General features: G+C 40.4%; 8 protein-coding genes and 1 long non-coding RNA gene across 15 annotated transcripts in view; 2 read left to right on the top strand and 7 right to left on the bottom strand.

The window, feature by feature from the left end:
• Positions 1 to 57,871, top strand: part of LOC141014664 (uncharacterized) — a 69,744-nt gene extending 11,873 nt beyond the window's left edge. The window contains exons 3-8 of the mRNA XM_073488549.1: positions 38,624 to 38,742; positions 43,669 to 43,758; positions 52,437 to 52,581; positions 52,787 to 52,920; positions 54,429 to 54,637; positions 56,728 to 57,871. Coding sequence (XP_073344650.1) covers positions 38,624 to 38,742; positions 43,669 to 43,758; positions 52,437 to 52,581; positions 52,787 to 52,920; positions 54,429 to 54,637; positions 56,728 to 57,871 — 1,841 coding nt within the window. The remainder of the gene's footprint in view (positions 1 to 38,623; positions 38,743 to 43,668; positions 43,759 to 52,436; positions 52,582 to 52,786; positions 52,921 to 54,428; positions 54,638 to 56,727) is intronic.
• Positions 57,872 to 68,726: 10,855 nt separating this feature from the next.
• Positions 68,727 to 72,283, bottom strand: pigm (phosphatidylinositol glycan anchor biosynthesis, class M). Its single transcript, XM_073488538.1, has 8 exons — positions 71,910 to 72,283; positions 71,283 to 71,456; positions 71,043 to 71,163; positions 70,706 to 70,949; positions 70,067 to 70,170; positions 69,716 to 69,870; positions 69,185 to 69,286; positions 68,727 to 68,958 (listed from the first exon to the last, which is right to left on the bottom strand). The coding sequence occupies exons 1-8, from the start codon at positions 72,078 to 72,080 to the stop codon at positions 68,791 to 68,793; spliced, it is 1,239 nt and encodes a 412-aa protein (XP_073344639.1). The 5' UTR covers positions 72,081 to 72,283; the 3' UTR covers positions 68,727 to 68,790.
• Positions 72,284 to 73,842: 1,559 nt separating this feature from the next.
• Positions 73,843 to 74,928, bottom strand: LOC141014872 (serpin B6-like). The gene is made up of 3 exons (XM_073488808.1): positions 74,875 to 74,928; positions 74,523 to 74,703; positions 73,843 to 74,364 (listed from the first exon to the last, which is right to left on the bottom strand). The coding sequence occupies exons 1-3, from the start codon at positions 74,926 to 74,928 to the stop codon at positions 74,135 to 74,137; spliced, it is 465 nt and encodes a 154-aa protein (XP_073344909.1). The 3' UTR covers positions 73,843 to 74,134.
• A 2,954-nt stretch (positions 74,929 to 77,882) lies between these two features.
• LOC141014457 (leukocyte elastase inhibitor-like) lies at positions 77,883 to 86,683 on the bottom strand. Of its 3 annotated transcripts, XM_073488263.1 has the most exons (10): positions 86,582 to 86,661; positions 85,538 to 85,719; positions 82,765 to 82,869; positions 81,275 to 81,415; positions 80,883 to 81,000; positions 80,455 to 80,597; positions 79,817 to 79,894; positions 79,454 to 79,543; positions 79,102 to 79,282; positions 77,883 to 78,943 (listed from the first exon to the last, which is right to left on the bottom strand). In XM_073488263.1, exons 2-10 carry the CDS (start codon positions 85,712 to 85,714, stop codon positions 78,717 to 78,719), a joined length of 1,260 nt encoding a protein of 419 aa, XP_073344364.1. In that variant the 5' UTR covers positions 85,715 to 85,719; positions 86,582 to 86,661; the 3' UTR covers positions 77,883 to 78,716. The 3 variants fall into 3 exon arrangements, with proteins under 3 accessions (XP_073344364.1, XP_073344362.1, XP_073344363.1); XM_073488261.1 differs by lacking the exon at positions 82,765 to 82,869 and having other exon boundaries at positions 86,582 to 86,683; XM_073488262.1 differs by lacking the exon at positions 82,765 to 82,869 and having other exon boundaries at positions 86,596 to 86,664.
• Positions 86,684 to 89,490: 2,807 nt separating this feature from the next.
• Positions 89,491 to 101,902, bottom strand: LOC141014308 (leukocyte elastase inhibitor-like). Its single transcript, XM_073488046.1, has 9 exons — positions 101,836 to 101,902; positions 98,488 to 98,669; positions 97,101 to 97,241; positions 96,569 to 96,686; positions 95,962 to 96,104; positions 95,249 to 95,326; positions 91,196 to 91,285; positions 90,930 to 91,110; positions 89,491 to 89,735 (listed from the first exon to the last, which is right to left on the bottom strand). The coding sequence occupies exons 1-9, from the start codon at positions 101,900 to 101,902 to the stop codon at positions 89,491 to 89,493; spliced, it is 1,245 nt and encodes a 414-aa protein (XP_073344147.1).
• A 1,533-nt stretch (positions 101,903 to 103,435) lies between these two features.
• On the bottom strand, positions 103,436 to 108,577 carry LOC141014715 (leukocyte elastase inhibitor-like). Its single transcript, XM_073488613.1, has 8 exons — positions 108,414 to 108,577; positions 107,931 to 108,071; positions 107,500 to 107,617; positions 105,829 to 105,971; positions 105,053 to 105,130; positions 104,711 to 104,800; positions 104,455 to 104,629; positions 103,436 to 104,139 (listed from the first exon to the last, which is right to left on the bottom strand). Exons 1-8 carry the CDS (start codon positions 108,573 to 108,575, stop codon positions 103,913 to 103,915), a joined length of 1,134 nt encoding a protein of 377 aa, XP_073344714.1. The 5' UTR covers positions 108,576 to 108,577; the 3' UTR covers positions 103,436 to 103,912.
• A 678-nt stretch (positions 108,578 to 109,255) lies between these two features.
• LOC141014716 (uncharacterized) lies at positions 109,256 to 111,145 on the bottom strand. The gene is made up of 2 exons (XR_012180511.1): positions 111,017 to 111,145; positions 109,256 to 109,317 (listed from the first exon to the last, which is right to left on the bottom strand). It is a non-coding gene; the product is annotated as an uncharacterized lncRNA (long non-coding RNA).
• A 1,756-nt stretch (positions 111,146 to 112,901) lies between these two features.
• Positions 112,902 to 122,797, bottom strand: LOC141014714 (leukocyte elastase inhibitor-like). Of its 2 annotated transcripts, XM_073488612.1 has the most exons (10): positions 122,686 to 122,797; positions 118,967 to 119,148; positions 117,286 to 117,465; positions 116,497 to 116,637; positions 116,139 to 116,256; positions 115,680 to 115,822; positions 114,535 to 114,618; positions 114,184 to 114,273; positions 113,922 to 114,102; positions 112,902 to 113,639 (listed from the first exon to the last, which is right to left on the bottom strand). In XM_073488612.1, exons 2-10 carry the CDS (start codon positions 119,141 to 119,143, stop codon positions 113,413 to 113,415), a joined length of 1,341 nt encoding a protein of 446 aa, XP_073344713.1. In that variant the 5' UTR covers positions 119,144 to 119,148; positions 122,686 to 122,797; the 3' UTR covers positions 112,902 to 113,412. The 2 variants fall into 2 exon arrangements, with proteins under 2 accessions (XP_073344713.1, XP_073344712.1); XM_073488611.1 differs by lacking the exon at positions 122,686 to 122,797 and having other exon boundaries at positions 118,967 to 119,313.
• A 2,708-nt stretch (positions 122,798 to 125,505) lies between these two features.
• Positions 125,506 to 143,835, top strand: snx16 (sorting nexin 16). 4 transcript variants are annotated; one of them, XM_073488763.1, is made up of 9 exons: positions 125,506 to 125,636; positions 128,140 to 128,702; positions 129,718 to 129,804; positions 133,111 to 133,259; positions 133,527 to 133,596; positions 134,746 to 134,882; positions 135,163 to 135,285; positions 137,360 to 137,402; positions 140,330 to 140,403. In XM_073488763.1, exons 2-8 carry the CDS (start codon positions 128,292 to 128,294, stop codon positions 137,376 to 137,378), a joined length of 996 nt encoding a protein of 331 aa, XP_073344864.1. In that variant the 5' UTR covers positions 125,506 to 125,636; positions 128,140 to 128,291; the 3' UTR covers positions 137,379 to 137,402; positions 140,330 to 140,403. The 4 variants fall into 4 exon arrangements, with proteins under 4 accessions (XP_073344864.1, XP_073344866.1, XP_073344865.1 ...); XM_073488765.1 differs by having other exon boundaries at positions 137,363 to 137,397; positions 140,330 to 140,394; XM_073488764.1 differs by having other exon boundaries at positions 137,360 to 137,397; positions 140,330 to 140,394.
• The last annotated feature ends 344 nt before the right edge of the window (positions 143,836 to 144,179 follow it).

The raw sequence follows: 144,179 nt of genomic DNA, 5'->3' as shown, positions 1-144,179 counted from the left end.
AACATGTAGTTATTATCCGCCCGATGATTCCATGCTAAATTGCACATTAGTTGCACGTCGGCTCATTCTCCCACCCTCCTGCATGTGTGTTCGCCCCCTCCGCAGCAATCAGCCACACAATAGCTGTTAACTAGTGCGACAGGCCAGCCATGCTAATCCCTTGTATGTGTCGAGAACCATGAATGGAGAAGCCGCCTTATGCATTTAGGATCCTCACAACTAACTCATTAGTTGCTTGAATCAAAGGCATGACACTGGCTTTGTCCCTGCCTGGCCTCTCGTGCCACAGACACTGAACTCGCTTGAGTGGAGTTGGACTCTGTTGGCCTGGGGCGCCAACAGAGCCCCCTGGGATCACAAAAGGCCATAAGTGAATTACTCAAATCAGTGCCGAGGGGGGCCCCCCGTTAGACGCTAACTGTAACAGCTAGTGGCGGCCGTGCAGCAATAGGAGGTGTGCTTGTGTGCAAGTTTGTGTGTGTGAACCAACGGGTAGAGTGTGTGTTGGAGTTTGAGTGAGTGTGAATAGACAGCCAGGACTCATGCAGGGGGAGCAGAAGCCTTTGTTGGCCCAACACTATTGTTGGAAGCTGTCTTGTGTAATTACTGCCACAGCTACTGCCTAGCGCGCCGCTCTGCCGGCACAGAGCGCAGAGGGACAGGGAGGGAAGCAACAAGCGCAGAGAAGCCCCTGGAGTTTAGGTTGATAATTATATTATGGAAGCACTTTAAGAATGCAGCGGTGCTACGAACCCTCCAAGCTGTTGTTTTACATAGTTTGTATTATCATGGAATTAGATTAGAAATCTCAAAAGCTGCTCTGAAGTCAAGTATATTTAAACTTCATGGTAATGTAATGTTATTGGCAGACATATTTGTTACTGCAAACATTTGTTCTGCTATTGGTTTGCAGTGTAGCTGCGCTATTTTTATAAGCACGCTACTCCAGCATGCTTAACCCCAACGACTCCCCTTTTGGCTTTAGATGAACTAATTTCACATTTCCAATTTATATTCATCCCCCCACACAACAAACAAATAGACTTTGTTGATCTCCATGCAAACATGCAATATGGCTCACAGATTCAGCACTGCCCAAAGCCACATGTTGAAAGCCCATTTGATAACTCATTAAGCCTCGGAACAGCCGTTTTTGTATTTGTTGTGACATGCGGCTACTTCTGCACAGAAACAGCTCCCTGAGTTTAGGAAAAAGTTTTATTTGTTGTGGGATCACTGAATTTGAGAAAACTGAATCCATTTAGCAACAATAAAGGAATGCATATGAATAAAGGTCTGGAATGTGGCCTTGATTGCAATTTTGCAATGTACAGCAGAACCAACCAAATCAGTAGCAGAGTCCAATAGTCAGACATTCTTATCGTGAAGCTTGTCTGTGTCCCTCCGTTGTCCTGTTTGCATGCTTTAGAGACAGAACACAATGAACCGATTGAAGATTCACTCCCCTGAACAGAACGTTGGCCGTCATCCTGGTGCAAATGGTCACCAGTTTCCTCCCAGTGAGCACCCAGGGCCTATTAGCTACAGCACAACCAATTTAACATGGCCACCCGCATAAAAAGCTCACTGGTGTCAGTAACGCGATCTGTTGATGGCTAAACCGAGCGAATGGAGAGGCTATTCACAGTGGCTGATGAATGAACTCAGTGACGCTGCCGCTCTGGCACGATGTGGATCAACATACCAAACCATTAACCAGCGAGTGAAAGGAGGAAATCACAAGACAGTGAGGAAGAAATTAAACAAACTGTGTCAATAAACTTGGTCAGTTTTCTGTGTCTGTATCACACAGTGGTGGAAGAAGTACTCAGATCTTCTACTTAAGTGAAAGCAGCAATACCACAGTGTAGAAATAGCATCAAAATATACTAAAATACTCAAGTATATGATTATGCAGATTTCAAAATGATGTTTATTATTAAATGGCAAAATTATTATGTATGTGTTTGTCACTTTCATAAAATTCCAATCAATATCCATCAATAAAGTTTGATTTTAATCTATAACATTACATCATAATTTATTTGTTGATTATATTTTGAACTAAATCTGTACCTAAAGTTGTCAAATAGATATAGTGAAGGAAAAAGTGCAATATTTGCCTCTGAATTGTAGCGAAGTAGATGTATAAAGTAGCAGAAAATGGAAGTACTAGAGTAAAGAGCAAGTACCTCAAAATTGTACTCAAGTACAGTACTTGTATACATCCCAATCCTCTCCCAACTTGTCTTACATAAATTTAACTTACACAGTCTGCAAATTCATCTGAATGCATCACGATCCTGAACTCTTAACATAGTAAGCTTGGCCACAAAAAAAATGACATATTGCTTTTACCTGCACACATTCACTGTATATTTAAATACCCACACTGCATTGAGTGATGGAATGAATGCAAGGAAATTAAGCGCATTCCTTTTATATGAGATATTACTGATAAGAATCAGGATTGTTCTCTGAAGACTTGCGTGGCTTCGTGACTCGTGTACTACATGTCATCAGCTGTCTATACGCTGGCTGCTCGGCCATACTGTACGTCAGACCGCTTGTTTTGTCTGTCACCTCCATTTATCTTAATTGAAGCATGCTTCAGTGTGCTACAGTGGCCAGGCCCGGTCCCTTCTGTTGTTCCCTAATGTAAATCGATATGTTTCCATGCGGTTGGAAAGATCACTAACCAAAGGTGGCATCTGACCCGATACAGCTCAATACGCTAACTACCGTCAGCCAGATGAGGTCCCCTTTCATCAGCATTTGATATGGCAAAACAGGAGCGCGTAACTCGCCCGAGTAAAAATAGTTCCTCAGATCATGTCATATAAAGTTAGGGTTATTTGGAGAAGCTCTGAGGGGGAGTTTCTTTTTTTCAATCTCAGACCTGGCATGTTGAAAATTCACCATACACATTTAACTGATACAGACCCAAAATATGTTAAAACAAAAAAATAAAAGCATGCATTTCAGCGAGAAAGGGGCCATAGTAAAGGCTAATTAAAGAGGACTAGAGAATGTGATGCAAGAGGGTGTTTAAAAGCGTTTGTGTGTTTTTATTGGTTGGCAGGCCTTAGCTGCACTCTGAGCACCCAGAGCAGTCTGAACTCTGAGTGAACTCCTGCTCTCATCCGAATTATTATCGAATGAGTGAGCCTGACAAAATATTTTTAGGACGGAGAGAGACGCAAGCAGAGGGTTCAGCAAGAGGGGGAGTCATTGAAGGCAACGTTACCTTATCACACACACATGCACGCACGCACACGCATACACACACACACACACACACACACACACACACACACACACACACACACACACACACATTTACTTGGGCACCACAAAGAAAGACAAAGCAGAGCCAAACGTCAGTTAACACAAGCAGGATGGTCTCTGACTTGACAGCGTCCAGGCACATTGTTTAAGGGCAACAGCTCTGCAGGGGCAAATGTCTCACCCAGGCAGCCAGGTATCAAGTGAGTCAAGATGATGAGTGTGTGTGTGTGTGTGTGTGTGTGTGTGCGTGCGTGCATGGAGAAGGAAAGAGAGGCTGTTGCGTGACTTGTGCTCGGCTCATCCCTTCAGCACCCCAGGCGTTATTTGTTAGCCAGGAGAAAGGAAGGTATATCTTAAGTGTTCAACAGTAAACAGAGCTACAACAGGGCCCTAATGCTCACTGGGATGTATTTGGGAGGTGTGCATTGGTGTGTGTGTGCATGTGTACATGGCCAAAAAAAATCATGGCAAGGCAAAGGATTTTGTCTTGTATCCCTCATGTATCAACCTCACTTGAAATGTCATCAAGTCATTAAGAAAAATGCCAGTGGGAAGTGATGATTTAACATCACTACACACGTATATATACACACACACAACAAAAAAGTTTGCCAAGATGCTATCGACTCATGATGACTCATTTCAGAAGCGTTTTCTTTATTTATAAATGTGCTGAAATTGTTAATTCAGCCGAAAAACTTGAAACCGGCCAAGTTGTCCTGATAAAAATTCCCTGGAAGATAAGTGTGGTTATTAGCCAACCTTTTCATTTTTTAGTGTGTGTGTTAGTGTGTGTGTGCATGCTTGATTGCAGGTCCCCTCTGGAGATTTTCACTAACATCACTAGCACCAGGCCCTCTGGGGGAGTTCATGGTAAAAGCTCTCTGAGGCTTTCTGAGTGGCTTAAACCGTAGTTTCAACTGATGAAAAAAAGAGTAAAAGATGTAGTGAGTGAATAATAGAGGAGAAGATTGCTATTTTTAAGTGATGTTTGCAGGCCTTTCTTGGGATAAGTTGTGGTTGTTTTGTCTGTTCATGACATTATTTGGTTTGAAAGCACTTGTAGTGAACTCTTGAAAACAGGAGATGCAACTATTCAATTAGATAACATTATAATAATATACTGTCACGTCCCGTTTATATATGAGTATAACAAAAAGTATATAATATAGGAGTGACTCCAAAACTGGCAATATAAATGCATTATAGTAGTAGAGATTAGTATATATGTCAACTGCGACTGTCATGCTGTTATTACCTCAGATGTCACCTAATTCGATCAAATGAAATTAAAATCTCTCGCCTGCTGCAGCCCAATTTACACACACACACACACACACACATACACACACTTTTAGAGGTTGTCAGAGTTACACTAGTGGGGCTGTGCTGACCTTTGAACTCCTTTTCATTGCTGACACTTTTAACTCTTGCAGTTCTCAGATCTTTTGCAGATCTACTGCTTTCAGTGCTTGCACTTCAGCCAACACTTCAACTGACATCATCTTTCAATTTATACTACATTCACCTGGCACTTATCTCTTTTTAGACTTTAACTATAGCTGACACATTCAACCCAATTTATCCACCACACTTCGGGTGGCATTTCAGCTACTTTCAGCGCTTGAACTTCAGCTGAATCTTCAACCTAGTTCAGCACTTTTACTTTAACTGACGCGTCAACTTCATTTAGCACTTAAATTTAAAATTTACCTTTAATCAGTGCCTACACTTAAGAGCTGCAGCGATTAGTCGATTGAAAGAAAATGAATTGCCAAATGTTTTGATTATCAATGAATTGTTTCAGTCATTTTTCCAGCAATTGTCAAACATTTGTTGGCTCCAGCTTTTTTAAATGAAAAGATTTTCTTTGTCATTGCTGACATTAAATGAAGAGTCTTTTGGTTTTGGACTGTTGGTTCGACAAATGAAGTGATTTGAAGACATCACTTGGGGCTATTTCATTTTTTCATTTTATAGACTAAAAATTAATCAATTCATCGTGAAAACAAATTGGAAGGTTAACCAATAATGAAAGTAATCTTTGCATCCTCTCCAGCTCCAACTTTGACTGATTCAGATTTTCAAACATTTTAAGCATTTCAATTGCAGCCTTTTCTGGTTACATATTGCCAAAATGCTCCAAAAATGTCCAAGATTTTGAATCTATATCTACCATGAGCATGGCAGGGCTGGTGTCTGTCACAGAGGTTTCTTTGTGTTTGTGACCTTATTAGAAATGATGCCACGGGCACCGACCCTCTGGACCTTTCAGGGACGAAAAAAAAAACACTGATCTAATGACTTATTCATCAGGCGCAAATGCACAACCTCTTAAAGATGGTACATGACAGAGAGCAAAGGGATCAAAACAGATCATCATATCAGGTGCAGGAGCTCATCGTGGCTAACGCAGCAAGATAAGTGAGCTCTATGCACAACACAGGCTGGAGGGATAGATACTGTGGTGTTTGAGATTCAGGAGTCAACTCAGAGGCAACATAGCGGATATTTGTAACAATAGGAAAAAGAAGAAGAAAAGGAAGAAGGAGGAGGGAGAGAGAGAAAGAACAGGAGAGAAAGAGAGAAGATGACAGGAAGAGGTGGTGAAGAGACGTGTCACACTCTGTTTCTGTCCCTGAGGATCGTGTTTAAATTGGCATGTTGCAGGGAGAGCACTGTTAGACTGAATTTAAACAGCTGCCGGCTTCACCCACAGCAACACACACACACGCTCACGCACACACACACACACACACACACACACACACACACACACACACACACACACACACACACACACACACACACACACACACACTGGGGCCCTCCCCTGCTCTAAGTTTGCGTGCGGAGCAGGGAATTTCTCCATGCTAATGTGCCAGGGTTTGTTTTCATCATCAAATTGCAAATGTTTTAAATATGCATCACACACGCATACACACACACACACACACACACACACACACACACACACACACACACACACACACACACACACACACACACACACACACACACACACACACACAACCACACTCACCCACATTTATCCAGTCAGGGCAGTGACAGTTTAATCCTTGTTTTCACACTGTGTCATCTGTCAAATATAGAGCTGGAAGTGGCTTCCACCCATGTTTATTTTTCATACACCACTCCCATAATTTTTCAATCATATTCGATCTCAGACGCAGTGCTTCTTGACCTGTAACGGATCACTATGCTTTCCCTGGCCGTGTCTCCAGATTAACACATGCAATGGCTTTTCACAGTGTGGGATAACAATTAGCTCGAGAACAGGGAGATTAAAGAGGGAGCTGAGTGGAGTCTTGGCATGTTTATATATCGACTGTGCGGCCCAGAATATAAAGCTTCCACATCTTAAGCCCTTAAACTGCATGTTACCACAAAAGCCATACAAAACAAGACATATGTTTTAAGAAGTCAATTAGAATAGCATTGATTAGTATAAATCTTTATTTCCTGAAAACGTACAGAAAATCAGCGAATGGGATGAGATTATTCTTGTTTTAAAAGTTGAAATGGATTTTTAATTTTTGTAAAGAACTACTTCTGTTGTCAAGATAGTGTGACAGTGCCCATGTCAAACAATTTTTTTCTATATAACCTCAATTTGCTTTGCATTAGCTAAAATGCACAAGACAAATCAAGTGTTGAACCAAAATTCTCAGCATGATTTGATGAATTAAATGTGATCAAATCATCACTCTGAAGCCTAACCCAGTTTCTCACTGTCAACAGTTAGCCCGGCCCATGCAGCAAACATTCTGACATTGAAAAGATGTTGATATGACAGCCTGCGCTGACTTTAAAAGCCAGTGTAAATATAGCAACAAAATCAAAACTCAGTCACATCCACTCATCGTCCATGGCTGCCACCTGCGTCATTTTGTGAAACCAGGACTTCGATATCTGTCTGATTTGAGTTCAAACAAGCTGTTTTCACACCGTGCTGTACCATCCTACTGTAAAAACTTTGGGTTTGCATGGGATGATGTTGAACTTTGCTACCCCTTGCATATAATACCGCCTGTCAAATGTTTGCTTGGAGGTTGTATTTGATTTTCTGGGGCAAAAAAACAGCAAATCTTGCCTTATGGATACGGATAACCTAGTTTAGAATGAAGGAGTGTGAAATACTTGTTCGCCCAAGGTTAAGAGCAGAGTCGGTGTGAAGTTCACTTATTGCTTATTACTCTATTGGAAGAGTCATTTCAGAACTCTTGCTTGTACTTTTCCATTACACCCCTCAAAATTACCCTCCTTTACCTTTAAAAACAGGGATAATTTCTTGTTTTCCCTCCCCAGAAAACCACAGTTGTTGTATGATGTCCAACGTTTTTGTCATCCTTTTTTCCTCAAAAACATAAATGTTGTGAAAGCACTTCCGCCAACTTCGTCTTGAATGTAGATAGTCATAGCTTTGGGTTAATTCCACTTCAATCATCTCAAAGAGGGGGTGATAACAAAGAACAGCTTTTTTAGCATAAAATTGAAGCAATGTTTGGTCCAAGTCCTACCATGAGTAATATGAGGGTAAACAACAAATCGCTGGAGACTCCTTCCTTGTGACTCATGAGCAACAAGTTCTCAGAAAGGAGAGAGAGAGAGAGAGAGAGAGGCTAAGGGAGGAGGGGAGGGGACCATAATAACATCATTGTGGCTGTTTGAAGTCGCATCAGGCCTATTTCCCAGATACTGTAAGTACAGGCTTTCTGCATGTCTACTGGCTTCTCGCCACTCAAAGGCCACATTCATGGAGGCGCTGCCGCCCTCACAGAGGGCAATTGGATCCACCGGATACCCTTCCCTTCTCACGCAATGTTGTGTAAACCCGGGGAAAATGACCTCAATATGTCCTAAACGAGTTAAGGATGAAGATGCCGCACCCGCTCACATGTCTCAGGCATGATAATGTGGTGATAGTTTTATAAATACCCTCTCTCATGCACACACAGAAGCAGCAAATACTGGTTGTCCTGTGTCTGTCGATGTTTCTCGCTTGAGCTGATGTGCTGTTGGATCCCTTTATAGGCTAACAGATCATCCGCACCATCTGTTCAGATTTGAATCCTTTGTCTTTCATGTTGGCTTAAACAAAAGAGTCATTTTATGGAAAACAAGTCGGGAATTGACTACAGAAATAGCGGGGCAGTCTCGCTTGAGAAAGTGTAAACTGATAATGATGAAATGTTTTTGTGATGAATCAGTAAAGAATAATAAAATAGTTTCCAGAGCAGCAGTACAGACTTATTCCTCCTCTCTTTATAAATTGTAGCTTTGCCCTCTTCTGTGTTTGTCCTCCTGCGGCTTTATTGGAAAATTGATTTATCATCTCAGCGGGACAAACCTAGTTAAATAAAGTTGGACCCATTAAAGTTTAATTAATGTCATTCGAGTTAACCCCACATAAATCAGCTATGGTAAATATCACAGTGCAACGTAAACCGATCACAAATGTACCACCATTTTTTTCAATTTCCCTATTATTATTTGGATTTTTAATGTTTTCTTGATCTGTCACTTTCAATGTCATTCTGTTCAGATGTCAAGGAAATTGTGTATATGTTTAAAGCTTGTTTAGCCATCTCTGAGCTTGGTAACCTTCCATTTAATCCTTCTTCTCATTTGGTGCCACCACTCCTCGACCTGGAGGCCTGGACAACCTCAACCTGACTCAGCCGGGTGTGGCTTCAGCCTGCCTCCCACTCTCTATCTCTCACTCACTTTTCATTGTTTTTATCTCAGCGTCTAAAACATGCTGATGCCTTATTATATGGTGCTTTACTTCCCTTGTCTATCCACTTCATGCCATCCTGCTCCCATTCTCACTTTACCTTAAATAAGCATAGCAACTACTGAACAAGATGGCTCTTGCAATGAGGTCAACATGACACACAAAGAATGATAACACCATGAATGATTTTAACACAGTGCTGTGTTCTCGAGAGGTGGATGGGGGTTGCAAAAGGCAGAAAGGAGGCATAAAATAGGAGAGAAGCTCTGTTGCATAATTCATTGGGCCATCACAATACCAATTCTTCATTCATCCATCCTTGGACCAGCATCTTTGTTAAAATGTCAGATGGGCCAATTCATGTAGAAAACGCTCCCACTTGACCTAATTGGCAGAGCCAAATGATCGCTGATGAGGCCAATGCTGCTGTGGTGGACAATTAAGTATGATTCAGATTTTCCAGAAAAATGATCCTGGTTGTTTTGTTGAAAGATTGCATATGATTGACTCTATTTGTGTTGTTCAACATTTGCAGGATTCTTAGAAATTACTAAAAGGACAGAAGATTACAGAGATTACAGCCTGTCTGTACAGCTAATAGATTCTCTTGTAACACCTCCCATGTTTTTAGTCAGCAGCTGGATGGATAGCAGAGTCAAAACACCTGCCAAAAGCCTTCAGGCCTGAGCCTTTTCTCTTGGCAAGCCTCTCCTCCCTGCTACTTCAAGTCCTTCTCCTTCTCATGCAATCTCTCCGGGGCCAAATTCTCAGTCAATTTCCAGGCCATATTGAGGCTGTTTTGTGGCCTCCCCCTCCCCTGCTGGTGATGTCATGACAAAAAACACAAACTGAGATTTGATGAGCTGGAAAATCTCATTCCAGCTTGTAAAGAATTATTGTCCACTCTGTGTAGAGTAAGTGTCAAACTGTCAGCTTGGATTATACAGCTAGAGTGCAGGTAATGATATTTGAAATCAACAAGGTTTTGCTGTGTTCATACAAGTATACAATACATCTGTGCATTTACACTGTTTGGGCATATGTTTGTATGCAACAAATGAATATTGTTGAGGTTGCTCTTACATAAGCTACAAACGTAGGCATGCACAGCTTGTTTGCAACCTGTAATTACTTAACCCAATGTCACTTCAACTTCAACGTACTTATATATATAAGTTATTTGGAGTTACTACAGTAAACAAAAAGCCATGATCATGACTAGCATATCCATTCCGTAGTATGTAGTAATGATTTGCAATCAATACATATTTGTAATTTTTGATAAACTGAATGTCCAAATAGCCTATAAAAAGATACGTAGCTAAAGGTTTATGCGAGAATGAAATAACAGTCATTTATCATGTGTAAACTAAGGTTGGTCTTAAAGTATCCATCATCTGCATATTATAAGGCTCCTGGTTATAAAACTAGTCAACATGGAAAATTAAAAAGTCAGCTGGAGACACATTTTCAACTAACTCTACTTACGTAAATGACAGAATAGGTCGATAGCCAGTGACTCCCAAAATGATATGAATGTCGGAGAGTACCAGCGACAAGTGTTTTGAAATGGTCCCGGTTTGGTTAGGTTTAGGCCACAAAACTACTTAGGTTTAGGAAAGGTCACAGTTCAGGTCAAAATTAGTATGTTAGTTATGAAAGTTTGAGAAGCATTTGAGAACAGAAAGCAGGACAGGTTTAGCAACAGCCACTAAGGGGTGCGGGACTTAGTGGACAGTCAATAAAAGACTAATTGTCTACGACTGCCCATTTGTGTCCTGTTAATCATTTCAGCGTATGGTCCAGTGAAAAATACAAGAACCATGGGTACCAAACAGGATGTGATGGCTTTTTTTTTTTTTTTTTGCACATTGTCTCAACATCACTGTCAGTTAATATTGGTTTCAGGTCTCGGACACATACTTCATATGTAAGAAGACGTCCAACAAAACCAGACCTTTGTAGGAATTTGCAAGCATTTTAGAAGCCAGCATTGTGAATGATCCCTTTGTCTCTCTCTCTCTTCCTAAACCTGTATAAATCACTGACACTCACTTTCTCTCTGCCCGCTGTCTTTTCCTCTGGTTCCCTGTCATCCCCAGTTACTCAATATACCTCCTTGGGCTATCCTGGTTGTAGAAAGGTGATGAGAGGATAGAGAGGTGTTGGTAGAGGCAACGAGACAGAGACAAGAGGACAGGACAATGTGAAGCTCTGTCTTCTGGATGCTGGAAGAATTCAACTGCTCCTCATGGCCATCACTATGTCGCACACAGAGAAGTGAAGTTCTACACATAAAAATCCCTTCACTGATCTTTGCATGCATTGCTGTGACTCTCACCTGTATTAGCAAGTGGCATCATTAAATTAGGCTTACATGTGGTTATGAGGTAAAGGCAACAACTGCTTCATGAGTATGCACCAACCACATGAAGAAATCGTTCTTATGAATCCCCTGAAGCAGAGCGTTACCAGAACAGGCGTATCACCGCTGTAGTTAATCTGCATGCTAGAATAAATATAAAATTTTCGATTATGATTAAAGTTTCAGGTTTAACCTGAAAATCGTCTCTAGCCTGCGTTGCATTTCCACTCTGCAGCCACAGGTTGCATGTGTGTTGCCAGCAGCGGAGGAATGCTTTGAGCACAGAGAGCCAAAAATAGACATGCTGACCCTTTAAAAGCGGAGTCTGTAACATGTTGTGGCTGCTGGGAGAGAGCCGCATACTGTCTCTTTAAGACAGGCTTTGTGTAGTGTAGTATAGTATTGCTGTAGTAGTGTGTGTGTGCATATGCTGTGTGTGTGTGCATGTAAAGCTGACTGAGCAGGCGAAGGGGTTGCGTGACTACTGCAGACGAGGCTGTGACCTCAGAAAAGTGGTTATGAAAACGATCTGTTGAAGCGAGCGGAGAGAGAGAGAGTGAGTGAATGAAAGAGAGAGAGACAAGAAAGAGAGAGAGCAGCCGTGCAGAAATGAGTTAATTTGCTTCCTATGCTACACTATCAGTGAATGACACTGGAGTGTTGCCACACACGCATAGTCCTTAAGGTATTCAATGCATATGCACATACACTAATCTCACATGAATACCCTCTGGTCTACTTCATACTGTAGAGTCAGTTTCTCTGTACTGTACTTAAAGCATTTGAACAGAGCCGTGAAGGAACGACACTACAGGCCAGTTCACAGAGGGCAGCTGATAGTGGGCTTGAAGAGAAGCGATACAAAAAAGTCAGAGACACAAAAAGAGTCAGGAAGGGAATGTTTTTGTCACTAAAGCTTGAGAGGGGAAAAACTGGAGAGAGATGGAGAAAGTAGTCAGGTATCATATTCCTGCTGTGGCAGTAGCATGCTCTGAATATCCAGGAGAGATTCCTGAGGCGGACCACATGGAAACAATTGAAGACAGACTGAAGATAGGAACAACTTGGAGCATACTGTTAAATTACATATTGCAATATATTATATTCCCTCTTGGTATGAAGAAGTACTGCTTAATGCTGGAATTAAATAGATTTAGTAAAAGATCCTTTCAACAAAATAAATTGTTGTTTTGATTATGTCACAAAACTGGCATTGCTTATATATATTTATTTTTTCTACACAAGTATTATCTTGCTGTTTGAGTAACCCAGTTTCGCCAAGGGAGCCATCAATCATCCGTACTTTTATATAGATTAATGTACATTTAATTACAATTGCATACCATAATTGGGTAACACTCATAATAACCATCATTAATACATGGTAAATTTATAGTTGATTAAATGTTAGTTAATAGTTACTTCAATGCTAACAAACAATGAAATGCTTCATCAACCATTTATAACGCGCTTGTAAAGGTAAACATCTGTTGCAACTTTGTTACGGTCATCTAAATAATGTTTATAGATGAACTACAGAGTTTTTATTAACCATTTACACGGTATCAGCTACAACTTTACAAAAAGCAATTGCTTAATAAATGGTTTATAAAGCATTTCATTGTTTGTTAACAGTGAAATAACTTTTAACTAAAGTTCAATAAACTATAAATTTACCATTTATTAATTATGGTCATTAAAAAGTATTACCAGTAATTGTTATTCAGCCTGAAGTTAAACTTTTCCAAAATACAAAGTGACGTAATGGTTTTTATGTTTCCAGTACATTTGAAATAATTAGGAAAAGAACATCAGGTTAGTTTCCATAATGTAATTGTGGTGAGACCAGTGACTGTTTTTGCTCAGAGAGGCTGTAAACCTGCTCTGTGTAATCAAAGAAAGATGTAAGCTGTTAATTTTATTTGTCACTGCACATTCTGCAATGGACAGCAAATGAGCAAACACACAAGTAACAGTCGGTAACTTCAAAAGAATAATTAGAGGACCAATGTTATTTCACTTCAGTAAAAATGTGCTATTCAACCTGTCAATGTGAAAAGTTTAAATATTACTGAAGGTCTACCAGCTTCTTCCCCGGTTCTTAAAAAAAGCAGTAAGAATAACGAAGAAGGGATAAAAGATGGAAAAGAGGAAAAAATGAGAGAGCAAAGAGAGGGAGGGAGAAGCATATCGGTGTTGGGTACAGATTGCGTGTGAACAGTAATGCTAGCCTTCAAAAGGCACAGTGGAGCACATTGTATCCGTGCATGAGTCGCTCAACAGGGACAGCGGCATGACGGAGGGAGGGAGGGCACACCAGGACAAGGGCCGAGGAAAGGGAGAGAGAGAAGAAGGTTGAATGAGTCTGTGACATGACAATTGTGATCTTTGTTATGAACAGGGGTTGCCAACTCTCACGCTTTTGGCATGAGATACACACTTTTTCACACACTAAGGAAAGAGCTGGACTGTGTAAAAAACATATTTAACATTATGTAGCTTGCAGGTTGCTTTGTTATGGTTACAAAGTCCAAAACTCTGAAAGAGAAGCAGCAGCAATATCAGATGTGCACAGTAAATATCTCTAATTGTAACCTTATGTGAATGGCGTGCTATAATATGCTGTCGTTTCAGGGAAAATTAAATTGATGACAGACAAAACAGCCTCACTAAAATTTTAAATTAGGGCTTATTTTTGTTCAGTTCTGGATGATAGCAACCCCAACTAAGAGTGATGATTTAACATATATTTTGACATAAAGAAAAACACAAATATGCACAGAATGTCATTCAGCTATGAACATTGTTGATGAACTCTTCTCTGCAAACACTGTTAGTGGAGAAAGGGCTCTGTTATGAGGTGAGAGTTGGTGAAAAGTAGCTTGTTAAATTCTGGGCAGCTGTGAATATCTTGGCAAATAAAAAAAAGTAACAATAGCTCAGCGCTGTAAAAATAGTTGTCACAGCCAACATTAATTACCATACTTCTAGTCAGAATTGTATTTGAATGCCCCTTCGCATCAAAAGATAAAGTTGTGTGATTTTAAAAAACTCAGTCGACAGTACATTAAACCCAGCAGCATATAAAGGCAAAATTGCATGCCTTCCTAAACTAAAAGGTCTTGAAGACTCCGAAGTTAATAATGTTTGTAGCTAGCAGGGAAGTGCATTCCAAAGCTGAAGGCCTGATCTGCCATGAGGATTAGTCATGGGGTGCAAAGGGTCAAAAAGCCATCTGATATGAGGTTGTGGAGTTTTGAGGTGAGCTTCTGGAGAGCCTCTAATAAATCTTCATTCATTTGTCTAAGAGTTTACTTGATGTCTACAGATTCTTTATATGATGTGGAAAAAAACGCTCTATTGGTGCAAAGGGACTGAGAGCTAAAAGAGGAAAAACAAGTTACAGATCGGTTAAGGTTTCCACCGCAGATGTTTGACACACAGCTATATAACAAGTATCTACATATATATATACATATAAAACTATAAAGAGACAGATTAAAAAGAAATTTACATCAAAGCAATAAACTCAACATAAACCACAAATGTAAGAAGGTAAAATGTTTACTAGCACACAGATTAACAAGGAAAAAATCTGTTCTGAATCTAGACAGGCAACCATTGTAACAATTCTTAAACCAGCGTGATGTTTATCTCGACTCAATAAGATTCATAACTACTGCTTTTTCCAGACCAGTGAAGAGCTTGAACTGTGTGTGTGTTTGTGTGTGTATAATATCATCTCCCTGCTGGTGCAGGGAAATGATATTATACACACACACACGACACAGCGCACAGATATTGCCCTTCTCTCTCAGGGTCAATATTTACAGTTCATCCTCTTCTACAAAATCACTCTGTCACAATGCCTTACCATCTCTCCCTCCCTTCCCTTCCTCTCTCTCCCTCTCTCCCCCTCTCCCTCCCCTGCCCCTGTCACTTTTACTGTATGTTTCAATGGCTGAGCGTGATCAAGGCCAATTATGGCTTGTTTTGAGCGTGCAGGGCATCCTGTGGAAGCAATACATTACTGGCAACTCGTGCCAATCCACCTCTCCCTCCATATGTGTATCCTCCCCTTCTTCTCTCCATCCCTCGTGCTAGTACTACATGTAGTAATTCATTCTTCACACAGCTGTTGCATCCAGTTGGAATGTGGGTAAATGTGAATTTAATGGTGTGTCGTTCCTGATGTATGTAGAGGCATTTCTCTCTTGTCCTGGGGCATACTAAAGATGTTCAATACCCCATTTATGTTTTTCCAAAGAGGATTCTTGTGTTCCATGTCTTGCATGACAGTAAGTGGATCTGGTGACCAGACCTGATAGAGTTGCACCTTTTGTCGATTTTCTTCTTGGATTGTGCTGGAGAATACATGTGAAGTCACACGAGACAAATTTGCTCCTAAAATAAAATATCCACCCTTGAACATTTCAGCGCCTGGCCTTTGATCCCACATGGGTCCAAAGTTGTTATGAGGAAGCCTCAGAGACTGGGACTGGAGTATAAATCCAGATTGCAAAAGACATCAATTCTCACATAGTCAGTAACTGGATGAATATTCTCAACTTTTTTGTCTGATTAACCCTCACAGGCCTTTCAGATAAACTTAAGTGCCTCTTCATCAACACAACTCGCCATCTTCTAAATGTGATTCTTTGAACTTGTTATATACTGGATGTTATTTAACACTGTAATTTAACAGTTTAACATTTAACCTACATTAGCTTACTATTGAGTTAACTATTTCAACCATTTAAGCATTTAGCTAACTGTTTTAACCATTTATTACTTTTAGCTACCTACTTTTACCATTTATCAGTAACATTCAGATAACTATTTTAATCTTTAATTACTTTTAGCTCACTATTTCAACAATTTTCAATGAATTTTACCTTGAATCTATTTAAACTGTTTCTCCATTATACATACCTAACTATTTGAGTTGTGCGTCCTTTTAGGTTAACTAATTATTTCAACCATTTGATCTGTTATATTCAGCTAACTATTTAAATGATGTAATACTTTTAGTTAACTATATTAATTATTACTTACTTACTTACAAATTCAACCATTTATGCATTACTTTTTGACAACTTTGTTTACCATTTATTGCTTTTGTTAATGATTTTTACCATTTGTCCACCTACGTTTCGCTAATTGGCTAATAGTCTTCGTGCAAAGTGCTTCTCTATTATATTTACCTTACTCTTTGAACTGTTCATTCATTACTTTTAGCAAACTATTGCAACAATTTACCCATTACTTTGAGCTAGACTTGGTGTGCGGGTGTTACAGCGGAAAGAGAAACACCAAGAGAAACAAAAACGATGCTGCAAAATGTGTCGAGGAAATTCTTGAAACATAAAGTTTTAAAAATTGCAAAAATGCTTTCAAAGCAGAACGTTTTCACAAATGGGATTTGAGCATGAGATTACTATATTTCCAGAAACTGTTCTCAACATGACTCTTACTTCTTAAAGAGCCAGTCGTTGGATCCTGCTAAACATATGCTAAAAGGAATCAAGATAATTGGAGGAAGAAAAGAATCTAAGAATAAGTTGGCTTTGCTGATCCCCAAGTGAATAACGCTTGTATCTTGGTGATACAGTGATACAGATCTACTAGTATTACAAAGCATAGACCTTCAAAGTAAGTCTAGAGGTTTTAAAGAAAAAAACAACACTTTCTATTGTTGTATGTCCGTTTCAGTTGAAGTGTTGGGGAGGCAGGAGGTAGGAAGGAGGTGTCGACACACACCAACACAATGGTACTGTTTCCCTCTGCTTCTCCACAGGATGCTGCTTACATATACACACACGTGCAACACACACACACAAACACACAAACTAACACTGAACAACGAATCCACACATGACACTTCATTGATTTTACTACTGTTGACTTCTCTTATGAAAAAAAAAAAAAACAGTCTGTAGATTCGGATCACCTGCTGAATCAGTGCTGCAATTTCCCATGAAAAGGCACTTGCATATGCCAAAAGACAGGACAGGATATGGAAAACAAGTGATGGAATCTTGTTGTTTTTTTTACAGCGTCTTCACACTTTATCATGTGTACCATATGCTCGTATTTGCCACAACTTTTATTCTCCCTTCCTGTATCTTTAAAAGCATTTCCATATGTGATAGAGTAGAATATATAAGTGATCTTTATATTTTACTCTATAAACATTTATAGTAGGCCAAAAAGTCAGATAAACTCTCCTTCAACCCTTTGTAGTTGTAGTCTCACTCTACAATATCCCTAATTAGGACCAAACTTCACGTCTGATTTCCTCTGGTTACCATCTTCTGGGTATTTTAGTCTGATCGCTCCTGCCAAATTCAAGACGTAACACCTATAAAATCTGAATTGCATACTAATATTGGGTTCCTAAGATTAGTATAATCGAATCATAAAAACACATTTTCACTATAAACAACTCTTTGTGCCAGGTTCTCCAACACAGCCCCCTCACACAAATTGGCTTTTTAACAGTGCTTGGTGCCTCAGTGAGCTAAATCTTGGCATCTTATTGGTCAACAATGCCACAATTAGGCTACATTGGGGATTAATGCCTGACAAAGATCACTGAGAGTGAGATGTATTAGAGTGGCTTTAGAGTCAACAAGGCAACCTTCTGTCTGGCTCTCTGCCACTCCAGTGTGGTAGCGATTACATGAAAATTACACAGCATACAGTACCTCAAAGAAGCAGTCACATGTTTCTTATCAACCATTAAGTGCACGCTTTAGTTCCGTTCTCTCGGATCATCACCTCGTCATCACGATTGGTGCCGTTTAATTGACATTGTCATTTTCTGTTCCCTATTCTTTCCTCATTCATTCCAAATTGCTTGTGGATTGCTCCTATTTTCATCAATGGCTCTAAAAGTAGACAACATCGCGTGTCCCTGCTGCAGTGTTAAGTCTATTTAAGGCCTCATCTTATGTCAGGAAAAACTCAGTGGCATGTCGCTGAGCTAATAATGTCTGACCACTTTCGCTGCGAGCTGCACAAGTGCTCCTCTGGGAATGGGAGAGAGAGAGAGAGAGAGGGTTGAGAGAGGTTCAGAAAGAGGAGAGAGAGAGAGAGAGCAGCAGTAAGTCTCTCCAGTGTATAAAATGACCTCGCTGCCGTTGCGTGCCATGGTTTGTTTTCAATACTGGCCACATGTTTGAACATTGCATAACTTCTCAGATGCGGTTTGTAAATCATGAAGTATTTTGGTGTATAGAGGTGTGTGTGTGTGTGTGTGTGTGTGTGTGTGTGTGTGTGTGTGTGTGTGTGTGTATGCGTGCGCGCTTACCTAACCGCCTCAGCTTATTTATCTTCACGTAAATATTGTTTTTATTAAAAGATCCTGCGTCACAATGCATGCAATTCTCATAAGTGCTGATCACAGCATTGAGAATGAAGGATTACTGACTGGTTGATGGAGGGAAAAAGTCCATTTTTCCAGCCATTCATACAGTTAATCTCCCTCTGCTCTGCTCCTGTTTGTTCCACAGCTGTCCAGTCGTGTCTCACTGTCCTAACTGTGGGAGCTGTGGCCCAATTAAAGGCTAATTAAAGAGCCATTCCATGAAAACAGGGAAGTCTTTGTAGTGCTGTTTGCACAGGTGGTGTGCATCACATGTTGTAATGGTGTCAGGTTTACACATCAAGGCTGCACACATGGACATGGATTAACGCTTATGCACTGTACACTTGTATGAACAGACAGGTTGCGTGCTTTATGCTGTAAAAAGCTTAATAGTGTTAATTTCCAGATACAAACAGAGCAAAACAACTTTCTTTAAAAGTAATAAATCTGTCCAGAGACACCCTTTGTGGACCTCCTTATCTCTTCTACCTGTTACTGAGTAATTCAACAGATGAGGGAATATGTCCACCAAATTATATGTCAGATTATGGAGTTGTTTGTTGTGCTATTATTCATTGAGAGAATGCCAGGTCAAAAGTGTACAGCTCTCTGGTTTGTCTTACAACAGATGGCGTTTATTCTGGAGGTTTTCACATGATTAATTAGCAAGCTATTTCAATACCAACAAAAACACCTAAAGACAGATGAAGTCAGGACTGAATCAGCAACAATAAAAGTGTTACAGGTATTATTAACCAGGCATCAGGCGTAATGTTTCCCAGAGGGCTGGCATCATTTGGTCTGACTGGCCCATGATCCCAAAATAAAATGCTGCACCACAGCATTTCAGACATTATGGAAGAAATATGTTGACATTTAAAGACTTGTAGTCAGAACAGCTGCCATGTTTATCAAGATTTACAACCTGAAGCAAATACCAATGACAGCCCAGCAAGTGGTGCGTTTGTCTAATTTGGTATATGATGAGTTCTTCTACATACATAGGAGTTTAATTACATTGCGACGCGGTTGGATTCGCAAGATCGTTCGGTCATGTGATCTCGCAAATCCATCTTGGAGGGCTTATGCACTTGTGGACGAACACACAGGAGCTGAACCAATCAGTGTCCTGTGAGGATCTACTGGCAGCTATGATGCAGCATGGTTTAGGTATGACGGCCAGTGAAAGAGGTGAGGGGCCTCCATTGTTGGCTCCTCGAGGGGTTAGTGGAGATGCTGCTAGCATCAGTTATATCAGAACTGGAGAGTATATTTCATTGTAAGGCACTGAAGGCTTTTCTCAATGGAAAAGATGCTTTGACTCTCAATTGATTTACCAACTGGCTCTGCTGGTGGCTGCACTCTCCTACTACTGAACTGATTGGCTGAGGTTAGCCTGTGAAAGACAGTGATAGACAAATAGTTCATCCAATCACCTGCCAAGTATTTTTTGCCTGCCTTTTCAGATAGTTCTGTGTAACAAAAGATCTGACACATCAGGTAAGAAGTGTAAACCAGTGGTGTCAATCTTCTGTTGCATTTGCATTTGAAATAATACCTGTGCTGACACTTCACAATGAGCTTAGTGAACTTTGCAATTGCACTTTAAGTCCCAGAAAGTTGCTGATCAGTTGTTTCGTTCAGTAAACCTGGAGCTTGTGCAGCTTCATTAACCTCCTGTTGAAAGATGGTTCTTTACAGTATGTCATCCTGATGCCAAGTAATCCACCCATATATCTGCACTGGACCAATCCCACCAAGAACTGACTCACAACTGGGCGCCAGATTTTAACACTCTCCAAATTGAAAATCCAGCTTCACGGGTAAATATTTCAACAATCCAAGGAGGAAGCAGACTTTGTTTATCTGCAGTCGCACAGTAGAAAACGCTGCTCAAAATGAAAAGCATGTATTTCACTGAAAATAGTTTGGAGGTGGAGAGCCAGCCATTTCTCAGCAATGACATGTTTTGGTACAGTCAACCATAATAGGCTGCACTCTCACCCTTCCACCCACCCTGAGACACACATCCACCATACACACACATACACATACACACACAGCTCAACTGGTTTTTCTTGTCAGTGCTCTGATCTGTTGTGGACTGACCACCCACACTGCAACCAAAACCTCCTCAACATGTGAGACTCATCAAGCCCAACCTGCTCTTTAACTTCCAAACCACATTTGTCTTCAGGTGCAACCACCATGACAAAATCACAAGCATATTGTGGATTATTCCAATGGCATCCCTTGTAAAAGCAGGTTTATCGGATTTTTGCGTTCATATTCGCATGAGATAAGTATCATCCTGTGTTTCCACGAGTGCTGCCGGGAGCATACAGGGGATATGCATTTCCACTGACACACGCCGTGGAGAGAAAGCGGGGTTGAGGTTAACCAGATGAGGGCTGTAATGGAGATAAGAGGTCTCATTTGGTCACGGAAGGACCAGCTATGGATTTAATGGGGATGACAGGTGAATAAATGGTTGAAATCCATTAACCCTCCCACGACACCAGCTAAGCCTCGCACCTAGCTGTTATACTGTCCTCTGTTACGATCTGTTGTCTACTATATGTGTGTGTGAGTGTAAGTATGTGTGTGTCTGTGTGTGTGTATGTGTGTGTGTGTGTGTGTTTGTGTGTGTGGGGGGGGGGGGGCGTGGTTTAGCTCGGGAGTCCCACCCCGCTGCACGCGATGCCTGGGAATCCGTGCCGGTTGAGGATTTACTGAACACGCTTTAGGGAATCCCAGCTCTCTCCCTCCCACATAGGCACACACACACACACACACACACACACACACACACACACACACACACACACACACACACACACACACACACACACACACACACACACTCACATCTTAAGGATATAGAGCTGACATAGTAAACACTGATCAGTGTTCACTCATAAAGACAGCACTCTTACACACACAAACACATCACTTGGATACACCGAAGTGGTGCAGTCATACGTATAAATGCAACACTCATGCTGCATATGTGCACTCTCAAACACACACACACACACACTCCCAAATGCCTTCAGGATGCAGAGCTGTCGTACCTGACACTGATCAGATGAGATAACACACAGAGACAGTCATTGCGCAGAAATGCATGCACAAAACATCTGCACCTGGAACGGGTCAAATCGGAAGCAAAGTCCTGCGTTCTTCTTCCTTTCCTTCGTCAAAGTGTCTTTTATTTTGCTCCTCATAGAAACAGTGAATGTAATGACGCCGTGTGATGACATGCCAGACTGAAAATTTACACTCACTCATATGTGATTTAAGTAAGAGTAAAAAGATATATATGCTACGTGAAAGATGCCAGAAGGAAAATTGTTTATGTTCCAGTTGGCAGCATATCAACCAACTTGTTTGGCTCGGAGTCAAGAGAAAATGAACTAGAGATACAGAATGGCAACTATGGCATCCTGACTGTGTTTCTATCCAACTGTCCAGCCCTTTTGAACGTTTGACATATCACAAAAATAGCTAGGTATAAATCAAAATACATTAGTTATTTTTATTTTTTTATTTTGGGCATATACTGTACCTTGGTGTATGAAGATGTAAAACAAGAAATACACATTACATGTCTGAAAGAAATATCAAAATTAGATTTTTTAAAAATTAGATCACATTTCCTCGAAACAACAGAACAACCAAGGTTTAATCACTTGATCTTTGCTTTCTCCTCCCCCGTCGCTGTCTCGACCTCTCCCCTGCCTCAGTGATTCACCCCCGGCGATCTGAGTTGATCTTCTCTTTTGTGGCATAATGAGACTAAATGTTTGGACAGGGGGAAGCTGTGACCGCTGCGCAAGGCGAGGAGAGGTGAGGGAGAGACAGGAAAGGAGAGGTGATGTCAGGCGCTGACTTTCACATCAGGGGAAGTGTTGAAATGAGGGAGGTGTTACAATATCCTTTGCATTTGCTGGAAGTGGTTTTTTTCCTCAAATACACATCAGGCACCGAACACGACGCAGTCATACAGCTAATCGGATAGACTTAACACCTGCTTTAGAGCGTTTTTCTTATGAGGAGTCATGCCTACAGGTAGCCAAAAGCGAGTGCAATAGAAAGCTTTCACAAATAGCAGAAACTCCCATGTACCTATTACTTTAAAGTATTCGTTAATGATGAGGACTCAGAGTGCATAGTGTGGTGAAGCGTAACAGCACTCATCATCTCCTTGGTAGCTACATAATAGATCAAAATTACTAAGTCATTTGGTGGGTGGTGTGTACAATTATCTTTAAAAAGATAACTGTGCAATTAAGTCATAACTTTACTATCTATCTCTCATATGCTAACCATCTGGCTCTGCGTGAACCTGAGCCAGACTGGATTGGGTTTAACACAAACCCCGGGTCCGCTCCGCTAAGACCCACTAAGTATCACAATGAAACTTGAAGCATGTTTGAGACACATCTGGAGCTCTATCTGACTCTCCTTCACAGTACAGTGGAACCACAAAGGATTTCTCCATCCTCCTAACACATACTTTTTCATGTTTTATTGTCCGGTGGGAAAAAGACTTTGAACCTCATTCTCTGTTCAGTTTATTACAGTTCCCACCCGGGCTTCTCTTTATCTTTCCCTCTACTTTTTGTATATATATTTTTTTTACTGCTCAAAAAGGATTCCAATCTTTTTTTCCCCCTCCCACCTCTTCTTTGTTAGTCAGAGTTTTAGGTAGTAGTGTGGGAATTGATGCTTGAAAATGTAAGTGCTCTTCCATAAACAAGTTCATGATGATTATTAGCCCACAACAGTTTGTCAAATTGTTTTCCTGAGTAGCAGAAATACTCAAAGCTGAAGCAGAAAGCTGCCAGGTCCTCTTTCTTCATCATTTTGTGATCATTCAGAGTGAACTCCTTTTCCACTGATGTTATGAGCCTCCATTATCATGTGCACAACCCTGACATAGGTCTGGGCTCACAGATCTTCATGTCTGCTCTGAACGGTGGATTTCAAACTGTGCATTATAAAATTTGGTCTGCAACTAGATGTGTCTGTGCTTGAATGGACAGATTATAGCAGGCTATTTAAAGATGAGAGGCCACAGTGGAAACAAAGCCTGAATGACAAGACCACACACTGCTATGGGAAGAGATGATAGAGCTGTGTGTGTTTGAGAGACAGAGATCTCCTATGCACTTGTATGTCTGCTCCTGTGTGTGTTTGTGCAAGTGAAAGCATGCTTATGTGTGATTTGTCACTGATAATGTGGCGCAGGATGCTGAAACTTTTGTTATCTCGAGCTTTATTTCTCCGGAGACAGTGATATTATCTGCCTTATTTAAACATCCCTACTGTGAACGCTATTATGGAGCGCTCAGTGTAAAGTTACACTCCAGGTGTCCTCTCGGCCCATCCTAACCACTTTGGACAGAGACAAAGGTGTTTTGCCAGCCTTAAATGGTTTTGTGGTGCTGCTAATAATCACTGATGTCAGTGAGGAAATGGATCGGCTGACCGCAGAGCTTTTGCCGAGCACTTTCTGCTGTACTAAGATGTGGATTGGAAGGGGAGACAGAGCTTGAGGGCGTCCCATGACCCCTACAATATATTTCATTTTAACCTTGTCATTAGCCAGCTCTCTGTTATTTTCTGCTTTCATCCAACTGAGTTTCACTCTTGTTTTCTGTCCATGTCCCATAATATCCTTTTTTCTCTTCTCTTCTCTTCTCTTTTCTTCTCTTCTCTTCTCTTCTCTTCTCTTCTCTTCTCTTCTCTTCTCCTCTCTCCTCTTCTCTTCTCTTCTCTTCTCTTCTCTTCTCTTCTCTTCTCTTCTCTTCTCTCCTCTCCTCTTCTCTCCTCTTCTCTTCTCTTCTCTTCTCCACAATGGAAAAACCAGTCACAGTAATTAATAATTATAAGCTGTGGCAGGCAATAAAAAGAAGCATGGGGGGGGGGATAAAAGAAGAAACAGGTTTCTCTCTTTTCCCTTTGCCGTCCCTTTTGACATGTAAAGCGTGTAAACTTGGCAGGGCCAAATTTGTTGATTGCGGGCTACTGATGTGACCCATCTGGGGTTGAAACATTGTATTAGGTCTTCGCACGCTATTCCCCGCCACTCCCTCAGCTCAACAGCTCACCCCCCTTCTGTCACATGAGAAACAGTTGCAGTACTGTTGTTGGGTGAGGAGGATGTGGGTATTCGGTGTGTTTATTTTGTGTGTGTGTAACGGGAGACTGGCCACGAAATGGACGGTCCAGACCCTGCAGAAGCTGTTCAAGAATCCTTCAGCAAGACACACAGCCTTTTCCAGGAGCAGCGCAAAATCCTGAACTCTGTAATGTAGGCATTCCTTTTCAGACCCTCCCCACATCCACACTTATTCATTCTAGTATCTTTGTGAGCATGAAGGGCTTATATATGCAGCCCCCTTTTCCCTGCTAGTCCTACACTCTGGACACTGTCAGCTGAACTCATTGAACTCATCATGTTCCAAACGTGTTCATTAGAATTAATTAAAAACTCTTTGTTTTGTAACAGTGTTACTAATCGAAGAGTGGATATTGTTCCATTTGTTTGTTTAATGCAACAAAAGAGTTGTCGATGTTTAGTCAGCTTGCATTTGCACTCGGCCTACATGGAGTAGCACATTAAAGGTTGATCATTTCAACCATTCTTTATATTTAGCATTTTAACTCTTCATTCATTAGGCTACTATTAGCTATCTCTTTCAACCAGTTATGTAGTATTTTTAGCTACATCAACCATTTATCGATTAAGTTACTTTAGCTTTTCCACTTTTCATCCAATACATGTAACTATTTCACAAATTTTCCAACACTTTCCGCTAACAGTTTCAACGGTTTATCCATTAGGCTACTTTTAACTAACTGTTGCATCTGTTTATACTTTTAGCCAACCATTTCAACTATTTATGCAAGTTCCTTTTTGCTAACAGTTTTAACTATTTATCAATTAGGTCATATGTTTAGCTAACCATTTTAACCATTAATTTAAGCTAACCATTTTAGCCATTTATGCAATCTACTTTTAGCTTACTGTTTTTACTAATTTATCCATTAGGCCTACTTTTAGCTAACCATTTTAGTTTATCCGTTACATTTAGCTTGAACTTTTTAACATTTCATCTTTTACTTTAAGTTAACAATTTTATTAACTTATCCATTGCTTTTAGATTAGCCAACAATTTGAATCATTGATCCATTTCTTATAAATACCTAGGCTTATTTCAACCATTCTGGATCTTAGCTAACAGTTTAGACATCTCTGCACTTGCTAGCACTCTCATTCACAGCCAGGCATCCAGGTGTTACGGCTGACTTAATATGTGGATATCAATATATTTAATTTTAAATCAAATCGTAAGCTCTGTTTTGTCAAAATAGTTAAGCCACTCTCTGATTTTGCGAGTATCCTTGGCGATTGCAGAAATACTGCAGAAATCACTTGATTAAATTATATATGAAAAGAAAGGCGATGGGTGACCAAAATTCAGGAGCTGTTTGACAGGAAATATAGAAAACAGCACCAAGATCACAGATCACTCAAATGCTCAAATTTTGTCAGTTTCACTGAACCACTATATAAGCCAAATACTGTTGTTTGTCTGGTCTATTGAACTGACATTCGTGGAAAGTCATCCCATCAGATTTCACAATGGAGCTAATGAGGAGAAGAAGAGAAAACATGCCACAAGTTACAACATCCTTATGCAACAGAGTCAAGGCTGCATAGCCTCGCGTGAGTTGGCGACAATAACTCTGCAGTGTTTTGAGCTGCTAATACTTTCCAAAATCAAAGATATTTCTCTTATTCCAGAGACATCCTGAAGCTATTGCAAAGGAATTTCTGTGGTCCTGCTCGTAAATCAGACTTCAAGCATAAAATACTGGAGGACTAGCCCGCATAGTGACGTACTGTACAGAACAGTGTAGCTCTAGATAAACTGCTTTGAAAACACATGTTCTTCACTTCTACCTCAGACATGTTTGGTTTGAGGTGCGGGTTCTCTGCCTGGAAATCACATGCTGTGTTTATGAAAGCAAAATGAATATTCCCAATCTTCGAATCATTTTAAATCTGTCCTTTATTAAAAGATATCTCTCAGTTTTAATATATGATTTATGAAGATGCAAGCTGAGTTAAGTGTTCGGTTAAACCAAGCCATGATACTGGAGTTGACTTTGGAGCTCTCAAAGGACTGAGCAGCTACTTGAATTTCTGAGTCTGGGTTTGAAACCACAAGACTGCAGCAGCCTCATAAAAACTGCCATCTCACTTAGCATTGCAGTTAGTTTTGTTTAAATGAAACTTTGATGATTTTTGTAAAGAAACTGGGCATTGCATCATCGGAGAAGATATACGAAAACGAGAGAAGAAGTCGAGTTATGTAAGGAGAAAAGAGAAACAACCTTGTTTTAGTTTCAACTAGGGCATTGTAACCCTTTAAATTCAGTGACAGTAAAGAAATAGCCAGAACTTGAGTTGAGAGGCAGATGTGGGCTCTGGTGACACCAAAGAGCCAAAGATGAAGTTTATATGCTGCTCAGCCCAAATGGTGGTTTACTAACACACGGTGTAATGTAAGGTTGATTAGTGCGGAGGCGATAATTGCAAGGGTAGTTTGAGGAGCGTGTGGCATGCATTAGGTCCCGATGTTCAACCTAAAGCTTTTACTATATAGGAGTTCCTCTTACAACTGTGCCCCTTCCTCTTCAAGGGCTCTCTGAACCTTGACGTTTGAGTTCCTTTCATTGTTAAACTGAATTATTCTTGAAGCACAAATTTCCTGAAGTCACGTCAGGACTCTCTGTTGTTTCAATTCTTTGACGGATACATGCATGCCTTTCTGTTTGATTACATTTCTATCTCTAGCTCTAAAACAAATATCAGATGCACATGATCTCATCTTGCATTTCATCCCGGATTTTTGTAAGCAGCTGTCTTTATAAGTAACGTAAATCCTAACAAATCAAATTATATAATGACTGGATATTACCTACTATTTACATAAATCAAATTAGCCTGGGATATTTCCTCTGAAAAACTTTTTCCACATTTATCCCTTGCTCCAGCATTACCCTATAATCCAGGATTTTCCTATAATCGTGTAAACGCGTGTCTGTATTTGGAGAAAATGTTCGTACCCATCTCCAAGTATCATCCAACATGAACTTTAGACAGAGAATAGTACAGTAAGTTCAAGACGGTGAAACATACAGTTCAGTGTTTGTGTTTGTTTGTGTCATTCCAGGACACAGATGCTTTTGGGTCAGCAGACGGAGACACTCGATTCTGTCTGCTGACCCTCCTGTGCCCTACTGTACTCTGAATCGCCGTCCAAAACAATCCCTCTTTTTCTCTCATCCAAATACACCCGCACACTCACTGACCACTTGCTTCCGATTTTGCTTCCGTGAGAAGCAGAATCTCATTTTAGTGGGACGAGGAGATTGAACCACATGCTGATGAGGTCATCACCAGGGCAAAACACTCATAAGTGCACAAACAATTACGGTGTTACATGGATCATAAAAAAAAGACTGACCTGCAATAAATATAGACTTACAAAACCACATGCACGCATGCACAGGAATATCTTTGTTTTACTGTACTAAAGTTTTTGCCAAATCTTTCTTTGCCTAAAGTCACTCCCTTACCCCTTAACTTACCCCTAAGTTAGACCTAGCTAGCTATATCTAAGTTTAAACCTGCAGTGCCAGACTTATTTCTATATAAATGAATGTATGTTACATTCAATCCCATGCCAAACGAGTTCACACAAATCCTTCCACCGCCAGGTAAATCTCTGTATTTCGCAGTGTACAGTCTGTGACGACTTTCCCACGCTGGCGTGTTCTACGTCAACCAGCAATGATTGGAAAGGAAATAGGAGCATGGCCAAACCTATGGCGTCATAAGCACATGGACAGCATTTGTGTGATTAGTGTCATTGCCATAAGTGAGAGACAAAAGTTTTGTTTCGTAATCTAGTATGAAAATGATTCTCTATAGACTTAGCAGCTCAGAGGCCCGAAGCTGGAATAGCCTCCTGGTGGATGGCGCTACAGTTGGCAGTGTTGCATGTACAGTGAGAAAAATAGTCTTCCTATTCAAGGCGACAGGCTGTTTGGAGAGGGCAGACAAGTCGGTGTTTGTTTACACTCTGGAAATCTCTTCAGTTGGGTGGGAATTAAACATAACACACACACATACATATATACACTCGTAGCATCACGCTAACACCAGATGCCAGGAAGTAGAGTGGCGACAGAATGGCATCTACAGCAAAGCCCTACCATGCGTGACTCTCCCCTGACTTTGCCTCTTTTAGCAAGCTTGCGTGATCCCACCATCACTTCCCATCAAGCCCTCCGCCCCCCTATATCCTCCACTCACACACACACACACACACAAACACACATATCGCCTGCTGGGCGATAGCACAGGGGGTATATGTCCTCCCTCCCCGAGCCAAATGAAGTGATCGGAGCAAACACTGTTGGTATAAACAGGCCTGGATTAGAGTGTTGTGATGACATGCAAGGGGCACAGATGGGAGAATGTGAAGTGGACAGTCACGATATGTCCAGACCTGACAAAGGATATCTCACTGTACTCACCTCATTTGTTTACACCTGTCCACCCACAGATCACATCCAGAGAAAAATGCCAAAGGTTTTGGAGTAAAGATGCCTGTAGCTAATACTTTGTCTCAGTGCTCAAGACAGAGAATTTGAAGATGTTATATGTTTTCATGTCAAGATGGAAAAGCTTCATTCAAAACTAGATTAATGAAGTTGTTAATGAAATTCTTTATGGTATGGAAGCCAAATTTGATGGAAGGTTTTATCCACCACTTAAGCCGTTCTAAAAGAGCAATATATTACAGTTGGATGATATTAAAAATATAATTTTAAAATCAAATACTTGTGAGGGCATTTCTGCTGTGCATGGTTGTAAATCTGTCCTCACTTTCACTACATTTTTGACGTTTTTCTAAAACCTTTTAGCATCCATGGTCATCATGTTTTAGGTTTTGATGTTAAAGCAGCTGAGATGCCTCGGGAATGTTTCTGTGAGCATCCAGTGTTTGCCTGCTGCCCCGGCCTAATGCCCTGCAACACAGGGGCGAGGTGTTAGGAGAAAGATAATCAGATTACTGTTGGGTTAGCGTGTCGCTTAATGAATTAGCTCTGTCAGAGGCCAAATTGTTGTGTGATATTGCTGGTGAGAAATGCCGGAGACAAGTCGCTCATGCTAAAGTGAAGTTGATAGGTGATGCTGAGTAAAATCAAATCAGGCTGAAAGTGCGAGGCCTCACACTGCAAACAGGGTCTGCCGCTGTAACACTCTGGAACCTTTCTTTAAATATATGAAGTAAAACATGGCATGAAATAACTCTTTTAGTTAAGTTATTTTTTTGAAATGTGAGATAAAATTGGATGGACTTGGATATAATGAAAAAGGACACTATGAAGGGTTGAGAGAGGGAAAAAAATAGAGATTGTAAATACTGCGTCATGCTATCTCTCTAGATTACCTGCGTCACAGATTGGTCACACAGGTACACACACATTGGATACATAACACCTCTGATAGTGTCTTCTGACTGACAACTTAATGGCTTTCATGCATAACGCATGATCGGCATCATGGCTATCACTTGATCCCCCTCAACCCGGGACACATTAACCACCTCACACCCATTTAATTACACATCGGTGGGCCTTTCTGTGTGTTTGTGCATGTGTGTGCAGTGTTTTGGTATGGATCCTTCAAGGGTTATACTGTATAATAAATGTTCCTTTATGTTTTGAGAAAATTCTCCCTCTTTTTTGGCTAAATAAACTATTTAAACCCCCATTGGATTAGCTAAAATGCGCTGTCACAAAACTAAAAGTAAGTGTGTTTTCTGAGCTCATGAAAAGTTGATGTTCTGGAGTTAACATGGTTTTTACAGGACACTGATGTTTTGCCCCAGCAGAGTTAAAGCATAGACTGTAAAACTACTTCTGTACTGTACTCTTTCCACCCTTCTTTCATGGATATCATTGCATGCACTTCCACTGAACTCCCTCAGAACTACTCATTAGTACATTTAGTCGGCCACTTTTCCTCCACTAAAATGATGCCTTCTTGTGTAAAAGCTCAGCGAAATGAACACAACTTGTTGAAGTCGTAAAGTGCTCTTTCCACCCCGTCTCAGTGGTTAGCATTTGTTTAGCATTGCGTGCTACAGCAGCATTAGTGTAGTTTCCCTCCCATATGGATTCAGCCTGGGGGACCATCTGCCCATTATTATTTGCCTCAATGGGCCGAAACGGCTCCATAATCTTTTTAACAGATTACCCGCTTGTTATGTAGCGGCTGCATAGATAAAACAAAAAAAAAGCTAACAGGATCACTGATGAAATCAACTTTTCATGAAAGGTGTGGTTCCTTTTCCTGAAAACCTGTTGAATGTTCGGTTTGCATGTGACCACAAAACAGCCGATGAATGCCTTTGAGTGGCCGACAGGGAGGAGAAAACTTTGAGAGGGATAATCTGAGGCTTGTTGTGCTTCTTTCTCCCTGTTATTTTGAATAAAGTGAGTGACACTAGTTGGCACGCAACAGAAGGAGCCAGTGGAGGTGCATGTGGTACTGCAGACTATAACCTCCACTCTCCTCTCCGTCTTTGTCCTGCCCTCCTCCCCTCTCATGCAGGAATGCAGCAAGAGTAAAGTACAGGGGTAGAAAACTAATAATTATTCCCTGAGTTGTATGACTTAAGTATTTCCTAAGAATGAATAAGCAGAGTCAAAGGCACTGGTGTGTTTTTGTATTGAAAAATTAGTCACAGTGGTTGTTTATTCTATACATTGTGAGCCAGCGGTCCTGTGCTCTGCAGTTGTTCAACTCTAGATTTTGATGAAGCAAATTTACTTTTTGGACCAAGTCCTGGACCTAAATAACTCAACTTATGAGGAACGAAAAAATAATTTATCCCCGTCAGTCTTTCACTCTTCCCGGTCCCCCCTCCAATACCGATCATATTTAATTTAAAACATTAAATCCACCTCTCATGGCACATCTGTTTCCAAGCTTCTTGTTTGTTTACGAAGCACGAGAGGTTTTCATTTCAAATGTATCTCTCATTAAACTCAAAATCAGTGAGATGGGCTTTATAGCATCCAGCAAAAAGCGCACATAAACTTTACAGTTTAAGAGGACACGCTGCTCTGTACGTTAATTTCGAGCTCTTGAATCGCAGACTTCTTGTGAAAATGGAGATTGTGCGAGGACAGAAATAGAAGGCTTGTGCTTTATTGTGGCCAGGTGGGGTTCCTGAATGCAACTTTTATTAACCGCCAGCTCCTTGAGAGAGCAACAAGCCACAGTCATGCTCATCAAAACAGGAATTCATGGAAAAGCTATTTATAGAGCAATCACGCAAGCACATAGATGCATGCAGGAGCTGATTTTTATTTTATTTTCATTATCATTATTTCAGATGTGAATGTTGCACAGATATTTCCTTATATTAAAGTAAGTATTCAGTTGTTATTATTTTACATTTGGCTGACCAGTAAAAACATCACTGACTATAGGCCAACAATCTAAACCTTTTGGTAGAAGGTGTACCCTCAGCTGAGTCCATATATTTCCCACAGAGTCATGGTATATTATGTCACTATTTGAATGAGCCTATCAGAGGAAGTTTGAGACAAATATAGAAGCAAAGGAGACAAGCTGAAGAGAGTGGAGAATAGACCCTAACAATGGAGTTTCCCCTCGACACCAACAAAATATACTCCCACTCTGTGTGTTTGTTTATCTGCAACAGAGAACTGTACATGTGTATTGTCGTTGGGCCTCCAGACAGGGTTATTGCTGCGTTGTATGTGACTCACGAGGGAGTTTGTATCCTGAGTTCACCCCCACTGAGTGGACTGGGAGGCCACGGGGTTGACGTTTGGCTGGTGGAGCACGTCAGATCCCCGGCATCGGCTGGATAACTGGAGCGTCTTGTTGTCTTCAATTAGAAAATACACTGTTGCATTCATTTGGGTACAGTCAAATTAAAAAGCCTTCCTGCATAACTGGCTCATCTCACGCAACACACGCCTGAATGCAGCCTGTGTGTGTGAGCGTCGAGCACATCGCTTCACGCTGAAGCACACTCTGCTTGGGCCTCCATCCGTTTGCATCCTGTTAGTTTTTCTAATTGTCTGTATAAATATTGCACCACGTTGGCCTTATGTTGTGGTTAATTTTCCCAAGGCTTGACAAGCCAAATTTAGGAGTGTTTAGACAGGCTCTTAGCTGGCTCTGTATGTGTGACGCTCTTTCAACGGGTTCAGAAAACCAATCTTCTCAGCAGACAAACATCATGCTCACATTAAACATATGCGCCACAATCAGCCATGTTCTCTATTTATGGAAGCAGCTAAATGACTTTCATATTATGTTTGCTATAATGGTCCTCCAGTGTGTGTGGCACCAGTTTTATGATGCACCATGTAGTCAAGCCATACAGTAGCAGTGTACACGCTGTAGAGTAGTTGCCATACGAGTCAGTTTTGCCCGAGGGCTCGTGTGTCGAGATGTATTACTCCTGTACAACACGGTGACTAGAGCGCCTGCTTGCCAACCAAAACAGAGAAGTGGAAACAATCGAGTTTACATCCCGACCTCCAATCTGTGTGATCCCATTTGCTTTGTCATAATATCGCTTCCCCTTCACTTTAGTATTGCACAACCAAGGAAGGACTTTGTTTGTGTTTTATACAGGAATCAATCTTCAGAGACAGACTTCCCCTAGCACACTCCCCACAAAAAATCACTCACTCACATTTTAATCTCGTCTGAAAGATGAATAATTGTGATTCCTGCACTGCCTCTAAGACAGTACTTGTTATTTTGTTAGCTGACAAAGAGAATCACTCTAAATCCTGGCAGTCTATCCCTTCAAATGTAATCTTATATGTAACAGTGGACACAAAAACAATCTCATCCAAAGCAATATCAGAAAGATTATAAACCTCAATCCAGTGTTAATAAAACTAGTATGATTGAAGATCGAATCATTGCAGTTTAAAGCATATATATCCATCTACTGGGAGAGAGTTACACAAGTGGAAAAAGCTCCTGTTTGTCTTCAAAAAGTTATGAAAATGCCAAAACCTTCTTTCAGTGGATCTTTTTTTCTCTTTGCCACATTACAAAAACAAGTAAAAAGTTGAAATAGTACGGGCTGGATTTGGACAGGGCGAGATCCGGACATTTGATCTGTGGCATAATGAAGTATTAGCTTCCATTACAGTGCAGGCTTAACCTTTTTGCGGAGCACCATTGAGCGCTTGCCAGCAGTCATCAATATTTAACAGCTGTTGCTATTATGAAATTCTTTATGGGCTAATGTGGCTCGCCGGCTTGCACGCAAGGCCTTGGCCAGCCGCCAGCGCCCTGTCAGGAGGAAGGGGGGGGAGATTGACAGACGGCTCGCTCGCGTGACAACCAGCCCTTGATCGGCCAGCTTCTCTCTCTCTCTTTCCCTCTCTCTCTCTGAGTTGGTGTTGCTCTCTCCGCTGTGGATTTCCTGTGCCTGTGGAGAGAGAGCAAGCGAGAGAGAGAGACAGAGAAGAAGAGCACTGAGGGAAGGGGGCGGGAATAGGCAAAGGAAGTGGCTGTAAGCCAACCCAACCTCAGCACACACATATGCACACACACACAGTTTTCTCTACTCACGCAAGCCTTGTGGGAGGGGAGGGAGGGACTGCTGTGCTGCACAGCGCTCGCATGTTCAGGTCCGGAGCTCTTCTTTTACAAGCCAAACACACAGCAGAGGATCAGCTGCCAAAAGATGGCACCCATGCTGCTGAAATCAGGGTGACAGAGAGTCTGAACACACAAAGATCACATGGTGGGTGTGGGGAATGTTTTTCAATTTTGGGTCATTTGAAAAACAACAGAACAAAATAAATTTTTTGTGAAAAATGACTTTCTTACCAGTGGTGACAGTGGATTCATTCACCAGAATAATTTAGATCCCTTGCTTTTTTATGTTTTTAAGTAGCACTAAGTACTTCAGTAGAAGTAACAGTCCTGCATTAAAACTGTCAATTAAGTAATTATCAAAAGTAATGTTTATTTAACTATAAATTTACCATTTATAGTTAATCAAACATTAGTTAATAGTTACTTCACTGTTAACAAACACTGAAATGCTTTATAGAACATTTATTAAGCAATTATAAAGGTTGCTCATGTTTAATTAACTATAAATGTATAATTTATTAATGATGGTTATTATAAAGGGTTACCATCACAAGTCACTATAGCTGTCTTGAGTAACAGTACTTTCCACCACTGCTTGTGACTTATTTACATCCTCAAATAGAATCTAATTTGTTTTCATCTTACAAATAACTTAAAATTGACACTATAATGAAATGAAATGTCTAGAAACACTTCAAAAGTTGCATTTAGCACCTGTTTGACTTGATTCGGGATAGCACGCATGCAGGTAAGGACTGTACAGCAGCTGATGTTATGTCTATGAGCGGCCATGCGTGAACACTTACCTGCTCCTCACTGCATACAGGAGCATGAGCTAAAGAATGGACCTGGAGTATTACCTACAGCTCAAAATGCATGCTACTCTTGTCCTCACGATTCATATAAAACGCTTTGAGTCATGCAACACTCTTCAACATAATGTCATGCCATGCCATCTTTGAATCCAGTGCTCTTATGTACAGGTCTGTATTGAAATATTCATCTCTGGCATTTTGCGAGACATTTCTTTGCGTTTTATATCTCCATTATCCCCAGAATGAAAGCATGTCAGTGACACCACAGGCCCGCAGAGACATCTCTCTTCCTTTTCTTCTTTCTGTTCTCTGTTTTCTCGTCATATTTCTCGTTTTCAGCTGTGCTTGGTATACTGAAAGGAAGTGGCTTTTGGAGGAGAAGGTATTGAAAACAGACAAACACACCCAGGCTGTTTTACACACCCGTGTGGCACAAGGCCAAACTCACCTCACCCCCTAGAGGTTGAAGAAATTAATACTGGATTAAAACACACATACATACACTCACACACTTCTTTTTTTCTCATGTACTCATTTCTAGTCTCTGACAACAAGCAGCAGTGAAAATTTTGTGGAAGAGGGACAAATTTGTCAGCTTTTTCACCATAACAGAAGCACTAGAAGCAGTCTAATGCAATCATGATGAGATTGTTCCTCACTTCTTGTATCTATTTCGATCATATTCCCTTTCATAATATCACGTTATCATTTCATTTCAACAAATCCAACTCGTATGATGTCATTAAAGGCTCCATAGTCATTCTCTGAGCCAATTGAAGTCCTGAGTGACTACAATTGTGCAAATTGAATCATACTGGAGCTGATGATTTGGCGGGTGGTCCTGATATTTTTTGCACTAAGTGGAAGTGGAAAGACAGAGCTGTTCATCTAAAGTAGACATGTTCAGCCTCACCCTTTGGCAGCATCCATATCCCTCTACCTGTCACTTTTTACTTAACACCCCGTCCTCACACCGAGCACTTAAACGCCTCACCATTACCTACTCTGTTTTCCTTTTTAGACCAGAGAGGGAGAAAATAGAGGCAAAGAAAAGCAAACTCGAAGACACGGGCGACGATGAATAAAGCCGGCATTGTTGGCAGAGGAAGTGCCGGTGCCGATAATTAATCATCCCATATGTTTGTCTTTCCTGACGCCGCATCCTCTCCAAAAGCTGCCGTAAGAGAGAAAACAAAAATACATGAGGCGTTGAAGGAGGAAAATAAAGAGGCTTATTAGATTCATTTCCCTCAGCACTACTTTCCACTGGATGGATGATTTTTGGGGTGATTCAAGAGAATGGTTTTGTGTGTGTGTGTGTGTGTGTGTGTATGTGTGTGTGTGTGTGTGTGTGTGGCTGTCTGAGTCTATTTGTTTGTATGCATTTGCACCTAGCAGAGGTGATGACAAAATACTTAACGTTATTACTGGCGTTTATGAGTTTGCGAAGCTGCCTGTCATCAGCGTTTATCCAGAGTTTAAGCAGCACATTATGGCCTTTATTTTCACTCATAGCTTGAATAGACCTGCTGCTGCAACTGGTGGAATAAATAACTGAAAAAAGTTAATCCAGACAAAAATGTATATATGGGTGAAAAAAAAATGGGCGCATTAGCTTTGCGTGCTTCAGAGCGGATTTAAGAGACGGAAAACTCTTCCAGCATCACGAATCGGTCGTTGATCGCCTGCGATGCCGAGTTGAACAAAGAAATGGTGGAGAGATGAGGAGGAGGAGGAGGGTGGAGGAGGGGTTGATGGGGGGGAGGGATGGACAGAGGACAGGAGATGGAAGAAGGTTAAAGGGGGAGGAACGGAAGCTGAAATGGGGTTATTTGATGGGGGTGGGGACTATACGAGGCATCGCAAGATACATACATTTATACTTAGATAGTTTTTTATAATGAGGCTATGGTGTGTGTGTGTTGGTGTGTGTGTGTGTGTGTGTGTGTGTGTGTTGCGTGACTAATCTGTGCCTGCTACAATGAGTGACGGAGCATAGGGCTGATCTCTTGGAGTGAGCCACATGCCCCCTGACAGCACACCCATAAGAGAAACACGCAAACATGCCTACAACACGCAACACACACACGTCACCAATGCTCATGTGACAGTTCTGCACGCCACTCTCGTATAGGCTAATTGCATATATACACACTGTGGCCTGGTAGTAGGTAGGCCTTACTTACTAGGCAGAAAGGGGGATAGTATATGTGTTGTGGTGGATGGAGTGTGACTTATTTTTTGATATTTTTACAACTTTGGTAATTCTACTTTATTTAATATCAGATGGTACATGAGCAGGAGAGTGATGAAGAGGTAGGCTGGCATTGACATTCTTTAAATTGTCCAAGTGGTTTGAAATATAGAAAGCCCTTAAAGGACTCTTCCGAGGACCTTCTTTGAGATCCAAAGGCAAAATTTCCTTTTGTGTTTCCCCACTTGACGAAAAGGTCAGAGGTCAGGCTCAGCTAGAGAACAGCAGCGCTTGATGCTTTAGCAGGGATGACGCTCGTCTTCACAGAATAGTAAAACGGAGAACATTTCAGGCCCTTTTTGCAGTGCAAATAAGTTGATTTCAACACGTAGTCTCCTATTCAGTTTTCAGTGGTTACACTTGGTCCTGGCAGCCTCTTAAACATGATCATTTTCACCATGAATGAGTGAATTTTCTCTCTTCATCAGCACATTATGTTCCATTCAAAAGATAAAATAAGACTTAAAACTTCCAGATGTTTCCAATGCTGTCTTCTACATCCTTGTGGAAGCTTTGCGTGTGCATGCAGCCGTATCGTGTGAGAAGAATCCCGTAAAGTCATGAAATCCTCCACTGTTTTGTCTTGTTAGACAGGCCCACCACACAGACTAATACCTGGCGTTAGTGCAGTGCAAAAGGAGACTGTTACAGTTAATGTGTCCGCCACATGTCTGAGTGTCGGTCCAACTCTCTTGCTGCCATATCGCAAGACAGAGGCTGTGGGAGAATTGTTACTGTGGAGAATCATTGTTGTTGTCATTCTCAACATTTCCTGTGTTGACTTGTCTCTTTATTCTGAGTGTGCAACATGCAATATATTTAAGTCAAGAATTTGAACTATGTAAGGTGTGCTTGATTTTACTTCCCAGACCGTGAATGCAGCATATTTGAGCATACAACCACGCTTGTTTAAGGTTGATAACATCAAGGAGTGATTTTCTTCTTTTGTTATCATTTTTTACATCGTTGATCACACAAGTTCTCACTTATCCTTTTTGTTTTTGTGTCTTCTAGTGAACCCAGATAAGACCTCCAGGAAGCACGTCAACAGCACAGCATCCTCTAACCCTGAACCCAGGAAAGAGAGCCTTCCACTGGGCAACACAGTCAATGAAAGCAGCCTCCTCCTGGAGGTAAGAAACCATATGGCTGTTTTCCGTATGTGTGTGTTGTGTGTATGCGTGTGTGCAACCCTTGTTCATATTCACTTGAACAGAAAGTCTAGCGCACATTAAACTTTTTTTTCTTTTTAATAACATCACTTTTTACATTTTCTTGTACTTCACCGTCCGAGAAAGTAAGTCTTGCTAGCTGGTATACACGCCAGTCAGGAGACCATTTTTGTCCAAGCGACTGAGTGTGAATTTGCAAGGGGGGGAAGGAGGGCTTTTTAGTGTGTTTGTGTGTATGCGTGTGTGCCCTTCGCCCTTTGCCCTGACCTCCTTTGCCGAGCCGTGGTGTTGCGTGACATAAGGGTGAGACGGGAGTGTCAGAGTTGATGAAGGAGGTGGGGACTCACACTCGCTGGCGGCTCGAGCATCCAGTCATGTGTGTGTGTTTGTCTGCATGAGGCATCTCTGTCTGAATGCATGTGGTCGTGTGTGAAAGTGAGCAGAAGAGAGTGAGAAGAGCACACCAAGCCTGTCAACAGCAATCAGAGCCAAGACAAGATTTGTTTTTTGTCAGTTCACCTCAGACATTTAATCAGATTTTGACCAAACAATTATAAGTGTTTATATTTCAGGGTATGACAAGTACTTTTGTGTTATTTTGACTCAATATCAGGTCAGCCAGTTGAACTCGGCTGTGATTAATACACACACATTGCACACAATGCACATTTTGAACATACACTTGTGAAGATATGTTGTTGAGTTCCTAGAAAAGCAAATGTTTCTGATGAAGGCATCAGGGCAGACAGGGTGGTGTAATCACTCACATACATACAGCAACACTACATGGGACTGCGAGAACATCATATCATTGCTACACACTCAATATCCTAATGGCTATCGGCCAAACGGCGAATTATGACACTGATCATCGGCCAACAACTGCTTGCTCACACACACACACACACACACACCCACAGAGCCGAGCTGATTCACTGATGCTTCTGTTAACGTGTTAGGTTGTCTCAATGGGCTGGTAAACAAAGGGAGAGATTGACCGTAGTGATGTGCTGCCTCCTGTTGCGTGACTCAACCTGCACCGGGGCCTCACAGCAAACTGTGCATTAGTTGTTATGGTGATAGGATCCCGAGAGAGGGAAGAAACAAATATCTGTGTGTGTTTGTGAGTGTGTGTGTGTGTGTGTGTGTGTTTGGTGGGACTGCAAGTCTTTGTAAGTGTATGTTAACAGTATGTTAGTGTGCTTATACTGTATTTACAATATTGTGCTCTTTATATATAAACAAGATATGTTAACATATAAATAAAAAGTTGCACAGCCATGTGAAAAGCTCTGTGAGGCTGTATTGTACATGTCTACATGGGCGTTTCTGGACGTTTCCGAGCATTGGACGCTTGATCAACACAGGCTACACCCTTGCCAAAACTCCCTGGTTAGACATAATTGGACGAACGCCACTCATGGGCCTTCAGCTCCCGAATTTCAAAGCAGACCATCATGGTGGCTCATTTGGAAACTTTCTCTCATATTAAGAAAATAGTTCACTGAAATGTGTTTTTGAAGATATATTAGGCAAGAAATAATATAATAGATATATTATATAATATATCTTATATTAGGCGAGAAATTAGCCATGCAATCGTAGAATCTGCCTTCATTTGAACTCAACAACAGTTAGTTTTTATATTTTTACAGGAGTTATTAGAGGCGGAGAGTGGCACTGGATGCCCCTGAATGTATTATATTTTTTGCACCATATTTGAACAGTAAGTGGTTCATGATAACATGATGAACGTAAGCAGGATGTTACCATTATCAGTGACCACGTTCACTCAATACCAATGGCCGACATTGTCATTCCTAGAGCCACACCAATAGCATGGCTCCAAACTTAAAAAAAAAAAAAAAATTAGAAAAACTAATGTGTTTCTTATGTGTGACTGAGGTTTCTTTCATTGGCTGATATCCAACATTTTGTCCAAATATAATTCAATACATCAGAATCCTATATTAGTCTGACCTCAGTATGTGTGTGTAGGCTGTGGGTGTGTTCCCAATGGCAGAAGGTCTCCATGTTAGTCATGACCTCATCATCACTGCTTTCATCTCACTCTGACAGCTAGACAGAGGGGAAACCAAAGAAACCCTGTTGAAACAATGAGACAAGGCTGCCCCTACACCACAACCACCACCACCGCCACCACCACCATCTTCTACCTCTTCTCCTCCCCTCCCGTGTTTCCAAATCCAGTGAACCAATATTTTATTTTGGGCTCTGCGTGCAAAGCGCCTCTTAAGATTTGTAAGTCAAAGCTTTTAGTCTCCCTGGGGCAGTTATGGGAGCCGGGGGCGTCGTAGTTGCAGATATGTGGTGGAGCGGGCCAGCAGCAGGTGCCTGTTTCCATTATCTAAAGGCTTCAGTATGCAAGGAACTCAGGGAACTGTGAATGGAGGAAACATACAAAAACAGCATTCATGCGCATTCTTTCTTTCTTTCTTGAACTTGTTTCCCCATTATTCTAGAGAAAGACACATTTTTGTTTATAAGGAAAACAGAAAAATAGTCATTTTGATAGTTTAATATAGATAGTTTTAATAAACTGTAAATGGGAGGTCCTTTTCCAACATAAATGATGGGTGTTCCCATACTGAAAAATAAATGCAATATATTAATTCATAATATATTTGCCAAGCATTCCATTTTTAAGAGTCAATTGCAGCACGCAACCTACAAAATGTAGTGTTTCTGTCCAAGGTCTATTGGTTCCAGAAGAATAAAAATGTCAATGTCCTTTAAAAACAAAATGGGTTGCAGAGATTTAATGTGGCATTTCAATGACTTGGAAAAGGAATGGAGGAAAGGTGAAAGAGCTAAATAAACCAAAATGAACCCAACATGTAAATGCAAGAAGCAATACGTTTTAACTGCCCCTTTTTTTTTCGTACACTACACTGAATTAGAGGAGATCTGTCATTACAGTACAGCTGTGGACTTCATTACACAGCAAAAAGCTACACCTGAACACCTTATCTCTCTGTAGACACATGGTTTTGATACAGTAAAAATTCCAGATTATCAAATTCTTGGTCTAGACATTTTTCGTATTTTGGCATGTAACATTTGGACAAAATGTTTTCATAAATATATTAGATTTGGCCCAGACATGCTGTAACCAGATGTTTGCACAGCCCCAAGTGACCAATATATTAAGTATATTGGGTAAGCTATACTAAGCTATGTTGATCCCGCATTACCATATCTTCATTTCAAAAGCTTTGGAGCAGTCCAAAAGATGCTGTGTGCCTTTTATTGTGACAGGCACACGCAGAACTTTGATGCCCAAATCTTGCTGAGTAAGAGCTGAGTCAAGTTAAAAATCCGGAAAAATGATTCCTTGCACAGCAGATATATATTCATGTATGTGGTATTTCTCTATTTCTGAGTGCTTGCTGGAGAAAGCAGTGTGTCTGTTGGTGTGTCTTGAGTCCATGGGGGTCACCCTCCCCCTGGATGTCATGAACACGTTTCGGCTGACCTTGTCAAACAACATCTGCATCCACACTGCCGAGAACCTGAGTCATCTTCTCATCCCTGCTCCCCTCCCCCATCATATATGTTTCTCACATATTGCCATGTCATTATCCAGATATGTTTTTGTTGCAGCATGACTCAAAGACCACTGGGTTTTAGGGACAAATTGGTCTATTCGCAATCACAGACAGGTATCAGGTTGCATTACATGGTTGAGATGGAGCATGTGCAGTGACCGGAGCATTACACCGCTCGCTAAGGCAATCAGATCACTGTTAGGAGAAAGAGAACGAGGGAGACATGGAGGAGAAGTGAGTATGAGTGTGAATTGAAAGGCCACAGGGATATATAGCGCACAAACACACACACACACACACACACACACACACACACACACACACCAGGGAAGACCTGCATAGTCTCGCAGTAAAATAGAGGTGACAGACTCTGGCAGCAGCAGTCACGCAAGTCAAGTAGCCTCGCAGTTGTCACGCTATCACAGCTGTGCGCACATGCAAACACATGCACACACTGGAAGACCTCTCGCCCTCTTCCACGTCTCCTTCCTGTGTTTTCTTTTTTTCTCCAGCACTCTCGCTTCCACCTCCATCTGTCCAACCCTTGCCATTCGACTGAGGCCAGTTATGTATTTATTTAAATTTTCTTTTTAATCAACACTCGTAAGCCTGCCGGCCAAACACATTATTCCCCACCATGTGCACGAGTGTGAGGGAAAAGTGGGAGAGAGACTGTGTTTGTGTCAGGAGTTTCTCTGCTTTTAATCAGCGTGTTTGATATCACAAATCAAAGCGCGTTTCCAGTCAAACAGACTTGATCATCAAAGTTAGTAATATGAAATACATTGGTTTAAAGGGGAGCAAAATGCTGCGCATGTCATCCTCAAGTTAACTGCTTTGAGTCTAAATTCCCCCAGTAAAATTTGCTTTTAAAAGTCTTTCAAAAGCAGCATTTTGCATTACAAATCAGTGAGTTTTATTTGGCCCACTCTGCTCCAAAACCATCTGTCTTTCATTCCTTCTCCAGTGTTGTATTATTCTATCTTTTGTTCCATTTTCACTGTTATTTGCTGTTCTGAGAATTATGGAAAGAATGATATAAATTGAACATTCTGGCGTCAAATTCTGGCTCAAAGAATTATTGAATTATTGTACAGTTATGACTGTAACCGCAGTTGGGTCGTGAATGAAACCATTTGACTCTGTTGCACTGTGTTTCTGCTGGCATCCATGTAATCTGAAGTTGGCTTTGAAAAGACCAATTAAACGCAGTTGTTTGTGTTTGTCAATAATGTATTTGCACTTGAGTATATTTGCTGCATGAGCTGCCATGAGTCAACGTCTAATCCTCTCTCTCTTTGCGTGTGTGTGTGTGTAGTCTCTGACAGGCTTTGCCTTGGTGGTGAGCAGTGATGGGATGGTCTTTTATGCCTCCTCCACCATTGTGGACTATCTGGGATTTCATCAGGTGAGTTGAACAGCTCAGTTATATTTTATATGTGCAATACTGCAAGTAACATGCTGTATAATGAAGGTGTAACACTGTATGATGAGCATTTCAACAGAAAGATAGTAGGCAGTGTCATATTTCATTCAACAATAGAAAAAGGAGGTGTGTTGTAGTTTCCTCCCTCTAAACTCAGCTTCCAGCACAAGTTGTCATGTTTTCGACAAATTTTCAGTAGTCCAGTGGCCTCCTGCCCGAGGCTGAGGTAACCTGAATCCATCGAAGTATTTCATGAATGTAGTACGCAAAAACAATGTTAATATTCATCGTCATTCGTCTTTGTCGAACCCGTCTCGGTTCAACTTGCCTCAAATAATAAATCAAATCAAAAATAATAAATCATCCCTGGTAGCCTCTTACATACCGTAAAGTATAAGGTTTTTTACTCAACAAGTGTCATTATTCAGCAAGATCCTCTTTTTCATCCTCAGCTGATCCTCTCGGTTCTCCTCCATCCGTCCCTTTCTACTCACTTTCCTTTCCATCTTCTGGTTAATGAGCCAGAGTAAACGTCTCTCTTTCATTCAGCCTCCCTGCCGCTGATAACTCTATCTAGAGGGCAGAGTGAACCCACTAAGTTGCAGCTATAAGAGGCCACAGGAAGGTGAAGCCCTCCGTTTCACCCCGAGATACACTGAGGGTGTCTGCCTGTGTGTGTGTGCGCGCGTGTGTGTAGGGGGTGGTGTGTTTGTGTGGGCACTGATAAGTCACCAATGGTTTAGCTTCCTTCCTCTCCCGCGGCTATACCCAGTCAGTCATTAATTATGGATGATATCAACACGGACTCGCCTGTCCTGCGATGCTGAAATCATCCCTCTCCTTCAAAACCATGAATAAAGTGCTTTTCACTGTTAAAATCCCTCCCTTGCCCTCACGTCTTCTTACACACACACAGACACACGCACACACACACACACACACACACACACAATGCACACTGACACTTTGGGATAAAAATTCTTCTGCTACAGCGCTCCCACTTGGCTTACAAGCGGACGGGGGCAATAACCCAGCGCCATGAAATCGACATGAAAACCAAGCGGTCTGAAGGATCGTGCCACAGTGTGTGTGCAGGGTGGCATGGGAGCCAGTATAGACAGACAAAGGACATTACAACTGTAAGGTGCATTCATGTAGGTCAGTCACCATGTGGGATGTCTTACATTTCCATTCAAATGAGAAATTAGTGAACTCGTATTGTTGCAAAATGTCGACATATTCAGCATCTAGCAAAAAAATACTAAAATAAACCCTTAGCTCATGTTAGATCTGCCAACACTACCGTTTCTCACCGGTTTCTAGCGTAGGCTATTTCGAGGCCACCAGCACCCTCCTTTTTTAAAACTGCCATGTTTTGCATGGCCCTCAAACTTTATGATGAATAATCATCATACAGGGATCCAGAAGTTTTTTTTTTTTTTGTGAAGAACTTTTTTTTATTGAAGCATAGCGAATACAGCAACATCCGTACAATTTTTTGAGACATAATACCCCCCTCCCACCTCCCACCCCCCTGGCAGCATCCCTCCCTCCCCGGTCTCCCCTGGACGAGTCAAACATCATCAAGTGTCAACAATACATTGTAGTAAGTGGTGTCCCTCTTGTTCACAACCCAAGAAGTTTATCCTTTATCTGTGCAGCTGCACCTAACCACATCTCCAAAGTGGAGGCTTTAGCATTATTAATCCGTGCCGTAGACAACTCAAGTAACACTATATCGTGGAAATAAATCAACCATTTCCTAGTACTAAGATCATGAGGTGGTAGCCATCTTTGCACTAAGAGTTTTTTAGCAGCTGTGAGGCCGCTCAGCAATAGTTTACGTTGTTTCTCACTTATATGTATTTGAGAATCATCATTAAGGAGAAGTAAGATTGGATTGCATGTTATAGTAGTACCTAGTAATTCAGACAAGACTTTGGACACCCGGCCCCAAAAGGCCTGAACAGAGGGACATTCCCACATCATGTGTTTATAACATCCTATTGCGTTAAGTTGGCACATGGTACAGCTTGGACTTGGTATCAGTTTCATGCGAAACCTAGTGACAGGTGTATAATAGAGTCTGTGACACACTTTGAAGTGAATGAGTTGGTGATTTGGATTTTTGGAAGCTTGAAAAATGTTCTCCCATACATTGTTCCAGGAAATGTCGTCATCCTTCTGACCAAAGTCTCTCAGCCATGCTCTGATCATCGGTAGAGTCTCTTGTTGTCCGGATAGTTTGGAGTAGACTTTCGAAACAAAGCCCCTGCAGGGAAGGGAATTTATCCAATTTATCAGAGGATGTATGGGAAGTTTAGCCCTCAGTGGCACACCATGTGCCTTAAGTGCCGATCTTATTTGCAAATAATAAAAAAAAGAAGAGTCCTGCAGATCAAAGCGGTCCTTCAAATCCTGATAGCTAAGCATGCCATTTCCATCATACAGGTCTCCGACAACATTAATACCTTTCAAAGACCATGGTTTAAAGTCCAGCGGCTTATTTCCAATCTGTACATTCACGTTGTGCCACAGAGGGGCATCACTGTGCCACTTTAAGTTCCCCTTCAGTTCTCTCTCAACTATCCTAAAATTTTTTATTGTGTTGGCAATAATGGGGCCATAGTGCAGCCTACAGTGTTTATCTTTTATGCCAGAAAATAAAATGTCCTCCAATCTCCTCGGGTGAACTAGGTTTTTCTCTAAAGATTTCCATGAGACACATGAGCGACCGTCAAGCCAAGCCATGACAGGACGTAGCTGGAAGGATTGGTGGTATACTTTGAAATTTGGGAGGGCGAGCCCGCCCTGATCTTTGGGTCTCTGTAGAACAGAAAGCTTAAGTTTTGGATGGCCATTATTCCAAATATATCCACGTAACAATTTATCAATTTTAACCCAGTAGTCTGGAGAGGGAGAGAGTGGAATCATCATACTCAAGAAATTAACGCGAGACAAGACATTCATTTTAACTACAGATATACGCGTCTGCAGTGAGGCAGGTAGCCTGGTCCAGTTAGCAAGATCACGTTCAACTTCCTTAAGAATTCTTTCATAGTTGCTCTTCACTATTTTCTGGATGGAGGGGTGTATCTGTATACCCAAGTATGTAATTTGAGTTACTATAGGAATCCGGCTTGATATTTTGACTTTCTTAGCAGCTTCATTTAGCAACATCAGAGCTGATTTTGTCCAATTGATCATAAATCCTGACTGCTGTTTGAAATCCTCAAAAGCCACTAATAAAGAGTTAATAGAGTTTTCTATGTCTGTCATATAAATAAGGACGTCGTCCGCAAAGGCCGACAGGGTATGAGAAGTCTGTCTGATTCGGATAGGGGACATGACCGAATTTTGCCGAAGGTGCTGCGTAAACGGTTCGAGGGATAGAATGAACAGGCTCGGGGAGAGGCCACAGCCCTGTCTCGTACCGCGGAAAATAGGAAAGGGTCTGGAGTTCAATCCGTTTGTGTTGACCATAGCCGAGGGGTTTGCATACAGAATTTGTATCATCTTAATAAAAGCTTCACCTAGTTGAAATTTTCGCAGTACCGCCCACAGATACTGCCACTCGACCCTGTCAAAAGCTTTGGCAGCATCAAGTGACAGAATAGCACACGGTGCCTGAAGCTGTTTAGATTCTTCTATTATATGCATTAAACGCCTAATGTTATCCGCAGCAAGACGGCCCTTCATGAACCCAGTTTGGTCGATGTGAATTAGTTTATCCATATAGCGCTCCAGGCGTAGTGCCAGCAATTTGGAGTAAATTTTTAGATCCGAATTTATCAGCGATACAGGTCTGTAGTTAGAGCATTGTAATGGGTCCTTGCCCTTCTTTGGTAACAATGAGATTGAAGCTACATTGGTGTGTTCATGAAAGGCACCTTTTTCTAAAGCAGTCTGGATGGAGTCCAGAAGAACCGGTCCGAGGAGGTCCCAGAAATGCAAGAGCACTTCAGGCGGAATCCCATCAGGGCCTGGAGATTTCCCTCTTAACATTTTACTCAGTGCAACTTTTAATTCCTGCAAAGTTATCGGGCGGCCCAGGTCTGCTGCCTCTTCTCCCTGTAGGGTGGGCAGATCCAACCCTTCCAGAAAATTATTACACACTTCTGGGTCAAAGTTATCAGACGACGTATATAAATCCTTGTAATATGCCTGAAAGGTGTTATTTATCTCTGCTGGATTAGAAACCAGGCCTTTAGTAGGGTGGTGTATTGAATCGATGGACGCTTTTAATTCACACTGTTTTAATTTTAGGGCCAAGAGCCTGCTGGGCTTACTTCCGTTGCAATAATAATTTTGCCTAGTTCTATGTATAATGAATTCCGCTCGTTTGCGTAATAAATCATTCAGCTCTTGTCTAACGACCTGTAACTCGTCATTAATTGTGTCAGAATAGTTTTGCTTTAGAGCCCTCTCCAGGCATAAACATTTCTCCTCCAACTCCTTAATCTTAAGATTCCTAAGCTTTTTCACATGTGATGCGTATGACGTTGTAAAATCCCGGATAAAACCCTTTGTCGCCATCCACACTAACCTAGCATCATCAACGGAGCCCATATTGTCTTGGAGAAATGTGGACAGTTTAGTTCTAAATTCAGAGACAAATGCAGTGTCATTTAAAAGAGAGGTGTTGAAACGCCATCTCTGAGATTTTTTGGATTTGAAACTGAGATCAATACTGAGAACTAATGGGTTGTGATCAGCCAGTGTGGCTGGGAGAAATTTAACAGGTGTTACACAATCCTTCAAACTACGCGACAGTAGAAAATAATCAATCCTTGAAAATGATTTATGATATGCAGAGATACAAGTGTAATCTCGACTACCGGGGTTTTGAAATCGCCAAACATCAAAAAAGTTCAAGTTGTTTATCATTGTATTCAGAGCCGTAGAGGCTGATTGCTGACTGTGTGTAAATGAGCTTGTAGATCTGTCTAAATCAAGGTTACAGACCGCATTCATGTCACCTCCTAGAACTATTTCATATTCTGTGAGTTTCAGTAATTCCTCTGTGAGGTCAGGATAGAAATTATCTTCAAAGACTGCTGGTGCATATACCGATACAAATGCAACCTTCGTATTGTAAATTGATGTGCACACATATGCTACTCGCCCACATTTATCGTTACTAGTCCCTTCAATTTTCACAGGTAAATTCCTCTTAAACATAATCATTACTCCTTTTGAGCTAGACCCACTACTGGAGGAGGATATCACCATATATTGTTTATTTTGCATCCTTTGGACATCTCCTTGTTTTAAGTGGGATTCCTGAATTAGTACTATGTCTGCATTTGCTCGACGCATCAATTCCTGACATTTAACCCTCTTGATATTGACATTTAAGCCCCGGACATTTAGACTCAGGATAGTCAGTTTAACCATTATCAAAAATCACTGTAGTTATATTCCAGTTATACAACTTACTGTAAACCAAGTATCCAAGCATATGGTCCAGTAGGAGACCCACACCCACCCCATTGCTGCCATGCCCATACCCCAAAACCCATGTTTCTGTGTAACTTGACCACTGCATAACGCAGCTCATTGAGACTCCAAAACTCGGTTGTATCCCACTTACAAACATAACTGACCTGGCAGGAATATAAGCAGTTGAAACATAAATGTGAGGCCCACTATTGACAGACCCAGGCTACATGAAAAATAACTGAAATTGTCCCTCTGAAACATGAACATAACTGTGTGACAGGGTCCATATTCTCTCTTAGAAACACTAACTAGTAGTATAACCTGGGAGGGGACCAATAGCCCTCAATGTCACAATTAGTATGGGACAGATCATCTTACAGTGAAATCCAGGTCATGAAAAACTCCTCGCCTTATCTTCAAGTGCCGGAACATTCCTGCTCCATCACTTCCCCGTGTTGATGGGCTGCCGCGCGCGTTGTCGAGACCCCGTGCCGAGACCCTCGTAGAAACTCCTCTGCTTCCTCCGGAGTAGTAAAGCTGCGTTGTTCACCGCCCAGGGTGATCTTCAGAGTGGCAGGATAGATCATGAAGGATGGGATGCCCTTCTCGCGTAGATACTTCTGTACGCCCACAAATGATTTCCGCCGCTGACTAGTGTGGGCACTGTAGTCAGCATAGAAACGCAGCGACTTGCCAGCATCTTGTATGGGGGCAGTCTTGGACGTCTCCCGGGCACCGTTCAGTATAGCGTTGCGGTCTCCGTGCCGAAGCAGCTTCAGTATCATGGTTTGCGGGATGCTCCCCTTCACATGCGGGCTGTAAATACGATGAGCTCTCTCTATCTCAACAACTCTGTTACCGAGCGAGGGTATCCACTTGGGAAGCATTTCTTGGAGAAAACTGGTTGCGTTGTCACCCTCTCGACCTGCAGTGATTCCTGTGATCCGAACGTTGTTTCTCCGGTTGTGGTCCTCTAACAGCGCGAGCTTCTGTTGAAACTTCTCGAGGCCGGTGGTGTTGTCTAATATCTGGCGTTTCATGGTCCGCGTATCTGTTTGAACCCTCTCAACTTTAGTCACCAAGCCCCGAACAACATCCATATGAGCGTCTAAGTCTTTCTGAAGTTTCTTGACAGAGTCGTCCACACTCCCCACTGCCTTGTTAATAGCACGAGTGACAACCATTTCCAACTGGTCGCGCTGTTTGGCTAGGGCTAATGAGATAGCCGCTTCCATGCTAACCTCGGTAGCTGCCGAGCTGTTAGCATCCTGTTGCTTACGCTTAGCCGGGGGGATTTTGGTCGGCGAGTTAAACAATTTCTGTTGGCATGACATCTTATATGGCTCTCACTACCAAATATAACACCGCCGAGGTCTTAGAGATCAAATTATCAGTAAAAGTGGGGATACCGAACGAGAGCTCTAGAGTCTTCCGACCATTGCGCTTGCCGGTCACGTGACCTCCCGGGATCCAGAAGTTTTTAATGTTTAAGTCACCCAAGTTGCCAGATCCTCTTATGAAAGACAATCTACACATCTGTCACCGTAACATGGCAACCCACAACCATAGACAGTATAATAGCCGATTCAAAAGGCATGTTTGCAGCTGGAGAGCAAAAGCACTATCATGCCACATCAATATTTTGAGTTCGACAAAAACAGAAACACAGTTTACTTGCTAAAGAGGAAGTTACTAGGGGTTGTTAGCAATGGTTATTAGGCAGTGTTGGCTCGGGAGTCAAAGCATCCCAGCATGCAACGCAGTTTTTGATAAGATCATCAAAGGCAGAAAATCAGTGTTTATCCACCTACAAGATCAACTTCAAATTCAATTCATGTAGCTCTCTGTGCTAGTATATGTTGTCAATACTGAGAACAGCATACATTTTAATGCATGCCGTTCTATATGAGAAACCCAAGGTTTAATATGTTTTTGACAGTAAACAGTTGAACCCTGTAGTGTGTAGAAAAATAAAATCTTTCTTTAAGTGCTCAAAGATCATTATGTTATATTTAAGAGATGGATCAAAACATCCTCTTAGCCTTTCCCACATGTTCAACTCTTACAAAGGACCAAAGGACCTATTGGTTGTTTTTAAGTCCCATAGTTTGCCTCTAAGGCCTTGACAACATGTCACATAATTTGGAGCCCACAATTGTAGTCAGAAGGACACTTATCCTTAATATACCACAGAAAAAAAGAAAAGAGAACGCTTCACTAAGTAGCGCCACAAGAAAGCCCTGGAGAAGAGCAGAAAACCTCCACTGGCCTTTGATCCCATTTGTTACTGGGGCAGTTAGCCTTTGAAGGTCAGCGAAAATATCACTTATTCTCCATTTCTTTCCCTCTTCTTTTCCTCTCTGTGTTTTTTACGAGAAACATAAACAATAGTCACTCGATCCGTCTGTCTGCCTGACTGCCGGTAGGGAACCAAAACCACAGTACGAAGCGCCCGCCGAAGACGGTGGGAACAGATTGTGTTTTCAGAGGCAGGCGATCAAAAACCCTCGCGTGCCACCAGTGTGGAAATTATGGAGCGAGCGCAGGGAGGAGGGAGAGAGGGAAGAGGAGAAGGTTGAACATTTTAGTGAGGAATCTGTCATGGAATGACAGAAAGCAAAGCTATTGCTGGAAAAGAGCGAGAGGCATGACGAGAGTGGGCTAGAACCCGACTTACTTTGTGTGTGTGTGTGTGTGTCTGTGTGTGTGTGTGGACGGGGAGGGTAAGCTGGGCTGGACTGCTGTTCGGGAGCTGGTGTCACGCGATGTTTGACAAACACAGCTGCCCTCACTGGCCCTACAGCTGCCCGTAGACTGTTACTGTACTGGGCAAATGCTCCTGCTTGTGTGTATGTGCAGTGTGAATGTATGTTTCTGTGACTTCCAGTGACTTTGTGTGTACAGTATGGTCCTTGTGTGTTTGATGGGGGAAGTTGGCATGCTCCCTGGGAATCCTGAGGCAGACTTAGTGTATCTGAGCAGCAATGACAGGAATCTCCCCTCCAAACTGCAGCTAAACTACAAGCTGCAGTGATGGCAGCAAAGTCACAGTGCAGATGATGCTGTGTTTCTTTCAGACTTTCAGGAGATCACATGACGACAAAGGTTGTCTAAAACTGGAAATGGCTCTGTCCGACTGTCATGACCAAGATCATGTCTTGATAAAATATTTTATCTAAGAAATTTCCTCAACAAAATCCACTCAATTTTCCCCACAGACCGACGTGATGCACCAGAACGTGTTTGACTACATCCACATAGACGACCGTCAGGAGTTCAGACGTCAGCTCCACTGGGCCATGTGTCCTCCGCAGCACCAGGGGACATCGGCTCACCAGGACAGCCAGCTACCTGCAGGGACTGGTGGGTATAGGGTGACCATGGGTGAAATTCAGGAGAGGGGAGTTGAGTTTGGACGGGGTCATGTGCCCATTATGGGCGTGGTCTTTCATGCATTATATTTATTGTCAGCAAAAAGTTAAAGATGTCAAAACTCAACACCAAAATGTATTTGTTCATGAAGTTAATTGTGTGTCATTCTCCTCCATCTTTCATTATTACATCTCAGGTGAAGACTTCGTTGTGAGCAGCCTGTTCCATTCTCCAGAGGCCGGGGGAATCCCTCCTGAGCTCTCCTGCTTTCTCAACAGATGTTTCATTGCCCGAGTCCGATGCCTCCTGGACAGCACCTCTGGATTCTTGGTGAGTGGTCCGAACCAAACTGAACATTAACTTCAGTTTTCAATGCAATAATGTCTATGTAAAACAGAGAAGTGCAGAATATTGCACTGAAATGTAAGCATGGGGTGAATGTTGCCCACTTTCTGGGAGAAGACCCAGGCCTATAAAAAATATTATGACTCCTTTGGTGCAGCAATTTTTAATTTTACTGTGTACAATTATTTATAGCTGTATTGCAAGGCGTTATGAGGTAATTGGGTGCATGGACACAGCAGCAGAATAGGAGCCTGGTTCATCCCTCATGGCTGTGATGAGGGTGGTTTGGAGAAGAGCAGTGGAAAAGCTGCCCTGATGACAGAGCAACAAGAATATGGGTTTGGACCATTTCATCGGGGTCAATAGAGTTCACTGTCACCAAGTCTGCTCTGGTTGCACTGACGCTGGCTGCACAACAGAAATTCTAGATGGCAATTTTCTGACATATACTGGAAGCATCTGTAGACAACTAGTGAGCAAATATTGCTAAGATGCTTTCCTCATCACTCAACATAATTGCATTGAAGACACATAAGTTGTAATGTAATGCACAGTACTCATTCTGCTAGAAAATAAAATGCACTAGCCGCAGTAGCAGCAGGGCTTGATGGATGGCGATGTTGGAACTAATAAAATTCAAACTGTAATTTCTGTAATTTTACCACTAAGTAGCCAAAGTTTGCATGTTAGCAGGCGAAACTAAAAAGGTGAACCTGTTACCTCCAATTACCTGCTTAACAGGTGCATTACTTACTAAACAGCAGTATGCTAGCATTGTAACTGTGAGCATGTTAGCATAGTGAGTTTAGTACTTAGCTCAAAGCATCATTGTGTGTACGTACAGCCTCAAACACCTGCTAGCATAACTGTAGACTCTTAGTGGCTGAGCATACCAAAACGCAGCGCTAGAAATGCAGCGCGATGCCACGTGTTGCATTTTTAGAAGTTTAAATACTTAAAATTTTTAGCTCAAGGTGATGAGTCGCACTGCTTTTTCCATTAAAGGTGCAATATGTAAGAATTAAGAACCTCTTTAATTCATACTCAAAACAATTAAGGGGCAGCACATGACCAGAGTAACTCCTAATTGCAGCTAACTGTAGCTGCAGTTAGCTAGTTAGCTCAGTTAGCCGTGCAGCTTGCGGTCCAGACTGGGAGCTCAGAGTGGTATCACAAAAAAGGATGGGCCAAAGCTAGCTGGTTAGCAAGCCTAACTCCCGTAGTTATCTCTGCAACACAATACATAGATGTCTTTGACATAATGTAAAAACTCTTATTTTTTCACATTATGTTGATGATTTTAGGGTTTTTTTTGCAGGCGCACCACGCAGTTTTGCCCGACATGATTTTTAAAGCTTTTTTGAAACGGCCACGCCTGTAGTGACAAGTCCCAGTTTGATGTGTCTAACATGCACAAAAAGATATTTTTAAGGGGCATTGGAGATGTAGACCACTGGATATGCTCAAACCAATCAATTTTTCTTCTCTCCTAGACTATGCAATTCCAGGGCCGGCTGAAGTTCCTCAACGGTCAGAAAAAGAAGTCGACCTCCGGGGCTCCGGTACCTCCCCAGCTGGCTCTGTTCTGCATAGGTGTACCCCTCCTACTGCCCTCCATCACTGAGATGAAAATGAAGAACATGTTGATGCGGGGAAAGAACAAGGGAGGACCAGGAGGGATTATCTCTGCACTGGAGCATGGGTAAGAGGGAATGGAACCTCATACGTGTGACATCCCTGCTACTTAAAAGTTTCACAGTGTGCCCTAGTGTAAATCCACTGATAGTTTTAATGGGGGTGCTATACTGTAATTAAAGGTCAAGCTTTTTAACACAAACTTGATGTCTCAGAGTCATCTGAACTTGAGGTCTGATGCGTTTTGGCACCTTGTTATGGCCTCTAGAGATTACATTGATTTGTCTGATGGGAGAGCTACAAGTAAAGGTCAAAACATTTAAACCTTGAAAGGCCACAGCCGCGACATCAGTTAAGTTTTGTTAAAGTTTAGAGTTCTGATGCACATTGTCACCCTCATAATTTATACAGTTTACATGTAAAAACATACTTAGTGACTGCGTTGACTAAGAGTTAAAAGAAACATTCAAAAAAGTGTGAGAAAGTGTGGAGAGTGCTAAAAGATTACATGGGCATCAGTCCTCACATGTTATATATCCATTTTTTAGTTTATTTTCCAGAGATACCAGCTTATTACCTAGCAACAGCTTTATGAACACACAAGCGTTTAGCCTGAGACTAAGTTACCAACACATACATAATCCCTTTTCCTCACCCAGCAGGCTCTGACACCAAACCAAACGAGTGCTGGACACCTTACCTGTGGCCAATTAGGAGGAAATACATGTCTCAGCTTGGATAAGGCCCTCTGCGCTTCATGCATCATTAACTATGTTGGAAGGCTGAGAGGCCAAGAGTTGAGCTGTAGTCAGGAAGCAGAGCCCTACCACCCCCTCTGCTGTTCAGTCCCGCTCAGCATCAGCCAGGGAAACACGGATAAGGTTAGATTTCTTTAGAAAAATACCAATTAGTTATAAGTGGACAGCATGTTGGCTGGTTGGCTTAGGAGGCCATGAAGTTTATAGGTTGAGGGTTGAGCCATCAGTATGACTCATATGTCATGCACACATATATATATATATACATACATATATATACATGGCACCTGATTTAAAGGAAAAAGTGCTTGAGAATGTGTATATCTGTTTATTTGATGTTGTTGAATAGACACAAAATATTTCCCATGTGCTGTCAGGATCCACTAATAGATATTACCCACTATGGAAATTTGTTTCTCCACATGTGCTGCATACAACTTTAGATCATAAAAGTTCTTCACATCAAAACAGATTTATTTTTACTAAGGATATATATACCGCTATAGAACAAACAGTACTTCAGATATACTTCAGATATAAGATCTCTACTCTAATACTACTCTAATCCAATAACACAAATCTAAAGCTTAGCTGCTGTTCTCATCTTATCATTAGTGGTTAATGAACCAGTTGATCAGAACCAGGAACAAAACATGTTTAGAAATAAAATGTGTCATTATCAACAATTGTTTGAAATGGCCCTTTTTCAACATAAAGAATATATGTGCAATATATAATAATAAAAAATTATTTTTTTAATAAATGTTATTAGCCAGGCTTGCTTAACACACTAAAAAGTTAAGTCAAATTGCAGAAAAGAATGTTTTTAGTTGTTAGCCTTATTCAAGCTTCCACTTACATATTAATCAACATACTGATGTACTGTATGATAAGAAATGTGTAGTGGTGTCTGATTAAAAATGTTCAACAAGAGTTCAACAACAACTGAACAATTAATAAAAAATAAAAAAAAACACTGTCACGCACTCAAAAACACTGCGCTGTTTTAATAGAAAATGAAGACATACAGCATTGTACTGCCTATAAACATGGAGAGCTGGCCGTCATTGATCTTTGGGTCCTGGATGTTGACTCTGTTCTCAATTTTCAGATGGGATGAATCCTGGAAAAGATGAGTCACTTTTGGAATGATTCTCTCCCGAACTTAAGTGAACCAAACCAAGATATTTGGGCTTTGAGTCATTCATCAATCAGTAGAAAAAACATTCTGTTTGTGGACATGAGTGGACCATTGATATTTTAAGAGACCATCTCCTCTTGAAACTTGTTTGTGCTGATTAATTTAGCTTCTTGTTTCGTGACTAATGATCTTGTTCTTCTTTTGATCCCTCTCCTCTCCTCCCCACCCCACTTCTCATTCCATCCTTGTCCCTCACAGAAAGCGAGGGGAACACCTCCGGAGGCACTCCTTCAGTGGAGGAATGGGTGACATTGCAGACCCTCTCCTCCTCTCCTGTCCCTCTCCTAGTGCTTCACAGCGAGGTCACCACACTCCCTGGACCCCGCTCTCCAAAGACAACCTCAAGTACCGCCCTGATGGTTACTACAACCAGGAGGAGCCCCTCAACTACTGCAAGTCCTCCATGGCTCCTCATAAAGGTGTCAGCCCAGGCCTGGGCGGCTGGCCTCTGCGGCCAAACTCAGGTCCTCTCAGAGCGGGCCAGGGTGTCGGCTACATCCCCTCTAACCGCCTGAACAAGGCTGGCCAGTATGGGAAGCCATACCGCCTTTCTCCCAGCTGCCACAGCGGCCGAGGTGGCGAGGTGTTTGTGTCTAAGCTCTATGGGAATTCTCAGATTCCCACAGATCCAGACGCCTACTGCGTGGACCTGGTGAAGAACGAGAATGGCTACGGAGAATGCTACGATGGCCATCTGATGCCCGAAATGCCACCCATCAAGGTAGAGCATGACTCGGACTCTGAGAACGGCTGCGATGCCTATGGGCGACCCTGGGTTTGCCGCGACCCAGAGTCCATGGATCGTCGCTATGCTAACGGGTTATACGACCAAACCTCAGGCCTCCATCTCAAAGCAGAGGCAGATTACTACGATCCACAGTACTCGCCCTGTCAGCGCGGGAAAGCAGGAATCAGCCCACCGTACAACAACGGCAACTACCAGAACTATGCAGTCAACAACAGCGGCAACACAACCGGACGTCTGTTAAAATGTGACAAAGACTTGGGCAATAACAACGACAACAACCAGTTTAGTCCTCACAGACTCTCCCACACAGACTCTCTATGCAGCAACCAATCTGTCAACCTCATGGACTCACACGTCTACCCACAAGACCCTCACAAGGCCTACATGCACCCGGACTACAACAAGCATGGCGCTTATGAGTTCAAAGGCCACGGCCTGATCCATTCGATCAAGCGGGAGCCAATGGACTCCCCACCGTGGTCCGAGAACGCTCATGACATGAGCCAGTCCATGATGGTTGGTCCAAGGAACGTTATGCCCTGTGTGATGAGCACAGGGCACCACAAGTCCAGTCCCTACATTTACATGCAGTAGAAGCAACTGGAGCAAACACATCAGCAGATAATTACCTGCCCCCCTTCCCCCGTCTGCCATACACACACACACACAGACACACACACACATACAAACAATAAGTGTGCATTAAAGTAGTACGTTGTATTTTGCACCACATGCACCAGCATTACAAAAGGATAGTCTTTGATTATGAGGATTCCCAGGATGTTGACATTTAAATCACTTCTTCTGCTTGATGAAGAGGTCACCGACGAGGCTCAGGTTCTAGTGTTAGTGTTGTGACAATCAAAAGTAATACTTTTAATCCAGTTTATGGATAGATGATTTAGTTTTTAAGGAATACATTTTGTAGCTGGTTCCAAGCACTTTTGGATTTAGTGACAATGAGACAAATTTTGTCTAGAAACACAGTTTAATTTTGTTTTATTGTGTCATGTACACCTGGCTTTTGTGGGAGGAACAAAGATTTTGCTGTAAAAAGATACTTTTTTAAAAAAACATTGTACACAGGAGATGACCTACACCTCACGGCTGGGTTTATCAAGGGAGATGGCTGATTATGAGAGCACACTTTGGAGTCAGTGATAACAACTTAAAGGATAATCTGCCTTGATGGTGATTTTGCATGTTTTATTGCTTTAACTATAAATGGCCTACCTTATTCATTACTGCCTGCAGTGATGTACTGATGGAAACAAATGGTTTCTATGCATTTTATAATTGTATTAAAGGGACAGTGTGTAGGATTTAGGGTGAAATATTGGCAGAATTACAATATAATATTCACAATAATTATATTTTCATCAGTGTGTAAGCACCTGAAAATAAGAATTGGTGTTGTTACCTTAAAATAAGCCTTTTATCTACTGAGGGAGTGGGTCTGCCATGTTTCTACAGTAGCCAGAAATGGACAAACAATGGCATTGGAGAGAGTTTTTAGCAGCCATCGTAGGTTCTCCTACAGTGTGAGGGTTAGGAGTATTCACTTGGTTGCTATCTGCAACTACATCACTAGATACTAGTAAATCCTACACACTGGATCTTTAAATCAACTTCCAGAGACTTTAATCTTGATCACTTGAAGAAAAAAAAATACTTTGATCGAAGTTACATAATGTTGCAACCAGGGTCTATTTTGTAAACACTCATCAAAGACACTTGCATTCAACAACATCCCTGCTTAGTCAATGTTTGTGTTCTGAATATGATTTTCCAGCAGTGTAGCAACCACTGCAATACTTTTGTTAGAGCATCCTTTGAGACAGCATTAAGGCCATTTTTAAAAAAAACAACAACAACTTTATAATAATGAAACTATATGCAATTCATAGTAAATGGATCAAAACATGTAAAACTATTGGAATGGCCAAAGCTTTAAGAATATTCAGTACATTGGTTTATTGTGTTAGAAACAGCCTGCTTACACACATGAGGGCAATACATAGCAAGTAGGGAAACAAACCTGTAGTTTGACCATGTGTCCTGCTGAAGCGTCCTTGAGTAAGGTACTGAATCCTAACAAGTTCTGCAGGCGCCGCTCTGTCCTTGCTCCTTGTCTCTCACCTCCTTGTGGAAGGGTAAAAGGAACAGTGAAATTCAGAGTGCGCAATAAAAAGTATAAGGATGTTAATGGCAAAACAGATTCAAAAGTAAAAAGTGACAACTTGATTCAAATCACACTAGATTTGCCCTTTAAATTAGAGGCCCTACGATGAACTTGGACCCATGACAGATGGTCTGCACTGGTTAAATGGTGTGTTAATTATCAGCCGAAGCTTTGTTTGGACAAGGTAGAAGTGTTTGTTTTGAACTGAAGGAAAACTGTTACAAGGTTTCAATGCGCACAAAAATCCTGTAATTTTAAGTCATGAAACTCCTGTTAAATGTACAAATAATATTAATTTATGTCAAGACTAATGTTGTATTGTGTGGATAAGTGTTTATGACAAGATCAGCATTTCAACCAGCCTATCTCACTGCAGATACAACACATTTCCTTTGAAATGAATATACACTTTTCATGTTGTCTTCTCAGTCCGAAAACATCAGACATTGTCTTCACAATCAGTATTTTTGCACAAATGAATTAAAAGCACCAAATTGATTCAATGTCAGAGTCTCAGTTCTGTGAAGCTACTGTAGTAGTTTCTGAATTGCACTACTGGGAGTAGTTCAGTTGAAGTTCAGCCTAGCCAGACAAGTTTTTTGAGTTGACGCGCACAACTGTACATGGTGTCACTGTTTTTGAATTTGTCCTTTTTCTCTTTGTGTGTGTTCATTTCAATAAATGTTTGATGATTCATATTTATTGTAAGATGCAAAAGTGCATAATTTAAAAAAAACTACAGTTTTGAAGGCTTTTCTGTTTCACTAAAGTAAATAAATATGGCTTTTTTTTTCTTGCTATCTTTTTGATAATTGTTAAAAAGACTGTCATACTTGTCTCATGGAGGAGGTAGCTGCAAGGTAGCGAACACAGTGTACATATGCAGTGTCTTCCAATGTTTCTACGTGTTTTTGCAAATGGGACTTATCTATTAAAAGACTTTTCTTTGTATGGAAAATCTGAGTGAGGTGTTTTTCTTTTGCTGTTAAGCTGATATTTAACAAGTCAACAAAATTCTGTCGGCTTGTTTGGCAGTAGCATAACAATATGTCATATCTGATGGCTTTCTTATATCAAGATCCTTGTCATAAGCATTAATAACATTAAAGTTAATAGGTAATAAGGGCTGTATAAGTCCTCATAAGATGAGTATGTGTTAATTACACTATACAAGTTTTAATAATATTATCATAAATATGTTTATCATTAGATAACGAGATATTTATGCACTTGTTTACAGATAATAGACTGTTTATAACAATGATCTTTTATAGACTGCATATGAACATTAACAAAGCCTTTTCAGTTTCTTATATTTGTTTATAATAGCATTGCAAACAATTTATTGATTTAAACTAAACTTACCTATTATGTCACTGTTAAGCTTTACTATGGATTCTTGTTTCTTTATTACACTTAATACAAACTTTATTATGCATTTATTAGCAGTTAACTATGCAATAAACAGTAGTTGACTATGTTTTTTGCAGCTAATAGAACTAAAATGAGAGCAACGCCTTATGAAGTTTAATGAATCCTTTATTATGCACTCATTAACAGTTTTACGACTTTAACTAATGTTCTTAAGCATCTATAAACTGTCAACCGGTTTTTTGTATCTATAAATGTTTTATAATGTAACAATAAGCATGTTTATGATGCTACTTTTAACACGTATATAGTCATATTAACACATAATAATGTTTATAAACATCTTTTAAGGACTCATCAGGGCCTCATTACCATAACACCAGTAATGCTTTATGCTTTATTGCTTTATTACAAGGACCTTAATATAAAACATGACGCATTCAGGATGATCACACAAAAAATATCCACAGTCACCAGATTACAGACAATGTATAACATTATATTAAGAATATAGAATACCATATACAGTATAAAATATTACTTATTGCTTATAATATGAATATGAATATTACGCAGCTGTAAATGACAAGCATCTTTATTAATCATTCAAATTTTTCAATCAGTGAGTGAAAGCAAACAGCAACATGTAGTGTGAGGACTTTGTCATGGTGTAAAAAAAAACCATTTTTACAACTCAACTCAAATAATGTGAAATAATGTACCACATGGTCAAACTAATGGACTCCTGCTCTGATGACCGATTTCCTGAATGAAAAGTGACCAAATTCAATTGTTCTGTTTCCGTCTTTGTCTCTTTAGTAGCTTCTGAATTTTTCACATATACCAAATGTGGTCTCATCCTTCAGATTTGTGTCTCTATTAATAATAAATACTCAGCAGAACAGGATACAGAGTATCTCTAGCCACATTGCCTGTATGATTAATGTGCTGTAAAGTTGGCATGACAGCTCCTTCACACGATCTGGGAAACTTAACACCCGTCTCTCACCACTGTCTGGGACAGGGGCTGGAGCCAGGGGAATGTTGGCATCCACAGAGTGGTAGAGGGCAAGGACAGAGGCAGGGGACAAGAAGAGAAAGAGATGTAGCCTAAAAGCTGTGGTTATATCCAGGTCCTCTGGATTCCCAGTAGGGCTGGACCTCCATCTAACTGGGTAGTTAATTACTCACTTGGCACATCAGGTTTAAAGTATTCGCTGTCTCCTTGATCCAAAGGCCCTCCCTCTGAACAGTGGCACAATTTCAAAATCACAGAGTCAGGATTACAGCCTGTAGCATTTTTCTAACCCTTATCCAAAATCTAATCATAGAAAGGTTGCATTGTGACAGAGCCAATCAGGTCTTTGATCAGTAAATGATCACCCACCTTAAATGTAGATCATAGTGACTCTGAGGCCACACTCAGGATGCATAGAGGTCATTGTCTACACAGTAATAAAAATTATTCATTTACCAATGGCCTTGGCGTTTCATGGGCTATACAAAGCTCCTAATTGTGAATAGATCAGTTCATGTGTCTTCAGCATGAAGAAAAAATGTTTACCATTTCCAATCTAGCTGGCCATCAGCAGGCCATGTAGCTTGCATATATCAAGGGAAACTTTTAATTCGGTTGCAGATAATAGGACACAAAATATAACTTTAGGAAAAGAGCAAATGCAGTGTGCCAATCAGTTGGCGGCTAACAATTACAACACTGGAACATGAAAACTGTGCATTAAATTAAGAAAAATAACTGAATTATCACCACAGGAGTAGGTTCTGCATTAATAGTGCTCTGTTGATCAGCACTATTTGGCATAGTAGCCACATTCAAAATCACAGATTATGTCATCGTGAGACTGGGACATATTTTTTGCTTAATGATGCAAATAGGGATTCTGGAGAAAGACAGTTGACTGTTTAGTCTCATATATTGATGCTTTGGGTTTCCTAGGTCTTCAAATACTTACACTTTGTGGCTGGAAGGTCAGGCCGTCCACCAACCAAACTGTCAGTATTTGACTATCTGTAAACGAGAAACAACAATCAACTACAAATTGCACGTGCAACACCGATAAACAAAATGTCACACACATTCAATAATTGTTCTTTGACTTATCACAATTCATGCTATTAGGTCCAGACACCAAAATTAATATAATTTAATCGTGTGAGCACTTGGCCATGTGAGACCAGTTGCAGAATACATGAAAATGCAAGTTTCACAAGTTTATCTGCTGGACACAAGACGTGTCCCACTACACTGTAAAGTCCATTCTCAGTGTGTGTGCACTGGTGCTGTTCCCACATGTTCCCTCATACTTGCGTATGCTATAACTGGACCACTACCATACATTTATTGTTAAATAGAGCCATATATTCTTAGTTGAGCCTGACATCTGACCTCTCTGTAGTGACATCAGAACCTGGTACTAGCAGTAGTTCCTGAGATGATAAAAAACTTTGATGATGAATCAGACATTCAAACAGAATCAGGACTCAGATTTTATTTTAAGTGTTACCTGCACTGGGTCCCTCACTTGTTTACTCTGAACTGAGAGAAACAAGCCTCTCTAACTGTCGCCACAGCGATCGTCATCCCTGTCTCTAATCCCTCCGAGAAGCTTGTGTTTGTTTCACCACAGTCAGAGTATAGCTTATAGGGAATTACAGGATACACGAGGATCAGTTAGTGTGGGGATTTTACTGATTGGGATGATTGTGAGTGTGTACTGTATGTGCATGTGCGCAAGCGTGTGTGTGCCAGCATGCTTGTAAATAGGGTAAGCACCAGATAGCCACATCTTATGTTTGTTTACGAACAGACTACTAATGAATTTTCAGGAAATCCTGTTATGAGCTTCACATCTTTAACTATATTGTATAAATAATATCCACCAAGTTATTAAAAATATAAATTCCAGGTCCAACTTTCATATATAGTACAGGTTAACGGTCTCATATTTATTTGGCAGTATTACTTTTAAGGCTTTTTATGTCATTTTATTTTCATCTTAGTAACATGATTTGAGGAAAAGATACCTGAAAATGGTAAACATAATGTACTAGATCTCCAAAACCAGGGGATCTAATACACCACCTGAAGGTTCACATTATCCTGCATCAAAAAACACACGTGCACATAATAATGGAAGTCCATGTTGGTCTTATAAACATGCCCAACTGTCCATATGTTAATTTGAAGATCAACTGACAAAAGACAATTGGCATCCTCAAAGCTAGTATTTCTCCATTTTAACGTACACTTCCCGTAAACCTTGTTGATTCCTCTGGTGATTTTGTAGATTTACTAAGCAACAAGTTAAAAAATGGCCATATGCGTGTCAGCAGTGAAGTTTTGTACACCCATGTCGACCCAGACAGTTGAAGAGAAGAACTGCTCTCTTCCTCTTGGATTAAAACAAGTACTTAAAAATAAGATCCCACTTCCTCCTCGTCCTGAGATGAAACACGGCATTCAGGTTTTTTTTGTCCTTTCAATTGAATAGTAACTTAACACGTATCTCATCTTAACAGGGAGTTTCTATAGAGTTTAGAGTTTGCATATGGTGCTCCAAGGCTGCTTGTGGCAGGTTAGGTGTAACTGCCAGAAAAATTAATGAGATTCATTACTTGGCAGTTGGGAAGGAGTATGAAAATATAGTGCGGGAGGAACAGCAAAAGCTAAATGGCGTTCATAACTCATTTTGATTCATATAGGAATAAGCCATGAATAATCCATGGACAGTGTTGTGGAGTTTAATAGCTTTGGCCCTGAAACACTCTTTAGGTTTTCTGTAAAGGAACAGTGATTATTAAACGGTATCATGGAATATACTCACCACTAACTCTATTGTAATATAGCGCCTGAACAAAGGAGAAGCATAGCGTTTTTGTGTGGCTTTACTGGGATCAAGCTCTAGGAGATGAATAACATATGCATTGTCTCTCTAACAAACACACACACACACACACACACACACACACACACACACACACACACACAGACTTCCTGAGTAACAACTAACTCATTTGAATGAGTACAGTGTGTAGTATCTCTCTCTTTCTCACTTTTCCCCAAAGGAGTACTTTGCTTTTGTCTCACTGTAGTTTCATGACTGATGATGTGACAATAAGGGGGGGGAGGGCGGATGAGGCTGACTTTAAATGTTTAATATTCGTCAGCATGCACGCAACCTTCGATCACGCCATCTGTATGACACTTGTTCTGGACGGGGAGGGGTAAGGGTGAGGATGACAAAGAAAGAGACAGAGACAGAGAGGGAGAGGTGGAGAGATGAAACCTTGAGGTGGGGAAAGAGAAGTTAGCTTGGGAAAGGAGTGAAAACAATGAAAAGAGCACATCCAATCAAGAAAGAGGAGCGACCGCTTAGGGCAATTGTATTGTAAGCAAAGTGTTTGATGCTTGTTGACAGCTGTATCTGTGAGGGGGAGAGAGTATGTGTGTGTGCGTGTGTGTGTGCAAACCAAGACCTATAATCCTAGACCATGCAAGGTTGCGTGACCGTTCATACCCCACTCTTTACTGCTCCGCACACCATTTGCCCTAATTGGTCACACCCACTCTCTGTCTTTCTCACACACACTAATACACACTCACACAGGCAGATGCACCAATGCATAGACACAACAGTGTCCGCATCTCCTCTCCCCATATCCCCCGGTGACAATGAGGAGAATCCTTGAGGGTATATCCCAGACACGCATGCACAAACACATATGCATGCACATTATTATGCACATATACACACACCCTACTAAGCATATGGAAGACAGTCACGCAATCCCCCGCCCGTAACCCTTACAACCTTGCCACTTCTTCCTCCCTGACTACAATTAGCAAATGAACAATAAACAGCACCTTGCCTTATTGCTTACTGTCTTTAGCTGTGTGTGTGTGTAGCCGCTAAAACAGTAGTTTCCAACCTTTTTGGACTGATGTATCCCTAAAGCCATGTCAGACGAACTCAAGTACCTCTTCAAACCACCCTTCGTGTTCCATATTCATTTCAAATTACTTTAAATTGGATGCTATTTAACACTATTCACTGTACACAAGTGGATTGTTACAACAATTATTACTTTAAGCTATTTATTCTAAAAGGTATTTCTAACTTTATGAATGAGCTAGGCTAAACCGTTTATCCATTAGGCTACTTTTTTACTAACTATTTCCTACTAAGGCTAAGTTATTTCAACTGTTTATCAATTCCTATTATCTATTTCAAATAATCATCCATTACTTTTAATTAAACTTCTAATTAAAAAAAACATTTATCCACTATACAGTACATTAACTACTTAAACTACTCATTACTTTAACTGTTTAGTCTTCTTTGCTAGCTTGTTAACTAGACTACTTTCCAATCCCTCTCAATTGCTAGCATTTGCTTACATGTTCACCTTTTACAGCAGACTTCAATAGTGCCATAAGGATATTTAAACTATTTATCCACTATACAGTACAATAACTTAACTATTTAAACTGTTTACTCATTACTTTAAGCTGACTCTATGGTCTTATTTGCTAGCTTGCTAACTAGGCCTATTTTTTAGTCACTCTCAATCACTATCACCAGCTGACATCAATGGGCCCATATGGATATTTCAACTATTTATCTACTATAGCCTCTAATACATTTAGCCTACCTAACTATTCAGACTATTCATCTATTACTTTTAGCTAACCACTGTATTTGGTCTTCTTTTCGAGCTTTCTAACTACTTTCGAATCACTCACAAATGCTAGTCCTACATGTTCACGTTTAGCAGCTGACTTCAACCAGCCCAGATGGATATTGAATATTCTTTTATTGATTAAAATGTGGACATTAAGTATAATAAGAGTTGTAATTCTTATTTTGTCAAATAAATTGACTTTAAAGTACCTCCTGGCAACTGCAGAGCCACCTCCTGGTGTACAAGTAGGCCTATCCCTGGTTGGTTATGACTGCACAAAAAAAATTAGGTGAAAGAAAGCAGTCGAATAAGAACTCATTCACAGATATTTTTCAGACAGTGGGACATAAAAATGAACTGATTAAAGTGATGCTATGCAGTGAGATGCAGTGTTAAAATGAAATGTTTTATGCATGTGCCCAGGGGCGACTAGCCAGTTGAAAGGTTACTGAGTGCAACCTGGTGATTCATAAACTAGATATGCAGGCCGCAGCTGACCATGAGTCATACACACATGCACGCACATACGCAACACACAGGCAAGCAAGCGCTTTCACTCCCACTGATACACAAAGTGGTTTACAAGAATTTCTCCAGAAAGCCTCTAATTGAAACTTAACTACTGTGTACCTCAAGTCTTCATGCATCCAGACATACATATAGGATATTATTATAACGCAGTCCCGGGGCCAGCAAACATGGTCAGAACCAACAAGCGGATGCTCTAATAATTTCCATGTGAGATTAGAAGGAGAGTAGAGTGAGATTAGGGAGCCACTGCCAGCACTGATTTTATTGGGTTGAGTTCATGCTCCAGTTGACTGATTAATCTGTGAGGGTTACACAAGGATAGATGCTCAAGCTGTCTCTTTTGCTGGCGTATGCTTCTACCTACTGGTAACAACTGCACACTGCAGCTGTGAAAGACTTTTTAAACCACATCTAATGGCATGTAGCCATGGCTAAAATTTACATAGAAAAATGGAAGCAGCTGCAACAGAACAGCATGATTCTCTATCCTAGTTTACTTGATCTGGACAGTAGATAATATCCAGATCTGTAAGCAAAATCTAGCTCAAGTAATCATTATTGGACCCGAGTGCTGAGTTACAAAGTGTAAGAACAGAGATGTTTATTTAAAACTTCAGCCAAACCCACAAGCATTCCTTTATCTAATTACCAACATTTTCATTCCTCTTACTCATCACTAGAATCTGCAGTGTGCCTTGAATATGTCTAGGAGTTTAAGGTTTTGACAACCTGTGGTCGACAGAAAGTCAAATCGCCAAGCTATTTAAACTATCAGATGTTCCTATGTACAAATATTTGACATTACTGGGTTCCTTTATGATCAAATTACCAACCAACATTCAACATTTCAATATAGCAACATTTTGCCATGAATGTTAGTACCTCGAATCACACCAAAGAGCATCTCTGTGCATCGGTGAGGTCTAAATTCAGCTGGCATTTCTTCACAGTGATTCATCAACATAATGTGCAGAGCAATGAGCCTAATACTTTACAGTATTTTGCGCCAAACTAAGAAAACATTCCTAACTCATTAGACTAATGTGCAGGCCGGGTCCTATTTATCCTAGTCAGGTCACAGACTTGACATGATTTAGATTAGATCATTTCCCTGATCTTTCGAAAGTCAAATCTGAATCATGCATCAAAATCCCTGCAACAAGTTTTGGAAGTGAGAATAACATGAGAAGGTTGAATACCGCCTACACACAATCTGAACATTTCTCCCTCTGGAATGAGAAAGATTTTCCCATCCTCAAGATGTGACAATGCCAACCAAAAGCTCTGTGTAAATATTTTGGTCCAGAGCTGTTTAACATCATAGTTGTGGGTGTGGGTGGACTGTGTGATCTCTGATCTACAGCAGGTATTTTGCTCTTGACGGCATATGGAAAAATTGAAAAACATCTGTGTGGCGTGGTCACAGGTGGAACAGACTTCAAAGTTTCAACCCAGAGAAAACAGTGCAGCAGCAGTTTTCTGCCCTATGTGAGTCATTGAGGATTAGTGTTTAACCAATGGGTTTAACTCAGAGTGACTGGAGATTCAATTGTGGTTTTGTCACTCAAGAAATAGCCCTGTATGAATCTGCTTTGTGCAAAGAGTGAATGGGCGGCATGAGAATGTGAATAAGTATGAGGGAGACTTGAAATTTACCAAAATACATACTTTATTATTTAACTTGCATCCCCAGTTTATCATCTGTATTAGTTAAAACTACTGAATGTCATTCAACCTTCAGTCTCTGTGGAGTTTGTGTTGGTTTGTAATGGGCTACGATCTGAATCAAGATGGAGGAATTGATGATCAAGAAGAGCAAACCAGCAAGCCAGATCAACAGGAAGGTGTTGTAGCCTTCAAACTCCAGGAAGTAGGCTGGACCCAACCAAATACCCTAACAGTGGAGAGAAAATATAATTGTTTCAGTGCTACATTTAAAACGTTGCAGAACAACTTCAGTTAATCTATTGTTTTTATGTTGTGAATAGAAGAATCATACAGGTACCACTGACAGACGCCAAACAGCATGCAACACTGTCTGGTAGGCATCAATGCATCTACCACTTGAGATACTAAAGAAGTTAGATTTAATTGCATCATAATGTGATTAATTAAATTACCTGTCCAGCAAACCAGAGGAGCAGCAGTCCCACTCCCTGTTTTAGTGACAGACTCAGGTGAGGAAGGACCAGAGGGAGTAGACACAGGTACCACAGGAAGTACTACCAAAGGATAACAAGCAACATAGTTAAAAGCTGTGTGAGGAGTGTGAGCTAAGGCTAGAGTATAGTACTGTACACATGCATTAAAGTTCACAGTGATTGTGGCTGGAGGACGTAATAAATGGACGGGATCCAATTCAATACCCAAACTAGCTGTCAAACTTCGGGTGGAGTACTTAAATGAAAGTCTCCCTTTTTCACAGATAACACTAAGAAGTAACACACAACCCTGTGGAATGAAGTGAAACTGTAAAGCCTAAAAATTGTGGAAACTTTTTTTTTCCGTTCACTAAGAAAATACAGTGTCTCTTCTTAATTGGATCAAAACAACCACCACTTTTCTTTTTACAGGTCATCTCAATCCTCATCTCAATCCTAAATGCAAGACAATGCATTTAGGATCTCTGCTGTTGTTGGTGCTTTATGTACCTGTGAAGTGCAGACTTTGTTGAAAGAGACAAAGATGGCGGTGTGCAGGAAACAGCAGAAAGCCAGGTCAGAGTGAAAGGCCCATGATGCCACCAACAGCAGGATGAGCTGTGGCAGGAATGCTGCCAGGCCAAGCCACTGGCTCCACCTGCTGTCTGCACCAACAAAGGACAAAAGAATTTGACCATCCTTAGAAACCCACACCATATTCTTTAAATTTACATTCCCCAGTACCACATTATAACTGATGAAAAAAACAAGCAAATTATCGGTGCTGACAAAAAGCAATGTATGTCGGTCTACAGCAACGTATCACACTAAGAGGTTACGAAAGGCTGAATGGGTGAGTACCTGCAGTAAGGTAGAGCATGTAAAAATATGGAGAGAAATTGTGTCTGATGTCCCTTCTGGTCAGATGGTACAAGTAGGTCTCATGAAGGAACTCCCAACCATACCTGACGACACAGGAGAGGAGTCACGATGATTCGAGCATTTCCATTCAAAATTATTCAAAAGTTTTTCTTTGGATAAAAGACAATGTAGAGGGGCTATTCAAAAATACATAAAATAAATCAGACATTTCAAACACCTGGCTCCATGTTTTTCTAATCACTTTACAAGGGCATAGTTTTAATATATCTCAAATAGTCAGAGAAACTAAGTTGTTAATTTCATTTGAAGAGCCAGATTTCACTGCTGCCAAATGGTCGATCATCTTCAAAGTAACATTTGGCATCTGTTTTTTGCTATTAATATCAATAATGAATATCCACATCTAGTGTTAACAGATGGATAATTCTTGTATTTTTAAGTTATCTCGAGAAAGACGGGACATGTCTGCATTTTTGCAAAATCTTACTCAATGCTTAAATATAGCTGGGCAGGCTTAAACACTAACTGCAATATTCAATACTTATCAAGCAGAGGCAGCAGAAGCAATAACAGGCAATGAAAACCTTTTTCTGTATGTAATTTCTTTCTTCATCTCACATGTAATAGAAGAGTGCTGTGAGCACACAGAAGACTCCTCCGGCCACACTTGCAAAGAGGAACAGCCTTCGGTTGAGGAAGCTTCCTATAAATCCAATAAAGCTCCTCCACCTCTTTCTGTTCCCATCAGATCTGGTCTCTTGTGTACGCAGGGTTAGCGCGATGGGCAGAGCATATGTAATGGGGTAGATCTTCATGTGGACGGACAGACCATAGAGTATGGCTGCCCACATCAGATGACGAGCTGGAAGAAAAAGGTAAAAAGCAGAGAAGCTGAGTACCTACTTTACTTCACAAATTAGCCATGTATACATCATTCTATAGAGCTTAAATGTACCTTCCATACAAAGTAATGTCCCCAGCACCAGGGCAGCCAGAATTGACTCGGCATTCCCTCGGCTGGATACTCCCATGGGCAGTGGGTTGAGGAGCCACAGAGAAGAAACACGACGTGCAGTCTGAACATAAATCCCCCCAAACACAACTTTATCTGCACTGTACAGGACTAAGTTAATAAAGGTATTTGTAGCTATAGTCAGCAATTATTAATCAACTATCCTCATAAAGGAAAACATACCTCAGAGCGCAGACCTCTCAGACGGAGGATTCTGTAGATGAGCAGTCCTGAGAGCACGTCACACACAATGAAGAGCATCTTTCCAAATACCATGCTGACATAGATGTTAGGGGTGAGCATCCAGGCAAGGAGAGGGGTGTAGCGGTAGGTTGATCTGTTGTAAGGGGACTGCCCCTGTGGAAAGGTGAAAATGATGTATTACAGTACAGAATACTGTAATAATATCAAAACTTAAAGTACTCATTATGCAGCATGGCACCAGTCAGTGTTATATCATCATATCATTATTATTCATTAGCATGCAATAAGCAGTACTTTAATGTTGTAGCTGATATGGGTCGAGCTCATTTTAACTGCGTCATATAATGTTTGTATGTTAACCTGTAACAATATATCATATTATATAAACTGAACAGATGTATTGTACGTAAAACCTTAATGTTAATGGCAACTAGTACCTATAGTAGGGTAGTGGGGTGAAAAATAATTGTATACAAGCTGAGCTTTGTTTCAATGTTTTAAAGGTAACTTAGTGCAGTGACGTTAATTGTAACAATAGCATAGCGAAGCGTTAGTATAATGTGGCAAAATAACAGTTAGAGAAGTTATAATAAGACCTGCTGTTACCTCAGTAATGAACCTCGCAGCATCCGTGAACACATGGTAGTCAATGTCAGTGTACTTCACCACCATATTCCTATCCTGGTAGTCTCCATAAGCGACCAAGGCCAGTCGTATAGCGAAGGAAGCCGTGAAGAGGACATGCTTTTCTGTGAGCTTGCTTATTAGCCTCTCCATCACCAAGCGGGGAGAACCAGATTAGCAGCAGGCAGCACTGGGAGCTAAATTAGCTGGTGTGTCGCCTTCAAACTAGAATACGTTAGCCACATTGTCTGTTTCAGTTTGCCTTAAAGGTTTAGAGATTTCTAGTAATGTTGCCGTCATGTTTTGTTAATAAGCGATTCATCTTTGGCATAAACATACTTCAAAAATGACAGCTAGGAAATAATGCGGAAGTGCGTTTCCTAACATTTTCTTCTTTTTGGACTTGTAGCACTCAAGGCACCATAACATAGATGCATTAGCGCCACCTACTGTGCCGGAGTGAGACCTTACACTTATTAAGTGTCTGGTCTTTAGACATTTGCAGGTGCATTTAATCCCTTTAAACATATTCTTTGGATTATTATTAGACATGCATACTTGGATAGTGTAACAGCCCCAGTCTTAGGGCTTCTGTGTTATTTTCTTTTAAGAGCATGTATTACTCTTGTGCTCTTAGGGAAGAAAGGCCTGAAGAAACAGCACATATATATTTATTCTTCCTCATATAGGATGAAAGAGAGAATTATACTTTTGTTAGTTTGGTTAAACATTAACAACGTATGATAAAGACTTCTCAGAGACAATCACCAGTACTAGTAGCAGCAACACTTGCACAACGATTGATCCAACTGCAGGTAATCCATTTACACACGTAACCAGATCGGAGAAAATGACAATAAAAGGAATTGTTTATAAAAAAAAGGGTCAAACAGTATTTGTGAACCACTCACATATTCTATATTAACTAAATGCACGATAGTACCTTTGCACTTTCCTTGATTGTAGTGTTAATAATCCTCAAGGACATATCTATCTGACAATGTGATTTTACCACATTATCTTCTTTGGTTAACTGAATATATAAAAGATGAAAAGTGCAGAAAATCTTGCACCCATCACATGTTCATATGGTATAAAATTACAGTCGACATCTGTGCTGGTGGTTGAAAAAATGGGCATAATAGACATGTAATAAAGGCAAATTCTCTCAAAGGGTGTAAGACATACCGCAATTTAATGATATAGTTAAACTAGGGTAGTGTCAGCGTGTTCGTTTGTTTGAGTTAAGACATACAACGACGTTCCGTTTAACTATTTATTTAGAATTGTATCATTAAGCAAGCATGATCATGGACCTTTCTCTGTTAGACAAATCACAGTCAGCGGATTGCTGTTACTCTGTAACCCATCGCCCAGAAAAAGGATGCAGATATTCACATTACAATAACAGTTATATTTTTGCTGTTGAGGTGTTGTAACTTCTCATTGGTCAAAAAAGGTGAGGAGGCTGTGGTCTAGACTTTGGCTCTCCTTTCGTTGGTGCACAGGCTGGTCCCAGCCTCTTGGCAACACGATTCCTCCAATCCGTGAAGACATCGCCCTGTGGAAAGACCCTCCCTCATCCTGTTCTCTTCCTGTCTCATCCTGCACTGCTCTGCACCACTTTTAAGTTCCTCTAAGACACACTTGCTATCATTCCACAGACAGATACCGCTCACTACAAGGTCATCATGTGCAGGCAACTTTGTTACAGAGACAAAGGCAGCTGTGTTCTCTCTCTTATCCTGGCTTGTTTCTCCAATGTCTTAACCCTTCATAACATGGGGTCAATTCTTCTGTCAACCTCATCTATCAACAGGGTAAGTACAGTTCTATATGGGGACATCATTAAGTGAACATGTGAAGTAGCATATGACTGGAGGAGAAAAAAAACTATTGTATCTCAACAGTAGGGTATGAGGGTGCAGCAAATAGGGCCATACATGCATTACAGACATGAAGTAAACCATATCCTCAGGATGAGATTATGTGCAAAAGATCAACAGTGCAAGAATGTTATGTTCAAGAAGGCACAGGATAAACACAGAATCACTCATAAGAAGTGATGCAGACAAGAAGCCAAAGTTCAGAAAATCACAAATCTTTCTGGTTTTGAAAATATAGGATGGAGACTCAGGGTGTGACTAGCTATAGCGAACTCTAGAGTAGTGATCCTCTCGACATTTTTCTTGTGATACATACAGTGCTCACTCAGGGGAGCAGTATCGGCCAGCAAAGAGAATGCTCATGGAGGGGTTATGCCTGATGAAGAAGAGGAAGGGGTGGTCTGCGATGAAGGTGGCTGAAGACATCATGCCACGGTAATCCATGTAGGTGGCAATGGCAGCAGCAGCAGCCTCAGTTCCCTCTTCGTTGACCTCCACAAAGGCCTTGTGGACGACTTTTGACAGGACCAGGTCATTGGCGGGAGACATGCCTGTCAGTAGACGAGATGGATTAAAGAATATTTTAAATAAATATAATGCCTGGGCTCACCCTACACCATAGAAACGCAGAGCACACTGATTTGGAAGAACATCAGTTCTATAGCGATATCTTTTTACATTTTTATGAATATGTCTGATGTGGTCCTACCAGAGAAGTCACTCATTGCAATATCAAAAGCATCCACCATGCCCATGCTGATCAGGAGACTCTTCATGTCATATTTCTCCTCCATCTTGAACCGGGGCAGCCCCACCCGGACCCCAGTTCTATTCATCATGTCTGGGCGAGTCCACTTCACAAAGTTCTTATAAGTAAGCTTCTTCTCCAGCTGGGGGTGGACATAAAATCAATCAGTTTGTCTGGTTCTTGTGTGTTTTCTATATGTGTACAAGTACAAGTGTGTGTGTGTGTGTGTGTGTGTGTGTGTGTGTGTGTGTGTGTGTGTGTGTGTGTGTGTGTGTGTGTGTGTGTGCGCAGAGGGGGGTGGGGGTGTTCCTACCTTCTCCAGACCTGTTGTACTGTCCTCCATGTCATTGGGTAGAAAGATGAGCATGCTGTTTTGTAATTCAGAAAATAAAATGCTCATTAGCTGTGATTCCAATCACAGAAAATAATTGGCAAAAGAGGCCAATTAGAAAAGACACCAAGTTTATTTACCACACCATTTATATTTGTCAAACAGATAGAAGAGAGATTAATTTGACCCAGGATTACCATGGTAACTTTGGAAGAAGTGAGTCATCAGACCACACTTTCTAATCAAGGGGCCAAAACTCCAGCATACTATGAAATAGATGAGCTAAAACTTCAGACTGATCAGGCAACATGACCATAGTGTGGTGTTCCACCAGATGGAGCTCATCTCAAGTTTTGTTCATCAGGATTGCATGGGATGGAGGGGGTTATGCAATAAACTGATGGTGTAGTGCTGGTGATGCAAATCCTGGCAATTACTTGCTATACCTGATGTGAGACTATATAGAGCAGAGACTGAATCACTACAATCTAGGACCTTTTGCCATTTGTTTTCTTCAACCCATTCTAGAGCCATAAAAATGGTATACAGATCAACAGTACATAAACTTATATAATTTGATGTCCGTCTGCATATCTCACTTCCATGACTGGGAACTCCAACCTTAGAACCTCTTTCTGTTATTGGATCCTTTGATCCATCTGCACATGATCTTTGTACTCGCTCACCAGATCTTCACTTTTATTTCTTGCTTTGATTTGAAGTATTTTCATATCGAAGACCAAATTTTCTTGTATCCACATGGGGGTAATGGGCCATACAACAGTTGGACAAAACTCCTTTTCATGCACTCCCAAGTATTTTGCTGCTGCATCTCCTTCTCCTTCTTCGTTCTCTTTTCCCAACTGGCCTGAAACACTCTTTTAGTTGGGTGGTTATCTCCGTGCCCCCTCAGACTTATCCAGTAGTTTACAATGACCTGTTTCTCATGGAGACTCAAAGGCATTTCTCCTGTTTCAACTTGGAGTGCACTTACTGGCGATGTTCTCACTGCACCAAAACACACTCTCAAAGCCTGAGCCTGTATTACATCCACTCTCTCAAGCACAGATTTAGCTGCTGATCGATATACCACACTCCCATAATCTAGTCTTGATCTCATCAGAGCTACATATATATATACAGTATATATATTTCAGTGATGCAGTATCAGCTCCCCATTCAACTCCCGCAACACATCTCATAATATTTATCACTTATTACACTTATCCTCCTCATTTCTAATATGCTCTCTCCATGTTAATCTGGGATCAAAATACATTCCCAAAAATCGTACACTATTAACTCTCTCTGAGTTACTTCCATTCAATTTCAGATTATGACCTTCCCTGATTTTCTTCCCTGTAAAGAACTTTTGTTTTCTTAAATCCCCATTTTGTGCCCCACATTTCAACATGCTGAATCCCATCTTGTATATTTTTTAACTATGTTCCATATTTCTCCCTCTTTTCCACAGAGCCCCATCATCTGCAAACAGCGATTTTCCTATATCCATTGGCAAATTTACAAATCATTTATCATCACAGAAAACAAGGTGTGACTTCTAACACTCCCCTGAGGTGTTCCAATCTCTACAACATGTTTATTTGACCGTTCTAATCCTATTTTAACCTGGATGGATCTTGCATTTAGAAAGTTTATAATCTATAAACCTCTTCTCCAAGAAATATGTTAACCTCTCATTGACCATACACTCCACCAATTGACATATATGTGACATCAAAGCAATAGGCCTGTAGTTTTCTGGTTTATTATCATCCTTCCCATGTTTCCTTATTGGAATAATTATTGCCTCCATCTCCCTGGGATTCTTCTTTCTTCCCGCACTTTATTAAATACCATCAGCAACTTTTTTAGTCACTCTATACTTACATTTTTCAAAATGATATAGCATATTTCATCTTTCCCTGGTGCAGTCTTCCCAGTTGAAGTCACCATTGTAAATTGGACATTTTGTTCATCCTCAGCACTTTCAACTGCAGGTAATACATTTACACACGTAACCAGATCGGAGAAAATGTCAATTAAAGGAATAGTTGAAAAAATAAAATGTGACAAACAGTATTTGCAAACCACTCATGTTTATTCAATATGTAAAAGCATAAACTCATGAAAATATCAGTTAAAACTTCAAAGATCTTGTTATATGTTCTATATGAACTAAATGCATGATAGTACTTTTGCACTTTGCTTGATTGTAGTTTTACAGTTTTTCTCAGTCGCTTTGGTGCTTTTCTCACATCACTATTAACATTTGCACAGCAGTTAGTGCATTTCTCAAAACAATTAGTGCAAACTGCAAAACCTAGTGGATAACCTGCAAAAGCACGTCACTTGCTCAAAATGGATAGTCCATTCCTCAAAAGCAAGTATTCATGTCAATGAAACTGCCAGTGTCATCAAAATGAGAAGTCTTGACACCATCGTTTATGAACAAGGTAGTCAAATGGCTTTGTCATGTTTTCATTATGACAGTTTATCTCAGTGTTTTCCAATGCAATTGTGAGGCCGTTGCCATTGTGAGGCCGTGATTGACAACATGGTCCACAACTGTAGCCCTAATTTCATTAGGAATCTGCCTATGTATTTGGCCTCTTCTCCCTCTTCCCCTGTTTTGTCCCCTTCCCCTTCCTCCCCGCATCCTCAACCCTCTTCCACGATGCTGACCTTCCATTTCTGTGTCACAGAATTGTAGAAATGGTACACACTATGTCCTGCTCGGTTCATATATGCTTGCCAAGTGAAGGTTCATGGGATTCATCCCTGAGTGACTGTGAACAAGTGGCTTGTCATTGGTTACAACTAATACTTCACACACCTCCTCGTGAGTGAAAGCTGAAGTTCACCTGAGAGCAATTGTTCAATTTAGGAGACATTTCCAGGAAAAAATGATAAAGAAAGGTATAAAATTTGCTTGACAGAAATTGATAACTAGTTCAACAATTTTGTATGTAATGACTCAAGCAATGAAATGAAGACTATTAGTTTTATTGGGAATGACTATTCAGCATCCATAAGTATAGTTCATTTTGACTGACATGACATAAGCAAATGATAATGTTATAAAACAGCAGAGAATTGTATGAAAGCAACTGATACATGTCCAAAAGCATTTGCAATTTGTTCAGAGGAAGGAGAAATTGCTACTATGATGTGCACACATGACTAAATGTTGTGGAGGTTGAACTAATAGTTATGAGAATTTTCATTCTGATCTGAGAAAAGCACCAAAGCAACTGAGAAAAACTGTAATAATCCTCAAGGACATATCTATCTGACAATGTGATTTTATCACATTATCTTCTTTGGTTAACTGAATATATAAAAGATGAAAAGTGCAGAGAATCTTGCACCCATCACATGTTTATATGGTATAAAATTACAGTCAACATCTGTGCTGGTAGTTGAAAAAACAGGCATAATAGACATGTAATAAAGGCAAATTCTCTCATAGGCTATGAGGTATAAGATAAGACATACCAGAATTTAATGATATAGTTAAACTAGGGTAGGGTATGAGGGTGCAGCAAATAGGGCCATACATGCATTACAGACATGAAGTAAACCATATCCTCAGGATGAGATTATGTGCAAAAGATCAACATTGCAAGAACGCTATGTTCAAGAAGGCACAGGATAAACACAGAATCACTCATAAGAAGTGATGCAGACAAGAAGCCAAAGTTCAGAAAATCACACATCTTTCTGGTTTTGAAAATATAGGATGGAGACTCAGGGTGTGACTAGCTATAGGGAACTCTAGAGTAGTGATCCTCTCAGCATTTTTCTTGTGATACATACAGTGCTCACTCAGGGGAGCAGTATCGGCCAGCAAAGAGAATGCTCATGGAGGGGTTATGCCTGATGAAGAAGAGGAAGGGGTGGTCTGCGATGAAGGTGGGTGGACGCATGGCACAGCGCAGCATCATGATGGCGGCAGTGGCTGCAGCAGCCTCAGTTCCCTCTTCGTTGACCTCCACAAAGGCCTTGTGGACGACTTTTGACAGGACCAGGTCATTGGCGGGTGACATACCTGTTAGCAGAAGAGGTGGATTAAAGAATATTTTAAATAAATATAATGCCTGGGCTCACCCTACACCATAGAAACGCAGAGCATATTGATTTGGAAGAACATCTGTTCTATACTGATATCTTTTTACATTTTAATGAATATGTCTGATGTGGTCCTACCAGAGAAGTCACTCATTGCAATATCAAAAGCATCCACCATGCCCATGCTGATCAGGAGACTCTTCATGTCATATTTCTCCTCCATCTTGAACCGGGGCAGCCCCACCTGGACCTCAATTTCATCCATCATGTCTGGACGAGTCCACTCCACAAAGTTCTCATAGGTAAGCTCCTTCTCCAGCTGGGGGTGGACATAAAATCAATCAGTTTGTCTGTGTCTTGTGTGTTTTCTATATGTGTACAAGTACAAGTGTGTGTGTGTGTGTGTGTGTGTGTGTGTGTGTGTGTGTGTGTGTGTGTGTGTGTGTGTGTGTGTGTGTGTGTGCGCAGAGGGGGGTGGGGGTGTTCCTACCTTCTCCAGACCTGTTGTACTGTCCTCCATGTCATTGGGTAGAAAGATGAGCATGCTGAGCTCCTTTCCTTTGTATGGCATCTCTAGGATCTGTTCAACAGGTTTAGGACATTACAGCAAATATACAGCATATACAGGTCAACTGTTTGGTTATCCTTTGTTTTAACAAGATAATGTATTGGATCACATGCAACAATAAAAACCCTTGTTAAGTGATAGCTTCATGATTAAGGTAACTTTAAGTCACCTCATTAACAAGGGGAATATATGATTGGTTCAATGGTCCCAGTTGGTTGATGGACTGACAGAAATATTAGCTGACATACTGCAGTAATGGATTAATTAACTGAATAGCTTGATTACCTGGCAGTTGGCTTCAGGGATGAAGGTTAAAGGGAACTTAGTTTTCTGGTGCATCATCTTCACTGGTTTGGTGTCATTCTGTAATCAAACAGAAAAATACAAAACACCAGTTGAAGTCTTGTATACAACAAAACTCACTACAAATTATCCAGTCGGTGAGAAATGGTGGTGAGCTGAAAAAGAAATGAAGAAAGGTGAAAATTTAATCAAAAGCTAAGACCCAGGTGACTTTCAAAAGGTAAGCGCAGGTGACTTTGTAGGATATTGGTGAAACCTGGACTTAGATTCATTAAGTGAGGAGTGAAAACACTGTCATGGCACGGCCAGGTTGCCCTACATCTTGCAGTGTGCAGGTTGCTAGTTGTTCACTAACAAGTTCCCCATAACAACTTGAAAAGCTGACACAGTATGGAGGCTTGCTGTTAAGTTTGTTTTTCAGTGTTTCTGGGTTTTTTCTGTCTGACGGCACTAACTACAAATCACTTAATGCAGATTCAGGGTTTTGTTGACCAGTTCAAAGCTGACTAAATGGTATATGCTATGCTATACAATAATTTTAAAACTCCATATTTTCTAACTTTAACTGACTTTTGTCAATCACTGTAACCATACTTAATGTTTTCTTTGAGCAGTGTTACCTTGTTGATTCTAAACTTAGCATCATGTGTGGCATCCTCCTTAAACTTTTTGTTCCAGTTGCCTTTGAAGTAGATGGCATTGACCAGCACCAGCCTGGTCATGCTGTCCAACACACCCTGGGCCAGCAAATCCCTAATTTTACCTAGAAGACAAAATGAAACAATATATGATATGATTTCACTCAACTGAAAGCATGTAATGTGTTGAAAAATGGTACACTCAATTGCCATGTTTCCCTGACATAGAATGAAGTTCAATCAAAAATGAGACTGACATTACTGAGTGTGCTTAACATTAATATGGTGCTCCTCCAGTGAAATATCAGTTTACAATGTTTGACCGGTGTTATAATAATTGCATTGGATGAAGGAGACATGAGTGTCTATTAACATATTGATAGGTGTGTATGTTAATGTGTATGAACCACCTTGTGTCTTATCCTCCACCCAGGTGTTTATGTTGAGCCTTGCCGCCTCAAAGCTGGTTATGAAGTCAACAGACTCCAGCTCTGCGTTGTAGTGCTTCCTGGTGTCTCCTAAGAAATGCTGGAACCATCAACAACACATTTACTGATTGTGATCGCCCAAAACAATAAATCATTTATTAGTTAGTAAGTTTATTTAGTAAGTAGAATTAAAGGTCATTACAGCTAGAATATTTTCACAACCACTACTTTCCTTGCATCTATATTGGCCTGCTGCCGACTCACTCATTCATCATTCCTTCAGCTCAAATATTCTTGTCTATGTATCTCATTCACTCCGGCCTAGAAATATGTTAACACAACCACACCTACTCATGAAGATAAAATACACACACCTCAACAAACTGGTATGACTGCTCCCCGTACAGTCTGTTGGCCACACTGAGGGAATACGGAGCGTCTGCCTTGTTGAGTTCGCCCAGCAGCTGTGCAAAACTGCGGTGGACATCATCCTGAACATCATGGGTTTTCAGGCACTGTGGATGAAGAAGTCAAGGGTTAAATAGATGCACTGAGAAAGAAACACACCAGTCTGTTATAAACAGTTTATTAGACCAGCGTGGCGATCATTTTGCCTATTAAGAGATGAGACTACAAAACTAGCAAGGTTTTATTTGTAGATTGTTGACTTTGGTGCTCCATGCTATGCATTTGTATACACTATGTTGAATGATTGTGGGTCACTCAAGTCACTCACCTAAGATACCTAAAGGGACAGTTCACGCCAAAATCAAAAATACAGCTTTTTCCTTTTACCTGTTGTGCTATTTATCCATCTATGGGGTCTGTGGGTCATCTTGAGTAAACAGGTCATGGTTTCTGGTATGAGACATTACTGTTTTGACAACCACTGCTGATTACCATCTAGTTACAAAACTCATCAAATCAGACCAAAACAATCTAGACGGAGAGGAAGAATATGCATTTTTGATGTTGGGGTGAACTGTCCCTTTAAGTTACAGGTTTTCAGTAACCATTTCTCTTCATATACTGTACAAATTGCCCAGCATCCCAACAAAGACTGTAAAAATGAAAAAGGGGTTAGGGTTACACATGGAAAAAGTAGAGGGACCACTTTAACACCTTGAACACCAACTTTAAAGAACCCATGGAAACGCCTTCACAAGCTTTGACCAGCATGTCCAGAAACACTCAGATGAAGACACATGCCAACCCTCCACCATGTTGTTATTTACACTGTCATCTTGAAAAACAGAATTCAGGATGCTTTGGCATCAGCAAAACATAAACCATTATCATCTGCCGACAGCCATAATGACATTTGCAAGATTTGGCATTATCCACATACAAGAGTGTTATCAGAGTAATACCCTGGTATAAAGCATATATACAAAAGGAAACAGCATTATGTGTGTACTCTCTTGTCATTAAGGCATTTTGTTGTCATAATTTCAAACTTTTGACAGTTGAGTCTAATCACACTGATGTTTCCAGCAGCTGCTTTTAAGAGATAAAAGCACACCAGGAAGAAACCATAAAAAGAAAAGCCAGGGCTACATTCATGTGTAATATGTATCACCATGGGTTTTTTGAGTTGTTGGACACACACATTTACCATTCAGAAAACAGCATATAACTCAGGCTGCTCTCTTGCATTGCTGTTTTTTTCTCCATATTCAGTCCAGGAGGACAGCAGCAGATTAAAGATCAGCAACAGTGAAAACGAGTGTGAAATTCTCCCTGGAAGCAGTGGCTCTTTGTCTCTAAGGATCTCCTCACAAGATGACACCACCCAAGCAGACCCAGATAGTTAGTAAAAATGCCTTCAGTTAATTCATCACTCCTGTACTAGTGGCTTTGTTACCATCTTCAGCAGGTGCTGTGGTATTTTGGACTGGACTTGCTGCAACATCTGCATCTCTTGTGGTCCTGCATGCTGCACCTTCTCTGCCTCAGTGAAGCAGAGGACCTAAGGGTACAACTGGGAGTGTTACCTGTCAAGTTAGACATCATGTGTCTCTGGTTGTATACATGAAGTATGAAGTCATCCTAGCGGTGATGTGTGGGTTGAGTCATATTCTGCAGGCCTCATACAGTATAGTACCCTTAGATTTGGAAGATGGATCAGAATCAAGGCAATTTGAATGCTGATCTGAGAGAAGTGCGTAAAATCATAGTTTTGTTCAGTAAAATAGAATTGTGGGACAAACCCATCAATAGCTACACGACAGACAGAGATGATGATTGTAGTGACATATAATATTACAATACATGGTTTGTATTAAGTCCAAAGACCATCACCAAACTGAAAGTAATCACTTGTGAATTTATAACTTTCCTTCCTACAGCTGCTGAATTATACTGAATGGAAAACTGGTGAGAGTAATTGCGTTGGCATCTTCAGTCATGGCTCTTTGTCACATTTCTCTCTGCGTGATGGTGAGGAGCTGAAGAGTAACCACAACCAACAATGTTGTCAGGGTGTATCCACCACACCCTGCATATGCTTCTAAGTTGCTGGATCAAGGTAAGAACTTTAACCTATGGACTTGAGCAAACAAGATTTCCAGCTGCTGGTAAGTGGCTCTTTGAGATTTCCCTTCCCAAAAGAATCCATTGCAGGTAACTGATTTATGTGGCATATAATGTTTTATAAAGGCATTTTGTTGTTGCACCTTTTTGATAAATTAGAGCATTGATTGTGAGCCTGCATTGTCTACACCAGTGATTCCTACACATGCACATTTCTCATTCCCATCAACAGACTGTGGTATCTGTTGGCCAGTTGGTTAAAGAACAAGTTAAAAGAAAGCAGTTCACGCAGCTGGACTTTCTGGTAACTGGCTGCTAAAAAATCCTCACAGCAGCCATATGTTACTGTCACCGCTGAGCTCTTTCATGTGCGCACAATCACACACCTACCCTTGCTCACAAAGACATGCATTCACACAGTTCTATCGTCACAACTCATGACACAAGCAGGATCACTCTGTTATGTTTGACCCACACAATCAGAACAACGTCTTAGAAAAATACAATGGTGTGGATTTTTGTCTTTGTGATACTGCTGGTGTAGCTGGGTGTGTCCCTCTTACTGTGTAATTTAACAGAAACTGTGTCTGGTAACTTACACAGTATAGTAAGTTTATCATAGACTCAACTTTAAAACGATCATGGATCCATGACCCATTCCCTCTGCTGCCTCCCCCTACTTTGGTTATTGGTACAGCTCAGGTGCAGTTTAACTGCAGTCATCTGACTCAAAGCTGAACGCTTCTGCAACAATTTTACCACTTTCTGGAACAAACCCAGCCTTTACACAAGAGAGGTTGTGTCACACCTGCTTGTTATAACCAATGCACTGTCATGAAAGGCACTGCATGCCACTGTATATATATAAAACACCAACTTTGTCCCTGACCCTGTCAAATAGCCAGGTAATAATACTGCTGTTATTGCATCTGATTAAAGAAGGGCATAAAAAGAAGAAAATACAAAAATGACTGGTAATAGCTGCTATTTTTTGCACTCTGTCTTAACATAAAGCATCATTATGAAAATCAACCTGCACATGCTGTGAATAACTTATCAATACTAACTGTCAGCTTGCTTTTCAACCAATTCAATTAGAATCAGAATCAGAACACTTCATTAATCCCCGGGGGGAAATTGTTTTTTTTCCAGATGCTCCGTGCAAAGTAGAAATAGAAATATAGCATGAATGGAAACAAGAGATAAAGATAAAGATATAAATAAAATAGTAAAGTAGACAATAAAATAAAATAATAAAGTAGACAAAAAAATGAAATAATAAAGTAGACAATCTCAAGTGTTCAATGACCACTCCAAGTATTAGATATTACAGATATTTACAGTATTTACAGATATACTGCTTTAAGCAGTTTGTGGTAATAGTAATCGCTTCCAAAGAAGTTTCCTAAGAAACACGTTGGATTTAGTGTGAGGCCCTGCCTCTTTGACATACTCACACTTCAACCAACCTGAACTATCTGGGTGTGTCTTTGTTTTAGCAATCATTCAGGAAAAAAGGCAGTAAATGTTTGTTTTTCACACCATGTTAATTTCGACCTTCATTCCAACTATCTCTACTGAGTATACAGTCTGCTAAACTGAAGAGTGATTTCACTGAGCGCTATAAGAGTATAAACCTGTAACTTAATTATTGTTACCATTAAACATTATAAATACTACTGCATATGCATAATTATCTTATTTTATGTCCTTAAAGCATTGTACTGCTTTTTTTCTTGCTTGTCCTCATATTTCTTAATAGACTGCACAGACTGGGAACTGATAAGGTGCACAAATGACTTTACCTAGATCTTTATTGCCTTTACACTTCCATGTTATATATAACGTTTCTATAGTAACACCACACACAGCTGCCCCCCATAAAACTTAGTCAGAGTCTGAACAGGACAGACTTTGTCATTCTTGCTGATACTGAAAGAAAAATCTGGTGATTCATACTGAATGAGGGCCTGCAGTACTACTTTCTGCCCTTCATTTCTGTATATTTTAACCTCTTCAGTGTTGCTTTAAATGGTACCAGAGACATTTATATCATCATTTTGTGTGTGTGTGTGTGTGTGTGTGTGTGTGTGTGTGTGTTGTACCTCTGACATCTGTGTGGCTGTGTTGCCTCTGGCTCCCAGCATCACCATAGCCAGGGCTGAAGAGATGCTGAAAGGGGAGTAGAAGACATTTGCGGTCTTGTCGTTATCACTCAGCTTTTTGAGCAAAGCCAGCGAGAAGGTGGTGTTGGCCTTGGATAGAGGGGTTGGTGATGCCATTGTGCCTGTAAAGAAGGGAGGGCAGGGCACTAATTATTACATAAATATTTTTAATAACCATTCTAAAATTTCAACTTTTAATAGCACTTTTATCCCTTTATCTGATTAGTATCTCACTTTTTCTCTTTGTGCCATCTCCACTGAAAAGTTGTTTTTTTTTTACACTATATTACACTGATTGTCTCTGAATATTAATACATGACAGACGATATAATAAGAACATTTCTAAACACCTAAGATTCAGTCTTTAGTTCGGCAAACATTAAAAACCAAGCAGGGTTAATTTAATATATCTTCTAAAACAACCTGCTCACCTTCCCTAACCTAATTAGCAATAACAAAGTAAAGTAGTGGTTGTTATGTTATTATTATGAAATTAGCTGCATGATTAATGTTTTTTTTTTGGCTGCAAATTTAGCAACAGATTGTAAATATATTAACAAAATATCACACATCCAAGAAAATATTAAACTTGCGTTTTTTTTAATGAAGTATAGTATAATATATATATAATATAATATATATAGTATATATAGAAAACAACTGAAAGAGTTTGTGTCGCTCTTGGATAACACAAGGGAACTACGTGTCATTCTGAATGAATTACTCATATTACTTTATATTTAAAGTGACATATACTACCACTGAGATACACTTTACATAACGCCTGACTATGAATGAACCAGGTTCAAAGACTGTCAAACCAGGCCTTTCACCTGGAGTAAAACGCCTTTTCTGTGTAACCAGTAAAACTGATTCAAGAACCAGTGTGCTTTTAGCCTGCTTACTGCTGTTACAACAACTGTCAACAAACCTAATAATCAAATCCCTCCGTCACACACTGAATGAGATTCATCATCTACTTACTGACTGACACTTGCCTTGAGGTCCTTCAGAGATCAGGAGTCTTTAGGTCGCTTCTGTTGGAAGCATCAGTTTTATTATTTCCGAGCCGACACGCCCCGAAAACCTTGTGATGAGCTTCCGTGTTCTCCTGTGTCATTGTACGGAAGCCGAGCGGATAAAACTAGCTTGTACTCGCTTTTTTTTCTCGGTTATTGATAGGCTACTGTAATAACAAATTAACCAAAGTTGTGCGGCTTGCAAAGCGTCAAAATGACCAAACACTGATTGGCTTTGTAAATACCGTTAATCAAGCTTCCAGGCATTTTAATAATGTTACTTCCATGATGACTGTTCCAGTCTTACTGTTTTATTGTTAGATACAGTTTTTCTAAGGAAGCCCTGAGGAGTATGTGAGGATATTTTTTCTGTGTTTATGACTTGAGAACTGGTGAAAAAAGTTTTGCCAGGATAGGCTATTTAAGTTCCTTAATTTTTTTCCATCTTTGAAAACGTGATTTTAAAAAAATAAGAAAGGAATAAGGAAAGATTATCCTGGCAAAACTTTTTTCACCAGTTTCGACACAACTTATTGGGCCAAAATTGAGAAAGTTGTGAACTTTATATAACCTTGTTCGATTTGTCTTAACTGGAAATCACAGGCTTAGTCACTTTTGTGAGTGAGTGAGTTTATTTCTGATAATTTCTACAGAAAAAAACTTGCAAAACTGGGAGTTGAAATTGGCTAATCACTGAATCACTGAAAGTACCAGTCACCATGCCGACTTTTTTAACATTGGAGCAACAAAGACTTCACAAGATTTCATCACTCATTCCAAGCACAAGGTCACAGGTTATTCAATCCCAGACAAAGTTAGCTACACATTTTTTACTACTTCAGCAAACAGCTCTGTAAGTCACTATCTTTTTTGGGTCATCACATGAATTATTATCACAATTATTACATGCATGTGTTTACTTGTTGATCAGACATTTGTACTGAAGTGACTGTGGATTAAAAGTGACTGATGCTGCATGTGTATAGGACCTAGATTTCTGTGCTCCTCCACACTTTGTTATGGAGCGTCTCCACTGTACATAAAGCTCATCTGTTGTTATAAAGTTGTTAGTAAGTCAGGGACAACTATGGTAGGAGAGTATATGTCGTGACCTGTCAGTGGCTGTATAAGGCCTATTCACATGACATGACAACAAACCATTTCTCCAGCATTAATTGCACCATGACACAGGTATGCATTAGGGATTGGGCTGTAAGAACGTTTGATGTAAGTTATTACGTAGTAAATAGCCCTGGAAACAGGAGGGTATTCCTGCTCTAGTTTCATACTGTATGACTACATTCTTCATCGGGAAAACACAGCTGCAGTAGTGAATGAAACACCAGTTTCCACAGATCATACTTGTGCCAAGTCAGAGGCACTGTCCGTCTGTTTTCAACACAAGATTGCACAAATAGTGAATTGTTTAAGCGAAGTGTCAGTGTCAAGAGCATCCTCTTGTTATAGGAAGTTTGGCTCTTCCTATACCTCCTACCCATTGCTGCAACTGTATCACTGCTTCTGTGTAGTAGCCTACTGATGCTAATGTACCCTCTCCCTTCTTTATGAAGTCTTACAATATGTTTTTTTATTATTATTATTGTTTAGGTAATTCTTTACTATGTGGAGCCATGTTGCATTCAACACAACTTATTGGGCCAAAATTGAGAAAGCTGTGAGTGAGTTTATTACTGATAATTTCAACAGAAAAAAACTTGCATAACTGGGAGTTGAAATTGGCTAATCACTGAACGCACAAATAGCAGTCACAATGCCAACTTTTTTTTATCAATGGAGCAACAAAGACTTCACAAGAATTCATGACTCATTCCAAGCACAACGCTATAGGTTATTCAAGCCCAGACAAAGTTAGCTACACATCTTTTACTACTTCAGCAAGCAGCTCTGTAAGTCACTATCTTTTTTGGGCCATCACATGAATTACCTCCAGTGGCTAAATTGCATTGTGGGTAATCTGGGCACCAGGTTTTGAGAAGGAAGATTAATGTGGGGAATAAAAAGGCAATATGTCTGGTTATGCTGTGAAATTCTAGAGCAGTGGACTGCTTTTCAAAACCTGGTGCTTATGTTACCCACAATGCAATTTAGCCACTGAATAACAACACTGGAGGCAATTTATCAGGTTACATGTGGCTTCCTCTGGAGCTTCAAAATGATTTATACTACTTTTTCCTGTAAACACACTTTAAAGTGGCAAATTGGTGGAGTTACCCATTAAGGTTTCTTTGTGCAAGCTATTTTCAGAAATTTTTTGACTAATTATGGTTTTAAAAAGAGATGGGGACAGAATCAGCCATTTAAAAAGCGGTAAGGGACATAGACATAGAGCTTGTAAATCTATTTCCCAGCCCATGCCCCTTTATCAGTTTTCCACCGTGGATTCACTCATAGACTCAGCTTCATAAAAGGTGCTTACACCCAGACAAATGTTTGCTGTCTTGACTGATATGCATTTTTTCTCAACTGCTTGATCAAATGACCTAAAACACCATTACAAATCCCCAAAACATTAGGTGAAATCATCAGCTCCTTCAACTGGTCTTACTTGGTAATTAAACGAAAACATGGCACAGTGTTTTTCAAACCAAACTCCTTTATTCCCTTAATGCAAGCACAGGCATATATTGTCTCAATACTTTGTATTCATTAGCGGACAAAATCATCTTTCATTATACTCATAAATTTATATTCCAAAGTCATTTCCATCAGGAAAATATGGATATGGACTTTAGCACAAGCACACCTGCAAGTAACGGACTCTGGCCAATAAATGGGACTCTTTCTGCTTTATAGTTCTGCATGTTAATGTGAGGGTGAAGTGGTCAGAATGAAACCAGTTGAGTCACACTGCTCTTAAAGCCCCAGTGCTGGCAAAGGGAAGCAGAATCGGCCGGCAAAGAGGATGCTCATGGTGTTGTTATGTCGGATGAAGAAGAGGAAGGGGTGGTCTGCTCTGAACATGACTAAATTCATATTCATACACAGATAATCATCCATGCAGATGGTAGCAGCAGCCGCTTCAGTTCCCTCCTCATTCACCTCCACAAAAGCCTTGTGGGCAACTTTGGAAAGTACCAGGCCTTTGGTCTCAGACATGCCTGTCAAAGAGGAGAGAAAAAAAAAAATTAAACCAACAAAATACTGCACTGTCATGTCTTTAGCTGCTATATTTTACACAGTACACAATAATCAATATTCAGGCTGCCTTTGTGTTTTGGATTACCAGTGGAGACTGAGGATGTTTGTCACTTTAGCCAAAGATTATCAAAATGGGTCGGCACCAGCGTCAATCTGCCGAAATAAGCCCAGACGCGGCTACTGCATGAGCACCTGCACGAAGTGCGGGCACTCATGCCACCCCTCCACAAATGCTGCCCTGGGCAGCTGCCCATATTGCCCATATGAGGAGATGCCCCTGTTAATCAGTCAGTCCAACTGGCGTCAGGTCAGTGTGATTGCCAAAGGAGAGGCAGAGACCTACTTCTTAACTCAGTTTCGAAGAAGACCAGTGTCTATACAGCATCAGTTAAAACAGGTATGGTAATAAAGTTACAAAAACAAACGCAAATTTATTGACTGTTACAATGAGTGGTGTAAAAATGTGTTGTTATGGAAACGTTTGTGCTTTTTCATCCTTGGATTGTGTAAATTCTGCCGAGTAGCTAGCCTTGGTATTTTCATGACTTAATTCTAGCAGACTGTGGTAGCATGTAAATAGCCTATCAGTTGACCATGTGTTTACTTTATTCACTGACATGAAAATGAAAAGACTACATCAGGCAAAGCTGAATTTTTTTTTTAGACCAACGACCAGCTGGAAGATTACATCCAATATCCAGACAAGCCCTTGTTCAGTGGTCGAAGTACTATTACACCAATTTTTATTTATCTACTTTTTCTCCCTGTTAAAGGTTGTTGTTGTTTTTTTTCTCAGTATGGCAAGTTTTTCCTAACTGGAATCGAGGGTCTAAGGACAGAGGATGTCACTCGCTTTGTAGATTGTAAAGCCCACTGAGGCAATGTGATTGTGATTTTGGGCTATATAAATAAAACTGATTTGATTTGATCATTCACATAAAAAGTACCAGCTCAACAATGCAAAAGTAGTCCACTATAAGTAAAGGCATGGTCTTAAAAAAAACCTCCATAGGCACAGAACCATCATTAGGAAAAAAAATACTTTAAGGTGCAATTTATTTTATTTCTAGGCAATGAAAACATGCTGTGATACTGTTCCTATGAATATTCAGTATAATGTATACTGTATTTCTAATGTGGACCATCCATCTTACCAGAGAAGTCACTCTTTGAATCCTCAAAAGCATCCACCACGCCCATGCTTTTCAGGACATTGTTCAGGTCATACGACTCCTCAATCTTGAATCTAGGCAGCCTCACCGCAACCTCAACTGTTTTCATCTTGTCTGGACGAGTCCACTTCATAAATTTCTCGTAGTTCAGCTCCTTCTCCAGCTGAGGGTGGATACAATATTAACAATTACCTGTGTAAGTGTGCAAATTTGATGTGTGCGTGTGTGTGTGTGTGTGTGTGTCCTACCTTCTCCAAACCTGTTGTATCATCCTCAATCTCCTTCGGTAAAGCGATGAGCATACTGAGCTCATTCCCTTTGTATGGCATCTCTAGGATCTGTTCAACAAGCACATTTGTTATTTTTTTTATAACTGAGCAAAGATGGCTGATGAGATTACATGCAACTCACAAACCAATGACACTTCTCTGTGTAACCATGTGAGAGACCATTGACGGTTCACTAAACACCACCCCCGAATACTGATTATCCAATCATGCTTGGCATCCATAATTAGGTAGGCTTACAGCCGGCTTGTCAAGCTCTCGAATTCTCTACATGACAAATTGGTGTGCATGTGGCTCATGAAGAGTGATTGAAGAATGGATTAAACTGTGTGTTCATGGGCTCTAACTTAAGCTGACACAAGGACGTAGGTTTGAATCCGGATGGTAGGGACATGTCCATTACAGTTTTTCTCCATTGGTTTGGCTCATTTCGTGAAACAGAAATTACTTTCTCAAAATTACATGGACAAACCTCCAATCCACTTGGCAATTGTTCACAACAGTATTGAATTTCTCATTCATTCCATCAAATTGCAAATGTCTTAGTACATCTTTGCAAATGATTAAGTACAGGTAGCCTACAGTTAGCACAGTTAGCCTACATTTAGCACAATTTCCAAGTGAATAGATCGTGTTGATCTAAACTGATTGTTGATTCTCAGTCTAATGGTTGTTCTCTCCAAAACATGTCAGCATCATTTCATTGTATAAGTTATCACATGCACAATAGTCTGTTCAATTGTCAAAATTAGTCAAGAACCTAATACCATGAATACCATATATGAATCTCTTGGAACATTTGATAAATTGATTAATTGACAGTCAGGTGAAAATAGAACTTGACTAACCAAGGAGGAGTTTCACACATCTCAGATGACCAATCAAACAATATGTTTGATTACCTGACAGGTGCTGTCCATGATTGTGAATGCTGCCAAACATGTATGTATAGAGCTTGACCAGGACCAGTACAATTTCTGAACATGGAGGCACCTGGCCAAGTAAATGAACAAGGGCAACTGCCTGCTCGGAAGAGGAAGAAGAGGAGGAGGAGTAAGGGTGCGTGGTGGTAGAATAAGGGGAAGAGTCCGAGGAGCATGAAGACACCATGCTGTCCCGGATTTCAAATTTGGGCCACACTTATAGACCATGTTATCAACCATCGCCTCAGAATGGCGGAGGCAGGTTGCTGAGTGCAGCCTAATGTGCCCCGCTCTACAGTCTCCTCCATCATCCAAACTTTTGGCGGGGAAAACAGGTATGTACTCAGTCAATGATGGAATATTATATGTTGAATAGGACAGGACACTGTGCATAAAGCAAGAGATGTATTTATTTACTCATTTAGCTATTCATTTAGTGTGTGTGTGTGTGTGTGTGTGTGTGTGTGTGTGTGTGTGTGTGTGTGTTGTATAGGCCTACATTAATATCTTACCTCAATGGGATGTTATGACACTAAAAATGACAAGAAAAATATTGGAGAAAATAAACTATCGAATTATTGATGATACAGTTTAAAGTAGTATTACAGTCACTGTGCAGTGATGCATTAGAATTGTGGTAAAGTTACTGTAAGTAAAACAACAATACAATTACATTGGTAACTCATTCTGTAAGAAATACATAAGGCATACATTACGAATGGTAATACAGTGTAGTCCTTTGAATTGTATGTCTAGGATTGGACGACAACCTCGCACGGGTGGCAGAGGAAAACTTCTCAATGACCAACAAGAACAAGACATCTGTCTCAGTGTGATGGCAAATAATGCCATCACACTGAGACAGAGCCGCAATGCAATCATAGAAGACAATGCCATATTCCAAAATGTCAACTCTATAATACCGGATATTGAACAAGCATCAGATGACCATGAAGCAACTTTACAGGGTACCATTTGAGAGGAACTCTGATAGAGTGAAAGAGCTGCGGTACCAGTATGTACATATAAGTCAGTTACTGGTTGTCTATCATTATAACCTTTTTACAATTAAGCAGTGGTTCCCAAACTTTTTTGGCTTCAGTACCCCCTTTACCTGATGTCTGAATCCAAGTATTTGCTTTATCTGACTTCAACATTTTGCCTAAAAACTGCAACAGAAAACTGCAGCTTATCATTATAATCCTTATTTTGAAGAATATAACATACGGTAAGAAAAGGGGTCAAGGAGCTGCAATTAGTGCCTCCTAAGTAGAAAGGAGATCTATCTAATACTGTGGGTTTTACTGTAACATTTCAGTATGTCTAGTCATTGATGATTTCCCCCTCCCCTTTCTCTCAAATACCCTCTGTAGTACCTCTGCGTAGGCCTATCGCTAGGGGTACATGTACCCCAAGTTTGGAACCACTGGAGTAGTGGCCAGTAGTATATTGAACTTGTGGAGGAGAACATAGAACATTCCTATGTAGTTTTCTGTTACTCTAGTGTATGACTCTTCTGTATGAATCTGTATGATTTGATGATTTTTTTTTTTTTTTTACTCTATTGCAGAGAATAATGGCATTGGAAGGAAACGAGACCCCTCACATCCTCGTGTTTGTGGATGAAGCTGGCTTCAACCTGGCCAAGGGCCGAAGACGTGGCCGTAATATTATTGGCCACCGGGCCACGGTGGATGTCCCAGGCCAGCGTGGGGGCAATATAACTATGTGTGCTGCCATTTCTGAGAATGATGTGGCCACTCACATCCCCAGTCTTGGCCCATACAATACACAGAAGCTCCTCATCTTCTTGGACCGCCTTCATTCTGATTTGATCGCTGAAAATTAGAGAGGTCTCGTAGGGCCTCACCTACCAAAGTATGTAATTGTGTGGGACAATGTGAATTTCCACCGTGGCCCGCTCATCAGGGCCTGGTTCACTACTCATCCAAGGATGGTCATGGTGTTCCTACCACCTTACTCTCCTTTCCTCAATCCTATTGAGGAGTTTTTCTCTGCTTGGAGGTGGAGAGTGTATGAGCATCAGGCTCAAAATCAGAGGTCCCTGCTCCATGCAATGGACGCTGCGTGTGATGATATTACAGGAGATGAGTGCAGGGGATGGTTGCGACATGCACGCCGTTTCTCCCCTCGTTGCATCGCAAGGGAGAATATACGCTGTGATGTGGACGAGAATCTGTGGCCAGACAGACAGCAGCATGTGGATGGCCAGGAGGGTGAGGAGGATGGCCAGGAGGGCGAGGATGGTGGCCAGGAGAGGGAGGATGAGGACAGCGACCAGTGAAGAAATGTTAGTTTTGAATCTCCAGCTTTATTTACAGCACTGTAGGCTACATATAATTTTCCTTGTTTTTTGTTTATGTGTTTATATAACAGTATATTGTGCTGTATGCATTTTCTTTTAACTCTGATGTATGGAAGTTACTTTATGTGTGTGATTAAAAATGGTTACAATTTCCTTGGCAGTATGAGTGCAATGTGTGATGTCAAACCTTGGGAGTACTCTTACTGTAAAATCCTTTTTTTTTTTTTTCAGTTTTCTACACAATTGTATTTTGTTAGCTAGACAAAAAAAACTAGTACAGTAACCATTGTCAATGAAGGACTGGGCTAAGACTGAGAGGTGGACATGAGGGATATTTCAATGGTCCTCTGCCATAGGGACAAAACATCTAAACATTTTGACTTGCAGTGCTTACACAATGCCAAAGGGACAATGCATTTTGGCGGTACTGACTATTTATATGGGAAAGGAATTTAGTTTTGAAGCATGAGTGAACAGTTTTGGGAGAGATATGAGCTTTTGCAAGTGAACCATGGTGTTGTGCTGAACTGTAAGACTGTTTTGCCAAATGATCTTAGAGTTTTGAGAATGTAATTTCGGTTTCAAGAAATGAGCCAAACCAATGGAGAAAAATTGTAATATCAGGACAAAATTCTCCCTACCAAACTTTGAGCAAAATTGTTCGCATTGTCTTTGGAGCGAAGTCATATTAGATCATTCCTATGTGCCCTAGAATCAGTCAATCTCTCCATGACATATTGAGTGACTGATCAATTGTTTAATTACCTGACAGTTGACTTCAGGAATGAAGACATAAGGAAAGTAAGTTTTCTGGTACATCATCTTCACTGGCTTACTGTTATTCTGAAGAGAGCAAACACAGGAAAGTCTTTTTAATAATGGAGAAAAATACTTGAAACCTTCTGCAGCATATTTTAAGCTGCATTGAGCAATGCTTTTGATATTAATATTGATTTAATGACTCCAAGCAGCTGCAGGAATATGGAATGAAAGCCAGATTAGATAGATAGATAGATAGATAGATAGATAGATAGATAGATAGACAGACAGACAGACAGACAGACAGACAGACAGATAGATAGATAGATAGATAGATAGATAGATAGATAGATAGATAGATAGATAGATAGATAGATAGATAGATAGATTAATGCAGCGTTAAGCTCAGTCAACAAGTTCAGAGCCAGATGTTTTTTCATTACTCTCTGTACTTCCTACAGTCAGACCTCTCATGGCCCTGATGAAAAGCTCACAGACTTTTTTTTATGAATTTCACTTACACAATACAACCTTAAAAATCACTTTCAAGTTCCAATTGCTAAACTAATATACTTCATATCCTGCACGGTACTGTAGGCCTGAACATACCACTTACTGGACCTTAGTTACTGTATATGTTTCCATATAGTTTCCCAGACAGACAGACTCTGATTGACATTTGTCAGTCAAGGTTCACTGTTTTCTTTGCGCAGTTGTACCTGGTTGACTTTAAACTCAGCATTGTCAGTGCAAAACCTGGAGAACGGATTATCCCAGGCAGATTTGAAGTAGATGGCATTTACCAGCAACAGCTTGGTCATTGGGTTCAACATGCCTTCTGCCACAGCATCTTTAATTTTACCTGGTGACAGTATCAAAAGAACATGGATCAGAGACTGCAACAATGTTTCCAACCAAAAATCAACCTGAAGCAAACTTTTGTAATTCAGAAAATAAAATGCTCATTAGCTGTGATTCCAATCACAGAAAATAATTGGCAAAAGGGGCCAATTAGAAAAGACACCAAGTCTATTTACCACATCATTTATATTTGTCAAACAGGTAGAAGAGAGATTAATTTGCCACAGGATTACCATGGTAACTTTGGAAGAAGTGAGTCATCAGACCACACTTTCTAATTAAGGGGCCAAAACTCCAGCATACTATGAGATAGATGAGATAATACCTCAGACTGATCAGGCAACATTACCATAGTGTGGTGTTCCACCAGATGGAGCTCATCTCAAGTTTTGTCATCAGGATTACATGGGATGGAGGGGGTTATGCAATAAACTGATGGTGTATATGTTAGTGTGTGTGATGCACCTTGTGTCTGCTTCTCCACCCAGCTGTTGATGTTGGCCCTGGCTGCCTCATTCATGGTTTTGAAGTTGACTGCTTCCAGCTCTGCATTGTAGTCTGTCCGTGTTTGCTTTAAGAAACCCTGGAACCAGAAACTACACATTTATGGATTCACCCTAACTAAATCATCTCATTGATTCATACAGTCTCTTGATTCACTCCCTTGTATGCCTGCCTGCTATTGACTCACTCACCCATCCAGTTTAAACCTGTTAACAACTAGCCTCTATTTTTTGTCACTGCTTGATGAATGTCTATTTGAATAATCAAGGTATCATAATAAAGGGAACACTTGAAATGTTTGTTCACTGTGTCCGAGTAAATAAGTTGGCACACGGCATAAATGCAATATTTGTTGGGTCTCCGTTCAGGCTAAACAGGTTAATGTCATTCATTATCATTCACTCCAGTCCACTTAATATAAACACACCCACACATAGAGATACACACACACACACACACACACGCACACACAGACAGACACATACATACACACCTTGACAAACTGGTAGGACTGGTCCCCGTACAGTCTGTTGGCAACATTGAGGGCATACGGAGCATCTGCCTTGTTTAGCTCGCCTAGCAGTTGAGCAAAGTGTGTGTGGACATCATCCTGACAATCCTGTGTCCCCAGGCACTGTGGAAAAGTTAAATTGATGTTAGATAGGTTGACGCACTGAGAAAGATTAAATTCATTTGAACACACCCTTCAAAGGTGCAGTAAGGGATTCTGGAAAAGATAGTTGATTGTTGAGCTTTTCCTAAACTGGTCAGACCAAACACGTGAATTATTCACACTACAAATTCAGCGATTAGACCCAATATCGCAAAACGTTGCATCAAGCGCACAATCTAACTGCGAAATTTTCGCTTGAGTTCAATATTTTTTGAATATGAACAACAATGGAGTAGAGGATAATAAACACTAATCATGGCCGTTTTGTGGATACCCAGAGCGTTAACACACCTACTTGCACTGAGACAGGATAAATAAGGAGCTGCTGTGCAGGGAAGTGAGCAAGAAAGTCAGATGACCTGGGAAGTTTTGGAAATATATCTCAGCACAACATAGCTCTGATTGATCCGAACTCTGTCGTCTGTCGTCTTGCCGACGGACCTGATAAAGCATGATTTCAGGCTTTTAACATGGGCGGCATTATGATGTTGTTATTTCGGCATTCTTTTGATCCATTTGTTGCAGTCAGATCTCAAAATGTCTTTGTTTTGGGTTAATCCTGATGTGGTAAGACAGATTAATTCAGTCTGTGTCTACTTGACAGAACACAGTTACTATTTATTGATTTTAACACATCTATTAAGAAACTGTCACTCACCGGAGACAGATGGACAGGCACTCTGCAACTGACAACTGGGCACTGGTCAGCCTATATAGCTACCTATAGTTTTAAGTGGTGGTGTAGGCCTGGCTACCTCTTGGGAACTCTCACTTTCCAAAATCATGTCGCTTACCTGTAGCCTACAGCTGCCAAAACCATATGATGAAGTATCAGGTCAAATGGACATGCTTATTGTAGGGACATGAAGCCAGTTAGCTTACATTAGCTACAGAAATGCACAGTATGCTAATTTGTCATTTGAACTTCAATTTTTATTTTTGTATGTTATACTAACATTATTATGGGTAGCACACTAACCAATTTCATTATATGCTGCAAGGTATATTAACTTTTACAGAGTTAATGTAGTAACTTACAAATTCTCAAAGCTGAGGTTAGCCTAATGTTAGAGGTGAATGCTATAGCAGCAGCATGCTAGCTGTAGTTTTAAGTGGGTTATTTCCACTAGGACTTTTAAAAATTGCACGTTTTTTTGTTTTTTGTTTGCATGTGAACCTGTGAACTGCAGGCCTTGGTGTGTTGTACCTCTGACATCTGTGTGGCTGTGTTGCCACTCGCCCCCAGCATCACCATAGCCAGGGCTGAAGAGATGCTGAAAGGAGAGAAGAAGATATTCCTGGTCTTGTCCTCCTCGCTCAGCTGTTTGAACAAAGCCAGAAAGAACTTGGTGTTGGCCTCGGATAGAGGGGTTGGTGATGCCTTTGTGTCTGATGCCAAGAAAAGAATGATGAGCATGAATCATTACACTACAACCTGCATGTGAGAACCCATTATGTGAAGTTTCACTTTCTCCTTGGAACATTGAAATAATAAATAGACCTGTAATTCTGATTTAAGGACATACTACGCAGGATATGTTGGTAAGTCTTTGTGAACATACCATTCAAAGATGATGTTAATCCCATGATGTTGTTTCCCATTTGATCCTTCACTGTACCTACATTCAACAACAGGAACTGATAAATATTCTAACATAACAGAATTATGCTGGAAAACACAGGCTCTTCCGTTACCAGACATAAAGTCAACCAGATTCAAAAACATAAATATCACACTGAAACTTTTTGAGAACTCACCTGTTTGGTAGCAATATAGTGGAAAATATTTGTGTGTTTCCTAGATCATCAAATGACTGCTGTCACGCCTTAAATCCACAACAATCATAACCAAACCCTCTACTCACTGACTGACTGCCGAAGGTCTTCAAGTGATCAGAATCCTTACTGTTACAGGCAGACTTATGTTTGAGCCAGCTGATTGTATTTACTACCTGACATGCCCAAAAACCTTTGGTCAACGATCTTCTGAGTTCTGAGATGTCACTGATATGTATCAGTGGCCAATGAGTTCTAACACGAGAAACTAGCGGGAGTAGTTTTCCACATGTACTTTGGTCAGTCTGGCACTTTTTATTACCTGGTAGAGGAGTGTGTGTATAAATAATAACGTTAATATCAGCAGGGCAGACACAACAGCTACAACAAAATGCAGCATCTGCCCTGACTGAATACATTAGCCACTTCCTTGTTATTTTCTCTCTGTTTTCTTTTATAAACCTTCTTGGGCTCATGTCTGTATTGCTAGGTAACTGGATATCTCTTATTTGTATGGGGCCTTTTTTTTTCTTTTTTTTTTTACAATTTCAATTCTCTCTTTATATTTCAATTTAACTGGCCACAGTGTGGGGTCTTCACTAAGGAGCAAAGTCTCACCCACTGATTTGCAGCTGTCACTGTCACTGCTCAGGTGGCTGCTCTGTGATGCCGGTGTTGTTGTAATTGTGGCTGCTGGATTTTCTCAGATCCACTTTCAAAATAATCGCTTCACTAATGTTAGTGACTGTCCAAATGCAGCATCCCAGCATGCAAAGGTGGAATAGTCCATTAAATGTGAAATGTGGATTGATTTACATGTAGACAGTTATTTCTATTTATTACAGTAGCTGCATATCATCAGTCATTTGAAAGGACAAGAGAGGAAACTATTGTTTATGTTAAAAATAATAATAATGATACAAATTTAAATCCACAAGACCCGAGGCCCCCTAGCAGAGGAGGCCCCAAGCAATTGCCTAGTTTTGCGGTTATGGTAAAACAGCCTATGGATATCAGAGAGACAAGGAGGCTGACCAAGTCTAGTCTACAAGTCTACATTTCAGTAGAAATGTAAGGACATGTTTATAGTGTCAAATACTTAAATTTTTTGTTTATGTTTTTTAATTTTAGTTTCCCAGAAAAAATCATTAGACCCGTTTGGAGACTTCTTATTATTGATGGCAAGGGAAGCTACAGTCACAGTCAAAAGATCAAAAGCTCCCGATTGATGCAAAAAAAGGTTCATTTCATGTGACGTGTTTGCTGCCAAATGTTTTTGTAATTAATTTTGTAGCAAAATCGCTTTGTTTTGGGTTCTCACCGATGTAGTGAAACAGATTAGTTCAGTCTATGTGTACTTGCTGGTCACAGTTACTATTTATTGCTTTTTTTTAAACAACTATAAAGAAACTGCCACTCACCGGAGACAGAACATGATGGAAGGATATATTCACAATGTTACGTTTTATGAACACAATGCACATTAAGGTCAAGTCATTCCGGTCTAAAAGGAAAACAAGAGAAGCCACACACTGCTGGGTATGTCCCCTTTACTCCTTCTTGAGATGAATGAAGTTGTATTGTGTATGTGTATCTATTTATTCCTGACTAACATGACAGACCATGGCACTGACTGTTGTACTTTAACTAGCATTTTATGAACATTGGCTCACCTAAGATGTGACTCTGCATAATGTGATGTGTCCATGAAACTTGTGGCATCAATATAACGTGATTGTTCATTGTAATGTTACCTTTGGACAACTAGTGGTAATGGTGTTGATGTTCAGCTGATGGTAAGGTCTACCGCACAACCTTATCCACTCTTTACATTGGACAAAATTTGTCTTCGTTTTTGGGACAGGAATAAACACAACGCCTTCCACATGGTCAGGGTATCAAGTGTTGCTTTTGGAGGTTTAGTAATTTTAGTATTAATACTCTGTAAATAAAGGTTATTATACAGACTACTGTTAGTCTCTCAACCAGCGATATGACCTCATATTCAGTACAATAACACAGTCAAACCTCTTGCTGATCACACAAGAGTGGGTCTATTAACACATATTAATTTAGGGGAAATAATTAATTGTAATTTAAGTAAAGCGTTGGCAAAATCGGAATGCGCTCAGTGACCGAATTGTAAAATGTACAGAAACCACAAACAACGACTTTATAGTCAAACATGTATTTACTAAAAAGACCTGACAACAACAACAACAACAACAGCAACAACAACACATAAACTAAACTACGGTGATGAGACACAAAGAGGTTTGGGCGTTTAGAGCAGATGCAAATGGAGCTGTGTTCAACAACACAATAGAACCCTGAACGGAGGAACATTAAAACAGACTGTGTTTGTATTGAGTATTGAGAGTATTTATTAAATCTGTAAACCATCAACCTTATGCAACCCTTGGAAAGTTTGTTAAACTTGACGAGGCTGCAGGGGAAGGAGGAGACGTTATGTCTGATGAGGATGAACAGGTAGGAGGTGTTGCGGCGATCCTCCAGTCGGCCTTTGCTGCTGTGGGGGTCCTACATCCGTCTCTCTCTGTTCCATGCACCCTTTTAAAAGTTGTGCAGGCAGTCTTTAGTTTCTTCATTCCTGACTTTGTGGAGGCAGGACACAAAGGTGCAGCGGACATCTGGCCTCGGAGTTCTTTTCACCATGCATGCTCTTGTTGCCAGCATGCAGCTGAGGTCCAGGCGGGGGCCGGTGCCCCTACCGTGGGGGTCAAGAGAATTCATGTAGATTTGAGGCTCTTGGCTGTACCTTCTTGCTTCTTAGCTATCCTTTCTTTAAAGGAGTCTTGAGACTGGGAGGCGCCGTGTGATGTCATCAGAGGTGACCCTTCACTCCTGCCCTGTGTCCTTTTCAGATATCAAACTTTCATTTAATTTAAATATTATTAAATCATTATCAATGTCTGTTAAGAGGTTTACAGATTTGACATGGTGGCACTCTAAGCTTCTCAATGATGAATTAACAATATAATACATATTAGGAAGTGCCTGATAAACATTATTAATTCAGGTTTGAAATGTTATGAGTGGCAAGTCATAAGCATTAGATAAATCCATTTATTGATATATTGGTATATTTGAATGGGCACAGTGAAATGAAACCAGGAATCAAAATGAACACACTATTGTCCAAGGATTGTTCCCTCTGCTCTTGGATGAAGAGGACAGTAGTGTTAATTACCAGACAGGCATGTAGATACTGCTTATATCCCTTTATTCTATTCATACCTTTTTATATTTTATACCTTTTTTATATTTTTTATTTTTATTTTAACTAGCTGACTGTTCTGTGTTGTGTTGTATATCTGTTAAGTGTTGTGTACAACTGCTCCACGTGCCTTGCCTTGAATTGCCCCCTGGGGACGAATAAAGTTTTTTGAATTGAATTGAATTGAATTGAATTGAATGGAATTGAATCGAATGGAATGGAATCGAATGGAATGTAAATTAGCATCTACACAGGCCACGGCACCCTGGGGTCCTAGGCCCCGAGTGAGCAGTTCTTTGTGAACTCTAGGCCATGTCTGAAGAGGTGGAATTGGTGACAGTTTAACAGATCCTGAAGACAAGAGGCTGGCTGGGAAGTTTCCCAGTCACATGCAAATGAAAGCAGGGTTGATAGGAGCCTCACTGCTCTTATAAACCAAGCTTGGAAGAGGACACATGCCTCCCAGATTCTATTATCCATCATTTTTATTTATTTTTTTAAAAGTTGGTCAACTTCCTGTTTTTGTTCCACACGTCAATTCATATTGACGATGATGTCATATTGAGTATGTGGTGTGTTTGTACTTGAATTTTGTGTATGCAAGAAGAATTTATAATTATACGGCGTCAGCTTACTGCACATACTCAGGTGCCCCAAAAATGCATTGCATCTCTTTAGACTATCCGATGGCAAACTACAAAGCAGAAAAGTTCAAGCACCACACTTCACTTCTGACAATATTTCACATGAGCTGTGTAGATTTCAAATATGGGCAGTTTCATGAAAATGATATTGAATGGAAGTTCCACAAGTGCTTGTGTCCTGTGCTTGACCAGACGTCTTGCACAAAAAAATCAGAAACTGGCTGTGCTCCATCTGTAGCTCCATATTTCAGTTGGAAATAAGGTAGATAGTCATACCTTAAGTAATTTAAATTTAACAGTAAATGTTGAAGTTGTCCGAGGTACTAAACTTGCTTGACTGTTATTGGACAACAGAGAAAAAATGGGCGGGACCTATAAAGGGTAAATTGAAGTGATCACATTGCGCATGTGAGGCATTGAAGTACGCCTGTATAGTTAACTTGCTATTTACGTCCGTAAAACAATGATTCATTAATGAAACACCAATATGACACACATTGATTCATACCACACTTTATTCTGTTTGTTAAAGCAAGGGGAACAGTCTGTATTTAATGGAAGCGATAACATTCTGACATAACTCTTCTGTCTTCACTCACATATTTAGCATGCATATCGTGTAATTGCAAATAATTGAATAAAATACGGATTTCTCAGGGTTTGAACATTGTTGGAAACATGAGTGCACACCACAACCAAATATACAACATAGGTCTAGTCACTTGTAGACATTGTAGTGCGAAAATGTTAAATGTTGTAACACTAGTCTTGAAATAGGTCTTTTATATTGTAGCTACAACAGATATGTCCCTCTCCTGGTTGAATCACAATGCTCTATAAGCATGGATGGATTACTGAACAGGCCAACTGGGCAAAAGTGAGATGCAAAATGACCAAAACAATTAAAAAGAGATTGTGGCTCCTGCTCTTATAGGAGGCCCATTGTATAATCCATTCAGGACGTACAGGTCTGCTTACTCAGGGGAGCAGAACCGGCCAGCAAAGAGAATGCTCTTGGTGTCGTTATGTCGAATGAAGAAGAGAAAGGGGTGGTCTGCTTTGAAGATGGGAGTAGGTATAAAGCTTAAGGCTATCATGACGGGAGCAGTGGCAGCAGCAGCCTCAGTTCCCTCCTCGTTGACCTCCACGAAGGCCTTGTGGACGACTTTCGTCAGGGACAGGTCGTTGGTGGTAGACATTCCTGTCAGCAGAGAGGAGAGAGTCTGTTGCTTTTCCACGCACAGTAAATACATACTGCAGACTACATGAGTGGTTTCAATTTACATCATGCTTGTTTTGCAAACTTTGTTTTTGGTAGATTAATCATTTTAATTTTTGTTTGCCAGGTGATGGATAATGTTTTTATATGAGTGTCTTTTCACTGCACTTCTCTAATCTATTCTTAGATTGTCAACAGATGATGTTTGGATTTCCATAAGGTAAGTGGAGGTCTCTTAATCGTCTCATTGTGCTCTTGAAATAATTATTTAGCAGATACTTATGACACATGTCTCACCAGAGAAGTCACTCATTGCAGGATTAAAAGCATCCACCATGCCCATGCTGATCAGGACACCGTTTAGGTCATACTTCTCCTCCATCTTGAATCGAGGCAGGCTCACCTCCACCTCCTCTTCATGCATCTTTTCTGTCCATTCCATAAATTTCTCATAGGTCAGCGCCTTCTCCAGCTAGTGTGGATACAATTTCAATTATTAGTCTGTCTCTTAAAAATTGTGCATTTGTTTACTGTGTGTGTATATTTGTTCTACCTTCTCCAAGCCTGTGGTGTCATCCTCTATCTCGTTAGGCAAGAAGATGAGCATGCTGAGGTCGTTCCCTTTGTAGGGCATCTCTAGGATCTGTCCAGAAACATTCTGTTTTTATTTTTATTTCATTTAAAAAGTAAACACCAATCTGAAAAAGTCCCTGCTTTTATGAGTTTAATAGTTACGGCTTTGGAAATTATCCTTAAAACCATAAGCCTGATGGTTTGACTCCTCACCAAAATGCGGCCAGTAGTTCTTTGGGTTAATCTGTCAACCATTTTTCATTTAAAGCTCTTCACAAAATATTCAAATATCAAATCTCATGGCAGACAAACATGGACATACCTTACAGTTGACCTCAGGAACATTGTTGAAACGGAATTCACTTGTCTGTCTCATCATCTTCACCGGCTTTGCGTCATTCTAACCAAAACAGCAAAAAGAACGAGCACTTTTCTTGGAGTCATTCATTCCCTCAGAAATGACACTCTCTAAACAGCATGTATGGCCTTCTGCTTAATTCCATCATTATAGGTCCGACTTATGATATTATACACATATCATAGTTGTGAGCTGAATTAATCAGCACATTCATAGTTTCATATCACTAGATAGCCATTAATGGACACATGATTAAGCTAGTGATGTTCACTGCGGGGGGGACTGGGGTCCTGTTCCACTGTATATGGAAAATGGAAATTTTCCCAAACAGATATTTATATCGCCCAGTCTTTAAATGCATCTGAGGGCTAAAAGAAAAGAAGTCAGTCATTTCCTGTCTTACTCTTGTCCTTTAGCAACCACTTTAATTAACTTGTACTGTCCTCAAAGTGGACTTTCCCAGTTTGGTGCAGTTTGCACACCAATGGTTTTATTTCTACATGATGCTGTGAAGCTGCAGCAGATTGAATTACAAACATGATGCGTCTTTATGACAAGTATCACTTTCAAGCTGTACATTTAGACCTAGCTGAATCAACAGGTCTACTATCAGAGTGCCAGCTACAGAATTACAGACCTCATGTAAACTGTGCACTATCAAGCAAAATCATTTCAATAACCCAGAATGCTGCTTTTGTTCCTGTGTTTCTTCGTTCAGTGCTGTCTTTGTGCTGTGTTACCTTGTTGATTCGGAACTTAGCATCCTCAGTAACTTCCTCCTTGAACTGTTTGGCCCAGTTGCCTTTGAAGTAGATGGCATTGACGAGTACCAGCTTGGTCATGTTATCCACAACACCCTGGGCCAACAAGTCCTTGATTTTATCTGGTGAACAGTAATGAGCAAAACCACCATCATCAACAGGTTCTAGCAACGTTTTCATCAAAAATTCAGTAAATATTTGGTATCTTATTCTCTTACAAATACTAGAAGTTGTAGTTGCTTGATATAGGATAGAAATTAAACTGGGAAACTAAACATATAGAAAACAATGTAACGCTTGTGACTTAAAGTATGTAACCTGATTGCAACATGTGAAAAGAGATTAACAAAGGACCAAGGACTGGTCCCTGAGGATTCACAGAGGCTGGGGAGGATTTCAGTACACAAATGGCAATGCCCTTTTTGTCTGCTGGATGAAGAAACAAACAGTCTCTACCAGTAAACTTGATGTTTGAGACACTGGAAATAACCAAATAATCAATAGCACCAAGGCTGCAGTGAACTCTGAAACAGCTTAAGGAGAAGGGTCAGTACTTTGAGAGAAAGGAACTTTAGAATAACATAGAATTAGGTACAGTACTATGGCAGACACAAGGGCTCCACTGATATAATTTTTTTCATGGAGAAGGCTTGACTACAGTAGGGCTGCGCAATACACATTTCAGCATCGACATCTCATCTCATGTGCGTATGCGCAATAGTCACATTGCAGGATGTGCAATGTCAAGAAAGGGAAATTTACTTTAACAAGTCATGCTTCAACTTTTGCTGCTGCTACAAAACAAAATTAGTCAAATGGTCATTTCCGACTACTAATGTATAAGAGAAGTCTGTCTGACATTAGATAACTTCTGTATCCAAGAACGGCAACCATCCTCCAGGGCTGAGTACCCAGAACTGCAGCTCCTCAAATGTTCACTTGAGGCTGGCTCCAAATGCGAGTCAATCCCTGAAATAGTCCACGTTAAAATGCCTAACTTTACAGCAGAAATAAGCAAGTTTACAGCCTGTTACAAAAAACGGTTTTGGTCTGTATACCTAATCTATCTCTTCATGGCAACTGTACGGGGGGATAATTCTTATATCATTCACTCATTTAATATCATCAAGGCTTGAAGCCTTAGTAATTAGAGGCGTGGCCTTTTTGAGTGACAGGATTGATAAGCCAAGCCGCCGTCCGCGTCCCACTGGACATCTCACGACTGCGGCCAACCTGTAACAAGCACCCGTCTCCCCCTCAAACAAGTGTGTTGCAAATCAATACTCAACTCATGTCTGTGCAGGAAATCTGAGAGAAAGATGTTTGTAGCTTATGACTGAATCTCTTTAGTTTCTCTCTTCCTGTTTATACTTTTAAACATTTGCTGTGTTTTTCTGTTTCATCATGTTCGCTTTTTGCTGTTTCGGGAGTCATGCTTAGTCATGAGGCGAAATTTGCTAATCTTTATGTGTGAACACAGCTTTGTTAGTATTAGTTAGCTTGTTAGCTTCCAGCTAGGTAGGCTTGTTTAATTAATAGGCTTGCTTCAGCTCCACCCACACTCCACCTCTTTGATCATTTTTGATTAGCCATTTTTTATAAACCAGGACCTGCTTTGGTTGTTTGATGATTAGTAAATGTGAGATCTACCTTGCGTCTGCTTCTCCACCCAGCTATTGATGTTGACCCTGGCCGCCTCGGCTTTGGTTTTGAAGTCGACAGACTCCAGCTCAGCGCTGTAGTGCTTTCCGGTTTCTGCTAAGAAATCCTGGAATGATTAAACAGCACATTTAAATAGTCACACCACAACTAAATACCCACATTAACCAATACAGGGAGCGCACTCTTATACTACTCTCTCTCATTTTGAAATAAAGGCAGCATGAGTGGAGAGCTGAATGCGCTCATTCACTATGAGCTGATCATCTAACTGCCGACAGTTGGCTGGTTAAGCAATACATACATTCAATTTTTTGGGTTGGGTAACAAACTACAGGGCTGCAGTTCACTCCACTCTTGCACAACAGGTTAACACACACACACACACACACACACACACACACACACACACACACACACACCTTAACAAATTGGTAGGACTGCTCCCCATACAGCCTGTTGGCCACACTGAGGGAATACGGAGCATCTGCCTTGTTGAGATCACTCAGCAGTTTGGCAAACTTAGCATGGACATCATCTTGACTGTTCCGGGGTTTCAGGCACTGCAAACAGCCAGAAAAGACATGCGTATGATAAAAACACACTGAGCTACCTTGTGCTAAAGATAATAGACACCAAAAATCATCATTAACCCTGCTTCTCCATGGATACGCTCTGCTGAGGCAACTATTAATAGAAAACTGAACACTTTTTGCAACTTAACGGCTAAAACTGCTGACAGAGTTAATTAATACTCGGATATTGCTGCTGTCCTTTTATAAATACTACTCAATTTGGCAATGCTAATGTGCTCGCATGGAATGCTGTCTGGTATTAATGGATAAAACTGGATGATTTTGGTGTCACTGTGTCATTAGTTGCTGTAAAGAGACCAAAGGCCAAACCTGTGGAATCTGTGGCTTTTGGGTGACCTGCTGCATCATCTGCACTTGCTCTAGTCCAGGCTCTGTCGGTTGCTCTGTCTTAGTGAAGCCGAGGACCTGGGGTTGCAAACAACAGTTTCTGTTATGAATAGGCTCACTGTTAAGGCATGCATGTACCCACATGTTTACCTCAATACAACTCTCAGGATTACATTGTTTTGATAAGCACAAATTCAGAATCACTTGCAAGTAAAATTCTGTTGAAAGGCTTGACAACATCAAAACATTTACCACCACACTCATCCAAACTTGGAAGCCTCCAACTTCACATCTGGCTAGAAGGCAAATGTTGCTTCATCAACATCACATGACTTGACACATAGAAAAAAAATATGCCTTAGAGAATACAGTATTTTTCATCTTACCTGTAGTGCTATTCATCCATCTAGAGTGTTTTGGTGTGAGTTACAGAGTTTTGGAGATATCTGCTGCTGAGACGTCTTCTCTCAAATTTAATGGAACTAGATAGCAATCTGTCTATTTTCATAAATCATAACCTGGTTAATCCACAGACCTCAGTGTGAGCACATAGGTTGGTGGATGGATGCATTTCTGCTGACTTTACCTGAGGGAAATATATGGGGTTGTTACTAGGGGAAAACAACAGAAACTCAGATGATAGCACTCTGGAATATCTGATTCATTTCATTAATTTGAAATGTATACCATTTCGGGCCCTTGCAACCTCTCTCAATTAAACACTTACCAAGTGATGTAAACTAAGGCCTTGAGGGTTTGGTGCTTAAGGCGTTGGGGGGGGGGGGGGGGGGGGGGCCAGAGCGAAGGTGGCGAGCGAAGGTGGCGAACAAAGCCAGAGCGAAGGTGGCGTTGGCCTCAGATAGCGGGGTTGATGTTGCCATTTTGTCTAATACAAAAAAGGATGACAGTGCATTATTTAACACATGATAAACTGTAGCGTGTTTTATCTGATAAGTCTCCTGTTTAGACAAGACACACTGATTATGTGACATACAAATAACTCAAAGCCAATCTTGCTGACAAAAACAGCAATAACAACATGAGAAATGGATAAATAATCACAGAAGACATTCAGCATTGGATCATTGTGGGTTTATTTTTACAAAGTCTCCAATAAGACACTGCAATTCAAGGCTGGATTACAAAGCTGCTGAACAGGATACCTTTAGCACAAGGGTCCGGGCACAATAAGTCTCTAACATGCAACTTTCCAGAGAGATTATGTTGTATATACATATTTGATGTTGCGTAAGAGATTGTTGCTGATGAGGTTGAGGGGTAATGAGTTCCTCAATTAAAATCATGTCATTAATATGTTAATACTACTTTTTTTAACTGCTAAAAGTGATACATTGCTGTCACGTGTTCCCTCCCCAATACTATTGGGGACTAGGGATGAGGTGCTATTGAAAAAGATTAGCTAAGAGCAGCTCGTTATAAAGAAAACAATTTTCCCCTCAAAGTCATTTTTTCCCTGACGAATCAAAACTGATTCAGATTTAAACAAAAGTGAAATATCACCAGACTCAATACAACGTCCATCACTGGTTGACATGTTGTCATTGGAAACCGGGTGAAAAGGGGAGAAATCAAGAACTGCAAGTTGCATATTAAGCCTCTTTTCACATCATCATCATCAAAATCAATTATTAATCAAGTAACAGTACTTACTGAGAGACAGATACTCTTCTTCAAGTCACAAGTGACTCTGAAAAATCAACAGAAGGAAGCCTTCCGTTCTGAGCAACCTCTTATAAAAGACTGACACACCCAATATCACAAAGGTCTTGTGCAACTTGAGAAAAGTGCCCCGAAATATCAGACAGTCAAAGACACACCCAACCATGGTAAAGTCATTTGTCTTGCCTCTACTATTGAGTAATTCAGCTGGTAGGAGTTAAACTGGTAGGAGTTAAACAGCACCCATACTGCCAGCATTCACTGTGAGCTGCAATGGCATGGGGCTTCAAGCACAGGAGCTCAGGTGAGAAGAGCTTTAACATCATCAATAGCTCTCTGACAAAGATCTGATCAATGGAACATGAGGGGGAGAGGTTTCCCCAGGCCAGGTGATTAAATAGGGTTTGTCAGTTACCTTTAAAGAAATCAAGTTTACTTATAATCTTTGCAGCACTAACCACCACATAATCCTCCATCCGAGGGCAGGATAGCTGTCTTGCTAGTCTGTTTGGCTGGTAGATTTTGGCATTCACTTTTTTGGCAAGATTTTCCAACATTTATTTAACCTCCAACTGCTCTCGTTTCTCAGGGGAGGTTTGATAGAGAACTGCTTTATCGGGGCCGCATCTCCAACATCGACGTCGTGTTCCACCAGACGTGTCTGTGTAGCGCCAGTTGAAATTAATGAAGCTTTTACTGGTGGTGGTCTGAAGTATTTTATTCCTTTCAGCAATTCTTTATGACCAACAACAACAACAACAACAACAACAACAACAACAACAACAACGTAAGAGCTCAAATAAAAACAAATAAAAAGCCATTAGTCCATACATCTATAATTAGCGTGTGGCATCTTGTGGCAACTTAAATTTCAACACAAACATAAATGTACCATAAGCCTTTACCTTGTTGCCACTTTCAACCGGGCTAATAAATCACTCTTGTAGTTTAGTTCAACACCGTAGTTATTTTCCTTTATCCGTGAATTTCCGTGTCATGTTCGTTTACCTTTCTCTATCAATGTACCATCGATTAGATCCTGTTCCGTTTACCAACCCTTTCAAAATAAAATACACCAGTTTAACAGGAAGTGTCAAAATACAATATCTAAAATAATACATAGCCAACATGCACTATGTTGATGTCCTTTACAGTCTGTGAGCGACCAGCACATCCTCATCAGAAAAAAAACAAATAGGTTGACTGTGAAAGCAGGTCATCACGACCCTTATTCATTCTTCTTTTTTAGGTGGGGAGCTCTAATGGCTGTAGTTATTATTACGGCTGTGAAGGAGGAAGTGGGGGGCCTTTTGGAGACAACATGAAAATGCATTTTTCTGAGAATTTGAAGATGACCATGACAATGGAATTTTATATTTTCTAAGACTGTGGAGCAAATATTCAAATTTAGATTCAAAATCGAAAATGAAAATGCAGTATAGACAATGCAGCCTATAACATGCCTAGTAAGTTTTATTTAAGTTGCACTATAATGAAAATGCCATTTTCTCACAATTTGAAAAATGAAAATGAAAACAGCACATAAATCATTTTCAAAGACTTAAACTGCTGTAAAGTGGAAAATATTCAAATACAGTAAGTGAAACAGTGTCCCAGGTATACAGCAAATACATTCACATGTCACCACGCTCTTTTGAAGACACAAAAGGGAATGAAGATGCAATCTGTCAGCCCTCTCATCAAGGTGTGTGTAAGATTATGACATCACGTCTTTGACGTTGTCCGCTGACTTTCTGCCAGTTTGTTGCTATCGACAAAATTATGAATCACTCACTTGTTCTGACAAGACGAAATAAAGACATTTTAATGTAACCTGCAAGTCTTAGTTTTGATAAATTCAATTGTACATTGTTCTGAACGTGAAAAACTATTTTGTCTTGATGAGGCTTTTATTCCATTAGAAATATGAATCTAGCCTCATTATTCTCTATCCCAACAGTACAGTGATTAAAAAAACAAGAGTGCATTTCTCAGCATTAATTTTTAATGACATTAACTGTAATATTCTAAAAGTCATTACAAGAAACTATGCATGTAGGTGGTGAAAAAAAGGGTTCACTTGGATCATGTTGCTGTCTCTACATGCACATCTTCCACACCACACAGTCACACCACTCTTTCCCCTCAATGAGTTGCTGACCCTGCACCTGACAATACTACACAGCTGTTGTTTTAACTCCAGGTTGTCATTTTGCATTTTAAGTGTACATTATCATTTTAACAAAGTCTCCTATGGGTCTGGTCTCAGCACACCAGTTAATTGAAGTGGATGCATAATCATTGCACATATGAAGTGGGCCTGTATATTTAACCAGATGATTATTTATATAAATGAAACACCAATAGGACATAACAATGATTCATACCACACTCTTTATTCAGTTTGTTAAGGCAAGGACATAGTTTGAATTCAGTGGCAGTAGTAAACTCTGAACTCTTTTGTCTTCACTCTGTTTTTTGTGTGCATATAATGCAATTACAGTACAGATAATTGATCTTAGAATGGTGAGACTAAAATACTGTAGGTTCCATTATGTAGTGTCACACAGGTTTGGAAGAAGCTAAGGTGCTTCTATTATACATATATATATATATATATATATATATATATATATATATATATATATATATATATATATATATATATATATATATATATATATATATATATATGTGTGTATATATATGTATATATATGTATATATATATGTGTGTGTATATATATATACACATACATACACATACATATGTATATATATTTTTCTTTTTTTACTCAGTATCAATGGCAACCGTATCAATCTCAATCAATTATACATTCTTTCTGGATAAAGAGAAAAACATTTTAAACACTGTGATGGCCAAAAGATAGAGTTAACACAATATTTTGAGTCAAATACAGAAAAACACATACTTATTCATGACCAGCAAGAAATTTGTTGAATTTGAGATCAAATTTGTTATTGAGCACAAACACCTCTGCCATAAACAAACTGAGGGAAACAATTGCAATCACGGTTTAGTGATATATGAATGTGGGAATGTATAAAGTGTAAAGACAGAATAATGCATTCATGCAAAAGATTTGAAAAAGATTCAACCCCACTGTGAAAAAAAAATTAAATAAAAAAGTTAACCATAGTTTCCATTTAAACGCACTGTGTTCTATGTAATTTCTGCTACTAGGGTTCTCCCAATCAAAACAATAAAAAAAACTACATGTTTGTGCCCAGAGGCCCATTGTCTCATTATCTGTCCATGTCTACAAGATGTACAGTTTCGCTCACTCAGGGGAGCAGAATCGGCCAGCAAAGAGAATGCTCTTGGAGTCGTTATGTCGGATGAAGAAGAGGAAGGGGTGGTCTGCGATGAAGGTTTCAGTAATCCTTGCAGAGCGCACGGAAACGACAGCAGCAGTGGCAGCAGCAGCCTCAGTTCCCTCTTCGTTGACCTCCACGAAGGCCTTGTGGACAACTTTTGACAGGAACAGGTCGTTGGCAGAAGACATGCCTGTCAGCAGAGAGGAGAGAGAGTCCGTTGCTTTTCCATGCACACTAAAGACCTTTTTTGGGGATATTTTGAAGTTCTGATTACTTTCATTTTTGTCTTTCTGACAGTCCTGGTGATAGATAATGTTTTCATCTGAATGTCTTTTCACTGCACTTCTCTAATCTATTCTTAGATTGTTAACAGATGATATTTGAATTTCTGTAAGGTAAGTGGAGGTCTCCTAATCGTCTCAGTGTGCTCTTGAAATAATTATTCAGCATATACTTATGACACATGTCTCACCAGAGAAGTCACTCATTCCGACATTAAAAGCATCCACCATGCCCATGCTGATCAGGACATCGTTCAGGTCATACTTCTCCTCCATCTTGAATCGAGGCAGGCTCACCTCCACCTCATCTTTGATCATCATGTCTGGACTAGTCCACTCGTTAAATTTCTCATAGGTCAGCGCCTTCTCCAGCTAGTGTGGATACAATTTCAATTATTAGTCTGTCTCTTAAAAATTGTGCATTTGTTTACTGTGTGTGTATATTTGTCCTACCTTCTCCAAGCCTGTGGTATCATCCTCTATCTCGTTAGGCAGGAAGATGAGCATGCTGAGGTCGTTCCCTTTGTAGGGCATCTCTAGGATCTGTCCAGAAATATTCTGTTTTTATTTTTATTTCATTTAAAAAGTAATTCTTCAGTCATCATCAAAATAAAGTCTGCCTCCATGAGTTTAATAGTTGCAGCTTTGGGAAATTAGCTTAAAAACCATAAGCCTGATGGTTTTATCCCTTACAAAAATGGAACCAATAGTTCTTTGGATAAATCTGTCCACAAAATATTGAAATATCAAATTGCATGGCGGACAAACATGGACATACCTTACAGTTGAAAAACATGCACATACCTTACAGTTGACCTCAGGATTATCAATCTTCAAGAGACGATATTCACTTTTCTGTCTCATCATCTTCACCGGCTTCGTGTCATTCTAAAGACAACAGCAAACAGAACTTGCACTTCCTGAAACTGTTATGCATGCTTGGCTTTTTGAATAATTCTGTCACCATTTGTCAAACTTATGACATAGAATATACATCATAGTTCTGACCTGAATTAAAGGTCCAGTGTGTCGGATTTAGGAGGCTCTATTTGAATAATACAATTCTCACAATTGTGTTTTAATTCCTGCATAATCACCTGAACCTCAGAAGCAGTTGGCAAGGCCAATGGGTTCCAGTAAATCCTATACACTGGACCTTAAATCAGAATACTTATAGTTTTCTGTCTATAGGGAGCAATTAGAAACATTTTATTATTGCGACGGAAGCTTGATGCCTGACACATTTTGTGAAACATGCAAAACTGTTTCATCACAGGATCATTCCAGTAATATTCTGGGATCAAGTGTGCAAACACTCAGGGAGTACGTGGGTTCATGCCCAGTTAACAAATCCCCCTAGGGGTTTAAAGAAAACCAGTGAGCTCCCCTCAATATTTAGTGTTAGGCCCACTCCAAAACACACTGGATGGTCACTGCACTGACTCAACTTAAACTGCTTCATGTTGGATTACAAGTAAACCAGCAACAGTGAACACAATGGGCCCTATTTAAATGATCTATGTGCATTGTCTAAAGCGCATGTGTGTTAAGGCCGTGTCGAACTCCACTGCTATGTAAATGGCAGATAATCAGGATGTAAAGTAATGTGCAAGACGCTGTTGTAGTTAGACTCTTAAGTCTAACTGTCCTTATACTAAGTGGGCTTTCCAGGTTTGGTGTAGTTTGCACACCAATGGTTTCATTTCTACATGATGCTGTGAAGCTGCAGCAGATTGAATTACAAACACGATGCATCATAATGACAGGTATCACTTTCAAGCTGTACATTTACACCTAGTTGAATCAACAGGTCTACTATCAGAGTGCCAGCTACAGTATTACAGACCTCATGTAAACTGTGCACTATCATGCAAAATCATTTCATAAACCCAGAATGCTGCTTTTGTTCCTGTGTTTCTTCATTCAGTGCTGTCTTAGTGCTGTGTTACCTTGTTTATTCTAAACTGAGCATCCTCAGTTTTTTCCTCCTTGAACTGTTTGGCCCAGTTGCCTTTGAAGTAGATGGCATTGACGAGTACCAGCTTGGTCATGTCATCCACAACACCCTCAGCCAACAAGTCCTTGATTTTATCTGGTGAACAGTAATGAGCAAAACCACCATCATCAACAGGCTCTAGCAACGTTTTCATCCAAAATTCAGGAAAATGTGTTTTCTTATTCTCTTACAAATTCTAGTAATTGTAGTTGATTGATGTAGCATAGACATTAAACATGGAATATAACAAATAGAAAACAATGAAACACTTTCAGAGAAAGAGACATTTTAAAATAGAAGTTTTGCACTGATGCAAATTTTTCATGGGGTGGGGAATGCTTGGCTACAGACCCTAAATTTGGCTCCCAATCTATGTAATGTACTTATGAGTGCATGTTAATGTGAGATCTACCTTGTGTCTGCTTCTCGACCCAGCTATTGATGTTGACCCTGGCCGCCTCAGCATTGGCTTGGAAGTCAACAGATTCCAGCTCAGCGCTGTAGTGCTTTTTGGTTTCTGCTAAGAAATCCTGGAATGATAAACAGCACATTTTAAAAGGGGCTCGTTGTTACCATTTGTAGCAATTTACATGTATTAATCACTTTTTTATTGGCCATATGCTTGGCCAATAAAAAACGTGATGTGAAAAACAAGACCTTCCCCGTAGGTCTCAGTTACCTATACAAGCCTGAGGAGAATTTGTTAAAGTTGTTTAATGCATCTGGACAGTGGATTTCTTTGTTAAGGACTTGGTTGGACACACACACACCTTAACAAACTGGTAGGACTGCTCCCCATACAGCCTGTTGGCCACACTGAGGGTATAAGGAGCATCTGCCTTGTTGAGATCACCCAGCAGTTTGGCAAAATTTGCGTGGACATCATCTTGACCATTCTGGGATTTCAGGCACTGCAAACAGCCAGAGAAGACCAGCATGTTAGGTTATGTTTAATGGATCACTGACCTCGTGGTCATCTTACATTTAAAATGATGAGAATAGACACCAAAAAATTATTAACACTGAGGCTCCATGCTACACTTTTGCATACTGTGCTGTAGCTACCATTGATTAAATTAGGAAAACTAGATTTTTAGCAGCTTTTAAGCTTACAGTATGAAAACTGGGCCATATGACATGAACATTACATGACATGAAATAGAGGATTTTCGAAAATTACTTTTAGCAAGACCCCCCATGATGCTAGATTTTTCAAGAATTTAATTCCTCTTTATGAGATCCCAGATCCCTGCACTCACAACCCCAACTGGGCCAGCATGGTTACCTCTTCTACATACGTCACGTTGTAATGCGACACAGGCATGACTTTACATCATCATAAAGTGTCCTTCAGTTTACAAGAAGTAAAAGTGAACGCTCACACTAGTCATACAAACTGGACTTTGGGGGTCAAATGTGCTTGGGCATGGTACAGATTGCCTAGTGTGAGTGTGACCTATGTGTGAAATACTCTGGAACTAAACTCTCAGGTTTCCTCCTTAAATTACTCCATCAGCTCTAGTTATTAAACATTACTTTAATTTTGGCTTTGTTAGTACCCTGCGGAGATACCCTGGCAGTCTGGATGACTGCTGCATCCGCATTCGCATCTGCATCCGCGTCTCCATCTGCATCTGCATCGCCGCTTGCAACCCCGTCTGCGTCTGAGACTGGGACTGCATCTGCATCTGTTCTTCTTCAGCTTCTGTTGGTGGCTCTTTCTCAGTGAAGCAGAGGACCTGGGGTACAAACGATAGTTTCTTCTATTAATAGAATCACTGTTAAGTTCATTTTTGGAGTGTGTGTTTGTAAGGGCAGATTGATTTAGGCAACTGCACCCTCTGGTGACTGGCTGGAGAATGGTAACCGATCCTTAGCGTCATGTTGAAACACGCACCAAGGCATGCAATGACTTTAGGCATGACTCTTTGCTAGGATTATGCTATTTTGTTAACCCACAAAGTCAGAAGCACTTCTTAGAAAGGCTCTCAACGCCTACTTGGCAAAACATTTACTACCACACCTGACGCCTTCAATTTGTCTGACAGGCAACTGTTGCGCCATTGACATGCTGTGTCGTAGCTTGTGTTGGGAACAAAATTAGCCTTAACACACAAGGTGAAGCCAGCACTTTTCAGTTCCCATTGATTTCACTAAATACACTATATGCTTATTCTGAATTTGATGGCAGCAACTTGTTTCAAAGAAGTTGGGACATTGGCAACAAAAGACTGGGAAAGCTGTGGAATGCTAAAAAAACAAACTGTTTTGAACAGGATTATTGGTAACAGGTGATAGTATCTTGTCAAAAATGAACGATTTTTCAGTACATACTAATACTGAAGTGTTTGAAACTGATTAAACACAAATTTTCTGCAATATTGACCACCTGTATTTTCCCACTCTCTCCTCTCTCCCACAGTGAGTTGACAGACACACATTAGGTTTTTGCCAGTATAATGCATGATATACGGCCCACCTGGCCTAAGCATCGCAGAATTTTCTTCAAAGAAGACTTATTATGCTTTTTCTGTTTTTTTTTTTTCTTTTTCTTAAGTGTTTTATTCTTGTGAATGTAAAAGATCTCGAAAGTTAAAAAAGGTCAAACTCTGCAACAATTTTCAGGCATAACTTAACACAGAGGTTGTGTGCGCAACGTTAGCGAGTGTGCAGTCAAGAAAGACAAGTCAGTGAACTGACCTTGAAGGTGGATGAGCTGTCATTTGAGTGACAAGCTGCTTCAAACAAATGCACTAAAAAGTGCAGTATTTGCCCCTAAAATTGAACTGTTATGGAATTTAACTATTCTTTTTCCTGTAATCAGAGTTAGAGCAGAACAGTTTCCCATCGTTTTTGCTCACATTGTGACGCAGTATGAGTAATTAATGTGGGTGCAAGCCCTTTCTCCTGCCACACCTCACTCTGACAGACAGTGAAAATATTCCACTGAAATACTTAACAAAACCTGTGCACATGATGAGCAGAAACCTGAACCCACGGCTGTTTCTTGTTATTCTGACGCAATATTTTGGTGATAACATTGCATCACATTGATGAAACAGATCAAGTGACTGTGTGAGTGTGTGTGTGCCTGTATGAACACTTTGGTTTTAATGGGTGTGTTAGCACTGAGTAACTTTTGTACTGCTCATTTTTACTGTGTGTGTGTGTGTGTGTGTGTGTGTGTGTGTGTGTGTGAGAGAGAGAGAGAGAGAGAGAGAGAGTGAGTGAGTGTTATACCTCTGACATCTGGTTGGCTGTGTTTCCTCCAGTCCCCATCATCACCATTGCCAGAGCTGAAGAGATGCTAAAAGGAGAGAAGAAAACATTCCCGGTCTTGTCCTCCTCGCTCAACTTTTTCAACAAAACCAGAAGGAAGGAGGTGTTGGCCTTGGGTAGATCAGTTGTTGATGCCATTTTGTCTGATAGAAACAAAGGGGGGGAGAGCATAAATCACTAACTGTATGTTACATCCCTTTATTTAAAATTTGCGTTGATTGACTGCAAACATGAAAACCTCATTTATCTTGACTGAAAGGCATACTGTGCAGGATTTCTTGGTTGCTGTTTGTAAACAGTCCATTCAAAGTTGATTTTTGAGTACTATTTATTATTTCACTTATTTGGGTTGGCGAGCTATCAACCCAAAGTATCGGTGTTCTACCTGGGGACACTCAACAATCAGCTAACTTTTAAGAATCACCGACGCCCAGAAATGTCCAGAACACAGCAAAATAAAAGAAGAAAATGCAGGCAGAGGGCAGGGTCTCTATAGATACAGACACCATCACACACTTGTAGTGGGTCATAGCTGATGACTGAGAGGGATTGTTTTCCTGTGAGTCTAGCCATTACTTGCAGAAAAACCCTGCATTGTATAGCTTCTAGACTTTCTCAAAATTGGGTGGACACTGTCACTATTTCAGCATGCATCAGAAGTAACACTTCGTGGTACAACTCACTTTCTTACAGTATAATATCAATATGTGAATCTGGCACTTATCGACACTAAAGTGTAAGAAAATGGTGTTTACGCTGATATTTTGCAGAAAGTGTACTTCACAGTGACAGTGCTGATAGGTTGCAACACTGTTGATAGCACAGTTATCCCCAAAAGTATTGATCGATATCGCTACTTTATTTATTACAAAAAAAGGCTAACAGAGCATTATTCATCGCATTGTAAAAAGTAGAAGTGAGAATTTGTCTTCTCCTGCACTTTTTATGAGTGTGTGTATGAGAAACCCTAGCCTAAGGCCTCTGTATTTGCTAGTTGGTTGAATTTGCCAACTATTAAATAGAGCTTGGGTTTAAAATTGAAGCAGCTTGTGCAAACCTTAAGAATACTCTTCTCAGCAGTGACCTCAAACAACCCTATCCCTCCACAAATATGTGTAGACAAATCCCCATTTTGGAAACTTTGCAATCATTTTTTCACCCACCGATAAAACCAAATTGATTTAGATACTTTTGACAGAAGTGAAATGTCACCAAACTCAATACAATTTCCACCACTACTCAACCACTGCTGCATTTAAAAAAAACAGCTGAAAAGGGGATGAGCTGATGGCTGTTATCTTTTCACATCACTCTTATAATCAAAATCAAGGGACGATAAGGAAAATCTGATACTTACGGACGGATGGACACTCTTCTTCAAGTCACAAGTGAGCCTCAAATAATCAGCTAAAGGAAGATTCCTGTTCTGTTTGAGCCACCTCTGTGTTACTGAAAGACTCTGACACACCCAAGCTCACTCAGGTCTTGCCACAGCTTGAGAAAGTGTCTCGAACTCATTTCATCAGTGAAAGACACACCCACACACATCATGATTTAGTTATGCGTCTTATGGGTGTGCTTTCTTTGTGAGAGTCTGCAAACCACAGACACACCACATAAGGTTCAATAGGGTAAACTGATACAGAAAAGTACAGATAAACGGATGGATGGATGGATGGATGGATGGATGGATGGATGGATGGATGGATGGATGGATGGATAGATGGATGGACAAAGCAATCGTGTTCAGAAACATCAGTATAAGAAAAACATCAAGTAATTCAAATTTAGATGGGTTTAATAACACATTTTATCAAACACAAAGGATTGAACAGAGCTTATAAATTGCTGATATTGTGGCAGTACATCTGAGATGCTGACCACAGTTTCACATTATCTGCCATCAGTTTTTCAGTGCAACAGTGTCTTCAATTTCAAATGTGATCCTTTGACACACATCATTTGGTCCATTGTTGGTCTAGTGAGGAATATAAAAAATGTAAGGCTTGCTTCCACCTGAATGCTATTTTTTGTGGTCTACTGCTAACAGAAGAATCTGACTCTTCCTCTTCCTGTAACCTGAACTACCACAGAACAGATTCCCACCTTTCTTACTGACGCTAGGAGACAGAATAAATAAACAATGCATGTGCAGGCGCTTTCTTCCTGCCACACCTAAATCTGCCAGACAGTTCAGTTGAAGTTTTCCTAACACCTCATACTAAATAAAAAATGTGCTCATGGCGAACAGGACCCATGCTTTTTTCTTCTTCTTCTGAAGCACTAATATGGTGACAACATTTTAGCAGAATAATGAGCCAGATCAACCTAAGTATTTTGATCAGGTACAGTACTTGGGTGAATTTTCATACCATAGATACTTTTCACTGCCAGAATTTACTTAAGACAGAACTGAATCGCTCAAATTTTGGCTTTGCTGCTCAACTGTGCTGATCATTTTTGTGGTCTAAGAGAAGAATTTAAAGCTGGGATTTGTAAGACTGTAGAAGCCAGCAAATTTTTTCATTTTGAAAGTGTCTAACCAATAAAAACCCCATGTACTTCCTTCAAAGCCACTCCTCCAAAACACATGAGCGTTCACTGCCTGACCACACAGACTGTCCTGTAGCTCTCACTGGTGTGTGCCCAACAGGGAGATGTATTAGTGGCTAGTTCACGATATTCAACAGGCTCTCTTAGATTTTTAGACTAATAAATACATAAACGAACAACTATGTTAAATGCCGAAATGCAACGGTCATGTAACACAAGCAAAATAGCCATCATGAATGTACCTCAGTCTGAAAAGGCTACCCAGCATGTCAGTTATTCTGCTGTTCAGGGGCTGTGTGCTTTGTGGTACTCGGTTAGCAGCTGAACAACAGTCTGGTACTGCCTCCACTGCTCACTTGTTTTTTGGGTCAGGGCCTGTGTGCTTTGTGCGGCTGAGTTAGCAATCTGCCGAAGAGCAGGCTCTGTGAGCGCAGCACATTGTTGTCATCGCTAACCATATCCAACTCCCTCGCGCCTCAGTCACATATTAGAAAACACCTAACATTATCATAATGAATGCAAACAACAAGCATGGCTATTGTTAATACTTGCCACTGTCAAGCTAGTATGTTAGTAACAGAAATTGTGGCTGCACTTTCTCTGCCATTCTTGTGACGCTTGCTCGCTAATAGCTCGAGCAATACATCTGCCCCGTGTGTGCAGGCTGGCAGGTATGAAGCAATGTTACGTAGACAGGTAGCTTTTCATGCAGGCCGAATAAGAAGATCAGATGGGCTTATTAGAGGCCTGAAACAGCCACAGTTGGATTTTTTTTCTTTTTTTGTCAGGGCATTTGATTTATTGATTGCTGTCAGGCTGTTTTTTCAACTAAACTTACAAAAACACTAAAAATAACGTACCAACCCTAGCTTTGAAATACTTAATAAAACCAGTGCACATGACAAACAGAAACCTGAAACCACACCTGTTTCTTGTGATTCTAATCCATTGATACAGTGATGAAAAAACACAATGAATCATCACACTTTGGTCCAAGTGTGTGTGTTAACATGAGAACCGTAATTTTTCCACTGTTCATTTTTACAGTGTGTGTGTGTGTGTGTGTGTGTGTGTGTGTGTATGTGTGTGTGTGTGTGTGTGTGTGTGTGTGTGTGTGTGTGATGTACCTCTAACATCTGGTTGCGTTGCTTTTGGCCCTCAGCATCACCATAGCCACGGCTGAAGAGATGCCAAAAGGAGAGAAGAAGGTAGACCTATGCTTCTCGCTCAGCTTTTTGAACAAAGCCAGAGAGAAGGTGGTGTTGGCCTTGGATGGAAGGGTTGATGTCACCATTTTGTCCAATACAAAAAAGGGATAACAGTGCATAATTCAAGACATTATACAGGCACATCCTTTTATCTGAGAAGTTGCACTCTCTCATTTGGAGATTCCTTGACTATCTGACACATAAAAAGCTTTTAAAACTCCTAAAAAGTAAAAATGGGTAGTGATCAGTCTCATTCAGCCACAGTGGAGGTAAGAATATTTTTTCTTCTGCATTCTTGCATCTTTGCATCCTCTCTGATGATGTTCAAGGACCATAAGATTGTTTCAAAGAAGCTGAATGAAAATGATGTTTGCCTCTTGGTTTAAGGTTTCAGGTGCTGAGGTGCAACAGTTTCTTCATGACACAAGTGCAACATGACAAACCATTCAAAGAGGCAATAACAATTTGCAAGAAAATAGTTATTATAAAAGAAGATATTTAAGGGAAATTTTCAAATATGTTCCTTTGTCATGTAATGTCCATCCCCTAATTCCTTGTGGGTCTAGTGAGGACTTTAAAATATAGCTAAGGCTTGCACCAGCCCTACGGAAGCCCTAAAGGGCCATGCATTCATACATTTTATTTCCTCCGTTTTCCAGTGATAACGAGTTAATTTCATTTGTTTTCTCGAGATCTTGAGTTATTATCTCGAAATAACAACTGCCGTTTTCCCGAGATAACGGGATAATTTTCTCGAGATCTCGAGATAGCGAAACTTTGTTTTCCTGAGATAACGATATAATTCATTTCTTGAGATCTTGAGAAAACACAACAATAGTGTAGTATATTAAATCATTGCAGGAAACATCATTCAGTGTAGCAATGTCAGAGGAGCAGGAGCATATCGATCACCGCGTCACATATCTTTTCAATCGAGGCCTGACACAGGCTGAAAAAGCATTATGCCTTGCTATTACAGATAATATACACATTAGTGTGCGTAATCTAAAAAGACGGTTAGCAAAGCTTCAGCTATATCGGCGGCACAATCTAAGTGAGCCTGATGTCGTTATCTCGTGAAAATGGAGGAAATAAAATTTATGAATGCATGGCCCTTTAGGGCTTCCGTACTAAAGGGCCATGCATTCATACATTTTATTTCCTCCGTTTTCCAGTGATAACGAGTTAATTTCATTTGTTTTCTCGAGATCTTGAGTTATTATCTCGAAATAACAACTGCCGTTTTCCCGAGATAACGGGATAATTTTCTCGAGATCTCGAGATAACGAAACTTTGTTTTCCTGAGATAAAGATACAATTAATTTGAGATCTTGAGAAAACAAAACGATAGTGTAGTATATTAAATCATTGCAGGAAACATCATTCAGTGTAGCAATGTCAGAGGTGCAGGAGCATATCGATCACTGCGTCACATATCTTTTCAATCGAGGCCTGACACAGGCTGAAATAGCATTATGCCTTGCTATTACAGATAATATACACATTAGTGTGCGTAATCTAAAAAGACGGTTAGCAAGGCTTCAGCTATATCGGCGGCGCAATCTAAGTGAGCCTGATGTCATCGTTAACTACATAGCTGACCAGCTACGAGGTCACAGGCGTCTCCATAATCTCAGGCCTATCATATCACAGTCATTATCTCGAGATCTCAAATTAATTATATCATTATCTCGGGAAAACAAAATTTCGTTATCTCGAGATCTCGAGAAAATTATCTCGTTATCTCAGGAAAACGGCAGTTGTTATTTCGAGATAATAACTCGAGATCTCGAGAAAACAAATGAAATTAACTCGTTATCACGGGAAAACGGAGGAAATAAAATGTATGAATGCATGGCCCTTTAGGGCTTCCGTACTTTAGGGCTTCCGTACCAGCCACTACTTGAATGCTTAATCTTTTTGCGTGTGCATGCAGAAAATTTGTGGTTGTGTTGTTCACATTTTGTCAACTTAAAGATATATCAATGCCACCTATTTAGCTTGTGTATGAATGCATATGACCTCAATTGTACAAGTTTTTTTTTATAGAGAAATTTTGAGGGATAAGATTGTGCAGGTCAAGCCTGATTTGTGTTCAGTCAGTTGCTCCTTTGTGGTTAAAGGTGTGGTGACCAATGATATTAAACTGCATATTTGGTTAGAAGAGTCTGTATAGCTTAATTTTCCATGTACATAGTGCAGTTCAAGACTCATGTATTCCTCTACTGCAGGTATTGCTCAAATAGATTACAGATTCTAATTTTAGACATTCATATGCATTTTCTTCCCTTTGAAAGATTTTTTAGGATCCATTTCATTTTTAAAAAAGGAAGAAAAAAAGGGGGATTATTCCCAAATTGTGTGGATGAACATTTTTTGAGTTACTGAGACTTCTTTCATAATTAGTGCAAAGCACCTTTGCAAGTATAACCTTCGCCACGCAAGAAATCTAAGGCACACACACTATGTGACTTCATTCAGATCCATTCGTTTCATTCAGCATATTCCAGGGATGATCAGTGACAGGCTAATAACAGGAGCTAATCTATACAATATGTAGATGCATAATTTCCCTACAGTTTAAAGTTTATTTAAAAATTATCAGTAGGCTGTAAAGAAGAAAGATGACAAAGAGCTCACATTGCAGTACAGTACAGTACAACGCAGTGCAGTATTATGTGTGCAACAGCGCCCTCACGTGGTTATCTTGACGCACTGCAGCTGTCGTAGTCTGAATTCAAGCGACCTAACATGAGCGGGGCAGGAAAAGAGACAGTGCAGTGGATAAACAGCAACAGGAGAATCGGACATCGGGCTACATATATGTAATAACATTATTTTCTGAAGAGGAGAGACACTGACCTTCTACGGTAAGCGAAAGTCCTTGTCATCATGCGTCATCCTAGCTTTGTCCATACAGGCTGCCCGTCCTAGCTTACTAGCTAACGTGAAGGTAACGTGATAGCCATATATCCCAGGGTCTAACAGGAAAACAGACGACAAGCCAAACGTGGTTTAAAAACGAGTCGGTTAAGCGTTGCCTTTAAATATTATTGGCAAAATACCTTAAAGAAAACAAACTAAGACATGTGACAAACCATTCGACAATGCCACTCTATTCGGCATGAGTCTAACATCATATGCAGCTCTGATTTTAATACAATTTTAGTTAGCCTACTTTGTTGAGACTTGTGTGAATAGGAGGCAACTGCAACTAAGTTACTTAAGGTAACCCAGCTAACGTTAGCTGTAGAGGTGACTGGTTTGCTTGGAGAATACGTCATTTACTACATTACCTGTTTTACTCTAAAGTTTTTGCCATTGTAGCCAACATGAACAAATGTACCTGCACATTAAGTGGTCAGTGGTCCATTCACTCACAGGTTCTGTTAATGGAGTTCGTAGCGTTCAGCAAACGGACGTTGTTTCAGTTAGGTTAGCTCGCGTGCTACCTTCGCCTCCCGAACGTTGGCCACATTGTTAGCCACTTTTTAAAAGACGCGACATAAAAGTACGAAATATTATACTAGCAGCCACTGTTGTGATGTCATGTCGGCTCCAGACGCAGCTCTTTCGTCATGTGCACCAAAATAGCCGTAGTCAAGAGTGAGTGAGTGAGCAATACCTGTCATTTTGTTTACACCTTGTATATTTACCTTTTCATCCTTTCTACACATTCTGCACTCCCAATGACATGTAGCTACATTACTAGCACGTCACTAGGATTTTCATTTCTAGTCATACAGAGGCACAGGGCTGCAGCAAGGGCAGCGGCAGCTAGCACTGGCTTGTCTGCGCTCCACTGGTGCTGAATTAACGTGAGCACGGTTGACAGGTAGCTGCCAGCCTCTCAGTCTGAATAGAAATCGATTTATGACCCGCTCGTCCATGTAAACCAACATGCAGGGTCCTCCTCCTTTATCTCCAATCAAAGCATCATGTCTCATTCCTTTTTGCAGCATCCGCTGGGGTTGGTCAGACTTGAATCGGAACTGATGGATAAAACCTAATCACTGTTCAAGATAATCTGACACACCAATTATCGACAGGTCTTAACAGCCTTTCCTTCCATCATGAATTTTACACATAATGCACAAATCCATAAATAATGAAGGACGTGGCTCATGTCAATAATTCATCAGCCCTCACAGTCTGGTACCCGTATTTCAGGGTAATGTTTGCTGACAGATTCTGCTCCATTAGTGTGAGTTTCAGATTTTTTAATACCATTGTTTCCTTCCAGATAACATCTCTGATAGCGGAACTTGTGTATCAGCTGATATCGTGCACAGATACCAGTGCATTAAAGATATAATATGTAACATTTCTGCCTGAAAATGTCTGAAAACAACCAGACCTGTGTTGTATATTATTGAGTTGTGTACTACGCCATAATTTTCAGGAGAGGGTCAGGGAGTGAGGAAGGAAGTCAGCGAACGGGACTCAACCTAACACGGATAAAACTTAATAACATAACCTCATCTGTGAGCACGAAGGTAGATTTTTATTAGCAATGGCGGTTGTTAAACAATGAAGACAACATCTCCCATGATCCCACACATGCTGTGCATTTTTAAAATAATTATTTATGTTATTATTTTTGATCATCTGTATAGTACTAACCCTGTAATCCTGTCATTGTTATATGGCATGGCTAAGGTTAAATCCCTTATAAAACAAAAATGCCATAGAACTCTCTTTTATTATGTAGTTTAACAGGCATAACTGAAAAATAACACAAATAGATAAATCTAGGAATAAATATTAATTCTCTTAAAAGACTAAAGCAAATGTACACATTGCTGTTTTACTGGAGGGATTTCTCAGTGTATATTATTGCCAAATTGATGACATGCTTGCTCTGACAAATTACCAGAAATCACTTCTTTCCACTCTAAAACATTAGTTGCCAGTGGCAGCACAATGCAACTTGTAGGCTACTGTTATAGAGCAGCTAGGAAGGTTTGATTCACTGAAAAAAGGGCTGTTTTATCGGTGTGAAAGTACCTTTAACTTGATATATTTTTGTGCTTGGAAGATACACAAGTTGTTTTGTGTTTATGGATATTGGCTCCTTGGGCAGTAAAACATATGTTTGTCCCATGCAGGTGTACTGGACACTGCTGGGAAGAACATTTTCGCACTAATAAATTACACAATATTAGATCAGTGCATTGACTCGTGTACTGGCCTCTACCCAATCTCGAATTTAGGCTGTATTGGAGGCATTTCCAATACTGGTACTGGTAAGTTTTAGATTATTCTGGAGAGCCCTTTTTTTCCTGCAGTCTGTATTTGTTGAAGCTCATAGGCAGTTTTGATCATGATAAATACAATAATCATACCAAATTATTCTTGTCTTTCCTTGTACAGGTTGTTCAGAGTCTTCATCAGCCCCTCTTTGTGTGCATTACTGCCTCTCTTCATCATAACACAGCACCTCTGAAGCAAGCCAAAGTCAGTGTAGGTGTGAAGAACCCTGCTGACTACCTCGGTAGTGGGGCAGGAGCACGCAACTCAGGAAGATGGCATCACCCTTTGTGCCTGTCCCTGTGCCCATGGACAGAGCCTTGTCAGGAGGTAGCAGCAAGCTCAGACGGCCACAGCGGGCATCATCAGTAGGCAGCGTCTCCAGCAGCTTATCCTGTTCCTCCATCGACAGAGCGGCCAGGGAGGACCACCGAAGAGGGAGTGAAGGATTGGGTTCCCAGCACCAATCCCGCTGTACGGACAGGGGCAGCCGGAGCAAGACACCGCCACCAATTCAGAGCCCCGTGACACGGGCCAGGGTGAACGGGACTCTGGATGGCTCTGTAGAGTACTCCAGCTGCCCCCGCTCCATATCAGATCCTGTTGGGAGCCAGCAAGGCGAGGAGAGGCCTATTACACCCACTGTGCTGGGATATGAGGTCATGGAGGAGAGGGCCAAGTTCACGGTATGAAGCCAGGATATCAATCCTGACAGCCTTTTGGAACATGCGTAGTATATGTGGCTCAGCTCTCCAGCTTAATGCTCTGATTAATGTTCAAATGCTACATTTTTTAGCTTATACTGACATGTTGTTTGGCAGCACTTATAGTTACAGGACAACACTTTCACACAGGGGAAGGACATGCTCACAGACAGGATGAATACATGCTCACTGAGGACAAGCACACAGCAGGATGCGTACTAGAGATACAAGTCTAATGTCAACATTTACTTAGCTCACAGGCGTTTTTATTTGGATAGAAATCAACAATGGAGAAATGAGTTGTTTTGCACTTTTGTTTTACAGAAGGGATGTCAGTATTTTTCTTCATTCCATTACAGGAGCTGAACTTTGGTGTACAAGTGTGGGCTGTGTAGAGGAAAGAGGAGGACAAGAATAATTGACATATATTGGACATATTAACATGTTGGCGAACAGTCAGGCAATAAAGACTATGCAGCTTTGTTTTCCAGTTAAATTAGGTCTGCAACTAAGGATTATTTCATTATTGATTATTCTACCAATTATTTTTTTCAATTAATCGATGAATCATTTAGTCTTTAAAATGTAAAAAAAAAAAATGCTCATCACAGTTTAAGAGAACACAGAGTGATGTCTTCAAGTTGCTTCTTCAGTCCAACCAACAGTCTAAAACCCAAAAACTTGTCATCATTAATGAGCAAGAAAAACAGCAAATGCTTACATTGAACCAGCACGTTTGATTAAGCATGAAAAATGACTGGAACAATAAATCGATTATCAAAATAGTTGGCGATTCATTTTTTTCTGATCCACTACCTGAACAGTCGTTGCAGCTCCAACTTAAATTTTATTTACTTTAGTTTGCTGTTTTATGTAATAGTCAGTTGTATGCATCATGTTGGACACAAGTTAAGTTCACCTGGAAAAAAGCAACAACTCTAATCTTTTGCAGTTATAAACACAGGTTTAAAATTGTGTTTTCTTTTCTCTGCTGCAGGTATTTAAGGTCCTGGTCAGGAAGACGCCAGATGAGAGCTGGGTTGTTTTTAGAAGATACACAGACTTCTCCAGACTCAACGACAAGGTGTGTTTTTGGTGAAAGTGTGGGAAGTAATCTGGCCTGTTTGAAGCTTCTATTCAGTCCATTTTTATAGATGCCGTTTGTGTCTACTTGTCGCTTTCAGCATGCTTTCTTTTGTTTCTGAGTGTGCTGGGGGAAGTGATTAGAGCTACACAAAGAAGCCCTCTGTTCCCAAATAGCCAACATCACCGGAGACAACAAGGGAAACAGGTCTCTCGTGGTTTTGGGTAATACAGTCTGGTCACAGATTACAGAGAGGGAAACTAAAGCTCCACTGTACTGTCTGAGAAGAAAGAACATACAACAAAAACATGATGGTTGGAGAGCTGACGGACAAAAATGATCTCTGTAGGCTGGCAAAATATTGATTCAATCTATAATTCCAATTTACATTTTTTGCCTGGAGATATACTTGCTTTAAACAACCCGTGGTGGCTGCCTCGGGTATGCTGTGTCCATCTGGAGTGTCAGTCTTACACGTCCACAGAAATTAACGCTACATCTCCACAAGATGCTATACGCACATGAACGGTTGGGGCAGTATAGGGCGTGGTTAGAAAGCAAATATATCGCAGGCTTAATGCAGACACAGTACACCCAGGCAAGAAGAATGGGAACACCCTACATTCAACACAGATAGAGAGGACAGGAGGGGGTGTGGACATCCGTTCCTCCATTCCTGTGGCTTTTCCACAGAGGCAGCTGTAAGCTACTGTGCTGATGTTGTGTTCCCCTGCATGTTATGTAATGTACAGGTCTCATTGGTCATAATTTAACTAGTTTGAAATGTTTGAACATCGTGTGCATTTGTAACTGCTTCGGCATATAAACACAACATCTGGATGATAATCCCACGTGTAAATATTATTACAAGTACAAGGCAAACATGCACATCGATATAAACGGCGGTTACTTATTATGGGCAGCACATGATCAGGTTTCCATTATGCAGCACTGCCTCCTCACTGGGTGGTTGGCGACAGATATTTGTGTAATAGTTTGGACCTTAGCCAGCATTGCTCCGCACTGTTCATGCACAATGCTCAGGCTACCAAGTGTGAAAACAAGTAGTGCACACATGCATGCACACACACCAGCCCACCTCCTGCCAAGCAAACTAACGTCAGGGCTTGTTATCAATACAGCTGGCTACATACAGTCAAGGATAGCTTTATCTTAATCTGCATACATCTGTTTTGAGGATTTAGTAAATCACCAATCAGCACTCACCAGTAATGTCACAGGAGTAAAGGCAGAGATGGAAGAAGGCATTATTAACTTTGAAGGCTCCTGTAGCGGCAGTCAGAATGGAACAATAAACAGTAGATTTCAGGGAAATCAGGTATCAGGTTATGCAACAAGACAATTAGAAATATTTAGGAACTCGTCTTGAAATGCAACAATAATTGTAACTAAAAGTGACTACCCACAGTACAAAAGTCTAGATCTTGATAAGTAGCGATGACTGGTCATTTTGGATTGAGTCCACATAACTTTTCTTTCTGGCAGAAGCACTGGAAAAGCTGGGTTGAAGTACTTCTGTAGTGAGAGAAAAATCGCTGTGCATTGGTTTTGCCATACATTAGCTTATACTTCTGTGACAGAGGACTGACCACATAGCGTATAGCTAACTTACAACACGTAGGAAGATAAAAGCAAAGCAGTCACCAGCAACATTCAGTGTGCGGCTCATCTGCTCCGACAAATGGACATTTCTGTCTCTGTTAAGAGAGGGACAAAGCCTGACAGACAGCCACAGGATAGACAGCCAGCTCCTCTCTTTTCTTGGTTACCAGGGTCACAGTGATGAGTCCTCTGAATAATTCAAAGATTTAGGCTTTTTCTAGGCAGCCGCATGCTGCTGCAGATGTTCTCTCCTCATTGGGAACAACTGAAAAATGCTCTTACTTAATTTCATGCAATAGTGACAAGTTTGCTGTCATTCCATCAAAATCTGAGCAAAAAACTACTGTGTCCTAGATATGGTGAACCTGACACAACTGAGTAAGGTGAGAAATACTTTGTTGGAGACATTTGGCTTTGTCAGTAGTTCTACACACAGCTGCAATCAGCTTAAATATGATATGTAGGCAACGGAACAGTACAGTGGTACACTGAAGACACAATAATGAATACATACAACAAAACTGAAAAAATAAATGAAATATTGTATGTCTTGCAAGATAAAGGATATAAATATATATATATTATAAAATTGATGAATTAAATCATGAAAACAACTTAATGTAACGGTGCCCTCTTACTTAAAGGACACTATGTAAGTAACGATTGAGCTGGTAGTTTAGTGGAGTAGTGTTAGAGAAGTGGCGGTTTGTTTTTACTTTCGCTGGCTCTGTAACGTCTTGTAACGACACATATGCCCCCTCCTCTGTTCTCTGTTCCTTCCTATCTGCCTGCACACAGGAGAAGGCCTCAAGCTCCAACACTGAGTCCAGTGCATACTGGTGAACCTTTTGATTGGCATAAGTTTTCATGTGAATCATTCCATCTACCCACTGAGCGGCTATGCTGGAGACCAGGGTGAAATATCAGAAGTTGTCTGGTTTCATATGTAAACGCATTCCCTCAGTCCGTCATCGCTCAAGGAGGAGGAGAGTGAAACTTTCAAATAATGCATCCCTCCAACTCTGCCTGACAGCAGAATGGCACTGGCACAGTGTGGTTTTGCACACACAACACAACGACTTAACAAAGAAATTAAACTTTTTAATATAAGGAAAGCTGTAAGGAAACTGTCTTGCCCCTTGTTTCCTGTAGCAATTTGTAATAGTTTCAGCAGGCATATGTGTGCAAGCAACAAGTTCTCTACGTTACACAAGCTTGGGTTAGCTTTTAGTGTAACACAAAAACCCTCACAAAATGTCAAGAAAGGGAATTTTTTTTTTTTACCTATTTTCTTTATCAAACAGAAAATCCAAGTTTTTCTCTTGCCAAACTAAGACAAGCTTAATTACCATGTTAACTCATTATAAAATAACAACATTCAAACTTGACAAAAATTAAATAAAACGGTTTGGACGTGTATACCTCCAGTTTGTTGTGACCATGACACTACAACAAGCTATGGATTACATCTGAGCATGTGGGGGACGCGTCCTCCAAGTGAACTCTGTAGAAAGTAGCATAAACAGAACTACTACGTGTCCGTTGTGTTCGCAGCTGTCTGTGCACACGTGTATATTCAGGCCCTCGGTGTCGCTAACCTGACACTTTTGTCTTACTGTGTGTGTGTGTGTGTGTGTGTGTGTGTGTGTGTGTGTGTGTGTGTGTGTGTGTGTGTGTGTGTAGCTGAAGGAGATGTTCCCAGGCTTCCGCCTCTCACTGCCTCCTAAGCGGTGGTTTAAAGACAATTATGACACCGACTTCCTGGAAGACCGACAGCTGGGGCTGCAGGCCTTCATGCAAAACCTGGTTGCACATAAGGACATTGCCAACTGGTATGTGACATTTTTATGTTGTGTTTTTTATGCTAAAATACAGTTATTAAGCCTGTTTGTGTAAACTATGTGCTTTGAAACATAGTCATATGATAATGAATAATTTCTGCTTTTAAATATGAACCATTCAAACGTCACAACTGCCAGTACAATTCTTTTTTTATTATATTTTTTATTGCTGAATTTATTGCTTTTATTATGTACAGGCTGGACTGTTCAAGTGCAATAAACACACATTTATGTTATCCCATTCTTTCTCTTTTACAGCCTGGCAGTAAGAGAGTTTCTGTGTCTGGATGACCCACCCGGGCCTTTTGATAGTCTGGAGGAGAGCAGAGTATGTGTGCATTTACATGTGGAAGTGTGTGTGCTTGTGTACCTATGTGTGTTTGTGCTGCTATTCATGTCACTTCAAGGCCTTTTAAAGAGGATTCTTGTCATTATTGCAGCAGCTTTGTGAACCGACCAGGTTTTGTCCATAGCAGAAAGTAGCCTATAGTAAATCATCTCGTCAAACCGTCAAGTATCTTAAATTCAGTAAAAAAATTCCTTAGACTCATAATTTTAACCAGGCTGCTGCTGCATCAGGTCCACCAAATTCTGCATCTCAGACGCTGCACGTCAGCCAAAGTTTTTGTATGGCCATTACTCTTAAGACAACATTAAACGTTGATGCTTTTAAGAAGTGTTTGAACTCTGCAAATGTATGGTTTAAACGATTAATTGATTAATTGTTTAGTCTATAAATTACGTCTTCAAATTGCTTCTTTTGTCCAACCAACAGTCCAAAACCCCCATACTCGAGCAGCAAATTATTACCTTTAAGAAGCTGTTTGACATCTTTACTTGAACAATGACTGACACAATAAATCGTTTATCAAATTAGTTGGCAATTTTTTTTTCAACTAATCAATCAAAACTCACCTTTAAAGAACTTTAAATATGTGATTAATGTTTTTAGATTTGCTTTTTTGATATTTGTTTCTAGTGTATCGCTTTTATGTTCAAATGTTAAGTGTCTTTGAGTCTCTTGAAAAGCGCAATACAAATAAAATGTATTATAATTATTATTATTAATTAATCGATCAGAAGTTGCGGCTTTAGTTACTGCTACACCTCCATGCGTGCACTGTATTTAAGTCCTACATTTTACAGAGAAATTAATTAGCTTGATGGCATACCGCAGGGACTAAACATGTCACAAGTTTTGCTTGTTCCCTTAAGCTGCCCATGTAAAATAGTCCTTCACCTAGATATTTTTTCAGGCCAACTCCTTGAGTCTGTTTTAAACAGTTTAATACTACATTTAACACATGGCTTGAGATGAATGCATAGTCTACTTTGGGATTTACTTGGTGAAATCTCCTGCATCCAAAAATGTTGTCCATGGCTTCTCCTCTGTTGCTTGTCATGGTTTGTCTTTCATCGTTCGTTTCCACCGTCAATATTTTCTGTTGTAATTTTCTCCATCACTGCCTCCAACTAGGCATTCTGTGAGACTCTGGAGGAGAGCAACTATCGTCTCCAGAAGGAGCTGATGGAGAAGCAGAAGGAGATCGCCTCCCTGAAGAGGAGGCTGGAGGAGAGGGAGAAGGCCATCCTGCTACTGGAGAAGCATATCAAGTCAGTAGACGCGCACACACACACACACACAAACATGAATGCAAGATTCAGGAATAACTGTCTTGCACACACATGTAACATACAAATTACATGCATGCAAGTCACATCTGGTACAAATGGATGTCGTTATTGAGGTCCACATGCAAGTTATCAGTGCTAAAATAGCATCACATGTAGTAACTAAGTCATTAAGAACTGTCTGGTTGTGTGTTTGTGTGTGTCTGTGTCTGTGTGTGTCTGTGTCTGTGTGTGTCTGTGTGTCCGTGTCCGTTCTACTCAGTGGTGAGTGTGTGAGCCCAGAGTCTTTATGTGGTCTGTCAGCTCCAGGCAGTGAGAGCAGCGCAGATGTAGATGTGGAGTCGTCGGCTGCAGAGGCTGATCAGGACATGCCGGACGAAACTGGGTAAAACACAGACACTTGCTTCAAAAGCAACTCAGACAGCTGCATGATAAGTCCAGTAAGCAATAATAAGTATTTAACGTTTGTACTCACAGGCGCTATTCTACAGAGCAAATTAAATTTCCCCATTTGGTGTTTTCCTGGAAGTGAAACAGAACGTCAGGGCAAATTCCTATTGCTTTAGGAGGAGGTTCAGGGGTTGAGGGCAAGGTTAACTGGTGAAAATGAGCTGCTGCACATGAATCATCTTGACAACTGAAGATTTTGCTTCTTCCTGTCAGGTTAACAGGCTGTGTACATAGGAGGTGTTTACGCCCCTCTATTTCTATTTTGATCAACGCAGCTGTCTTTACAGGACACGTAATGGCAACCTTTTTTCTTGCGCGCACACACACACACACACACACATTTTACAAACATACCCTAAGAACAGTGAATATGATGATGTAGGGGCAGGTCTAAAACAGCACATGGCAAGCAGGAGCAGATTTAAAAACCCAGAGTCATAATCACTTAAACAAATGTGAAGCAAGAGAAAAAGAAAGGCCTGGATCTCTCTTTAGCTGAAGCAATGAAAAACATGACTGATTGTCTATCTAGCATGGTGTACTTGATTGATAAGGAGTAGTGATGGGTTTTTCCTGCCTCAGCCTCTACTACCTAATCAAATTACACAAGTATTGATCTGAAACAGGCACTAAACTAATCACATTTCCTTTGATTCAACAGTCCTGTCCAACTATCAGTCTCCTTTTCTTTTTGCAGTTTCTTGGTTTATTTTTCCTTATCAGCACCACTTTTTAGAAAACACTCCCAATTACTGCAGACAGTTCGCAGACACAGACATTATAAAAGTAACTACATATTTTCTACATTTTTTTTATTACCTATTGACGGCACATTCATCTCTATCTCCATATGATGGCCAGATATCAGTGCTCATTTCCAGCAATTATCCAATTTGCTGGATATTGGATGGATATATTCTAAAGCAGACATGTGACTTAAGTAATTTATTCCTCTTGTAGAGCAGGTCAAGTCAAGTTGAGTCCTTAGTTATAGGGTAATAGATCTTGGTGCCTCTAGTGATGTCACTCAGTGGCTAAGTGGCATTGTGATTGATATAGGCCCCAGGATTTAAAAGAATTAGGAAGAAGATTGTGCAGGGGAAAGGTGATATCTCTGGTTCAGCTTTATCAATTTTGATCATTTGTATTTAGACTGTCCATAATGAGTCCAGCAGTGTTACAGGAGTGCAACTCTAGACCAGTGGACTGCTTGTTGAAACCTGGTACCAACTGGACATTACCCACTGAGTGACATCACAGGAGTCAGTTAATCAGATTACATGCAGCTTCCACTGGAGCCACGAAAGGATTTATACTACTGTTTTCACCATGACCCCAAGACACTGCAGTATCCAGTCTTTATAAAGAATATGGACGAGGTATTATTACCTGTCCCATAAAGACACATTTAGCCAGTTTATCTAACCTGTTCAAAAAGTATGACAATTAACTGAATTTTTTGTTATAATTATTGATATTGAGTGACATAAATGTAATCAAACAAAAAACATTTAAATCTTATTACTTTATTTTCTTCTCAATCAAAAAATATCCCCCTAACACTTTCAATCACTGAAATACTGACAGCAAAAATAAAAAAAAACTGAAAAACTAATCTGAAAACATTGAATGAACAAAGACAAGTCATTCAAGTCATCATTTCTCAGGTCAAGTCTCAAATCAAATCATCTAGTCAAGTTGCAAGTCATCAAAGCAGTGACCCTAGTTGACTGCAGTCCAAGTCACAATAACTTGAGTTCATATCTCTGTTTTAATGTCAACAAATGCATAACCCAAAAACAAGTTAGGCCTGAATGAGGCCACAATTTAGGACTTGAGCACATGTCTGGATGAACACACAGGCCTCCAACATTCCCTTTTAAAAATGTTTCATTGGCATTACGTGTAAGTAAAGGTGAATAACATTGCTATTATTTTATTCACAGTTGTTTGTTTGCTTATTAAAATGTTTTTCCCTCCCTGTGTTTTTTTGCCCGTATACTTCACAGCAGCGCTGCCCCAATCTGAAAACTGAGCCCCATAACATGTGAGGTACTTCAAATACCAGCTCAGCAGGCTAACCCTATGGCATAATGTCTTTTCTTCTTCTTCTACTCAATAACATGCATCCCATGGTTTACTACTGCACTGTAATGAAGGTGTTCTGTTTTATGGTATCAGTGTGTTAAAGAATAGCTTTGTATTATTTTTAAGTCCTTCTTAATACAGTACTCATGTCACGTTACATCTGAGTATTGTATTAAGATTTACAGTCATGGAAAAAATTATTAGACCACCCTTGTTTTCTTCAATTTCTTGTTCATTTTAATACCTGGTACCACTAAAGGTATAATACAATGAACACGACAAAAAATGCAGCTGATCACATAATACTTTATGTCCTATTTGACATTCTTAAGCTTAATTGTATTCCCAGGGTATATAAGAGGCCATTTCATGTCATAAGCAGCACTGCACATGCAAAGGCTTAGAGTGGTTTCCTGCTTACATTCAAGCCATAGCACAACTCAGAAGTTGTCAGCTCTCACATAATGCCTAAAACAAAAGAATTATGTGAAGCCACAAAGGCAGCCATCTTGGCACTGCTGGAAATTGGCATGAGTGAGAGACAGGTAGCAAAAAAACTAAAGATCTCCAAGACAGCTGTTCATTACAACAAGAAAAAACAAGCCGAACACGGCACTACCAAATTGCTACCTGGCCGCGGCAGGAAACGTCTCTCTACCCCACGAGATGACCGTGCACTCGTCCGTTCCTGTGTCAGGAATCGTCGTCAGACCTCCAGGGACCTTAAAAATGAGTGGGCACTGTCGAGAAATGTGACTTGTTCGGCAAGGACAGTTCGAAACCGACTTGTTGAAGCTGGTCTGAAGTCACACAGAGCACGGAAGAAGCCCTTCATCAACGAAAGGCACAGGAAGGCCCGGTTACTCTTTGCTAGGGATCACAAGGATTGGACTGTTGATGATTGGGCTAAGGTTCTCTTCAGTGATGAATCCAATTTTGAGTTGATGCCCACTCCAGCTAACTTACTGGTTAGGAGGAGGCCTGGAGAAGCCTACAAACCAGACTGTCTTGCCCCTACAGTAAAACATGGGGGTGGATCAGTGATGATCTGGGGTTGTTTCAGTATGAGTGGAACAGGGCAAATGCAATTGTGTGAAGGGCGAATGAACCAGGTCATGTACAGGGCTACTCTTGAAAACAGTCTTCTTCCATCAGCTGGAAAACTCTTTCCTGCCTCGAATGACTGGATTTTCCAACAAGACAATGCCCCTTGCCACACAGCAAGGTCAGTTAAAGCCTGGATGGAGAACCACAACATTCGCACCATGCCTTGGCCTGCTCAATCACCAGATCTGAATCCAGTTGAAAACCTATGGAAAATCATCAAACTCAAAATGGAGAACCACAAGCCCAAAAACAAAGCAAATTTGTTTGAATTTGTGCAACAGGAATGGGCTGCTGTGACAGCAGAACAATGTCAGAAGCTGGTGGAGAGCATGCCAAGACGCATGGCTTCAGTCATCAAAAACAATGGTTACGCAATCAAGTACTAACTCCTGTGTGTATCATGTGTTTAAAGCAAACAGAAAAGAAAACATGGAATGCTTAAAAGCAGTGTTTTTGGCAGTACAGTGCCATAGCTATTGATGTAAGAACTTAAGTGATTTTGGTTACTATCAAGAAAACCATGGAAAATGGCTAGATATCAGCTCTTAAATTAAACTCTTACGAGCTATTTTTGTTGTTATCATTATATTTGTCCAAACAAATGTACCTTTAGTTGAACCAGGCATTAAAATGAACAAGAAATTGAAGAAAACAAGGGTGGTCTAATAATTTTTTCCATGACTGTACTTGAAAAAAGCCAAACCTATTTTTTAATTGGATTGTTATCAGTGTTGGGGTCAATTTACTCTCAGTGCAGCTAATTCAGGAAGATTACTAAGATTGTCTGTAGTGGCCTCATGGACACGAACCTTAAAAGAAGAGTCTTTAAGCTTCAGATCCTTGAGAGACTAAGGTTGCAAAAAACAAGATTATAATAGCTAGTTGTCTCACCAAACAGTGAAATAATAGAAGTAAAGTATTGAATATTATTTCTACTTCTTGAATTGATTGATCTGAAAATGATTTGTCCCCACCTGTGCTGTTTATTCATTGTATTCAATGTTCTGTGAACTTTTGGCTGCTCCCCTGCATCATGTATCACTAACACGTGCTGTTAGTGCCTCTCTTTCACATGGTGATGTGTGCTCACTACGTGGGCATTGTAGGTCATTGGATTTCAGGCCTTTCATCTTCCTCTCCCCATCTCGTGTCATGATATGCAGGGAAAACATTCTTGTATCCCGCTTTTGATATTAAAGAACCAGATTTGGATCTCAGCTAGTCACAAATAGAGTTGATTCTGCACTATAAATTCTAAGTGCTGTATCGTAGGCAACTGGACTTGTTTCAGTTTCTTGAAGACGTTTCACTTCACAGGCTTCTTCAGTTCTAACATCTTCAAGAAACTGAAACAAGTCTAGTTGCCTACGATACAGCACTTAGAATTACCATGACCTGGATGACTGAGAACCTTCATCAACACTCTATAAAATATATCATCATGTGCATGTTATATTTTGGGGATGTAGACCAGTTGTGATCCATTATCTGTCATGCAGTGCGAGATGGGAGTGAGTCAGATGTAAGGCCTGTCTTCCTGCTGTGTTATCAGTTTTCAGTACTGGTGTTGTGACATTTAATAACATGTACAATATCTGTCTCCTTCCACAAGTATGGCTCGCAACTGGGGCTGAATAAGCGTCTCTCCTCTACTGTATATGTCTTCTTATATCCTCTCGGTCTGTCTGGCTTCATGTTTGTCTGACGTGTACAGTTCTGTCATTACATTTCATTTGATTTGAATCCTGAATGTATGTCCTCTGCTGTCACCTCCCTCTCTCTAGTGGCAGATGTGAGGTCCAGCCGGTGCGCTCCTCCGCCTGTTGGTGTGGACCGTCGCTCAGCGCCTCTCCTCCGGTCATCCAGGTCACGCAGCTTTACCACCAGAAGCTGGAACACTAACAATGAACGCCGGTCCTCCTCTTTACATTTTTTCCTCCATCTCCTCCTCTGCCACCAGAGCACTCCACCTCCCTGATGCTTGAGAGCTATTACATACCCTTCTTTTGTGTTTTTTTATGGAGTCTCTGACTTCTCCTTCCTTCCATCACAACTCCTTTCTCAGCCTTCCAGACTGTAGCCGCTGTTTGACCTTCCGGCCTTGGGGTTGGATCTGACGCAGCCTTTAACTCAAAATCTTCGTATTGGGTTAAAAGGGAACAGTTTTATACTGCGGCAGCCTGGTTCACTTATATTTCCATGTACAATGGCTCAAGGGATATTTTATATGGCAAAAGACTTCATCCTGAAGACCTTGTGCAAATTCCTACAGGAACAGTATCTGAAATTACATGGTTAAACCTCAGATTAAGTTGATCTTTCTTAAAACTTTGTAGGAATTCTCATTTTTGCACCTCCTACTGTGGCTGCCAGATTGGATCAATTTGATCCTGTGGTCACAAAGACAAAGTTTGGCTTCTTGACCAAAAAAATAAGATAACTTGAAGACTCACACCACTGGGTGGTTTGATGATTTTCACAAATGTGACAGTCTCCAGAAAACCTGAAGCTTCATCTCACCAGTTTCTGCAGACGTGCATTGCCTTATGGCTCTTCACTTGTGACAAGCAGCCCATCCTCACAGCAGAGAAACAACACCCCCTTGTGGAGACAGAAATAAGAAAATAGTCTGGATCAGTAAAATGTCTCAGGATACGTGTTGGTGACCAGGTGGGTATCAAAGAGGACTGATTACTTTCTGTTTGCAGGTACTTCCATGTCACTGCTTTGTACTGCCATTAACTGTCATTGAGGCTGAAAACAGACATTACTCGAGAACAATATGTTTTCACTTTAGTCAAACTCAGTTTGCATCAAAAAGCTGACATTCCCTCATGTTTTTAGTGCCATGCATGAATTGCGGTAAACCAAGCCCTGTGAGAATCTGTAACGTACTGCACTAAGAGAGAGAGCCAAAGGAAATGTGGCCTGTCATAGTTTTTCACATTTCCTCTTGTTCACACAAACATGCATCAGTTTGCTTCAAGGCATTGATTATGCCAATGCAAGTCATAAATATTTACAACTCTAGACCTCGTGTGGCGCCTTGGCTGTTAACGGTGTGTAGATTGGGCTATGAGAATGAGATATCGTGATTTGGGTATAATTATAGGAAACTTCACCCATTTTTCAAAAAGACAGATTTCTCTACTTACCCCTCCTAGTATGTAGCTGTGCAGATGGATTTGGTTTTATTTGCCCAAGATTTTAAGATATCCACATGTAAGGTTTCTGCCTCTCATGAAAACAGTTAAAGTTAATGGAATATTGTTTCTGGTGCTAGAAGTACAGAAAAAGTACTTATTACAGCAATTTGTCTTCTAATAATATAGTCATGGGGGATAAGAGCTATCTCCACAGCGCTGGAGAAAAGTCTGGCTGCACCATTTCTCACTCCAGTTTCAGGGGCAAAAAATGCTCTGGCTTGTTCGTTTTTTTGTGTAAACCAATCACAATAGTCTTGGGCAGGGCTAATCCCAAGGAACCTATAAATAGATCAGATTATAGGTTCCTTGGCTAAACCCAGGATGCAAAGGGGGTGCGCCTGCAAATTAGTGTCAGGGTGAACTTGTTTTGCATGTAGGGAGGCGAGCCCTGGCAATCAAACGGTTAAATCTTTGCGAAATATAAGGCAAGAGCTGTGAGTTTATTTAAGTTCTTACCATTAGCAACCAGGTTGTTAGTGTTCGTAATTTGCCATGCAGGTTGCTAGCTCTGAGGTTTTTTTTCTGTAGGTAAGGGGATTTTTTGAAAACACTAACATAGATAATGGAAGGAAGGAGAACAAAGCCTGAAATAGGTGCCCAATGGCAGGCTTATACCAACAGTCTGCATCAGCTGAGTCAAACTAAATGAACAAAAATCCGTCTCAACAGCAACATCCGTGTGCTAGCATCCATTGTATTGAGGAGGAGACAGATTTTAAAGAGCAAGATATCTAAAACTTTCTGCACAGAATACCATAACTATTTGCAATGCTGTAACTGTAAGAATAAGTGAGACAGCTTTTTGTAATTTGGGTGAACTAACTCTTTAAGGAACTTTAGAAACAGTTGATCATATATTTATTATAAGATGAACCTAGCCTCAGGAATGGGCCCCCTTCAGAATATAACCGAGTGGTGCTAGTTTACCTGAAGCAAAACAGGACGTTTTGCCCTGGGAGACTAATGAACTACAGTTGAGAAAGCAGAGGGAAATGAGAATTTTTTTTTGAGGCAGGCCTTTGTAAATTAGATACAGATCTGTAATGCATTTCAGGAAAATCTTGATGACAGAGGTCCATCTTAGAAAGCTTTGTATCAGCATCCACTTTTACCAGACCTACACGTCATCCCCCCAAAGCCATATTTTTAGACGCAAATAACACTTGACAGGTAGGGGTTTCACATGTGGTTGTGTGTGTTGACCAGCTGTTTTCACTCTTCGGTAATGAGTTAATGAAGCGTGTAATAACCACAGCTAATGCTAAATCATCTCAAACTAGGCCTAGATAAAGGCCATGTGATGCACTTTATAGATGAATGGCAACCCATATTGTTTGCTAGGATATGGCTTTTACGACTTCATTTGTTTGAGACAGAAACGTGCCTTTTTTAATCACTGAATCTGTCTTGATTCCCAAGTGGATCTAATCTGTTGATATATGGGTGATGTATTTGGATTTTTGTTAATGTTTCGCTGTCCTGTAAATTCCTTGCCTTGAGTGCCTTGAACGTCATTCACTTACTTTTTCTTTTGATGTGTTTAAATAGCTTTATAGATATGGACATGATACAATCCCCATCAGTTCCACTCATGGAAATGTTTTAAATGACACTCATATGTTTACGTTGTTGACGGAATAGACTGAATCAACATGTTTTCTGTAATAATACATAAATAAATAACAAGTCTTAGTTCACATATACACCCATAGTTGCACTGTAAATGATTTAAATGAATAGCATTTGGTGTCACAATCTAAGTCCTGGATTTAAAGGGATAATTCACTGCAAAAACCTGGTCTGAAATGCATACCGTAGATGCTGTAACACATACTATAGCGGAGATCTTTATCAGAAATACATATTTAACTCATTCACATGGAATGATATATTAAATACACATGTACAGTAAGTATGTCACCTCACATTTTAAAGTCTCTGCCTTTATTAAATTACATGGTGTCAGTAGTTCCTGCTTGGGTGAAAATAAACTGTCAGGTCTGATAAGTCTGCACAGATGTTGTGGGCTTATTGTATAGTATGGCTCATTTTAAAAGTGTGTTTCTTTGGAAAATGTAATAAATTCTTACCACAAAAAAAACCCTCTTTACAACCAGAGTATCTTTTAAGCAGCCACACCAAAAATTACAGTGGATCAGCTCACAAGAGGAGGGCCCCATGTATTCTGTCTGAGCAGCTTCATAGTAATGATTTTACAACACACCTGGGTCTTAACAGGGTTTGCCTCGCGGATATTTTTAGTTTTTTTATTTACATTCACCCGTCAAAGCAGACAGTGACTTCATTTTATTGAATCTATGAAAGATGTTGTGTTTTAGACCCTGGTTTCTATTTAATTAGGTAGAAAGTTAGGTCATGGGCCAAAAGGAGAGGAAAAATAATTGGCTTCTTGTGCAGATTCATAGCA

Source organism: Pagrus major, chromosome 19, assembly GCF_040436345.1.
Source record: "Pagrus major chromosome 19, Pma_NU_1.0".
Classification (NCBI taxonomy): domain Eukaryota; kingdom Metazoa; phylum Chordata; class Actinopteri; order Spariformes; family Sparidae; genus Pagrus; species Pagrus major.
Note: the sequence above shows the minus strand (reverse complement) of the source record. Positions and strands in the feature narration are given on the sequence as shown.

Bases quoted from the DNA above. Each gene is read 5' to 3' on its own strand.
- pigm (XM_073488538.1), bottom strand. From the start codon at position 72,080: ATGGAGAGGCTAATAAGCAAGCTCACAGAAAAGCATGTCCTCTTCACG. The intron at 69,871-70,066 runs GTACTCACCCAT...TTGTTGGTGCAG, and splicing joins CATGCTCTACCTTACTGCAG to ACAGCAGGTGGAGCCAGTGG. The intron at 69,287-69,715 runs GTACATAAAGCA...ATCCTTTGGTAG, and splicing joins ACAAAGTCTGCACTTCACAG to TACTTCCTGTGGTACCTGTG.
- LOC141014872 (XM_073488808.1), bottom strand. From the start codon at position 74,928: ATGCTCATCTTTCTACCCAATGACATGGAGGACAGTACAACAGGTCTG. The intron at 74,704-74,874 runs GTAGGAACACCC...GTCCACCCCCAG, and splicing joins GTACAACAGGTCTGGAGAAG to CTGGAGAAGAAGCTTACTTA. The intron at 74,365-74,522 runs GTAGGACCACAT...GTCTACTGACAG, and splicing joins TGCAATGAGTGACTTCTCTG to GCATGTCTCCCGCCAATGAC.
- LOC141014457 (XM_073488263.1), bottom strand. From the start codon at position 85,714: ATGGCATCACCAACCCCTCTATCCAAGGCCAACACCACCTTCTCGCTG. The intron at 82,870-85,537 runs GTACAACACACA...TTGTACCCTTAG, and splicing joins CAGCCACACAGATGTCAGAG to GTCCTCTGCTTCACTGAGGC. The intron at 80,598-80,882 runs GTGGTTCATACA...TTTGTCTTCTAG, and splicing joins GGTGGAGGATAAGACACAAG to GTAAAATTAGGGATTTGCTG.
- LOC141014308 (XM_073488046.1), bottom strand. From the start codon at position 101,902: ATGACATCACACGGCGCCTCCCAGTCTCAAGACTCCTTTAAAGAAAGG. The intron at 91,286-95,248 runs GTAATTAAACAA...CTTGTTGAACAG, and splicing joins TTCCTGAAGTCAACTGTCAG to ATCCTAGAGATGCCATACAA. The intron at 91,111-91,195 runs GTAGGACACACA...ATCCACCCTCAG, and splicing joins ATACAACAGGTTTGGAGAAG to CTGGAGAAGGAGCTGAACTA.
- LOC141014715 (XM_073488613.1), bottom strand. From the start codon at position 108,575: ATGTGGGTACATGCATGCCTTAACAGTGAGCCTATTCATAACAGAAAC. The intron at 108,072-108,413 runs GTTTGGCCTTTG...GGCTGTTTGCAG, and splicing joins AAAAGCCACAGATTCCACAG to TGCCTGAAACCCCGGAACAG. The intron at 105,131-105,828 runs GTAACACAGCAC...TGTTTTGGTTAG, and splicing joins CTAAGTTCCGAATCAACAAG to AATGACGCAAAGCCGGTGAA.
- LOC141014714 (XM_073488611.1), bottom strand. From the start codon at position 119,176: ATGCTCTCCCCCCCTTTGTTTCTATCAGACAAAATGGCATCAACAACT. The intron at 114,103-114,183 runs GTAGGACAAATA...TATCCACACTAG, and splicing joins ATACCACAGGCTTGGAGAAG to CTGGAGAAGGCGCTGACCTA. The intron at 113,640-113,921 runs GTGAGACATGTG...CTCTGCTGACAG, and splicing joins CGGAATGAGTGACTTCTCTG to GCATGTCTTCTGCCAACGAC.
- snx16 (XM_073488762.1), top strand. From the start codon at position 128,292: ATGGCATCACCCTTTGTGCCTGTCCCTGTGCCCATGGACAGAGCCTTG. The intron at 133,260-133,526 runs GTATGTGACATT...TCTCTTTTACAG, and splicing joins CATAAGGACATTGCCAACTG to CCTGGCAGTAAGAGAGTTTC. The intron at 134,883-135,162 runs GTCAGTAGACGC...CGTTCTACTCAG, and splicing joins CTACTGGAGAAGCATATCAA to TGGTGAGTGTGTGAGCCCAG.